At 49.2% G+C, this 111770-nt stretch overlaps 1 protein-coding gene across 2 annotated transcripts; it reads right to left on the bottom strand.

The window, feature by feature from the left end:
* Positions 1–27025: 27025 nt before the first annotated feature.
* Positions 27026–84859, bottom strand: LOC146059438 (interferon-induced GTP-binding protein Mx1-like). Of its 2 annotated transcripts, XM_083171663.1 has the most exons (13): positions 84623–84858; positions 78145–78335; positions 72902–73039; positions 71714–71868; positions 70887–71025; positions 65592–65790; positions 63884–63962; positions 52707–52829; positions 35015–35159; positions 33832–33990; positions 30243–30319; positions 28210–28455; positions 27026–27392 (listed from the first exon to the last, which is right to left on the bottom strand). In XM_083171663.1, exons 2-13 carry the CDS (start codon positions 78332–78334, stop codon positions 27162–27164), a joined length of 1881 nt encoding a protein of 626 aa, XP_083027789.1. In that variant the 5' UTR covers position 78335; positions 84623–84858; the 3' UTR covers positions 27026–27161. The 2 variants fall into 2 exon arrangements, with proteins under 2 accessions (XP_083027789.1, XP_083027791.1); XM_083171665.1 differs by lacking the exon at positions 52707–52829 and having other exon boundaries at positions 84623–84859.
* Positions 84860–111770: the final 26911 nt, after the last annotated feature.

Genomic DNA, 111770 nt, shown 5'->3' with positions numbered 1-111770 from the left:
GTGATGTGTATTATATACCCACTATAACTAGTTATAATTATTCAGCTCACAGCCTAATTAATGACAGGATATGATGTCAGCAGTAAAGAGGCAGACATATAGGTATAAATAGGAGCCTGGTCTCAGTCTTAACTCACCCCTTGATGAAGTCAGACAGGACGAAACGCGTTGGGTGTTCCTAGCCTCCAGAATCTTCTTTTTAAGATAAGCACTTAATCACTTTATTCATGTCCACATTTTAATTGTGTTTATAAGAATTTAAAAAATTTTTTTTTTTTTTTAAGGTCTTTCTATATAAATTTCTTTTTATTATTCATTATACTGTAGTGTCATAAATAAATTATTTTTATATTTATTTACCCAATCTCATTCACCGACCATTTTTTCTCCATCTGCAGATTACCTTTAAAACAATAGTCGCCGCCTCTTTATCCATTGTACACATGTCAGTGTGTATTTATTTAACTATTTTTTTTACTGTGGAACTACAAGACCCAGCGGGCCCTTTAATGCCCCGCAGGCTGGGGCTTGCAGGGGAGGCTTGCTGGGACTCATAGTTCCACAGTTTAAAACAATAGTTTATTGTTCTATTTTTTACACCAAGATCAGCCCGGTGGCCACCGCACAGGGCCACCGGGGACAGCACCAGGCTTCAGCCTGGTCAGGTAAGTCCTGGAGGGGGGGGACCCCTTTATTGGGGGGTCCCCACTCCCCCAGGGCCCCTGGCCAGGCTGACTGGTCGGTAGGGCTGACTGCTTTGGCCGGGGGGACTTGTATAAAAAGTCTCCCATCGGCTGTGGCATTACCCTGCTGGCTGGTTTCGCCTGGGGCTGGTTCTTAAAATACGGGGGACCCCTACTCATTTTGTCCCCCCGTATTTTGGGAACCAGCCCCGGACCTGGAGCCTGGGGCTGGTTGTTAAAAATCGTGGAACCCCTATTTGTCGGGTTCCCTGATTGTTAATTACCGGCCCCGGCACTTTCATCCTGGTGCTGGTTTCGGCTGTCGGGGGGACCCCACGCTGTTTTTTTTTTTAAATTTATTTAATTTTTCTATTTTTTTACACTGAAGCCTGCACGGATCTGACTGATCCGTGCAGGCTTAAAGCAAATACGACAGGGAAAGCAAGGTGAATTTTCCTGTCGTATTTGCGTGGGTGTTTTACACCAAGTAGCAGCCGTATTACCATTACGGCTGCTTAGTACATCAGGAACCACCATTCTTTTGAATGGTGATTTCTCTCGTATTCTATCGATGGTGTAGACATTCGTATTTGTAAATACAAATACGAATGTCCCATCATTAGGAATACGAATTGTTGTATTTTCGGGATTGTAAATCCCAAAAATACAAATGTGTAAAAAATAGGTGTATTTCTGCCTACAAATACACCTATTTTTTACTAATCCATTTTGGTAAATTTCCCCCTAAATGGTCAAAAGTTTGACAGGGTCAAAAGGTCGACATGACAATGGCTCACAGTCAACACTTTTTTTTATTATTTTGAACTTTTTTCAACTGATGGTGAAACATACAAAATGATACAGGAAAATTGAAAAAAGTGGTGTCGACAATTTTTTTGTGCCTTTTGACCTAGTCGACCTTTTGTACCTATCAATATTTTGACCATTCACGGCCGACCTATTAACTGTCTATCTTCTCACTGTAGATTTATTGAGCACCCATACTTCACATGGTCCATATGCAGCCACATGCATAGGTGAATCTAAGGGGTGGTCCGGGGGTACACCGGACCACCTATTAGACTGCCGGCCCTCCCGACCATTAAGCAATTAAAAGCAATGAAAGCCGGGAAGAGAGAGCTGTGCGCTGCCTGGCTGTATGCTCAAAGGGTCCTCCCCTATTTTCAACTCTCCTGCTGGACCGCAAGCCAGTAGGAGGTCGCAGTCCAGCAGCCAATCAGGATTGGTGGCTCCTGATTGGCTGCTTGACCGCAAGCTTCTGTTGGCTCCTGGTCCAGCAGGAGAGTTGAAAATAGAGGCGGACCTGCTTTGACTATGCACCACTCTGCCCATTTGTCATTGCTTTAATTTGTGTGCAGCCGATGGCTGTGGGTCTCACTACCCCTTGGTAACAGGCAAGAACCCTCTAGCAATGAGCATGTAGGTAAGTGACACTTATGTATCAAATATGTAATGGGCATCATGGTATTTTACACCAAGATCAGCTATAATGTGGGCTTTGCATCATAGTGTGTGTTATAATATGTGATGGGCATCACAGTGTGTGGGACAATGTGTAAAGGGCATCACAGTGTGTAGCACAATGTGTAACAGCCATCATGGGGTGTAGGAAAATGTGTAATGGGTATTACATTGTGTGACTTTATGTGTAATGGGCATTACAGTGTGTGGTATAATGTGTAATAACACACCCCCTATTTATGATGCCACGCTTCCTTTCCATGAGGCCACACACCCTTTTTCTTGGGTTCAGTCGGTGATGTGCTCGCAGTACACGGTGTAGAAAAGCGCTCACATTTTAGCGATGTGTCCGCAAAATTTTGCTGGCACATCTTGGGGCAGCCTTGCCCCACCCCTGCAGCCCTCTACCATGGGTTGTGTGTTGTGAGGATTTGCAAGACTACAAGCCAGTCTGAATTACGCCCTAATTCCTGAAAATTTGGCTTTACAGTAGGGTTTTTTCTCTGCACCTGCTCTGGCTCTGCAAGAAAACAAAGCTGCATTCATTTCTTTTGCATATACCTGGATTTCTCGCAGTCAACTCAATTTGGAAATACCCTGCAGAAAAATGTTACTCTCAATTGTATTTGCCCCTAGGTCCTCAATCCATGTCATCATGGTATGTTTAAACCAAGATTGTTACCGTTTTGCCTGAGGGTACATTCCAGTACATTCAAACCTGTACCATGACATACACTCAGGTACTGTATGTATACACAACCACCTAGTAAAATTTCCAAATAAATTTTAAACCCATTGATTATTACTAGAGCGGTAATTAAGATCCTGACTCTGTACTGAGGCCTTGACAAGTGACCCAGAATATTAGGCAATCTACAGATCTAATACCCCTTTTCCACTGCCGCTAATACCCAGGTTATTGCAGTGGTCAATCGTAGACCCAATTTAGGGCAACGGTGCTGTGGGGTGCGGTGCCCCTGGACTGGTTGAGCTGGGTGGCTTTAGTGCGGCACGCCCTTGTTTCCTAGCACGGCGCCCGTCGTATGCCATCACATACCAGTACTTAAGGTATGCGATGGGTTGCGATGGGACCCGATTTTATGGTTTTTAAGAGCAGACTGTACAATTTTAATATCGCGTCGCATCGCTTGCCAATGCGAAGCGACACGATCAGACCCGATTTTACATTGTACAGCCACCCTGATGGGTAATTACTATGTTAAATGCACCCCCGGACCCGATTTTTATTGTACAGCCACCCTGATGGGTGATTACCATGTTAAATGCACCGCCATTGTTAACGCCACCCCCACTATCACCGCCAACCCGAAGCGTGGCGAGCGCAGCGAGCCCACGAGGGGCTGCGGTACGCGTCCTCCGACCTTTTCATACCCCCACTATCCATGTCGGTGTGGAGTTGATTTTAGATAATGTGGCGAGCCCGAAGCGTGGCGAGCGGACACGGAATACATGTGAAGTAATCCGCTTCCCCTCGTGGGGCTCGCTGCATTCGCCACGCTTCGGGCTCGGTGGCTCGATGCGCTTGCCACACTATATAACATCATCTCCACGCCGACGTGGATAGTGGGGGTATGAAAAAGTCAGAGGACGCGTACCGCCGCTCCTCGCGAGCTCGCCATGCTTCGGGTTGGCGTTGATATTGGGGGTGGCGTTAACAATGAGGGTGCATTTAACATATTAATCACCCATCAGGGTGGCTGTACAATTAAAAATGCGATGCGATCAGATCGATACGATGGCATAAGATAAAAATTGTGGGTGCCGTGCTAGGAAACAAGTACAGCACATTTTTCTTTCACTCACTAACACTATGGGGGAAATTTACTGAGATGTGTATTCTACTTCACATGGGATGTTGCTGGGGCAACCAATCAGATTCTGTATACTATCTTCTAGAGGGAGCTAAATAAATAAGAAGTAGATTCTGATTGGTTGCCCATAGCAACATCACATGTGAAGCAGAATACACATCTTAGTAAATTTCCCCCTACCTCTCTATTTTAATTACATTTCATTTTTTATTTTTTCTCTCTCTTTATATATAGCTTCAGCTTCCTATCCCTAATACAGTGAGATACTATAGTATATCACTGGTGTGCCACTCTGGGCTTTCTAGCTTATGATAGTTTTTGGGGTGCCGCACCCTGCACCTAGATATAGCGCTAGGGACCCCTAATATACAGAGAAGCCTTGACGCGGCTTGGGGGCATATCATACACCTGCGCAGGTATATGTAACCAATATCTCTGAATTCTATTATCACGTAGTGTTCACGATTGGTTACTAACTAATACGGGGGAACCAATGTCTTGCTTTACTTAGTCAGTATTAACCCCTCCCTTGCATGCACTTGAGTGATATTACTGAACTAATTGAGCATCTACCGCTATCTGTACGTATATTGCAGTGATAACCCTGGTGGCTGTTCACTGAGAAAAAAAATAAAAATAAAGGTTTAGGGCCCAATTTTGAGCTCAAAGTAACTGAAAACGGAAAAACTGTGCAACTTTGAGCACAAAATCACCTAGTGTGTATGCACCTTTAGAAGCTGATTGGTTGGTACTTTATCTCTTTCTAATTTAACTCTCTTCATGTTTTGATACATTCTACCTTCAGCTAAAACACATATATAGATATATATCTACAGTATATTCACAAATGTACAACGTATAGCAGGGTCCGGCAACTGGCGGACCGCGGCCCATCTCCGGACCGCAGAAGCCAGAGCTCCGGACCTCACAGGTTTTCGCCAAATATGCCAGGGGAAGGAGACGTGACGTCTCCTTCCCCTGACTAGCGAGCATACTATCGCGGCGCCTCACGTGGGCGGGGGCTGAAGATGCGGCCAGCGTCATTTAGAGACGCCACGCGCGTCAAGCCCGTCCGCCCTCCCTCCCGCCCGGCGCTACCCGGCCGCCCTCCCGCCGGCAGAGTAAAGTAGCTGCCCGGCCGCCCGCCCTCCCACCGGCAGAGTGAAGTAGCTGCCCAGCCGCCCTCCCTCCCGCTGAATGAAGGAGCTGCCCGGCCGCCCTCCCTCCCCCCACGCTGAGTGAAGGAGCTGCCTGACGCCGCACCCGTATGCAGAGTTGGCATTTTTAAAAAGGTGAGCAGAAAGTGCCTTCATTGTCCCTGTATTGCCAGCATTGTCCCTGTTTTCATTACAGGGACAATGCTGGCAATACAGGGACAATGCTGGCAATACAGGGACAATGCTGGCCTGTATTGTCAGCATTGTCCCCATATTGCCAGCAGTGTCCCCGTATTGCCAGCAGTGTCCCCGTATTGCCAGCAGTGTCCCCGTATTGCCAGCAGTGTCCTCGTATTGCCAGCAGTGTCCCCGTATTGCCAGCATTGTGCCCGTATTGCCAGCGCCCGTATTGCCAGCAGTGTCCCCGCATTGCCAGCAGTGTGCCCGTATTGGCAGCAGTGTGCCCGTATTGGCAGCATTTTTTGGACCTCGACCAAAATCATTTCAAAATTCCGGACTCCATCAAAAATTACTTGCCTACCCCTGACGTATAGAGTCAAAACTAGATCATTTAGTCCTTACTGCAAAATATATATAAACTATTAATTGTGTTTACAAGCAATTTCACTTATCTATGATACTTTAATTATTATATAATGACTTGTTTTAAGATACAGTGGGCCAGATGCACTAAGCTTCAAATGTGATAAAATGGAGAGTGATACACAGCCAGCCAATCAGCTCCTACCTGCCATGTCACAGACTGTGTTTGAAAAATGTCAGGCAGGAGCTGATTGGCTGGCTATTTATCACTCTCCATTTTATCACTTTTGAAGCTTAGTGCATCTGGCCCAGTAACTGACAAATCAAATATACCCCCCCCAAAACAAAACTTTTATTCTATAGTAATAGTTTGGTATCTTAAAACCGTGATGTAATTAATGCATTACAGGGGCAAACATAGGCACTGGGTGAAATAGGATGAGGTATTCAGAAAGTGAGAGATTTGGTAAGAAATCTCTAGTTTTTTTAAAAGCTGCAATCATTTACACTGCATAATCGAACTGGTTTTGCAGTAACAGGGGCGAGATGTACTAAAGGTAAAATGCGGTAAAACCCCCGTTTTACCGCATTTTCCTATGTACTATTACCCGACCGCCACGTCACCGCAGTGTAGGGTATCGCCACCTTTGGGTGGCGATACCCTATAGAAGCCTATGGGCTTCTTTTCGCCGCCTGACGCCTCCGCCGAAAAACCCGCCGACCCCCCTCTCCCCATCCCTCTCTTACAGGAGGGGGCAGAGAGGTGACGGAGACCCCCAGCACACCACATTCCAGGTATCGCGGGGGGCCTCCGTCATTGCATTGCGATGCTAGCCGCATATGTTAGTACATATGCGGCGGCATCGCGGCGGGGGGGCCGCGAAGGGCGGCGATGTATTTTAATACATCCTGCCCTAAATAATTGCTGCTTTAACAAAACTGGAGATTTCTTACCAAATCTCTCACTTTCTGAATCTCTCCTCCTATTAAATTTCACCCTAGATCTCTAGAGGGGGGTTGCAGTCCATAATCTTCACTCTGCGGAATACTGGAGCAAGTGCAGGAGTCTGGGGGAGTGATAGGAGAACTTAATAACGACACTGACCTTTAATGTAAAAATTTGTCTCATTACACACTGAATACTGTACAGAGTACAGTATTAATAAAAAAACATTATAGATGGTCTAAAATGTAGGCTGGTTCAAACATTGAAATAATATAAATAAGTGGTCAGGAAAATGTTAAACATATCTTAATAAATCAATACACAAACAGTACTGCTCTTTCAAAGCACACATCCTCCCGCCTCATGGTAAGGCTCCTGTTTCTTTTGCTTGGCAGCTGCTCTCTGGTCCAGTGCACTGATTGAGGACCATCACCAAGGACTACTACCATGTATGCTGCATGCCAGGGGGTCATTCCCAACCTGAGTGTGCTGGAGAGGGACAGGTGATAAGGCCTATGCACAATGAGAAGGGCCCTGGATGTGTTGCTCTGGAAGTCCCAGCATGCAGTGGCAGTAAGGGCATGGTGGGACTTCTAGTTCCGATGGTTGATTAATTAATTAGAACAGTGCAGGGCAAGGGGTTGTGACACGAGCCTGCATTGAGTGCCATAGCTGCACACTATTCCTTTGGTGCCAGTATAGATATAAGATCAGGGATAAAACCTCTTCCATCTCACCTGTCAGGTGTGTAGAGTGCTCGGTATCCGGCTGTCTCAGAGGTGATGCTGCAGCGTCTCCTGTCCAGTAACAGATAGTGTTACCGCACCTGGCCTCTTATACAGATATAGATCAGAGGAATGGGGAGGAGTAGGGGGAAAGTGGATTTTTCTGTTTCGCAACAATTTAAAACCAAAAGTGAAAGTTCCCCTAATTTAGTTTTGGATTGGATTGAAGTAAAAACTGTAAGCCTGTTAACACATACACTTCTTGTACGTGACTAAGCAGGACCCAGGTAATTCCTGTCATTGCAATAGCCACCAGCAAATTAGGAGGCGCTGCCATAGAATCTACCAACTGATTGGCTTTGAGTGGCCGAGCTGTCAATCAAAGCCATCAATAGACATCAATTGTGGGAAAAATGAAGCCTTTAATGAGAACATTACGTTATGTCCTATGATATTAACCACTATTAACCTTGTGAATGTTAATTGAAGTGAACCTTTCAGTTCCCATCATAGGATACAAGGTAGCAGTTCTCACCATAAACTTTAAAGGAGAGTTCCGTGATTGAAACATTCCCATGTTTATCAAATCAGGCAAACACGGATTTCAGTAAATATACCCACAAAGCTTAGCACATATACCCATTTGTTAGGTAAGGGTTTACTATTATTTATCACTGGAACTGCTCCAAGGTAACGGAAACTCATGATCGGCTGAGTGCCAGAACCAGAAGATGCCACTGGAGTCCACAGAGATCAGTTACCGGATAACTTAGTGCTCCACGGGGACACACTGCTTTGTCAATGTTATAATCATGTTTCGTCATTTTAGCATTGTTGACAAGGTGAATGTCAACATGGTGGACATTAAGATTTTGCCAACATTATGAATGTTGCCAAAAGATACTGAATCCAGCACTCACTAATAAGATGGACATTTGAGAAGAGGACACAACCAGAGTGATAAGAGGGAGGAGACGTATATCAGGGACCCATTATTACGGATCGCATATACAATGCGATCTGGGCAGATTATTACCGCTTAGGTATGAGTCCCTGCGATGCCGGGGGGTCTGCGCATGCACAGTTAGACTGACCCACCCCCCGCCGACCCCAATGTCCTAGCGGCAGTGCGATCAGTAGCCCACAGACTACAATGGACTACCACCATTTCAGAATGGCGGTAGCCTCGGGAACTGATGCAATGCTGCCCTATATTGATGCATCGGCAGCTTCGCAACCCCTATAGAAAGTTCTGAGGGATGTGGCTGGACAGGAGGGATCGGAGATTCCTGCTGCGGTCCCTCCTGATACATTCAGGTGATACATAATATATGCGGCTAACCCCTGAACATGGGTGTATTCGGGGATTTAGCAGCAAATAGGCTGCTCAGATTCAAAGGGATCAGTTCAAAGTGATATTACAATATTTACATCAAAGCTGGAGTTACACAGGAGTTATACAGAAGGGAAACATAAGAATTACAATGGAGACTACTCTGTCAGCCGACTCTTCTGCTATGGACCGCATTCATCTAACTACTTACTCTGGATATCCCTCCGACTATATCATCCACCCACGAGTTTGGACCACCCTGCTCCCTTATTGCTACAAATATCATCTTCTGCTCCCTGAAACATTTGAAACCTAATGCCATTACTTTTATATTGAATTTACCACTGTTTTAATACTGCCCTTTATGCCTTAGTGGCGTAACTAAGTTTTGGGCGCCCCCCCGCCGTTAGCGGGGTGTGCCCCCCCCCCGCTGCCGCCCCGCCAAGCACCCCCAATCCCCTGCCGCCCATGCAAACCCCCCTCCCCCCCCCCAATCCCCTGCAGCCTTACCTATCGCGCTGGTCCCGGCGGCTCCATTCTTCTTCTGCTGAGGACCACCACAAAATGGCCGCCCCCATACAGCAGACAGTTTCAGAGAACTGTGTGCTATATGGGGGCGGCCATTTTGTGGTGGTTCTCAGCAGAAGAACGGGGCCGCCGGGACCAGCGAGATAGGATAGGTAAGTCTGCGGGGGATTGGGGGGGGGGTGTAACTATAGCACCGCAGCCCCCGGCGCCTCCACATGCACAGTGCCCCCCCCCCGCGGTGGCGGGGGCTGCGGTGCTATAGTTACGCCGCTGATGCCACTGTATTTCACCTTTTCCTCTATTTTCTTCCTGTTACCCCCACTGTATGTTATATACCTCTACTATGCACAGCCGCCACAGCCTGCCAGCAGCAACCTACACTGTGTGCCTCACTCAGGTGGCTGCATGGAGGGTTTCGCCATTGGCAGGTTGCACCAAGTATTGATGTATTCATGTGTGGCAGGCATTCCTGGCCTTGGTCCTCGGGCACACTTGTGGTATCCGAACTTTGGCATACCTCCCAACAGTCCCGATTTTATCGGGACAGTCCCGATTGTCAAGGCCTGTCCCGATGTCCCACCCGCGGGCGGCAGTGTCCCGCGGTGTGGGGGGGCTATTGGGAGTCCCCCCTGGCAGCTGCTAAGCAGCGGGGAATAAACGCTGTGCGCATGCGCACAGCGTCTATTCCCGCAGCCAGGAGGCTGGGGGCATGGCTAGAGGCTCACAGAGCCTCTGGGTCATGCCCCCATAGCGGCAAAATGGAGGCGTGGCCTCGCGGAAGAGCCGCGAGTATAGGCCACGCCCCAAATAAGGCCACGCCCCCCGAAAATTTCGCCGCGCAGGAGCATCGTCCCGACTGCAGAGCTCCAAAAGTTGGGAGGTATGCTTTGGCACAGGTAGTTAAAATAGAACAATTGAGGTACTGATTGAGTGGCCTGTCCTCAGACATGGATGTTACTGCGGCCAGGGCTGCTGGTGTGCTTTGGAGACTGAGGGGGAAATTTACTAAAGGAAATTTGTAAAAAAAAAGTAGGTGTATTTGTATCCAGAAATACACTTATTTTTGACATTTAGGGGGAAATTTACCAATATGAAAAACTTGGGGCGAAATGTAATAGGGTGCGATTTTTAGTCTAAATTAAACAAAATCGCATTTTTTCTAAAAATCGCACATGTAATAGGATGCGAGTCGCGGTAAAAATCGCATTTTTTACAGCGAAATCGCACATTTTAAAGATGCGATTTTCAGGCACACTGAAAATCGCATCCAGATGTTTTCCCATAGTAAACTATAGAACTCGCATATGTAATAGGATGCGAGTTCTAAAGTCGCATATGGGAGCTCAAACAAAATCGCAAAAAAAATAGACCAGTTTCTGACTGGCGAGTTAGGCAGAAACATGCACAGATCATTGAGATCTGTGCATGCTTCTGCTGTAAAAAAATAGTTAAAAAAGAAATTTAAATAAAAAACTGGCGTGCGGTCCCCCTCCTAAGCATTACCAGCCCCGGGCTCAAAAAGCCGGTGCTGGTATCATAAAATCAAAGGAACAATCAAGTTGGGGTTCCCTGGATTTTATAAAACCAGCACCAGGCTCAAGGTCCGGCGCTGGTTCCCAAAATACGGGGGACAAAATGACTAGGGGTCCCCCGTATTTTAAGAACCAGCACCGGACACAACCAGCCAGCAGGGTAATGCCACAGCCGGGGGAAACTTATTATATAAGCTCCCGCGGCCAAAGCATTAACCCCCTGGCTGGTCAGCATGGGCAGGGGTCCTGGGGAAGTGGGGACCCCCCCAATGAAGGGGTCCCCCCCCTCCAGGACTTACCAGCCCATGCTGATAGTCCGGGGCTGTCCTCCATGCCCCTGGGCTGTGGGCATGGAGCTGATGATTTGTGTAAAAAAAAGAATGAAAACTATTGTTTTACACTGGCGAACTATGAGTCCCAGCAAGCCTACCCCGCATGCTGGGACTTGGGGAACCACAAGTCCCAGCATGCGGGGCATTAAAGGGCCCGCTGGCACTTGTAGTTCTGCAGTGAAAAAAATAGTGCACAAAATCACACTGACACCCTGTAAAATAAAACTTTAATACACACAAAACACACACACACTGATACTTACCTACCTAGGTCGGTCCCTGGATCCTGGGTCCGGGCTCCAGGGCAGAAGAGTCCGGTTCCGGGGCCTTGGTCCTGGTTCCGGGGCTGGTCCTGGGGTTCCGGGGCTCCTGGCGTGAAGAATCCGGGGTCCGGGATCCGTGGTAGTCCCCAGGGGTACCTAAGGAGGCAAATCCTACTCACCTGCTCCCCGGCGGCGACCTCCGGTGACAGCGCTGCTCCCGACTGGTACCCGGCTTGAAGGACTTTGCCCGGCGCTGAGATGTTTCCTCTTCGCCGTCTCTGAACAGAATGATTTCTCGGCCAATCAGGAGCCGAGAAAGTCGGCTCCTGATTGGCCAGAAATCATTCTGAATACAGACGCCGACGAAGTAACATCTCAGCGCATCCTGATTGGCCGCTAGGCGGCTAGGCGGCTCCTGATTGGCCAGAATTCATTCTAAGCCCTGACGCCGAAGAGGAAGGATCTCTCCGGCTCTGAAAGCCGGGGAGCGTCGCGGGAGATGCCGGCAGCTGCTGGAAGTCCTGGATGTCGACAGATGAAGAAAGAAGACCATCCATGGAGGACCTGGGTGAGTTGGATTTCCTTCCACAGGTCCAACATGGATTATTCTCGGACAGTACGCCGACCTCGGAGCCGCCGACACGGAGCCGCCGACACCGGAGCCAGCGACCTACCAACGGGATCAAGATAGGTAAGTATCAGTATGTGTGTAATGTGTGTATTAAACTTTTATTTAAAATGGGTGTCAGTGTGTTTTATTTAACTATTTTTTTTACTGTGGCACTACAAGACCCAGCGGGCCCTTTAATGCCCAGCAGGCTGGGACTTGTGGTTCTCAGAGTCCCAGCTTGCTGGGGAGGCTTGCTTGCACTTGTAGTGCCACAGTAAAAAACAATCGTTTGTTCTATTTTTTACACCGCTATCAGCTCGATGCCCACCGCCCAGGGGCATCGAGGACAGCACCAGGCTTCAGCCTGGTCAGGTAAGTCCTGGAGGGGGGGGACCCCTTTATTGGGGGGGTCCCCACTCCCCCAGGGCCCCTGGCCAGGCTGACTGGTCGGTAGGGTTAATGCTTTGGCCGGGGGGACTTGCATAAAAAGTCTCCCCCCGGCTGTGGCATTACCCTGCTGGCTGGTTTTGCCTGGGGCTGGTTCTTAAAATACGGGGGACCCCTAGTCATTTTGTCCCCCGTATTTTGGGAACCAGCCCCAGAGCAGGAGCCTGGGGCTGGTTGTTAAAAATCAGGGAACCCCTATTTGTCGGGTTCCCTGATTTTTAATTACCGGCTCCAGGCTCTGTCAGCCTGGTGCTGGTTTCGGCTGTGGGGGGGACCCCACGCCATTTTTTTTTTTTTATTTAATTTTTTTTTTACACCTTGCAGCCTGCACGGATCTGACTGATCCGTGCAGACTGCCTACAAATAATTCGTATTAGCAGCCGTATATACGGCTGCTAATACGAATTCCAACGACATCGGAGGGTTACAAAGCAGTCGTATATGACTGCTTTGTAAATCCCCCTCCAGAACACGACTTTGTATACGACTGAAACAGTCGTATGCAGTCGTAGGGAAAATACTAATACGAAAAACTAGGTTTTTCATATTGGTAAATTTCCCCCTAAATGTCAAAAATAAGTGTATTTCTGGATACAAATATACCTATTTTTTTTACAAATTTCCATTAGTAAATTTCCCCCCTGAGTCTGGAAATGCCTGATACAGATATATATCATATTGCACAAGGGTGACATTTTTCCCATATCTCTTGGGTCCTTGTATGTCTTATCTCCCAGTGTAACCTTTGTAGTGCGCCCACCATGGCTGCCTTAGCTGGTATTATTGTAGAAGGGATGGAAATACATGGGCCTGGCTGTGTTAGGACCCTACTGTAAACTTTAGGATGCTGCAACCACCTCATTTTCTGTAATCCATTCTAGGAATGACCTATTCCACTCAGGGTAATCCTAAATAGTGCACCCAATATGGCTGCCTTACCCGGTACCTTTCATGAGTGGCATAACCTAGTCCTGCAGCCGCTCTATCTACCTACCGCTTTATTATCCTGCTCCTCCCTGTCATGCTCACTTCTTACCTTCAGGCCTCCTTGTCTGTCTCCCCTCCCTCTAGACTATAAGCTCCTTAGAGCAGGGCTCTCTTCCCTCCTGGTCTCACAGCACTCTTCTTGCATTTCAACTACAGCTCACTTACTCACCTACCATCTATACCGGCATCTCTTCTCACTTGTGTTCATTCATCTCTACCACTAACAACTTGCCCTGGTAACATGCAGACTGCTCCTCTGCTTCCCTACATTCCAGCTGTAACCACCGCCACTGGTGGCTACTATGAAGTAGGCCTCTGCGCCGGCCACTTTTTGTGTTTTGGGTCTGTATCACCAGCCGTCTTTTGGATCTGAATCTGTTCCAAAAACCACCCTTCTGTGTTTTATGTTTTGGATCTGTATTTTAAAAAAACAAAAATATAAAAATTGATAAAATTGCAGAATTTGGGTTTTTTTTTTGCTCCATTGCTATTATTAACCTCAATATCATTAATTTTCAGCCTATCCTGAACACCTCACAATATTGATTTTAGGCCAAAAGGTTGCACCAACGTAGCTTGATGACTATGCTAAGCGACACAAGTGGGCGGCACAAACATGTGGCCCATCTAGGAGTGGCACTGCAGCGGCAGACAGAATGGAAGTTTGATTTATGCAGCAGTATCACTGGACTTTAACCGCAGTACCACTAAACTGGACTTATGCAGCAATATCACTGGACTTATGCAGCAATATCACTGGACTGGACTTATGCAGCAATATCACTGGACTGGACTTATGCAGCAATATCACTGGACTGGACTTATGCAGCAACATCACTGGACTGCACTTATGCAGCAGTATCACTGGACTGGACTTATGCAGCAATATCACTGGACTGGACTTATGCAGCAATATCACTGGACTGGACTTATGCAGCAACATCACTGGACTGGACTTATGCAGCAGTATCACTGGACTGGACTTATGCAGCAATATCACTGGACTGGACTTATGCAGCAATATCACTGGACTGGACTTATGCAGCAATATCACTGGACATTATACAGCAGTATCACTGGACTGGACTTATGCAGCAATATCACTGGACTGGACTTATGCAGCAATATCACTGGACTGGACTTATGCAGCAACATCACTGGACTGGACTTATGCAGCAGTATCACTGGACTGGACTTATGCAGCAATATCACTGGACTGGACTTATGCAGCAATATCACTGGACTGGACTTATGCAGCAATATCACTGGACTGGACTTATGCAGCAATATCACTGGACTGGACTTATGCAGCAATATCACTGGACTGGACTTATGCAGCAATATCACTGGACATTATACAGCAGTATCACTGGACTGGACTTATGCAGCAATATCACTGGACATTATCAGCAGTAGAAAAGAAAAATATATTTTTTTGAGCCTTGCGGCCCCCAAAACAGAACAGGCGCCTACTTAAGTGTTGTGCCAAGCTGCTCCCACAGGGGGATGTCAACTCTCATCTAATAGGTACAAACAAATATATGAAGGTGGAGAGCTGAAAGTGTTGAGGATCAATTAGGTATTACAATAATTACATTTTATTAGTTTAAAATGTATGCATAAAACAATCAATAAAGAATAAAAAAATGTGAAATAATAAAAAATGCAAATAGCGCTGGAGGGTGAATGCAGTCCTCTCCTCACAATGTTGCTTTATTTGTAATCCACATTAGGCAGGTGGTGGTGTCCCAAAGGTGCAGGAAAATATCCGAACTACTGCCCAGGGGTGAGCACAATAGAGCTGGTTTAAATGGAGAATCCAATACAACCAGTCCAGTAGCTGCCAAAAGTTTGTTGGGTAGATCTAGTAGATATGGTACAATCGCACAAGACTGTGTATTCAGATTTTAGGCATGATCACCAATCGGCCCCCTGTTTATATTCGTTAGAACCATGTAGGTAAGTTCAATTCAGTTAATGTGAAGGAGACAGACTTTAATCAGTTCAATATTCTTTGATGCATAAATTAAAACTTTATTCTGTTCTGGATTAAGAATATGTGACACTCCAGGAACTTGGTCAATGATGTATTTAAGCAATAGTAATAAAATAGCCATATAGATTCTTACAGTTGAAGACAATACAGGACAAATACAGGATAAATGATTATAGGAACATCAGCCAATTACTGCACCACAAGTATCCAGGTGGCAGCAAACAGCGAGCTGTGGTGCAGTGAAAGACTATTGAAGTAAGAAAGGATAAGCACATGAGGTAAGAGGACCCTGCTCGTGAGAGCTTACATTCTAAAGAGGAGGGGCAGGCAGACAGGGGTGACACCGGAGGGGTAGACAGGGCGAGGAACAGAAGGTTTGGAGGGAAGCGGGAAAGGTCAGGGGAGGAAATTGATGAAGTTCAGGACAGAGCAGGATGAAGAGTTGAAATATATATAAATATTGGGGTGGGTTGAAGTGTATTGCGCTGCTGTTTTAAAGAATTAGTTGTAACACACTAATTGGCTGAGTAAAAATAAATGCTGGACACACTGGGGGACATTTACCAAAATGGATTCGTAGAAAAAAGGTGTATTCATTGGCAGAAATACACCTTTTTTTTACGAATTTGTATTTTCGGGATTTACAATCCCGAAAATACAACAATTCGTATTCCTAAAGATGGAACATTCGTATTTGTATTTACAAATACGAATGTCTACACCATCGATAGGATACGACACAAATCACCATTCAAAAGAATGGTGGTTCCTGATGTACTAAGCAGCCGTACTGATAATACGGCTGCTAAGTGGTGTAAAACACCCACGCAAATACGACAGGAAAATACACCTTGCTTTCCCTGTCGTATTTGCTTTAAGCCTGCACGGATCAGTCAGATCCGTGCAGGCTTTAGTGTAAAAAAATAGAAAAAAAAAAATATATATAAAAATAAAATCGGCGTGGGGTCCCCCCTACAGCCATAACCAGCACCAGGCTGAAGGAGCCGGAGCCGGTAATTAAAAATCAGGGAACCCAACAAATAGGGGTTCCCCGATTTTTAACAACCAGCCCCAGGCTCCAGGTCCGGGGCTGGTTCCCAAAATACGTGGGACAAAATGACTAGGGGTCCCCCGTATTTTAAGAACCAGCCCCAGGCCAAACCAGCCAGCAGGGTAATGTCACAGCCGGGGGACACTTATTATATAAGGTCCCGCGGCCAAAACATTAACCCTACCGACCAGTCAGCCTGGCCAGGGGCCCTGGGGGAGTGGGGACCCCCCCCAATGAAGGGGTCCCCCCCCTCCAGGACTTACCTGACCAGGCTGAAGCCTGGTGCTGTCCTCGATGCCCCTGCGCATCGAGCTGATAGCGGTGTAAAAAAAAGATTAAACTATTGTCTAATACTGGGGCACTATGAGTCCCAGCAAGCCTCCCCCGCAAGCTGGGACTTAGAGAACCACAAGTCCCAGCCTGCGGGGCATTAAAGGGCCCGCTGGGTCTTGTAGTGCCACAGTATTAAAAATAGTACAATAAAACACACTGACACACACTTAAAATAAAACTTTAATACATACAAAGCCCACACATACTAATACTTACCTTTCTTCTTTCCGTAGGTAGCCCTGGTCCTGTGTCGTCTTCTGGTCCTGTGTCGGCGGTCTTCTGGATCCATGTCGACGTCCTTCTTCAAGTCGACGTCGCTGTCGGCGATGGCGTCCGGATCCGACGAAATCCATGTGGAAGCTGTGGAAGGAAACCATACTCACCTGTCCCGGGGCAACGTAGTCCAGGTAAGGGTCTTGGCAAAAAAACAAACCGACACCCGAAACCAGCCGGACAGTAGGAGCCGCACAGTGTTTGTGTACATCGTGCGGCTCCGCCTCCCGAATGCCGCTATTGGCCGCCTTGCGGCCTAGCGGCCAATCAGGAGCCGCTAGGAACTTGACCCACCTGACCTAGGGGACGAAACGCGTTGACGTCATCACACACCTGAACTGGTGATCCACGTTAGCAGACCTTAACTTGTTTCTCAGGAGAAGGACACCCGCTCCACGCTGCCGGCAAATTTAGCAGCATTACGCCGACTGTGATTTCACTGTAAGTGCAGATCCATCTGCCGGCTCACCGCTGACCCCGTGTTCCAGCTTCAGCTGAAGTGCAGCATATTCCCCCCGCTGCCGGCCATCAGCTACTCCAAACAGCCGCTCTCCACGCTACAACAGGGGAGCAGTTCTCCTACACCAAACGGTGAATCTGATTCATTACCCTAATCACTCCTTTACTGCTGCGGTCAGTGCGGTGAATCCATACGTAAACCGCATGCAGGCTACACCGGCCTAGTGCCGAGAGGAGTGTTAGGTATACAAGCAAGGGAGCCACTAATCTCCTAATATCTGGACCCGATTGCTGGAAGAAATTCCCCCCTTCCTTCATTTTTTCCAACAAAATCAGCACGAAGCAAGTGCTACGAGAAAGGGTGAGCATACCATCTTTATCGGTGACTGCATCTCAATAATTTGCAAATTTACATAATTGATACATTCTATACAACAAATTATACTATCTGGATAAATTCTCTTTCTGATATCAGTGCAAATTGACTGCATCATTATATTGAAACAAGCTACTGTTTAAGGTCTGCAATTAACGGCACAAAAATTATTATTACTTTTTATTGGGATCCCAATTCATGCAACATTTTAACATTTTTGTTTTTTATATATATACTTTTTGTTTTTATTTCTATATTTATTTTTATTTCCATATTTAGGCAATAAATGTATGTATATATATTGCTAATTTTCTATTTTCCTATATAAAATTAAAAAATATAACACAGTGTGTCCAGCATTTATTTTTACTCAGCCAATTAGTGTGTTACAACTAATTCCATACCCTCCAACATTTGAAGGGGTGAATTCGGTACAACTGGAAAAAGGGGTGTGGCCATGGGAAGGGGGCGTGGTCATACCTCGTTTTCTATACTTTCAATGCTACTGGAGTGGAACATAAAATTATACTAATGCTGCTGCTGCTGCTATGGTACAGTGTCCTCGCATTGGCCCGCTCACATAAGCACACGCGGCAACCGGGGTCTGAGTCTAACACAGCGCAGCAACCACTATACCTGACAGCTGATAGAACTGACTCATCATGGGCAGCAGAGTTGGAGCAAACACAGACGGCGCTGCACACTTTCATTCACCCGGCGCCCGCCGATGCTCTCCCACCTCTCAATTTGTTGCCATGTGATTGGCTCGCGGCACGCTCCGCCTCTGTCCCTTCTCCCCCCGAGGTGGTGCACCTCGGGAGTTGTAGTCCTGTCAGCTGGCTACCCCTCACGCTACCCAATAAGCAGCCGGCGGTGTAGGAAACTACATCTCCCAGAGTCCCCTTGGCCACCTCGGGGGAGGAAGCGCAGTGCTTCTGTATTAAAAATGAAAAAAAACGGTACAATCGGTACAAGGATTTTTAGCCGGTACAGGCCGTTAAAAAACGGTACTGTACCGGCTAAAACGGTACAGTTGGAGGGTATGTAATTCTTTAAAACAGCAGCGCAATACACTTCAACCCACCCCAATTTTCTTTTGTTTGTGTGAGTCGAGGCAGACTCACAGAAGTGCATGCTGCAGCTGTATAAAATTTAAAATTATATAACAGAATTTGTCTAAATATACTTCAAAAGCACTGCTAAGTGCCAGGAAGTGTGTCTCAGGGTAATCCCATTTTTCTGGGTCACCTTGCTACACACACCCCCCCCCCCCCCCCAAATATATATAAATATATTTAAAATATATAGAGTGTAGAAATGGTATAGTATTTATATCTGGGTGATGAAGGGTCTGTGAGGTCCACTGTTTCTATCCTGCATATTTCATTACTATTGGAAGCAGGGGCGGGCTGGGCTGGGGGGCAGGGTGCCATGTGCCCCCCGGGCCGCTCTAACATGCACTGTTGTGGGCCGCGGGCTGCCTCCTATGTAAAATCCTGTAGGCAGGGTGGCTTAAGTGGACAGGTGAGAGGATGCTCTCTCGCTGCTCCTAGTTCCAGTCATCCTGTTTTCCCATACTGCGTCTGCCCACCCGCACCTAGCCACCTGTGTTTGTGGCTGAGACCTCCTGGCACACTCCAGTCATCTTAAAAGCCGGATTGAGCTGCCCGCTGCCGAGATATCTGCTCCGCCGGGATGCTGCTGCGGGGCGGGAGTCCAGCGATGGCGCCATCTTGGTGCTGTTCCTGCGCCGAGGTGACGCCGTCAATCTGAGCCCGTGGCCAGCGGCCGGCCGATTCTCCACATCCTGCTGCTCTGCACGCCCGGCCCGCTGTAGTCCCCGGCGCGGCTCAGCCGCGCATTGCAGAGGTGGGGGTCTTGAAACGTGCAGGGCCGCGCCGCCCAGCGACATTCCCTGCTCCTGACCTGCACGAGCCACCAGCGCAGAGCATCACTGCTGCGCTGTGGTGGGAGAAAGTCTGTGCCCATCCTAAAAGGTACTATCTGCACAGTCTGTCATCATACACCTCCTGTCCTGTAGTGGAGAGCCCAGGACCCAGAGACCATTCTGCCTGCCTGTGGGTGCCCCTTCAGGGAGGACACCTATACTATTAAAGGTACCTGCAGTCCCTGAGACACACAAGAGTGCTATTGTAACAAATAACACTGAACAAATAACACTGCTGAGCTGGATATTTCCATACTTTTCCTGTCAGGAACTAAGAGACTGGTGTGTTAGCACATTAATAAGCTTCTGTGAGTGGGGGTGAGGTGTGCTGGTGATCTCTCAGAGTTTTTAGCGGGGAGAGCGGGAAGCGGTCTCATTCGGGACATGCTGCCGCGTTCCGCACTGGGGGTGCCGGCGCCATCTTGCTCTACACATACTTTTGCTGGACTGTGGTGCTTGCTGTGGGCTGCTTTGACTCCTGAAGCTGTCGGCTGGTGTCAGGGTGATTTGGTGGTCCCCAAGACCCCACAGGCTGCTCCCCCTGCATAATTATACCCGGACAGTTATACAGGAGGAGCAGCCTGTGGTGTCCTGGCATAATTATACAGAGGGAGCAGCCTGTGGTGTACTGGTGTAATTATACAGGGGGATCAGCATGTTGTGTCCTGGTATAATTATGCAGAGGGAGCAGCCTGTGGTGTCCTGACATAATTATACAGAGGGAGCATCCTGTGGTGTCCTATTCTCCTAATATAGGGGGCAGCCTGTGGTGTCTGTTCATTTTTTGCAGGGGAGCAGCCTGTGGTGTCTTCTTGTTGTTATGCGGGGGGAGCACCCTGTGGTGTCTTCTTGTTGTTATGCGGGGGAGCACCCTGTGGCGTAAGGTATAACTATACAGAGGGATCAGCCTGTGGTGTCCTGGTATAATTATACAGAGGGAGCAGCCTGTGGTGTCCTATTCTGTTATTTTAATAAAAGGGGGCAGCCTGTGGTGTCCTGTTATTGTTATTATACTGAGGAGCAGCCTGCGGTGTCCTGATATTGTACAGGGGAGCAGTCTGTGGTGTCCTGTTATTATACAGGGGGAGCAGTCTGTGGTGTCCTGTTATTATACAGGGGGAGCAGCCTGTGGTCAATGTTCCCTCTAATTTTATGAAGACTGTGCAGCAAAAGATTTTAGCTGTGCAACTTTGGAAGGAAATTTTTATTTTTGTGCGTCACTTCTATATATAACTGGAAAATTACGTTCAGCATTTGTGTTAACTTTTCTTCAAAATTATATTAAACATTCAAAACACAGCACATGATGTAGTTAATGGATGAAACACAGCGCTCTGTTGTAATGTCTGTGCGCATGCTCGGCGAGTTGTGTGCACGTGCACAGCTTAGAGGTTACACTGCCTGTGGTGCCCTGTTATTATACAGGGGGAGCAGCCTGTGGTGTTGTTGTTATCTTTTTTATTAATACAATTTTTTTTACCGAAAAACCTCCATTTTAATGATGCACTGTTACTTATGGGCCAGTGCTCTGGACTTGCCCCCCCCAGGCTAAAAGTTGCCAGCCAGCCCCTGATTGGAAGGCACCACAACAGATTACAAAGTGCATAATACCTCCATCTCCACCACCTATACTTGGGCCCACCCCATCTTTGGAAACCCCCCTTCACAAATCCTGTGTTTGCCCCTGGCACATGTCTAGTGTACCAGATTGTTTTTACCACATTTACAGTATGTGTGGATCTGAGCCCTCAAACATCGCAATGGACCAGAGAGCAGCTGCCAGGAGGAAGAGACAGGAGCCTTACCATTTAGTGGGAGATTGTGAGCTTAGAAAGTGCAGTACTGGTTCTATTATGTTTGTGTATTTATTATGACACGTTTGACCTTTTCCTGACGGCTAACGGTCGTCATTAGGTTGACACCGTTGGGTCGACAGGTGGGAAGGTCGACAGGTGTCTAGGTTGACATAGGTAAAGGTCGACAGGTGTCTAGGTCGACATAGGACAAGGTCGACATGGGTTTATATCGACATAGCGTCTGGTCGACATGGGTTATGTCCACAGGTAGGAAGGTCAACATGGTGTTTTTTACTGTTTTTAGAGCCGTCATGCCCTACCATCCATTAGGGCGTGGTGGGAGAATGAAAGTGTGCTGAGCGAAGCGAGGGGCTGTGGTTGACTTCGAACTGTGTCCATGTCGACTGTGTTGACATTCAGGTAAAAAAAAACAGTAAAAAAAACATGTCGACCTTCCGACCTAACCAATGTCGACCTAACGCTATGTTGACCTAAACCCATGTCGACCTTGTCATATGTCGACCTAGACACCTGTCGACCTTCACATATGTCGACCCAACGCTGTCGACCTAAGTGTGGTCGATAAAACAATCCACACCCTTCCTGACCACTTATCTTATTTAGATATTTGAAACAGCCTATACTTATAGACCAACTGTACTATTAAATATTAATACTGTATTCCATACAGTATCCAGTGTATAACAAGACCAATTTTCTGGGATGTTACTGCTCCCCCAGACTCCCGTACTCACCCCAATGCGCTGCAGAGTGGGAGATTATGGGTTACATCTGGAAACCCCCCTCTACAAATCCTGCATTTTCCACTGCATCCAGATACCGGCCTGAGGCTTGCCTTTATTCTGTAGGTGGAGTATGGAATGTTCCCTTTGTGTCCAAATCACTTTCTTTATGAGTCACTCTTCCCACCATACTGTACACAGGCCGAGAGCTGATGGTTTCTTTGAAATCGCCAAATGTTGTTTGTATATTTTGAGCGCAGTTTCTCACACTTCTTCTTTCTCCCTACATCACTGTGTGGTATACCGCCATATAATATAGGGGATTATGTCATGCTTAATGGACAGTGGTGTAGCTAGGTGCCGCGGTGCCCGGAGCACGGGCATGTTTCGCCCCCCCCCCCTCCCCCCGATTTGTAGTAGGCGGCAAAAAGGGGGCGCGGCCTAACATTATATCACACACCGTAATGCCCACTGCACATTTTAGCGAACTTTGCAATTCCCATTACACATAAAGCCACATGCCGTTATACCAATGTCACTGTTGGGATGATGAACTAGAACTTCATGGGGCCCATAGCAAAATACTAAAAGCCCCCCCCCCCCCACATATGGAGAAAGAGAAGAGAGACCGCGACTGGGTGAGAATGTGACAGGTATGGGGAGAGAGAAGGAGGGACAGCGATGGGGGTTAGAGAGAAAGGAGGGACAGCTATGGGGAGAGAGTGTGACAGCAACTGGAAGAGAAGGTGACATTGATGGGGAGAGAGAGAGGAGGGACAGCGATGGGGAGAGAGAGGTAGGGATAGAGGCGGGGAGAGAGGAGGGACAGAGACGGGGAGAGACACAGACAGACCTAAAATACATAATTGTGCAATACTGCATAAGCTCCTATGTGCCCCTGCCTGGGCTGATACTGAAGCAATGAAAAAAAATCTTCCACAGGGATGAAAATGGCAAGGATTTGGGGATAAAATACAGTTGATAGTATACAATATCAAAGAAGCAGCATGGATGGGACTCCAGCGCTCAGCGTAAGAGGTCCCGTCCACTGACTGCATGTCCTGTGATTAGTGGACGGGTCCTCTAACGCAGAGCGCTGGAGTCCCATCCATGCTGCGCCCTGACAGGCTTCCTCCTCTCCTCCACTCACCCACCCCACTCCTCTCACCTGTCTGTGTCCTAAGAGGCTGGCTCCTCTTGGCAGCCCTGCTGCTGCTCCACTGCCGTATAATGCTTCCTGCAACCCCCTCCAGTGCACTGCTTACCATACTGCGCCGATCGTTCTCCGTGCTGCAGAAGGAGAGCGTGCTTCAAGTCTCCCGCTGGACCGTGGCGCTAACCAATAGGTGCTCGCAGTCCAGCAGCCAGGAATGCTTCTGATTGGCTGCTGGACTGCAATGGCTTATTGGCTAGCGCCGCGGTCCAGCGGGAGACTTGATTTAAAAATAGCGGCGGTGGACAGCCGCGTACAACAGGAAGTGGGGAGCGGGCGAGGCAGGGTGGGCAGGCTGGCGGTGCACAGCTCCGGCGCCCTGTGATCCCTTGGCGCCCGGAGCAAGTGCACCACCAGCCTGCCCGCCCTGCCTCGCCCGCTCCCCTCTCCCTGTTGTGCGCGGCTGTCCACCGTCGCTACTAGCCAATAAGCTCCGCCCTCGCTACACCTCTGTTAATGGAATGTCTAGGAGGCCCATTTATCAATGATCGCATTTACAATGCAATCTGGGTGGAATATTACCATCCAGGATCGCATTGTAAAATGCGATCCTAATGGTGGGAAGCCGGGGTGGCTGTGCATTCGCAGTTCTCTGAACCCCCACGACCCCGCTGACCGCACTGCCCTGCTGGTAGTGCGATCAGGTTCCCATAGGCTACATAACTGGTGTTTTCGGGGATTTAGTTGCAAATATAGCATGATAAATGGTCCTGCTTTCAGACCGCAAAATTGGCTTTGACCAGGTATTTTAAAATGTTTCTAAATACGGGTCTGCCAGCTAAAACCCCTTTCACACCGCATGTCTTTAAACGGTATTTCAGTGCAGTTTCTGTCCTTAAACAGTATTTCAATGCAGTTTTTGTTCCTACACAACACTGAACCCGTTTTAACCCATAGAAAACAGTGGATGAAAAAAAATGGGTCTGAAACGGGTAGGACCCTGCTTTATTACCATTTAGAAATACCAGTTCAATAGAACCGGTAAATTCACTCTGCACCTTTCAGACTGCCCAAATTACCGTTTGAAAACGGTAAAAAAAACGGCAAAATAATGGGAAAAAAGTGCGGTCTGAAAGGGGTATTAGTGAGAAGGAGGTAAAATGATCCTATTTCATTGTGTCAGTTCCTCCCCCCTCCTCCAGCTCAATTTCTGGGACTTACTTTTCTGTTTATAAGAAATGAAAATGCAAAACTACAAGGTTTTTAAAAAGAGAGACCGGTTTCCCAAGGTGCCTGCGGGCTAATGCAGCTGCAACCAGTGACTGGGACTTGTAGTATGACCATAGTTACTACGGTAGCTATAGAGATACAGATTGAAGCCTTGATTATAATAATTAAGAAACAGCATTTGGGGTGGGTTCAAAATATTCCCACATGAAAGAGTTGTCCTACTTTGACTTTTGCCCGACTAAGGCATGGGCATGAGGTGGTACCTCTGGTGGTGGTGGGTTCCTTACTTCATTATATTTTTCAAGTACAACACACTCCTCATCAGAACCAGCTTTATTGGCCAGGTATACTTGCGTATACTAGGAATTTGTTTCCGGTTTGCTGTGCAGCAGCCAGGTGGGTAACAGGTAAACAGCATACAGTATAAACAATAAATATAAACAGGTGGGGGGACATGTACGGTCATACAGAAAGTTATTCCGAGGGGGACGTTGTGTTAGATTATGTGCAAGGGGTTAAAGTCAGAGAGGAGATACCAGTCCCATCTGACACCCTGTGAGACCCCTGAGGGATTTTTCAGCTCCAGCACCTTCTCACCTGATATATGATCTGGTTATAGCACTGGTCAACCCACCCGGGTGGTGGTAAGATCCCCGTGAGGGGAACTAAAATATATTTCTGCTGATATAATCACACTGTCTAGCATATGCAAACCACAGCTTTTTGTGCACAGATATCTTATTTGGGAGACCACAAAAAACGAAACTTAGAACTGTGATATATAGATTATTCCTGCTGCATATTGAAAACCACTGCATAGGACTGCTATAGAATAATCGGTACTTGTTTCCTAGCACGGCCACAATCGCGGGCATCGTGTGTCATTTTTAGTGGTATACGACGCGACCGACGCGATGCCCCCGATTTTCCCATTGAAATGCATTGAAAATAGTCAAAGTCGCGTCGGTCGCGTCGTATGCGGCTAAAAAAGCCTTAAATGGTCCAGACGCGATGCCCACGATTTCCCCATAGGAAACAATGTTAAATGGCTCAATGTACCCGCGATGCCCCCGATTTCTCATAGGGAACAATGTTAAATACCTCAATTTCACCAAATCATCATAGGGAACAATGGTAAATGGGCCAGAAAGCCCCAAAAACACCCCAGAACAGTGAAATGTCCCCCCAAAAGTACTTTACGCCACCCCACGATCAACGCGAACCCGAAGCGTGGTGACGGTACGCGTCCTCCGACCTTTTCATACCCCCACTATCCACGTCGGCGTGGAGTTGAGAATAGAATAGTGTGGGGAGCGTAGCGAGCCACCGAGTCCGAAGCGTGGCGAGCGCAGCGAGCCCCGCGAGGGGACGCGGATACCTTCACAGGTAAACGCGTCCCTTCGCGGGCTTCACAGGTATCCGCGTCCCCTCGCGGGGCTCGCTGGTAGTGTAGGTAATGCAGAGGTAGACAACGCACCTGGGGGACACTGGGACTTCAATTCAAAGAAAGAACGGTCTGTTTATGGCACACTTCTAGATAATATCAAATTTTAAAATATAACTTTTAAAAGTCTTGTTTAAAAGGACAGTTTGTCACCTCAGCAAAATATATAAAAATAAAGAACGTGTATAGGAAAAGCAAAAAAATATTTAAAAAATAAAGGCTGTGTCCTTGCTGTTGCATTTGATTCTTTGGGGGAAATTTACTAACAAAAATATGCATAAAATAGGCGTATTTGTATAAAAAATACACCTATTTTAAGCGTACTCATATTTTCGGCATTAACTATGCTGAAAATGACGCAATTCGTATTCATGGCACATTCGTATTCGTATTTAGCAATACAAATCTATACGCCATCGAAAGAATATGAATAGGAATCACCATTCATAAGAATGGTGATTCCTAATTTTCTAAGCGGTCGTATATAATATGCGGCTGCTAATTGCCAGTAAAATACACTTCATTTTCCAGGCATATTTGCCAGAAGCCTGCACGGATCAGTCGGATCCGTGCAGGCTTCAGTGTAAAGAAAAAATAGAAAAATAAATAATTTTAAAAAACGCCATGGGGTCCCCCCTCCCCCCTCTCCCACGGCCGTAACTAGCCCCAGGCTCAAAGAGCCGCTCCTGGTTTTAAAAAATCAGGGAACAATTTAAATAGGGGTTCCCCATAATTTTTAAAACCAGCACCAGAACAAGGGCATCATGACATAGCGGGTGCGGCGAGGGCCCTGTCTACATATGTAATGAACAAAGAGGAAGAATGAAATAATATACTTTTTAATATTCACTTAAAACCTACAAACAAGAAGTCCAATTGGACAACACTATGACATACAGTAGTCAGGGAAGGTAACATGAAATGTACGATCTGTACGGACACGGTCTGAGGAGAATTCCTTATCCTGAGAAACAGAGCAGGCGAGTCTGGGCCTCGGACAGTCGGAGAATCCTCTGCTTGTGGAAGTTCCTGGTGCTGGTGAGATCTCGGCTCTCCATCAGAAGCTCACTGTGCGGGTCTCTCTCATGCAGCAGCTGCAGCATCTCCCTCTGCAGCTGTTTCCCGTTCTCTTGTAAGATGTAAAACTGGATGATCAGGGGGATCTGATTGGCGAGGCGGTCGGCTGCACCCTGTGACACAAGCACAAACATTAGTGACTGGTGACAGTGAGATGGAATTTGCAATGGGAAATGCAGACCCTTAACTAAGAATTATGCATAGACACTTTTTTTTTATTTACCCAGCCCCTCTGGGGTTTACCACATCGCATGCCTCGCAAATCAACCAGAATACACCCCCCCCCCCCCCCGTGTGCAAAGCTGCAATTCCATTCACTATGCAGCATAAAATAGGTTGAAATGACTACGGTCGACAGGGTTGGATGGTTGACACAAGCATTATGTCCACAATGGCAAGGTAGACAGTCAGAAGGACAACATGCTTCCCCCCCACAAATGTCGAGTCTAAATGTATTTCATCTAAACTGGACAAATTAGTCAACACAAGCAATCAAATATTTACTATTACCTATATTAGCTACTAAAGGGGGTATTTAATCAGGCGAAAATAATTGTCTCTTTTCGTAGATTTTAGGCCAAATTTACATTCTACCTATTCAAGTAAAATGATGATTTTTTTTGACTATCCAAAAATCTGTCAGGATCGAAAAAACAGGTGGATCGGCGAATTACTCACAGATCCACGTGTTTTTGTCGAAATTTGTGAGAAGTTTTGACTATGCGGGAAGTTCTGACTATATTTTAGCCGTTTTTTTGTCTTTTTTTAAAGTGAACTGCCATTGTCGGAAAATGACTAAAAACCGTCCGAAACTGGACACAACTGAAACGGAAAGTCAGCTAGCCGAAAAATCTGGACTACATATGAGAGCAGCACTTTATAAGTTAGCAATATCCACAAATTCCTTCCCAATATAATTCCAAAACTTACCTTAAAATAAGCTTCTACGTGATGGGTCATTTCTTTGACAGAGCACTGTAAAAGGTCAACAGGCTGTTTAACCGGAAATGTGTACTGCTGTGGAGGTTGGATCTGTGCTGAATTATTGAATATGGTCTGTAGATCATTCCTGTAAGATTTGTCCTGAGAGTAGACCATCTGTTCCATCAAGAACTGAGTTCTGATGAGAGTGTCCGCAGATTCTTCTTGTGTTTTACGTATATTTTCAATTTTTTTCTAGGAGCCAGAAGACAGATACAGATTGTGAAACCTTTTCTCTCTACTACATGGACAGTATACTGTACAGCCAATTATCATCTACTTGACCTAAGAGCTAGCCAAGACAGTATTTCAGATTTAGCGAGTTTATACAGCCGCGTTCATCTGTAGCGTCGGCGCGCCGAAACGACCCATTTTGGCATGCCGAGACAAGGACGCGCAAGCATCGCACACACCTGTGCGTCCATTCCTGCGAATGGGGTGCGTGAGCATCTCACACACACATGTTCGCTTAGTTAGCACTGCGGCGCGCCGAGAGGTGCTCAGATGAGGCCCAATGCAGACCTGATCGCACAGATGTGATGAACTCCTGCAACGTTTTCTGATCACTGGCCGTTAGCAAAGTGACTGACAGGAAGTCGGTGTCTGGTGGTGGAAACTTGTTAAGAAAAATGCAGGCATGGTGGAAAAAACTCTAGGCGTTCCTTGGAAACCGCTGGGAGTGTTGGGGAAAACGCAGGCGTCCCAAGCCAGCTTAGGGTGTGGTGTGTAACATCAGCTCCAGCCCGAAGGTGCCTGTTTTCAGTGCAGGAGCCATGTAAGTCTCTGGCTACGCGGCGCCTGAGATGACTGTTGCCCTATGTAAAAATCCTTCAGTGGGGTGAGGCTTGCAATGGAATTTGGACTCATTCGCACAGGTGCCAAGTCCTCCGTAGTTGTACACATCAATTCGCATTCCATGCACACGATCAGGTGTTACTCATTACTGTCAGCAGGGGGCGTGCAAGTGCTGTTTGCTGCGCTGCACATGCCCCAGACTGACACCATAGTCAATTATAAAATAGATTCTATTTAAAGGACAAGAAAGGCACCTGGTAATTACGTCCATACGAGCAGCCGCTGAGTGACTTCTGGGTCGCGCGGCGGCTTTGAGCGCGGGGCAGATGAGGAGAAATCCTTTAATGGTACGTAACCATTAAACTATACTCTGTGCAGCCGCAAGGGAACGGATGGGTACGCGTACAGATCTTTTCTCAACCCTGTACATGGGTTCACCGTGGCGGTGTTAAACTGCTTGCTGGGTTCCGAACATACGCAGCCCGGCGAGCTGGCCTGAATCGGGCCCACTGTGCCTATTAGCGATTTGTGTTTTTTAGGTTTTATTGTGTTTATTGGCAAGTAGGCTGGTACGTACGTTTTAAAGCTCATTGCAGGCTTCCTGGAGTACAGATGAGTCCTCAGACTACATCGCTGCAGTCACAGGAACACTTGTGTGCCGAGTCATGTGAGAATCGTCCAGCATATTTATTCTGAAAATGCTCCTTAGTCGCAACACTGCTGTATGTGACTTGGACGCACCAGGTGTCTTAGATAATGGGATATGTGATAGTTGTACATCTGTGTGCGACTGAGTCTCTGAGTCTGTACACAAAGTGCTACAATGTAGCAGCTGCAGCATTTTTACAATACACGTTCTGTCCTGCTCCATATACAGACTCTGTCAAGCACACAATACAAGTGTCACATATTATATTACTCAGCACAGTCTGCTTGTGCGTCGTGGCTGCATTTATTTGTGACTAAGACATATTTTCGGCAAAAATAGATGCCCGATTCTAGCAGTCACACCAGGCATCTCGTGCTGCATGGCGTACTGAGGCTGGATCTATGATGACATATCTGTAGCATTCAGAAAAAAGCTCCCACAATGCAATGTACTGGACATATTTTCAAATACATTTTAATGCATGTAAGCTATCCCTATATGATTTGGCTACAAAGCCAATAAGCCCAGCACTTCTCACCTTAGTATATCTGCAGAGATTGCCAAAGTTCTGAAAGTGTGTGTCTGCAATGTCACTGAAAGCTTTCTGTACCGTGCCTGAAACAAAGGTACATTATTAATCATTCAGATACAGTAGTTATCATTATGGTGCTCATTCTAACTTCCACGCTGCTGTCAGCGTATTTTGCGGTGGTCACAGCTGTGACTTTATAGCCCTTCCCCCGGTATGCAGATGTGTAAGGATTGACGCCCACTTTAATGCTACCATCAGCTGCACCATTGAAATCTACCCCTGTTAGGTGGACTCAGGTGCAGAGCCACATCCTGGCAGCAAGACTCAGGTGCAGACCCACATCCTGGCAGCAAGTCTCAGGTGCAGACCCACATCCTGGCAGCAAGACTCAGGTGCGGAGCCACATCCTGGCAGCAAGACTCAGGTGCGGAGCCACATCCTGGCAGCAAGACTCAGGTGCAGAGCCACATCCTGGCAGCAAGACTCAGGTGCAGAGCCACATCCTGGCAGCAAGACTCAGGTGCAGAGCCACATCCTGGCAGCAAGACTCAGGTGCGGAGCCACATCCTGGCAGCAAGACTCAGGTGCGGAGCCACATCCTGGCAGCAAGACTCAGGTGCGGAGCCACATCCTGGCAGCAAGACTCAGGTGCGGAGCCACATCCTGGCAGCAAGACTCAGGTGCAGAGCCACATCCTGGCAGCAAGACTCAGGTGCAGAGCCACATCCTGGCAGCAAGACTCAGGTGCAGAGCCACATCCTGGCAGCAAGACTCAGGTGCAGAGCCACATCCTGGCAGCAAGACTCAGGTGCAGAGCCACATCCTGGCAGCAAGACTCAGGTGCGGAGCCACATCCTGGCAGCAAGACTCAGGTGCGGAGCCACATCCTGGCAGCAAGACTCAGGTGCGGAGCCACATCCTGGCAGCAAGACTCAGGTGCAGAGCCACATCCTGGCAGCAAGACTCAGGTGCGGAGCCACATCCTGGCAGCAAGACTCAGGTGCGGAGCCACATCCTGGCAGCAAGACTCAGGTGCGGAGCCACATCCTGGCAGCAAGACTCAGGTGCGGAGCCACATCCTGGCAGCAAGACTCAGGTGCGGAGCCACATCCTGGCAGCAAGACTCAGGTGCAGAGCCACATCCTGGCAGCAAGACTCAGGTGCAGAGCCACATCCTGGCAGCAAGACTCATGTGCGGAGCCACATCCTGGCAGCAAGACTCAGGTGCAGAGCCACATCCTGACAGCAAGACTCAGGTGCAGAGCCGCATCCTGGCAGCAAGACTCAGGTGCAGAGCCGCATCCTGGCAGCAAGACTCAGGTGCGGAGCCTCATCCTGGCAGCAAGACTCAGGTGCAGAGTCACATCCTGGCAGCAAGACTCATGTGCGGAGCCACATCCTGGCAGCAAGACTCAGGTGCAGAGCCACATCCTGACAGCAAGACTCAGGTGCAGAGCCACATCCTGGCAGCAAGACTCAGGTGCAGATCCAAATCCTGGCAGCAAGACTCAGGTGCAGAGCCACATCCTGGCAGCAAGACTCAGGTGCAGAGCCACATCCTGACAGCAAGACTCAGGTGCAGAGCCACATCCTGGCAGCAAGACTCAGGTGCAGATCCAAATCCTGGCAGCAAGACTCATGTGCGGAGCCACATCCTGGCAGCAAGACTCAGGTGCAGAGCCACATCCTGACAGCAAGACTCAGGTGCAGAGCCACATCCTGGCAGCAAGACTCAGGTGCAGATCCAAATCCTGGCAGCAAGACTCAGGTGCAGAGCCACATCCTGGCAGCAAGACTCAGGTGCAGAGCCACATCCTGGCAGCAAGACTCATGTGCGGAGCCACATCCTGACAGCAAGACTCAGGTGCAGAGCCACATCCTGGCAGCAAGACTCAGGTGCAGAGCCACATCCTGGCAGCAAGACTCAGGTGCAGAGCCACATCCTGGCAGCAAGACTCAGGTGCAGAGCCACATCCTGGCAGTAAGACTCAGGTGCAGCCACATCCTTTCAGCAAGACTCAGGTGCGGAGCCACATCCTGGCAGCAAGACTCAGGTGCAGAGCCACATCCTGGCAGCAAGACTCAGGTGCAGAGCCACATCCTGGCAGCAAGACTCAGGTGCAGAGCCACATCCTGGCAGCAAGACTCAGGTGCAGAGCCACATCCTGGCAGCAAGACTCAGGTGCGGAGCCACATCCTGGCAGTAAGACTCATATGCGAAGCCACATCCTGGCAGCAAGACTCAGGTGCAGCCATATCCTTTCAGCAAGACTCAGGTGCAGAGCCACATCCTGGCAGCAAGACTCAGGTGCGGAGCCACATCCTGCCAGTAAGACTCAGGTGCGGAGCCACATCCTGGCAGTAAGACTCATATGCGAAGCCACATCCTTTCAGCAAGACTCAGGTGCAGAGCCACATCCTGGCAGCAAGACTCAGGTGCGGAGCCACATCCTGGCAGCAAGACTCAGGTGCGGAGCCACATCCTGCCAGTAAGACTCAGGTGCGGAGCCACATCCTGGCAGTAAGACTCATATGCGAAGCCACATCCTTTCAGCAAGACTCAGGTGCAGAGCCACATCCTGGCAGCAAGACTCAGGTGCGGAGCCACATCCTGGCAGCAAGACTCAGGTGCGGAGCCACATCCTGCCAGTAAGACTCAGGTGCGGAGCCACATCCTGGCAGTAAGACTCATATGCGAAGCCACATCCTTTCAGCAAGACTCAGGTGCAGAGCCACATCCTGGCAGCAAGACTCAGGTGCAAAGCCACATCCTGGCAGCAAGACTCAGGTGCGGAGCCACATCCTGGCAGCAAGACTTACTGTATGTGTAGAACCTTTACCTGGCAGACAGTAAAGGTCCCCATGCACTTGTCCTACTTGTCTTAAACCTTTGAGTGCCAACGTCTCTGTGACAGATGTGCAGAATATCCGCTAAAGATGCCGGCATCGCTCACATTTGTTATATAGATCCAAATAAAAAATGTGTAAAAAAAATAAAAAGATAATATTTCCAATATAAGGTAACATTACAGGTCATTATGATGAATAAAACTGTTTGCTTGGCAATTTTTACACCTATTTTGACAAATTTACTTGGCACTCATAGGGTTAAGGGCAAGTCGGACCTGATTTCCCTTGAGCTCCCCGACAGCTTCCGGGGAGGACGAACATCCGGTTCGGCACTTGGGGCCTTATTCGAATGATGGGGGTGGTTCCCCCTAGCCTGTGAATGGATGTTTATGTTAAACATCCATTTGCAGTCAGTGCGGGCGAACCTGCACTGCGAGGGGGGGGGAGGGGGGCAGTTCAACCAGAATAATCTCCTTAATGTGCATGCATACGCAGCCGCGCACACAGGGAAAATCCCTCACCATCTAATGATTTCCCCCTGTTTGCAAGCGATGAGTAAGTCTAGACTCAGTGCTGCTAAGGCCGCGGGGAGGAGGCTGCTGCTGACATCAGCGGGCCTCCCTCCCAACGGCCGAGGAATGCCAGCGTTTTCTGGGCGACTCCCCAAATACGCATTGGCTACCGCCCCCAAACGGCCGCAGCCAGCAAACTACTTATACAGCAGGTATGCCGGGAACATCCTCACCCATCACATCTTTCTGCACCCCTCTGGCAGGGTCTTCCATTTTTCTGATTTTATCTTTCACGATTGCTTCAAAGGTCTTATAGTTAATGAAGCCGGGGAGTTCCCTGCCGCGGTACAGCTTCTCGTATTCGCCAACTTCATCCCGAAGCGTTTTGTTAACTAAAAGAAATCATAAAGCAAAAAGGTTTAAAGAACATTATTATTGCACCCTTTTATTGTTATCCAGTGGCGGTTTTTACCTATGGGCTGCAGCCCCCCCGATAAAATTGCCAGTTGTCAATGAAACGCAATTGGAAGCACCAGAACTTTACCAAATTGGACTCTAGAGACTTAGGGCCTTATTCTGGTTCACTCCTTCTGGAAAATTCCTTCTTAGTTGGACAAAACCATGTGCACTGCAGGTGGGGCAGATGTTACTTGTGCAGAGAGAATTAGATTTGGGAGGGGTTTTACTTCCAAGTGAGATCTATATTGCAGTGTAAAAATAAAGCAGTCAGTATTTACCCTGCACAGAAACAAAATAACTCACCCAAATCTAATTCTCTCTGCACATTTTACATCTGCCCCCCTGCAGTGCACATGGTTTTGTCCATCTAAGAAGGAATTTGCCAGATGGAGTGAACCAGAATAACCCCCAACAGGAATACAGTATCCTCCAGCGGTTTTGAATCCTGCAAGGTATATGGACACCCACAAAATGGCTACTTTATTCAGCAGATCATCTTTGAGTATTCAAGCCCTCTGATCACAAAGGGGGTTAGATTTGGGTGTTTTATTGTTTCTGTGCAGGGTAAATACCTTTGTGTTTACACTGCAATATACTGTAGATATCAGTTTGAAGTACAAACCCCACCCAAATCTAACTCTCTCTGCACATGTTACATGTTGTGTTTTTTAATCAATTTTCATTCAGTTGTATGCAGTCTCTTCTGAGACAGAAATAAATATAACTTGTAATACCCAATTGATCCCTTTTTTTATTTTCATTCTATTTTATCTTATAATATACAATTGTTATAGAACAAAATGCATCCACTTATAGCGTTCCACCATTCCTTGTTTCGTTCGAATAAACTAGAATAACCCCCAGTGTGCCCAGCTTTAGTAGAGCAATATCACACTTCGCCACTAGAGGTCCCCAAGATCACACAATAAATACAAGGCGGGCATTCCCATAGCTTACACTGCACAATGGACTTGTCCAATTCTGTCTGCCAAATGTTAAAGAACGTTCGAACTTTTGCAAAAAGTTTAGGCTTTTTTATTGAAAGTAGAAATTCCTCTCCTTGTGTGACCTGGATAATCTCCTGGTTAAATTGTTGAATTTTCTGTAATGGGACATATAAAAACGTATTAGTAAATGACAAGAAGGGCTATAATGGGCTAATGAAAGCATTGTTCTATTACACTCACACACATATATAATAATGTTTACATTACAGCCGCCTTCAGAAATCCCCCCGTTTCTTTCCTCTTACACAGATGGCTCTGTAGCGACATTGCCTTCTATTTGTATTATGATTATTACTTTTAATTTACAATATTTCCCAAAGAATACAGTGGCGGACCCAGGGGAGGGAGCTGCAGCACAGTTCAAAATTCAAATAGGGGAGCCACACCCACTGTCACCAACTGTCTTTCCAAACTAACTCACTGGCAGGGGGTGTGGCTCACCTATATAAATTTTTAATCATGCCATAACCTGACTGACTAGGACTATGCCCTGCTTGGTATCTACTGATACAGGTTGAGTATCCCGTATCCGAATATCCGTTATCCAAATTATTCCGAAAACCATACTTTCCAGAAAGTGGGAAAAAAAAATTGTTTAGCTAAAAACTCACTGGGGACATATGTAACAGCACTACTGAGGACATGATATGTAACTGGCACTATATATGTACAAGAAAATGATTGCTTGGCATTCAAATTCAATATCTGAGATAGTACACAAATTTTGTTTCATGTTTTGAAACTTTGTTTTTTGAACAAATAAAATATATTCGTGTGTATTTTATGTGGTAATAAAATGTATTTGTGTTTATTTTTTGTGTTTATACAGCATAAATGCAAGATACTTCAAAATACATCATTGAAATATTAAAATATTCCAAAATACGGAATAATCCGTTATCCAAAATTCTCCTGGTCCCGAGCATTTTGGATACGGGATACTCAACCTGTAGTACTTGCAGATAATGGGCACAATTTCACTTGCACAAGTGTAAATATGGCCGCATGTAGTGATCTCTGTACAGTACTGGGCCCGCTCTTTGCCAGGGCCCAGTACTGTAATCCTGGCAGTCTCCACTTGAATGCGGCCCTGGATGATGTCAGCCACGACAGATACTGGGCTGACTATTAGGCATACTGTATCTTGGTTTCTGTAGAATCAAGCACTGATGGTCTGCACAACCTGAATTCTCACCAATAGAGAATGGGTTGGGCCCCTGAACAGTGGGACTCAGTAGAGATTTCCCCTATACCCCCTGTGGGACAACAAAAAAAGAGAAAGAAAAGAGTTTGAGCGCTGATTGACTATTCTGCACTGCAGCAGCTCCCAATGAAGGGGGATTACCAAACGCCTTTTCCAATACGTAGTGCCAAGAAGAAAGAAACAGTGGAGCTGCGCTTTGCAAAGTAGTAAACAATTTATTACAACATAAAATATATATAAAAACTTTTGTACAATTATTATTACGTGGCCACTGTGACAAACAAGACAAACACACATATAACAATGCTCTATTCCAACTAGTGTGGCCAATCCCGGGATCGGCGGGATCCCGGGATTTGGCCTAAAAAAGTCCCGGGATTGAAAAACTGCCCCGGGATTGGCATCCCTAATTCCAACGTTTGTTAGTGTGGTATTCATCTTGTTAGTCCATTAGTATACACCGGTTAGTATTACAAACTGAGGAAGCCGCTGACGTGAGTAGGCGGAGAAACGCGTAGAGGGTGACGGGGACATCTGGTGGTGACGAGACAAGCCTGAGGAGAGCACAGCACTCTGTAATGACCGCAGTGAACTGCTAACAATCTGGTCGGAGGAACTCTCAGGTACCAAGAGCCGGATCCCCACTTGTTGAATACTAAACCCTCAATGAGAGTGATTTACAATCCACTAAACATGTGCACATGAATGGGGGACATTTACTTTTAACAACTGAGGAACATTTAAAGTAATACTAACCAGTGTATGGACTAACAAGGACTAACAAGATGAATACAGATTAGTACCACACTAACAAACGTTGGAATAGAGCATTGTTATATGTGTGTTTGTCTTGTTTGTCACAGTGGCCACGTAATAATAATTGTACAAAAGTTTTTATATATATTTTATATTTTAATAAATTGTTTACTACTTTGCAAAGCGCAGCTCCACTGTTTCTTTCTTCTTGCCCCTGTGGGACAGTCTGACCCTGCCGATTTGTAATTGTGGACGAAAACCACTGAAAAACATGGGTGTGCCATGAAAGTATGGCCAGAGATACAGTACAGATCCTCTAGACCTAGGCATCCCCACGTTCACCCTACAGATCCCCACATTAGCCCTATGGATCCCTGCATTAATCTTACGGATATCTACATTAGCCCTGTGGATCCCAGCATTAACCCTATGGTTACTTGCATTAGCAGACGGCAGTAAATCCGACTTCCATGGCATCATGTAAACTCAGTCACTTTGCGTCCGCACCAGATTCAGCCACTGAATGTTCATATAGTAGAAGAAAATTTGTACGCTCTTACCTCCACCAGGAAGGCAAGTTTGGGCGCACTCACCTCCACCAGGAAGGTAAGTTTAGGCGCTCTTACCTCCACCAGGAAGGTAAGTTTAGGCACTCTTACCTCCACCAGGAAGGTAAGTTTAGGCGCTCTTACCTCCACCAGGAAGGTAAGTTTAGGCGCTCTTACCTCCACCAGGAAGGTGAGTTTGAGCGCTCTAACCTCCACCAGGAAGGTAAGTTTAGGCGCTCTTACCTCCACCAGGAAGGTAAGTTTAGGCGCTCTTACCTCCACCAGGAAGGTAAGTTTGGGCGCACTCACCTCCACCAGGAAGGCAAGTTTGGGCGCTCTTACCTCCACCAGGAAGGTAAGTTTGGGCGCTCTTACCTCCACCAGGAAGGTAAGTTTAGGCGCTCTTACCTCCACCAGGAAGGTAAGTTTGGGCGCACTCACCTCCACCAGGAAGGTAAGTTTGGGCGCTCTTACCTCCACCAGGAAGGTAAGTTTAGGCGCTCTTACCTCCACCAGGAAGGTAAGTTTGGGTGCACTTACCTCCACCAGGAAGGTAAGTTTGGGCGCACTCACCTCCACCAGGAAGGTAAGTTTAGGCGCTCTTACCTCCACCAGGAAGGTAAGTTTGTGCACTCTTACCTCCACCAGGAAGGTAAGTTTAGGTGCTCTTACCTCCACCAGGAAGGTAAGTTTGGGCGCTCTTACCTCCACCAGGAAGGTAAGTTTGGGCGCACTCACCTCCACCAGGAAGGTAAGTTTGGGCGCACTCACCTCCACCAGGAAGGTAAGTTTGGGCGCTTTTACCTCCACCAGGAAGGTAAGTTTGGGTGCAGTTACCTCCACCAGGAAGGTAAGTTTGTTTGCTCTTACCTCCACCAGGAAGGCAAGTTTGGGCGCTCTTACCTCCACCAGGAAGGCAAGTTTGGGTGCATTTACCTCCACCAGGAAGGTACGTTTGGGCGCTCTTACCTCCACCAGGAAGGTAAGTTTGGGTGCACTTACCTCCACCAGGAAGGTAAGTTTGGGCGCTCTTACCTCCACCAGGAAGGTAAGTTTGGGCGCTCTTACCTCCACCAGGAAGGTAAGTTTAGGCGCTCTTACCTCCACCAGGAAGGTAAGTTTAGGCGCTCTTACCTCCACCAGGAAGGTAAGTTTGGGCGCTCTTACCTTCACCAGGAAGGTAAGTTTGGGTGCAGTTACCTCCACCAGGAAGGTAAGTTTAATTGCTCTTACCTCCACCAGGAAGGCAAGTTTGGGCGCTCTTACCTCCACCAGGTAGGCAAGTTTGGGTGCATTTACCTCCACCAGGAAGGTACGTTTGGGCGCTCTTACCTCCACCAGGAAGGTAAGTTTGGGTGCACTTACCTCCACCAGGAAGGTAAGTTTGGGCGCTCTTACCTCCACCAGGAAGGTAAGTTTGGGCGCTCTTACCTCCACCAGGAAGGTAAGTTTGGGCGCACTCACCTCCACCAGGAAGGCAAGTTTGGGCGCTCCTACCTCCACCAGGAAGGTAAGTTTGAGCGCTCTTACCTCCACCAGGAAGGTAAGTTTAGGCGCTCTTACCTCCACCAGGAAGGTAAGTTTGGGTGCACTCACCTCCACCAGGAAGGTAAGTTTAGGCGCTCTTACCTCCACCAGGAAGGTAAGTTTAGGCGCTCTCACCTCCACCAGGAAGACAAGTTTGGGCGCTCTTACCTCCACCAGGAAGGTAAGTTTGGGCGCTCTTACCTCCACCAGGAAGGTAAGTTTAGGCGCTCTTACCTCCACCAGGAAGGTAAGTTTGGGCGCACTCACCTCCACCAGGAAGGTAAGTTTGGGCGCTCTTACCTCCACCAGGAAGGTAAGTTTAGGCGCTCTTACTGTACCTCCACCAGGAAGGTAAGTTTGGGTGCACTTACCTCCACCAGGAAGGTAAGTTTGGGTGCACTTACCTCCACCAGGAAGGTAAGTTTGGGCGCACTTACCTCCACCAGGAAGGTAAGTTTAGGCGCTCTTACCTCCACCAGGAAGGTAAGTTTGTGCACTCTTACCTCCACCAGGAAGGTAAGTTTAGGCGCTCTTACCTCCACCAGGAAGGTAAGTTTGGGCGCTCTTACCTCCACCAGGAAGGTAAGTTTGGGCGCACTCACCTCCACCAGGAAGGTAAGTTTGGGCGCACTCACCTCCACCAGGAAGGTAAGTTTGGGCGCTCTTACCTCCACCAGGAAGGTAAGTTTGGGTGCAGTTACCTCCACCAGGAAGGTAAGTTTGTTTGCTCTTACCTCCACCAGGAAGATAAGTTTGGGCGCTCTTACCTCCACCAGGAAGGCAAGTTTGGGTGCATTTACCTCCACCAGGAAGGTACGTTTGGGCGCTCTTACCTCCACCAGGAAGGTAAGTTTGGGTGCACTTACCTCCACCAGGAAGGTAAGTTTGGGCGCTCTTACCTCCACCAGGAAGGTAAGTTTGGGCGCTCTTCCCTCCACCAGGAAGGTAAGTTTGGGCGCTCTTACCTCCACCAGGAAGGTAAGTTTAGGCGCTCTTACCTCCACCAGGAAGGTAAGTTTAGGCGCTCTTACCTCCACCAGGAAGGTAAGTTTGGGCGCTCTTACCTCCACCAGGAAGGTAAGTTTGGGTGCAGTTACCTCCACCAGGAAGGTAAGTTTGTTTGCTCTTACCTCCACCAGGAAGGTAAGTTTGGGCGCTCTTACCTCCACCAGGAAGGCAAGTTTGGGTGCATTTACCTCCACCAGGAAGGTACGTTTGGGCGCTCTTACCTCCACCAGGAAGGTAAGTTTGGGTGCACTTACCTCCACCAGGAAGGTAAGTTTGGGCGCTCTTACCTCCACCAGGAAGGTAAGTTTGGGCGCTCTTACCTCCACCAGGAAGGTAAGTTTGGGCGCACTCACCTCCACCAGGAAGGCAAGTTTGGGCGCTCTTACCTCCACCAGGAAGGTAAGTTTGAGCGCTCTTACCTCCACCAGGAAGGTAAGTTTAGGCGCTCTTACCTCCACCAGGAAGGTAAGTTTGGGTGCACTCACCTCCACCAGGAAGGTCACTGGAATAGAGGTACCAAGAGCCGGATCCCCACTTGTTGAATACTAAACCCTCAATGAGAGTGATTTACAATCCACTAAACATGTGCACATGAATGGGGGACATTTACTTTTAACAACTGAGGAACATTTAAAGTAATACTAACCAGTGTATGGACTAACAAGGACTAACAAGATGAATACAGATTAGTACCACACTAACAAACGTTGGAATAGAGCATTGTTATATGTGTGTTTGTCTTGTTTGTCACAGTGGCCACGGAATAATAATTGTACAAAAGTTTTTATATATATTTTATGTTTTAATAAATTGTTTACTACTTTGCAAAGCGCAGCTCCACTGTTTCTTTCTTCTTGCCCCTGTGGGACAGTCTGACCCTGCCGATTTGTAATTGTGGAAGAAAACCACTGAAAAACATGGGTGTGCCATGAAAGTATGGTCAGAGATACAGTACAGATCCTCTAGCCCTAGGCATCCCCACGTTCACCCTACAGATCCCCACATTAGCCCTATGGATCCCTGCATTAATCTTACGGATATCTACATTAGCCCTGTGGATCCCAGCATTAACCCTATGGTTACTTGCATTAGCAGACGGCAGTAAATCCGACTTCCATGGCATCATGTAAACTCAGTCACTTTGCGTCCGCACCAGATTCAGCCACTGAATGTTCATTTAGTAGAAGAAAATTTGTACGCTCTTACCTCCACCAGGAAGGCAAGTTTGGGTGCATTTACCTCCACCAGGAAGGTACGTTTGGGCGCTCTTACCTCCACCAGGAAGGTAAGTTTGGGTGCACTTACCTCCACCAGGAAGGTAAGTTTGGGCGCTCTTACCTCCACCAGGAAGGTAAGTTTGGGCGCTCTTCCCTCCACCAGGAAGGTAAGTTTGGGCGCTCTTACCTCCACCAGGAAGGTAAGTTTAGGCGCTCTTACCTCCACCAGGAAGGTAAGTTTAGGCGCTCTTACCTCCACCAGGAAGGTAAGTTTGGGCGCTCTTACCTCCACCAGGAAGGTAAGTTTGGGTGCAGTTACCTCCACCAGGAAGGTAAGTTTGTTTGCTCTTACCTCCACCAGGAAGGTACGTTTGGGCGCTCTTACCTCCACCAGGAAGGTAAGTTTGGGTGCACTTACCTCCACCAGGAAGGTAAGTTTAGGCGCTCTTACCTCCACCAGGAAGGTAAGTTTGGGTGCACTTACCTCCACCAGGAAGGTAAGTTTGGGCGCACTCACCTCCACCAGGAAGGTAAGTTTAGGCGCTCTTACCTCCACCAGGAAGGTAAGTTTGTGCACTCTTACCTCCACCAGGAAGGTAAGTTTAGGTGCTCTTACCTCCACCAGGAAGGTAAGTTTGGGCGCTCTTACCTCCACCAGGAAGGTAAGTTTGGGCGCACTCACCTCCACCAGGAAGGTAAGTTTGGGCGCACTCACCTCCACCAGGAAGGTAAGTTTGGGCGCTTTTACCTCCACCAGGAAGGTAAGTTTGGGTGCAGTTACCTCCACCAGGAAGGTAAGTTTGTTTGCTCTTACCTCCACCAGGAAGGCAAGTTTGGGCGCTCTTACCTCCACCAGGAAGGCAAGTTTGGGTGCATTTACCTCCACCAGGAAGGTACGTTTGGGCGCTCTTACCTCCACCAGGAAGGTAAGTTTGGGTGCACTTACCTCCACCAGGAAGGTAAGTTTGGGCGCTCTTACCTCCACCAGGAAGGTAAGTTTGGGCGCTCTTACCTCCACCAGGAAGGTAAGTTTAGGCGCTCTTACCTCCACCAGGAAGGTAAGTTTAGGCGCTCTTACCTCCACCAGGAAGGTAAGTTTGGGCGCTCTTACCTTCACCAGGAAGGTAAGTTTGGGTGCAGTTACCTCCACCAGGAAGGTAAGTTTAATTGCTCTTACCTCCACCAGGAAGGCAAGTTTGGGCGCTCTTACCTCCACCAGGTAGGCAAGTTTGGGTGCATTTACCTCCACCAGGAAGGTACGTTTGGGCGCTCTTACCTCCACCAGGAAGGTAAGTTTGGGTGCACTTACCTCCACCAGGAAGGTAAGTTTGGGCGCTCTTACCTCCACCAGGAAGGTAAGTTTGGGCGCTCTTACCTCCACCAGGAAGGTAAGTTTGGGCGCACTCACCTCCACCAGGAAGGCAAGTTTGGGCGCTCCTACCTCCACCAGGAAGGTAAGTTTGAGCGCTCTTACCTCCACCAGGAAGGTAAGTTTAGGCGCTCTTACCTCCACCAGGAAGGTAAGTTTGGGTGCACTCACCTCCACCAGGAAGGTAAGTTTGGGCGCTCTTACCTCCACCAGGAAGGTAAGTTTAGGCGCTCTCACCTCCACCAGGAAGACAAGTTTGGGCGCTCTTACCTCCACCAGGAAGGTAAGTTTGGGCGCTCTTACCTCCACCAGGAAGGTAAGTTTAGGCGCTCTTACCTCCACCAGGAAGGTAAGTTTGGGCGCACTCACCTCCACCAGGAAGGTAAGTTTGGGCGCTCTTACTGTACCTCCACCAGGAAGGTAAGTTTGGGTGCACTTACCTCCACCAGGAAGGTAAGTTTGGGTGCACTTACCTCCACCAGGAAGGTAAGTTTGGGCGCACTTACCTCCACCAGGAAGGTAAGTTTAGGCGCTCTTACCTCCACCAGGAAGGTAAGTTTGTGCACTCTTACCTCCACCAGGAAGGTAAGTTTAGGCGCTCTTACCTCCACCAGGAAGGTAAGTTTGGGCGCTCTTACCTCCACCAGGAAGGTAAGTTTGGGCGCACTCACCTCCACCAGGAAGGTAAGTTTGGGCGCACTCACCTCCACCAGGAAGGTAAGTTTGGGCGCTCTTACCTCCACCAGGAAGGTAAGTTTGGGTGCAGTTACCTCCACCAGGAAGGTAAGTTTGTTTGCTCTTACCTCCACCAGGAAGACAAGTTTGGGCGCTCTTACCTCCACCAGGAAGGCAAGTTTGGGTGCATTTACCTCCACCAGGAAGGTACGTTTGGGCGCTCTTACCTCCACCAGGAAGGTAAGTTTGGGTGCACTTACCTCCACCAGGAAGGTAAGTTTGGGCGCTCTTACCTCCACCAGGAAGGTAAGTTTGGGCGCTCTTACCTCCACCAGGAAGGTAAGTTTAGGCGCTCTTACCTCCACCAGGAAGGTAAGTTTAGGCGCTCTTACCTCCACCAGGAAGGTAAGTTTGGGCGCTCTTACCTCCACCAGGAAGGTAAGTTTGGGTGCAGTTACCTCCACCAGGAAGGTAAGTTTGTTTGCTCTTACCTCCACCAGGAAGGTAAGTTTGGGCGCTCTTACCTCCACCAGGAAGGCAAGTTTGGGTGCATTTACCTCCACCAGGAAGGTACGTTTGGGCGCTCTTACCTCCACCAGGAAGGTAAGTTTGGGTGCACTTACCTCCACCAGGAAGGTAAGTTTGGGCGCTCTTACCTCCACCAGGAAGGTAAGTTTGGGCGCTCTTACCTCCACCAGGAAGGTAAGTTTGGGCGCACTCACCTCCACCAGGAAGGCAAGTTTGGGCGCTCTTACCTCCACCAGGAAGGTAAGTTTGAGCGCTCTTACCTCCACCAGGAAGGTAAGTTTAGGCGCTCTTACCTCCACCAGGAAGGTAAGTTTGGGTGCACTCACCTCCACCAGGAAGGTCACTGGAATAGAGGTACCAAGAGCCGGATCCCCACTTGTTGAATACTAAACCCTCAATGAGAGTGATTTACAATCCACTAAACATGTGCACATGAATGGGGGACATTTACTTTTAACAACTGAGGAACATTTAAAGTAATACTAACCAGTGTATGGACTAACAAGGACTAACAAGATGAATACAGATTAGTACCACACTAACAAACGTTGGAATAGAGCATTGTTATATGTGTGTTTGTCTTGTTTGTCACAGTGGCCACGGAATAATAATTGTACAAAAGTTTTTATATATATTTTATGTTTTAATAAATTGTTTACTACTTTGCAAAGCGCAGCTCCACTGTTTCTTTCTTCTTGCCCCTGTGGGACAGTCTGACCCTGCCGATTTGTAATTGTGGAAGAAAACCACTGAAAAACATGGGTGTGCCATGAAAGTATGGTCAGAGATGCAGTACAGATCCTCTAGCCCTAGGCATCCCCACGTTCACCCTACAGATCCCCACATTAGCCCTATGGATCCCTGCATTAATCTTACGGATATCTACATTAGCCCTGTGGATCCCAGCATTAACCCTATGGTTACTTGCATTAGCAGACGGCAGTAAATCCGACTTCCATGGCATCATGTAAACTCAGTCACTTTGCGTCCGCACCAGATTCAGCCACTGAATGTTCATTTAGTAGAAGAAAATTTGTACGCTCTTACCTCCACCAGGAAGGCAAGTTTGGGTGCATTTACCTCCACCAGGAAGGTACGTTTGGGCGCTCTTACCTCCACCAGGAAGGTAAGTTTGGGTGCACTTACCTCCACCAGGAAGGTAAGTTTGGGCGCTCTTACCTCCACCAGGAAGGTAAGTTTGGGCGATCTTCCCTCCACCAGGAAGGTAAGTTTGGACGCTCTTACCTCCACCAGGAAGGTAAGTTTAGGCGCTCTTACCTCCACCAGGAAGGTAAGTTTAGGCGCTCTTACCTCCACCAGGAAGGTAAGTTTGGGCGCTCTTACCTCCACCAGGAAGGTAAGTTTGGGTGCAGTTACCTCCACCAGGAAGGTAAGTTTGTTTGCTCTTACCTCCACCAGGAAGGTACGTTTGGGCGCTCTTACCTCCACCAGGAAGGTAAGTTTGGGTGCACTTACCTCCACCAGGAAGGTAAGTTTGGGCGCTCTTACCTCCACCAGGAAGGTAAGTTTGGGCGCTCTTCCCTCCACCAGGAAGGTAAGTTTGGGCGCTCTTACCTCCACCAGGAAGGTAAGTTTAGGCGCTCTTACCTCCACCAGGAAGGTAAGTTTAGGCGCTCTTACCTCCACCAGGAAGGTAAGTTTGGGCGCTCTTACCTCCACCAGGAAGGTAAGTTTGGGTGCAGTTACCTCCACCAGGAAGGTAAGTTTGGGTGCACTTACCTCCACCAGGAAGGTAAGTTTGGGCGCTCTTACCTCCACCAGGAAGGTAAGTTTGGGCGCTCTTCCCTCCACCAGGAAGGTAAGTTTGGGCGCTCTTACCTCCACCAGGAAGGTAAGTTTAGGCGCTCTTACCTCCACCAGGAAGGTAAGTTTAGGCGCTCTTACCTCCACCAGGAAGGTAAGTTTGGGCGCTCTTACCTCCACCAGGAAGGTAAGTTTGGGTGCAGTTACCTCCACCAGGAAGGTAAGTTTGTTTGCTCTTACCTCCACCAGGAAGGTAAGTTTGGGCGCTCTTACCTCCACCAGGAAGGCAAGTTTGGGTGCATTTACCTCCACCAGGAAGGTACGTTTGGGCGCTCTTACCTCCACCAGGAAGGTAAGTTTGGGTGCACTTACCTCCACCAGGAAGGTAAGTTTGGGCGCTCTTACCTCCACCAGGAAGGTAAGTTTGGGCGCTCTTACCTCCACCAGGAAGGTAAGTTTGGGCGCACTCACCTCCACCAGGAAGGCAAGTTTGGGCGCTCTTACCTCCACCAGGAAGGTAAGTTTGAGCGCTCTTACCTCCACCAGGAAGGTAAGTTTAGGCGCTCTTACCTCCACCAGGAAGGTAAGTTTGGGTGCACTCACCTCCACCAGGAAGGTCACTGGAATAGAGGTACCAAGAGCCGGATCCCCACTTGTTGAATACTAAACCCTCAATGAGAGTGATTTACAATCCACTAAACATGTGCACATGAGTGGGGGACATTTACTTTTAACAACTGAGGAACATTTAAAGTAATACTAACCAGTGTATGGACTAACAAGGACTAACAAGATGAATACAGATTAGTACCACACTAACAAACGTTGGAATAGAGCATTGTTATATGTGTGTTTGTCTTGTTTGTCACAGTGGCCACGTAATAATAATTGTACAAAAGTTTTTATATATATTTTATGTTTTAATAAATTGTTTACTACTTTGCAAAGCGCAGCTCCACTGTTTCTTTCTTCTTGCCCCTGTGGGACAGTCTGACCCTGCCGATTTGTAATTGTGGAAGAAAACCACTGAAAAACATGGGTGTGCCATGAAAGTATGGTCAGAGATACAGTACAGATCCTCTAGCCCTAGGCATCCCCACGTTCACCCTACAGATCCCCACATTAGCCCTATGGATCCCTGCATTAATCTTACGGATATCTACATTAGCCCTGTGGATCCCAGCATTAACCCTATGGTTACTTGCATTAGCAGACGGCAGTAAATCCGACTTCCATGGCATCATGTAAACTCAGTCACTTTGCGTCCGCACCAGATTCAGCCACTGAATGTTCATTTAGTAGAAGAAAATTTGTACGCTCTTACCTCCACCAGGAAGGCAAGTTTGGGTGCATTTACCTCCACCAGGAAGGTACGTTTGGGCGCTCTTACCTCCACCAGGAAGGTAAGTTTGGGTGCACTTACCTCCACCAGGAAGGTAAGTTTGGGCGCTCTTACCTCCACCAGGAAGGTAAGTTTGGGCGCTCTTCCCTCCACCAGGAAGGTAAGTTTGGGCGCTCTTACCTCCACCAGGAAGGTAAGTTTAGGCGCTCTTACCTCCACCAGGAAGGTAAGTTTAGGCGCTCTTACCTCCACCAGGAAGGTAAGTTTGGGCGCTCTTACCTCCACCAGGAAGGTAAGTTTGGGTGCAGTTACCTCCACCAGGAAGGTAAGTTTGTTTGCTCTTACCTCCACCAGGAAGGTACGTTTGGGCGCTCTTACCTCCACCAGGAAGGTAAGTTTGGGTGCACTTACCTCCACCAGGAAGGTAAGTTTGGGCGCTCTTACCTCCACCAGGAAGGTAAGTTTGGGCGCTCTTCCCTCCACCAGGAAGGTAAGTTTGGGCGCTCTTACCTCCACCAGGAAGGTAAGTTTAGGCGCTCTTACCTCCACCAGGAAGGTAAGTTTAGGCGCTCTTACCTCCACCAGGAAGGTAAGTTTGGGCGCTCTTACCTCCACCAGGAAGGTAAGTTTGGGTGCAGTTACCTCCACCAGGAAGGTAAGTTTGGGTGCACTTACCTCCACCAGGAAGGTAAGTTTGGGCGCTCTTACCTCCACCAGGAAGGTAAGTTTGGGCGCTCTTCCCTCCACCAGGAAGGTAAGTTTGGGCGCTCTTACCTCCACCAGGAAGGTAAGTTTAGGCGCTCTTACCTCCACCAGGAAGGTAAGTTTAGGCGCTCTTACCTCCACCAGGAAGGTAAGTTTGGGCGCTCTTACCTCCACCAGGAAGGTAAGTTTGGGTGCAGTTACCTCCACCAGGAAGGTAAGTTTGTTTGCTCTTACCTCCACCAGGAAGGTAAGTTTGGGCGCTCTTACCTCCACCAGGAAGGCAAGTTTGGGTGCATTTACCTCCACCAGGAAGGTACGTTTGGGCGCTCTTACCTCCACCAGGAAGGTAAGTTTGGGTGCACTTACCTCCACCAGGAAGGTAAGTTTGGGCGCTCTTACCTCCACCAGGAAGGTAAGTTTGGGCGCTCTTACCTCCACCAGGAAGGTAAGTTTGGGCGCACTCACCTCCACCAGGAAGGCAAGTTTGGGCGCTCTTACCTCCACCAGGAAGGTAAGTTTGAGCGCTCTTACCTCCACCAGGAAGGTAAGTTTAGGCGCTCTTACCTCCACCAGGAAGGTAAGTTTGGGTGCACTCACCTCCACCAGGAAGGTCACTGGAATAGAGGTACCAAGAGCCGGATCCCCACTTGTTGAATACTAAACCCTCAATGAGAGTGATTTACAATCCACTAAACATGTGCACATGAGTGGGGGACATTTACTTTTAACAACTGAGGAACATTTAAAGTAATACTAACCAGTGTATGGACTAACAAGATGAATACAGATTAGTACCACACTAACAAACGTTGGAATAGAGCATTGTTATATGTGTGTTTGTCTTGTTTGTCACAGTGGCCACGTAATAATAATTGTACAAAAGTTTTTATATATATTTTATGTTTTAATAAATTGTTTACTACTTTGCAAAGCGCAGCTCCACTGTTTCTTTCTTCTTGCCCCTGTGGGACAGTCTGACCCTGCCGATTTGTAATTGTGGAAGAAAACCACTGAAAAACATGGGTGTGCCATGAAAGTATGGTCAGAGATACAGTACAGATCCTCTAGCCCTAGGCATCCCCACGTTCACCCTACAGATCCCCACATTAGCCCTATGGATCCCTGCATTAATCTTACGGATATCTACATTAGCCCTGTGGATCCCAGCATTAACCCTATGGTTACTTGCATTAGCAGACGGCAGTAAATCCGACTTCCATGGCATCATGTAAACTCAGTCACTTTGCGTCCGCACCAGATTCAGCCACTGAATGTTCATTTAGTAGAAGAAAATTTGTACGCTCTTACCTCCACCAGGAAGGCAAGTTTGGGTGCATTTACCTCCACCAGGAAGGTACGTTTGGGCGCTCTTACCTCCACCAGGAAGGTAAGTTTGGGTGCACTTACCTCCACCAGGAAGGTAAGTTTGGGCGCTCTTACCTCCACCAGGAAGGTAAGTTTGGGCGCTCTTCCCTCCACCAGGAAGGTAAGTTTGGGCGCTCTTACCTCCACCAGGAAGGTAAGTTTAGGCGCTCTTACCTCCACCAGGAAGGTAAGTTTAGGCGCTCTTACCTCCACCAGGAAGGTAAGTTTGGGCGCTCTTACCTCCACCAGGAAGGTAAGTTTGGGTGCAGTTACCTCCACCAGGAAGGTAAGTTTGTTTGCTCTTACCTCCACCAGGAAGGTACGTTTGGGCGCTCTTACCTCCACCAGGAAGGTAAGTTTGGGTGCACTTACCTCCACCAGGAAGGTAAGTTTGGGCGCTCTTACCTCCACCAGGAAGGTAAGTTTGGGCGCTCTTCCCTCCACCAGGAAGGTAAGTTTGGGCGCTCTTACCTCCACCAGGAAGGTAAGTTTAGGCGCTCTTACCTCCACCAGGAAGGTAAGTTTAGGCGCTCTTACCTCCACCAGGAAGGTAAGTTTGGGCGCTCTTACCTCCACCAGGAAGGTAAGTTTGGGTGCAGTTACCTCCACCAGGAAGGTAAGTTTGGGTGCACTTACCTCCACCAGGAAGGTAAGTTTGGGCGCTCTTACCTCCACCAGGAAGGTAAGTTTGGGCGCTCTTCCCTCCACCAGGAAGGTAAGTTTGGGCGCTCTTACCTCCACCAGGAAGGTAAGTTTAGGCGCTCTTACCTCCACCAGGAAGGTAAGTTTAGGCGCTCTTACCTCCACCAGGAAGGTAAGTTTGGGCGCTCTTACCTCCACCAGGAAGGTAAGTTTGGGTGCAGTTACCTCCACCAGGAAGGTAAGTTTGTTTGCTCTTACCTCCACCAGGAAGGTAAGTTTGGGCGCTCTTACCTCCACCAGGAAGGCAAGTTTGGGTGCATTTACCTCCACCAGGAAGGTACGTTTGGGCGCTCTTACCTCCACCAGGAAGGTAAGTTTGGGTGCACTTACCTCCACCAGGAAGGTAAGTTTGGGCGCTCTTACCTCCACCAGGAAGGTAAGTTTGGGCGCTCTTACCTCCACCAGGAAGGTAAGTTTGGGCGCACTCACCTCCACCAGGAAGGCAAGTTTGGGCGCTCTTACCTCCACCAGGAAGGTAAGTTTGAGCGCTCTTACCTCCACCAGGAAGGTAAGTTTAGGCGCTCTTACCTCCACCAGGAAGGTAAGTTTGGGTGCACTCACCTCCACCAGGAAGGTCACTGGAATAGAGGTACCAAGAGCCGGATCCCCACTTGTTGAATACTAAACCCTCAATGAGAGTGATTTACAATCCACTAAACATGTGCACATGAGTGGGGGACATTTACTTTTAACAACTGAGGAACATTTAAAGTAATACTAACCAGTGTATGGACTAACAAGGACTAACAAGATGAATACAGATTAGTACCACACTAACAAACGTTGGAATAGAGCATTGTTATATGTGTGTTTGTCTTGTTTGTCACAGTGGCCACGTAATAATAATTGTACAAAAGTTTTTATATATATTTTATGTTTTAATAAATTGTTTACTACTTTGCAAAGCGCAGCTCCACTGTTTCTTTCTTCTTGCCCCTGTGGGACAGTCTGACCCTGCCGATTTGTAATTGTGGAAGAAAACCACTGAAAAACATGGGTGTGCCATGAAAGTATGGTCAGAGATACAGTACAGATCCTCTAGCCCTAGGCATCCCCACGTTCACCCTACAGATCCCCACATTAGCCCTATGGATCCCTGCATTAATCTTACGGATATCTACATTAGCCCTGTGGATCCCAGCATTAACCCTATGGTTACTTGCATTAGCAGACGGCAGTAAATCCGACTTCCATGGCATCATGTAAACTCAGTCACTTTGCGTCCGCACCAGATTCAGCCACTGAATGTTCATTTAGTAGAAGAAAATTTGTACGCTCTTACCTCCACCAGGAAGGCAAGTTTGGGTGCATTTACCTCCACCAGGAAGGTACGTTTGGGCGCTCTTACCTCCACCAGGAAGGTAAGTTTGGGTGCACTTACCTCCACCAGGAAGGTAAGTTTGGGCGCTCTTACCTCCACCAGGAAGGTAAGTTTGGGCGCTCTTCCCTCCACCAGGAAGGTAAGTTTGGGCGCTCTTACCTCCACCAGGAAGGTAAGTTTAGGCGCTCTTACCTCCACCAGGAAGGTAAGTTTAGGCGCTCTTACCTCCACCAGGAAGGTAAGTTTGGGCGCTCTTACCTCCACCAGGAAGGTAAGTTTGGGTGCAGTTACCTCCACCAGGAAGGTAAGTTTGTTTGCTCTTACCTCCACCAGGAAGGTACGTTTGGGCGCTCTTACCTCCACCAGGAAGGTAAGTTTGGGTGCACTTACCTCCACCAGGAAGGTAAGTTTGGGCGCTCTTACCTCCACCAGGAAGGTAAGTTTGGGCGCTCTTCCCTCCACCAGGAAGGTAAGTTTGGGCGCTCTTACCTCCACCAGGAAGGTAAGTTTAGGCGCTCTTACCTCCACCAGGAAGGTAAGTTTAGGCGCTCTTACCTCCACCAGGAAGGTAAGTTTGGGCGCTCTTACCTCCACCAGGAAGGTAAGTTTGGGTGCAGTTACCTCCACCAGGAAGGTAAGTTTGTTTGCTCTTACCTCCACCAGGAAGGTAAGTTTGGGCGCTCTTACCTCCACCAGGAAGGCAAGTTTGGGTGCATTTACCTCCACCAGGAAGGTACGTTTGGGCGCTCTTACCTCCACCAGGAAGGTAAGTTTGGGTGCACTTACCTCCACCAGGAAGGTAAGTTTAGGCGCTCTTACCTCCACCAGGAAGGTAAGTTTAGGCGCTCTTACCTCCACCAGGAAGGTAAGTTTAGGCGCTCTTACCTCCACCAGGAAGGTAAGTTTGGGTGCACTTACCTCCACCAGGAAGGTAAGTTTGGGCACTCTTACCTCCACCAGGAAGGCAAGTTTGGGTGCACTCACCTCCACCAGGAATGCAAGTTTGGGTGCACTCACCTCCACCAGGAAGGTAAGTTTGGGAGCTCTTACCTACACCAGGAAGGTAAGTTTAGGCGCTCTTACCTCCACCAGGAAGGCAAGTTTTGGCGCTCTTACCTCCACCAGGAAGGTAAGTTTGGGCGCTCTTACCTCCACCAGGAAGGTAAGTTTAGGCGCTCTTACCTCCACCAGGAAGGTAAGTTTGGGCGCACTTACCTCCACCAGGAAGGTAAGTTTGGGCGTTCTTACCTCCACCAGGAAGGTAAGTTTAGGCGCTCTTACCTCCACCAGGAAGGTAAGTTTGGGCGCTCTTACCTCCACCAGGAAGGTAAGTTTGGGTGCAGTTACCTCCACCAGGAAGGTAAGTTTGTTTGCTCTTACCTCCACCAGGAAGGCAAGTTTGGGCGCTCTTACCTCCACCAGGAAGGCAAGTTTGGGTGCATTTACCTCCACCAGGAAGGTACGTTTGGGCGCTCTTACCTCCACCAGGAAGGTAAGTTTGGGTGCACTTACCTCCACCAGGAAGGTAAGTTTGGGTGCTCTTACCTCCACCAGGAAGGTAAGTTTAGGCGCTCTTACCTCCACCAGGAAGGTAAGTTTGGGCGCTCTTACCTCCACCAGGAAGGCAAGTTTGTCAGCCTCGTTCTCAGGAACACCTTCTCCACACTTCTCCAGCTCATCCCTTGTGCTCTGAAGTTTGGCTTTTATTTGCTCCTCCAGAGTTGGAAGCGATTTCTAAGAGTGAAAGAAAATGATCTTATTTCAGTTATCATAGGGTGAGAGGCGCAGGGTCCATCCGTTAAGATACAGAAGCTTGGGATTCAGGGGATGCTCTCAGATCTGATCACGTATGGTCCTAACCTATGGGACTATGGCCGGATGCTCCGGGAGATAGCAGACCATAACTGTTACAGAAAATAATATAGGGGGCCATGTAAAAGAAAGAGCTGAGGCTTCAGAAGGTAACTAAACATCCAAGGCCTTGTATAAGCCAACACAGCGATCTGCTGGAAATCTATTCTAAACATAATTTGCTGATATTAGTATTACATTTGGGGTAATGTTTCCTTATAGGACAGTAGTCACTACCTATGTACATATATAATATAAATGGCTGTACCTCTCCCTACAGCATTAGGATGAACTTTTCACAGATGTCTACCTAGTGTGAGGATGTAACAAGACGCCGCAGCAGTAGGAATAAAAATAAATAATAATAACAACAACGACTATTACAGTAGGAAAAAACATAATAATACTTTTACTACTACTATAGGTTGAGTATCCCTTAACCAGATGTCTGTTATCCAAATTAATCCGAAAACCATTATTTCCGGAATGTACTTTTTTTGTTTGTGCTAGAAGCACTATTGGGGACATCTGTAACTGGCACTACTGGGGACATCTGTAACTGGCACTACTGGGGACATCTGTAACTGGCACTACTGGGGACATGATATGTAACTGACACTACTGGGGACATGATAAGTAACTGGCACAACTGGGGACATGATATGTAACTGGCACTACTGGGGACATGATATTAACTGGCACTACTGGGGGACATGATATATAACTGGCACTACTGGGAACATGATATGTAACTGGGACTACTGGGAACATGATATGTAACTCACTACTGGGGACATGACATTTAACTGGCACTACTGGGGACATGATATGTAACTGGCAATACTGGGGACATGATATGTAACTGGGACTACTGGGGACATGATATGTAACTGGCACTACTGGGGACATGATATGTAACTGGCACTACTGGGGACATGATATGTAACTGGCAATACTGGGGACATGATATGTAACTGGGACTACTGGGGACATGATATGTAACTGGCACTACTGGGGACATGATATGTAACTGGCACTACTGGGGACATGATATGTAATTGGCACTACTGGGGACATGATATGTAATTGGCACTACTGGGTACATCTGTAACTGGCACTAATGGGGACATGATATGTAACTGGCACTACTGGGGACATGATAAGTAACTGGCACTACTGGGGACATGATATGTAACTCACTACTGGGGACATGACATGCAACTGGCACTACTGTGGACATGATATGTAACTGGCACTACTGGATACATGATATGTAACTGGCACTACTGGGGACATGGTATGTAACTGGGACTACTGGGAACATGATATGTAACTCACTACTGGGGACATGACATCCAACTGGCACTACTGGGGACATGATATGTAACTGGCACTACTGGGCACATGATATGTAACTGGCACTACTGGGGACATAATATGTAACTGGGACTACTGGGGACATGATATGTAACTGGCACTACTGGGGACATGATATGTAACTGGCACTACTGGGGACATGGTATGTAACTGGGACTACTGGGGACATGATATGTAACTGGCACTACTGGGGACATGGTATGTAACTGGGACTACTGGGGACATGATATGTAACTGGCACTACTGGGGACATGATATGTAACTGGCACTACTGGGGACATGATATGTAAGTAGCACTACTGGGTACATCTGTAACTGGCACTACTGGGGACATGATATGTAACTGGCACTACTGGGGACATGATATGGAACTGGCACTACTGGGGACATGATAAGTAACTGGCACTACTGGGGACATGATATGGAACTGGCACTACTGGGGACATGATATATAACTGGCACTACTGGGGACATGACATGCAACTGGCACTACTGGGGACATGACGTGTATCTGACACTACTGGGGATATGATGTGTATCTGACACTACTGGGGACATGATATGTAACTGGCACTACTGGGGACATGATATGTAACTGGCACTACTGGGGACATGATATGTAACTGGCACTACTGGGGACATGATATGTAACTGGCACTACTGGGGAAATGATATGTAACTGGCACTACTGGGGACATGATATGTAACTGGCACTACTGGGGACATGATATGTAAGTGGCACTACTGGGGACATGATATGTAACTGGCACTACTGGGGACATGATATGTAAGTGGCACTACTGGGGACATGATATGTAATTGGCACAACTGGGTACATCTGTAACTGACACTACTGTGGACATGATATGTAACTGACACTACTGGGGACATAATATGTAACTGGCACTACTGGGGACATGATAAGTAACTGGCACTACTGGGGACATGATATGTAACTGGCACTACTGGGGACATGATAAGTAACTGGCACTACTGGGAACATGATATGTAACTCACTATTGGGGACATGACATGCAACTGGCACTATTGGAGACATGATATGTAACTGGCACTACTGGAGACATGATAAGTAACTGGCACTACTGGGGACATGATATGTAACTGGCACTACTGGGGACATGATATGTAACTGACACTACTGGGGACATGGTATGTAACTGGCACTACTGGGGACATGATATGTAACTGACAATACTGGGGACATGATATGTAACTCACTACTGGGGACATGACATGCAACTGGCATTACTGGGGAGATGATGTGTATCTGACACTACTGGGGACATGATATGTAACTGGCACTACTGGGGACATGAAATGTAACTGGCACTACTGGGGACATGATATGTAATTGGCACTACTGGGGACATGATATGTAAGTGGCACTACTGGGGACATGATATGTAAGTGGCACTACTGGGGACATGATATGTAATTGGCACTACTGGGTACATCTGTAACTGACACTACTGGGGACATGATATGTAACTGGCACTACTGGGGACATGATATGTAACTGGCACTACTGGGGACATGATAAGTAACTGGCACTACTGGGAACATGATATGTAACTCACTACTGGGGACATGACATGCAACTGACACTACTGGGGACATGATATGTAACTGTCACTACTGGAGACATGATAAGTAACTGGCACTACTGGGGACATGATATGTGACTGGCACTACTGGGGACATGGTATGTAACTGGGACTACTGGGGACATGATATGTAACTGGCACTACTGGGGACATGATATGCAACTGGCACTACTGGGGAGATGATGTGTATCAGACACTACTGGGGACATGATATGTAACTGTAACTTATATAGACAATATAGTCTTTAGTAAGATTCACTCTATCAGACGCGAACGACGCGATTTTTTGGCTATTTTTAGCCTTTTCCCGACAATTACAAAATCGCGTCCATCGCATGCCATTATAATGGCATGCGATGCGACCGAAGCGATTTAACATTGAATGCATTGTATTCAATGTTAAATTCCTATGTAAAATCGGGTCCATTGTATTATAATGGCATACAATGCGACCGATGCGATGGACCCAATTTTACATAGGGAACAATGTTAAATGGCCCAATGGACCCGATTTTTGATTGTATACCCACCCTGATGGGTAATTTGTATGTGAAATGCCCCCCCCCCACCCCCCCCCATTGTTAACGCCACCCCACGATGTACGTGTCCTCCGACCTTTTCATACTCCCACTATCCACGTCGGTGTGGAGTTGAAATCATATAGTGCGGCGAGCGCAGCGAGCCACCGAGCCCGAAGCGTGGTGAGCGCAGCGTGCCCCGCGAGGGGACGCGTAATACCTGTAAAGTAATGCGCGTCCCCTCGCCGGGCTTGCTGCGCTCACCACGCTTCGGGCTCGATGGCTCGCCACACTATAGAAATTCAACTCCACACCGACGTGGATAGTGGGGGTATGAAAAGGTCGCCATCAGGAATAAGGGCCTTTGTTTCATGTTTTGAAACCTTGTTTCATACACAAATAAAATCTATGAGTGTGGTGTAGTTCATGTGTCTATAGAACATGAATGCATTTTGTGTTCACACGTGGGTCCCATCCTCAATACCTCAATGACATAAAAATATCCTGAAATATGAAATAATCCGTTCTCCAAAATGATTTTAGTCCCGAGGATTTTGGTTAAGGCAGTGGTTCTCATAGTTGGTCCTCAGGACCCCACGTACTTCATGTTTTCCAGGTCACCCAACAGCTGCACTCATTACCGAGGGCCTTATTCTGGTTATTGCGGTCCGTTCCATCTTCTTTCGGAACTGACCGAACGCCACGCCGTGCGGACATTCTAAGAACACACGCCCACAGGCCGTCCGCATCCCTTAGGACGGAGTATCTAAGAAGAGGGAGTGTCTTTGGACTTCATCCAAACGTGCGTGTGCGGTGGGAACACAAACATTCTGCACGGTCTTACAGCGTCCGAACGGACGGGAAGCTGGCCATACGCACCGAGTTGGTGTGTTTCCGCAATCCTCAGTAATCTATATAACTAATAATAACAAAGTTATGTCCATTGCTTGCAGTGTAAATGTGGGATAAAGGGATTTTTGTAAGAACTTACCGTTCGAATCCCTTTCTCTGATATGGTCCTGGTGACACAGCTTCACATTGGGATGTAGGAGGGTCCGCAGGAGCCAGGCACCTATCCTAAAGCTTTTGGAGGGTAGGCTCCTCCCCTACTGCATCCCAGATTCCTCAGTTCAATCTTTCAAAGCCACTGGAATACATTAACTCAGTACAACGCCTGCACATATTATATGCACAATTTTAAATTTAACTTTTCAACCAATTATAACATGAAACATCATGAACACTGGCATACTTACTGAGCGTAAGGGAGGGATCGCTGTGTCACCAGGACCATATCAGAGAAAGGGATTCGAACGGTAAGTTCTTACAAAAATCCCTTTTTCTCTTTCAATGGTCCTGGTGACACAGCTTCACATTGGGACGTTCCAGAGCCGGTCCTTTTGGGTGGGTACGCTCAGGTCTGCAGTATTCATCACTGCTCGCCCGAATGATGCGTCCACCGACGCGAACTCATGGAACCTATCGAATTTGGCAAAATTATGAACAGATGACCAAGTGGCGGCGCTGCAAACCTGCTCAGCTGTTGCCCCATGTCGAACCGCCCAAGAGGTGGCAACCGACCTGGTGGTATGCGCATTAATCCTGGCCAGTACAGGCCTACCAACTTTAGTATATGCAAACGCAATAACAGAGCGCAACCACCTAGCAATGGTCTGCTTAGAAGCAGGCCAACTAAGTTTGTGTATGTCATACAAAACCAATAAAGTATCAGTCTTTCTGACACTCTTAAATCTGTCCACATAAACGCGCAAGACGCGCACAACATCCAAATTCCTCAATTTGTCCCTTTTCCTAACAACCCTCTGGGGGTTGAAGCACAGGCAGAACAATCTCCTGATTTAGAAGAAAAGCAGAGACTACTTTTGGTACAAATCTAGGGGTACTGTCCGAAAGGCAGCCCTATCATCATGACATATAAGGGAGGAAGATTTGTAGAACCAAGCAATCAACTCCGATATTTTTTTTTTCTCTGACGCCACCGCCAACAAAAATACCAGCTTCCCTGAAAGGAAACTAAGGTCAACCGACCTTAACGGCTCAAAATGCGCCTCTTTAAGGTACTCCAGAGCCAGAGATAATTCCCCTGGCGCTACTGGTTGGTTGTAGGGAGGTTTCAATAGATAAACCCCCTGCAGGAAGGTCTGTACTTCTGGTTCTAACGCAATCCTTCCTTGGAAAGAAAAATTGACACGGTCGAGATATGTACTCTGAATGACTGAAGGCCTAACCCAGAGGAAAGGCCCTCCTGTAAAAAACTCCAACAATTTAGCCATTTTAAATCTCGATGTGCGTGACCTCTGTCTTACACACCACCAAATATAGGTCTTCCAGGCCCCAAAATAATTTACCGAAGACACTGACTTTCTGGCTTTCCTCATTGCGTTAACCCCCGCCTCTGAGAATCCTATATTCCTCAAAATGGCGTTTTCAACAGCCAGACCGTCAAAATTAATCGAGCTGAATCCAGCTGGTTGAACGGTCCTTGTTTTAGAAGGTCTGACCTCAGAGGTAGACGCCACGAGTCCACAGAGAATCTCTGAAGCCTCGAGTACCAGGATCTCCCTGGCCAATCTGGGGCCACTAAAATTACTGGAATTGTCTGGGCCTGTATTGTTTTCAACTCTCTTGCCAGCATTGGAACTGGCGGAAAATCATAAAGAAGATTCCCCTCCCAGGGGATAGTCATGGCATCCACTGCTTCTGCCAGTGGATCCCACGTCCTGTCATACAACCTGGGTACCTGATGGATGAACCTTCAGGTCCCTATCCGGGGTTTCCCCCTTATTGTAATCTAGTGGAATACTTGTGGATTCAGCCTCCATTTTCCTTCCATCAGTTTCTCCCTGCTCAGGAAGTCGGCCTCTATATTCTCCACTCCTGGTATGAAGATTGCTGATAATGCTAGAACATTCTGTTCCGCCCACAAGAAGATTCGGGACACCTCCCATATGGCCAGATTGCTGTGTGTGCCTCCCTGGTGATTCAGATACGCCACAGCTGTGATGTTGTCGGTCTGAATGCCTAAAAGGGAGCTCTTGTAATCTTTTCTCCCGCCAGAGAAAACCTCTTCCACACAGCCCTCAGTTCCAAGATGTTGATCAGTAAGGCAGACTGTAAAGTATCAGTCCTTCTGCTCTAAAGTCCACAAGTCCTGCAGACGCAGGTCCACGACTACTGCCCCTCAGCCTCTGAGACTGGCGTCGGTAGTGACTACCAACCAGCTCCAGGACTGCAGGGACCGACTCCCCCGAAGGGAATCCACCTCCATCCACCATTTTAGGAAGGATCGAGTTTCTGAAAACAACACCATTTGTTCTGACCTCATGGTCTGAGTGTTCCCTGTCCACTGGGACACTCTAGAGTGGAACCTGGCGAACTGTAACGTCTCGAAAGACGCCATCATCTTCCCCAGCAGTTTGAGGCACCTCCATACTGCTGTGCTCTGAGACCCTAGGATCTCTTGTACCAAGGCAGCCAGATCCCTGGCCTATGCCTCTGGTAGAAACACCCAATGCAACTGGGTATCCAGACCAATCCCCAAGAATTGGATTCTCTGTGACGGCACCAACTGAGACTTTTGTAAGTTTAAAAACCAGCCGTGAGCCTGCCAAAAACCCAATGGCTTTTGCCAAGTGACTCTTCAACATGTCTGCTGACTCCGCTCTGAACAGCAGGTCGTCCAAATATGGGATCACAGTGTTTCCCCTCAGTCGAAGCACAGCCGCCATTACAGACATTATCTTGGTGAATACCCTTGGCGCTGTGGCCAGGCCGAAGTGCAACACCTGGAATTGCAAGTGCATGGTCTCCTATCTCAATAGAGCCTGATGTCCTGGGTGAACAGGAACATGAAGGTATGCGTCCTGGACATCCATGAACGCCAAAAATTCTCCCTGGTCCAGGCTTCACAGCACTGACCGTAGAGACTCCATTTTGAAATGGTCTACCCACAAATGGATAATTAACGACTTTAAATTGAGAATCGGTCTGAAAGACCCGTCTGGTTTGGACACACGACACAGAGTGGAATAAAAGCCTTTTTTCCCTTCCGCTCTGGGGACCGGGATCACCACACCCTTCTCTAAAGGAGAATGAGCCGCTCCCAAGGGAGCTGTACGGAGCCGAGCCCCTTTTGGTATTGGCGTGGGAATGAATCTTCTTGGAAGAAGACCCTTGAAGGGAATTCTGTAACCCTGGGTTATAATTTCTAACACCCAAGAATCCCGGTCTAACAATGCCCATGCGTCTTTAAACAGTGTCAGATGTCCCCCCATCTAGACCACCGCCGGGCAAAACCCTTGGCAGTCATGCAGATGGTTTGTCCTCTCCTTTGTGTTTGGTTTCTTATGAAAGGAACCAAATTTAGACTTTAGGACCTTTCCCCTGAAGGGCTGCCCTCGGAAAGACGCACCTCCTCTAAGGGAGGGCCGCAAGGCTGGCCTAAAAGCAGAAAACCTTGATGTCTGCTTGGCTGCAGGGACTGGCAGGAAAGTACTTTTGCCACCTGTGGCCTGCTTAATAATCTCTTCCAGTTCAGAAGTAAATAACAGCTTTCCTTTAGAAGCTATTGTCTCTAAGGCTTTCTTAGACACATTATCTGCCTCCCAAGCCTTAAGCCAGAGCACTCGCCTGGCATTTACAGACACTGTGGAAAATCTGGCAGCCATTTTGAGAGCTTCCTCTCAGACTCAAATACATGCTCTGCAGCCGTTTTTAAGCTTCTCTGCAAGCAATAAAACACAAGGGTCAGCGTGTAAAATAGTGCACAAATTTCTGGCCCACACGATCATGGCCTTAGAGACCCAGGCTGAAACCATCAGAGGGCGTAGGGTGTATCCCACCCCTTAAAATAATGCTTTGAGGTTACCCTCCAGCTTTTTGTCTGCGGGGTCCTTAAACGCTGCTCCCCCTTGTACTGGTAGCACAGTGGCTCCACCTGAGGTCTTGATACACGTGCCACAGAAGCATTTACCACTGGGACTTTTTTCCAGAGGTCAGCATGCGCCTCAGGCATGGGGTACAGGCTTAGAAATCTTTTAAGTATCTGAAGCCTTTTATCGGGGTTTTTCAGGCCCCTTTGCAGGGAGATATCAGATTCTTTACGCTGTCTCATAAAAAAAACAACCTTTGCAGGAGTTTATCCTTCACAGACAAATTTAATGCCTGATTAACAGCAGTAATAAAATCCTCTACCCTTGAGGCTGAGGACTCTTCAGAAATATCACCCTGGTTTGTTCTGTGTACTCTCCTACCTCATCAGCAGCTAATAATGGCCCTGAATAAGACCCTTTTTGGGGGTCCCCACAGAATAACCATAAAACTTGTGCACCAAGTAATTTAAACCTGCTGATTCCCATAGCAGTATCCTGCATGACCTGTAATCAGTCAGGATCTGTCTGGGCCGAGGCAAAGAGCTAAAAGACTGCTGAGAGAATGGCAATGGTCTAGGGAGGTTACCAGCCATCACTCTGCCTGTCCAGTAATGCACCAAAGCATTTCTTTTGACCTGCCTAGGGCTTGGCCCATGCAAGTTCCGATGTACTACCCTCTGGAGTTCACTCCCCATGGGTTTCACAGCAGCGCATATAAATACATAAGCCCCCCACAGGGACAAATCTCAGTGTACAACCACTGCAAGCGCTCAATGCATTTAAGGCTCCCTCCCCCAAGACCACAGGCTGTTGCTCAGACCTGATGTTCTCAATTAACACAGTCCCAGCATTAAATGTACAAACATTATATACAGAACCAATATACTCAGTTCACTTAGCTTTCTGTAGTCTTCAGAATGGGGAAAACGATGCCCAGGAAATCCAATCACTCTGTCAGGATCTGTAAGCCAGCTCAGCTCCGCTGCAAGCGTTCTGAATGGCGCCAAAACAGAGTGAGGGAAGGGACCAAGTCCCTGCTGCTGCGGGGTCTGTGACTTTTGGCGCCAACTACCCCCAGACAGCCGCTCCCATTGTAGGATCTCCTTGTTCCAGTATCTCCCCCTCAGCTGGGGACCACTCGGAACATGCCTGTAACAACACTGCTGTCCTCTCATATCAGGAGCTCAGTGTGTAAGCTCCGCATAAAATGGCCGCCGCCATCACGGAGTGCCTGTCCCCCATGATCCTCACCTAGCGTGAAGCCGGTTTCAGAGCGCTCCGGAGCCCAGGCAGCTTCTTAAAAGAAGCTGTAAGCGCTGCACAGGGAGGCCAGACAGCGTCTCCCTCGTGCACAGTGAGCTGACAGGACTCGCTTCTGTCAGCTCCTGCTGCGCTAGCAGTGTGAGGATTCACTATGAGAATCCTCACACTGTGCCTACCTAGCTAGTGTAAAAGTTAATAAAATAATAAAAACCCTAACTAGCTCTACTCCTTCGGCTGCTCCGGCAGCCCTTTAGAATAGCACCCACTCCAGTGGGCACCTAACACGAACTGAGGAATCTGGGATGCAGTAGGGGAGGAGCCTACCCTCCAAAAGCTTTAGGATAGGTGCCTGGCTCCTGCGGACCCTCCTACATCCCAATGTGAAGCTGTGTCACCAGGACCATTGAAAGAGAAAGCAACAATGCAGTCGTGTTTGCAGCATACTGTATATTGTAGTATTTTGTAATGGGCCATTTAGGCAGCAATTCTTCCAAATGAACCTGTGAAAATAGAGTAATTAATCACTAATGAGTAGAGGAGTGGATTGTATTGTGGTCAGCTGAGAGTGGTTTAGGTGCGGGCGTACTAATTGGGCGAACCGAATGCCTAGCGCATGAACAAGTGCTCTCCGCAAAGTGAAACTTACTTATGAAGACCGCATATTTCATGCGTGTTGGTTCGTTTGCAGTCGGTGTCCTGTCAGAATGCACGCCTACCTCAGTTCGTGCACTCCCACGTGTACGCCCAGATTTACGCCCAGTTTTACCCTCTTTGAAACCACGCCCTTGTGTACGCCCACATTACGCCCATATTCCCCGAGCCAATTCGGTGCACATTTCTGGACGGTATTGGCAAAAAACGAGTGCGGAGACACTGCATTGCACATGCGCATTGCGTTGCCTATGCATGCGCAGATGGCTAAAATGCGCCCTCCGAAAGAATTCGGAATGGACCGCACAAAGCAGAATAAGGCCCTGAGTGACACATTCTAAAAGACCCACAGGTGGAGCTAATTATTTCACTTAATTCTGTGAGGAGACCTGTAAAACATGAACTGTGTGGGTCCTGAGGACCGAATTTGAGAACCTGCGGGATAAGGGATACTCAACCTGTAGTGATAATAATAACAGTAGTAAAAACAACAATACTACTGTTACTACTATTATTACTAATAACAACAGTAGGAAAACACATTAATAATAACACAACACAGTAGGAATAAAATATAATAATGATAACACATCACAATGTGACCAGCTTACATTGATGTGCTCCACCAGTTCTGTTGTCAGGCGTTGTGCTAGGAATGGGACAGTGGCCTTCTCCTCACTCAGAAGTTCACTACAGTAATGAAATAACATAACTAAGACACCAAATACTGCTAAAACAAAGAGGTAGGTGTGTAAGACAGGCATGTCCAAACTATGGCCCTCCAGCTGTTGTGAAACTACAAGTCCCATCATGCCTTGCCACAGTTTTAGGGAATGCTAAAACTATGGCGAGGCATGCTGGGATGTGTAGTTTCACAAAAGCTGCAGGCCCACAATTTGGACATGCCTGGTGTAAGACATGAGGAGAATGTGTAATAGGATCAACAAAAATGTTAATGAATACATTTTAATCAGTTAATAAATCCCCCCGCTGTGTTCCCAGGTGTACTGTAGTCCTCCAGGGTGTTGGAGTGAAGGTACAAGTAAGGGAAGAAACTACCGTATTTGGATAGTTGTGATTTATACATATTCGGGGCAGTACGGATGGTGTAATGGTTAGCGTTACCGGCTCACAGCGCTGAGGACATGGGTTAGATTCCCACCATGGCCCTAACTGTGTGGAGTTTGCATTTTCTCCCAGTGCATGGGTGGGTTTCCTCTGGGTGCTCAAAAGATCGACAAGGGCAATAATATAAGAATTTGGGATTTAGTGTTTGTGCTTAGTCTTTAGATAGTTACTGTCCGTTTGTATGTACTGTATGGGGGAAAGGAAGTGCACATGAATATATACACAACCTGTGATAAAGAATGATCCTGTTTGGTATTTGGGTAACAAGTCAGTTAATGTATCATAATGATGGATAAACAATGGTAATGTTAATAGAGGCTTTTACTTCAACTTGTACACAAAAATTAATGTTCAGTAAAAATGCAATTAATACAACTATCATACATAATGGTCTTAGTCAGAAAGTCCCGTCTTGCTATCCTGCACACGGAGGGGCAGACTGGATGCTACATTACCACCTTCCACTTCATCACTTCACCAGACTTAATAGCTGATTGGTTGGTACTTTCAGGCAGATTTAGTAAGCCTGGTGGAATGATAAAGTGGCCGATGAAATCCACCAGCCAATCAGCTACTAAATGCCGTGGTACAGTCTGTGTTTGAAAAATGGCAGTTAGGAATGGATTGGTTGGTAGTTTATCTCCCTCTACTTTATAACTCTCTTTGGTTTATTCTACGTGGCCCTTATGCTGGTAAATAGCCCATATTCCCTGAGAGAAATGGGGGGGGGATGTTCTAACATCCGCACCCCAGCTCCGCCCCCTATCGCCGCACATCGCATTCATAATTATCGCATATGCACTAACATATGGCGTTTAGAGCTGTCCTTTGCGGTGAGAGTCAGCGGGTCCCATAGGGACCCGGCGGCTCTCCCCTCCCTCCCTTACCTGGTGCTGCTGCGCTGGGCTCTCCTCCTCTCTGCACCCGGAAGAGGATGTACAGTGCATGGAGGAGGAGGTCATAGGTGAGAGGGGGGGGGGGGGTGTCGATGCGGGGCGGCAGAGGGTTGCGTTAGAAGCCCATAGGCTTCTATGGGGCATCGCCAGATTTTTCTGGCGATGCCCCCCGCCGCGGTAACCCGGCAGGGGATGATTAGCGCATCCCAAAATGCGGTAAAAACCCCAATAACGGGGTTTTTACCGCATTTTTAGCTTAGAGAATCTCCCCCATAGACAGTTAAAATTAACTCACGAAAAATATTCATGATCTTCAAAAAACATCTTCTCCTTCTCGATGGCTTCTTTCAGCGAGAGCTTGTTCTGGATGTCCTGCTGTCCCCGGCACTTCACTATCATGTAGCCTTTCTTTAGATGGATAACGTTATTATTTATTACATTAACAATAGTCTCTTCTGTACCTTTGTCAATTAAATCAGGTTTGGTTAGAATTCCTGCAAGGAAAAAAATAAGAAATAGCTAAAGATAAAACGATCCCTATTGGGAGAACCTGCTCCAGCGTGACTAGAATATTTAATGAACTCATGTATATATATACACTAGGTGATTCATCGCACCCTACGGGCGCTCTTCACACCGTCGTAAGGGGCTGCACCCCCTTAATTTGTGAACATTTGTATATGAGAAAGATGGTTAGAATTGTATGACAGATGCCTGTATTGCAACTTGAGTTATAGGTGAAATGTGTTAAATAGAGAGCATATGATGTGGAAGGGGGGGTGTATTGTTTTGTTTAATTAAAAAGCGGTTACAGAGTAAGATGTACATTGATAGTGTGGGTGGTACAGTGACATTTGTGGGTGTGGGGGGGGGGGGGGCTGTGCGTGCATGTTGTTTAGGTGTGTGTGTGTGTGCAATAGTATAGTAGGGTGTTTTTGAGTCAGCAGCTCCCCACTGGCGGAGGTCACGACACAGGAAAACAGGAGGCTGGGTAGTGATAGGGGTGTGTGGGCATAAGGGGGACTAAAGAGGAGGGTGGGAGATACTGTGCAGCTTCTGCCAGTGGGTGAGGGTCCAGCGTGGCAGCACAGGAGTACAGGACGGTGGCCCTGAGTCAGTGTCTCCTCCTACTGGGTGCATGAGAGCAGGAGGCTGGGCTATGAGGCATGATAGGGGCATGTGAGCAAAACAGCGTCAGCGACTCCCCAGTGGTGGAAGTTACGGTTCAGGAGAGCAGGAAGCTGGGTAGTGATAGGGGTGTGTGAGTATACGGGGGACTAAAGAGGGGAGCAGGGGTGCTATGAATTGCGGGAGGGGCGCGGGGGGGGTGCCGTGAATCAAGGGAGGGAGGGGGCGCAGGTGTCCGCGAATCGCGGGAGAGGGCGGGATTCCGCAAAGCGTGGGAGGGGGCGTGAATTGCGATAGGGGGGTTGCGAATTGCGGGAGGGGGGGTGCGCGGGGGTGACGTGAATCGTGGGAGGGGGGCCTGAATTGCGGGAGGGGGGGTGCGCGGGGGGTCCGTAAATTGCGGGAGGGGGGGCACGGGGAATCACCTAGTTGGTTATATATTCTTGTAGAAGGATGGTAGGATGTTGCTGTCATTCAGAATGCATTTACATAAACAGTAATAGTAGCAGTAAAAGATCTGACTTAAAACACCTACAGTAAAACAGAACAGGTGTTATATATTATACAAAGAATTGGTTGATGATGTCTAGGTTGACTTGCACATAGTTCATAATTGTCACTGGGAAAAAATTGCTACAAGAAAAAATCAACACAGAAAGGTCAACACATGTAAATGTTGACATAAGTGTGGCACTTCATTGGTGTCCATGTCGACACATGAGAATGAATATGAAAACATTCAAAAAAAGAAAATTAAATCTTCAAAAACTCATGTCAACCTTTTTCATTGTCGACCATAGCCATGTCAGTGTTTTGCATGTGCCAATTAATCCTGGGGTTGCCGTGAATCACGCGCGGGGGGGGGGGGAGAGGAGGTGAGGGGTGTCCGTGAATCACGGGAGGAGGGGTCGTGGGTGGATGCCGTGAATTGCGGGAGGGGGGGTCGCGGGGGGTGTGGGTGCCGCGAATCGTGGGAGGGGGGGGGCGCTGCAGTGAATCGTGGGAGGGTGGGTCGCGGGTGCGGGGGGTTGCCGCAATGACAGGAGGGGGGGGTCAGGGGGGGTGGAATCGCGGTAGGGGGTACTGAGAACCGCTGGAGGGGGGGCCCGGGGGGTTGGCGTGAATCGTGGGAGGGGGGGTCGTGGGGTGCTGCGAATCGCAGGAGGGGGGGTGTCACGCGAATTGCGGGGGGGGGGTGTGATGTGAACCATGGGAGGGGGTCGCTGGGGTGCCACAAATCGCCACAAGAAAAAATCAACACAGAAAGGTCAACACATTAAATGTGACATAAGTGTGGCACTTCATTGGTGACCATGTCGACACATGAGAATGAATATGAAAACATTCAAAAAGTGAAAAATAAATCTTCAAAAACTCATGTCAACCTTTTTCATCGTCGACCATAGCTGTGTTAGTGTTTTGCATGCGCCATTTGATCCTCGGATTGCTCTGAATCGCGGCGGCTGGGGGTGGGGTGGTGGGGGGTGTCCGCAGGAGGGGGGGTGTTCCATGAATTGCGGGAGGGGGGGTTGCGGGGGTGGGTGCTGCGAGTTGCGGGAGGGGGGCGCGGGGGTTGCAGCGAATCGCGGGAGGGGGGGTCGCGGGGCTTGCCGCGAATCACGGGGGGGGGGGGGTGCCGGGAATCGCGGGAGGGTTGGTCGGGGTGCAGGGGGGATGGGCGCGGGTGGTTGCAGCGTATCACGGAAGGGGGGTATGCGGGGGCAGGCTGCTGCGAATCGCGGGAGGGTCGCGGGGGGGTGGGGTGCCCCGAATCGCCGGAGGGGGGGGGTCGTGGTGGCTGGGGTTGCCGCAAATCGTGGGGGGTAGGTTTCCCGGGGGCGGAGGAGCGCGCGAATCGTGGGAGGGGGGTCACGGGGGGGGGGGGGGGGGGTGCCGCAAATCGTGGTAGGGGGGGCGGAGGTTTTTGTCGCGAATCGCGGGAGGGGGGGTTGCGGGGGTGGGGTGCCGCAAATCGTGGGAGTCGCAGGGGGGGGGGGTGTCGCGAATCGCGCGCGGGGGGGGTGTGTGTGCCGCGAATCACAGGAGGGGGGCGGCGGGGGGCGCTCACCTGGTGTGTCTGGTGAGTAGCTGTGTCTGTGCTGGGTAACATGGGGAGGCAGAGGGTGTCTGGCACTGGGCTGGTTCTCTGTCATGTGCGTCAGTCATGTGAGTCAGAGGCTCCACCCAGCGTTAGAGAGTCAGACACACTTTGAGTGACAGATGTAGCCAAATATATAAGAGATGCATCATTAATGACATCCTGTCTCAGTGCTTTTGAACACGCTCAAGATAAAAGTCTGTCTTCCTGGACATCCACTGTATGGGCTCAACTCTCAACCCCAATTCTTCTGGTTTGAATGTCAGTTTTACAACAGACTGTGACGTGGCTATGGGCTCAACATTTGCACCCAGCAGTTTATTGTCAGATGGGAGCAAGACAATATAAGGGACTGAAACTTTGCGAAAAATATGTCCTATGGGCTATATAACTAAAGTACATTCTAATAATATGCAAATGTATGTAATTTGCTGTTTTTTTTTCAAAAGTAAGATTTTAGAAGTATCAAGCAAATCACCACTTTATTAGAATCAGTACCATTTTAGAGTCAATATAAATCAGAGTGTACCCTCCCACTGCTCATTGCAAGAACTCACATTCCCCGAAGAAGGCAGAACTAACACAGAGGAAATGTGCAGGTTTCTTATTTTCATTTGCATCACTAAGAACAATAGGTGGTCTGGGACATTTGACAGCTAGTAATGACTACAGCTGTGCACTAGCTAGGTGACCTGGGGAATGTGACAGTTAGTAATTACTACACCGGTGCACCAGCTATGTGTCCTGGGAATGTGACAGTTAGTAATGACTACACCGGTGCACCAGCTAGGTGTTCTGGGAATGTGACAGTTAGTAATGACTACAGCTGTGCATCAGCTAGGTGGTGTGGGACTTGTGACAGTTAGTAATGACTACACCTGTGCACAAGCTAGGTGATCTGGGACATTGCACAAGTGGTCTAGACCACTCACACATATGAGTGAAGAAAAGCAGGGATATGGGCGGGCAGCTGACCGCCCCACCCGCACGCACTTAACGACTGCATTTCCATATGCACACCCTGCGTTTTCATGGGAACGGCCATGAAACGCAGGGCCTGCGCATATGGTAATGACCCTGATCAGCCCGCAACGCCCCTATCCACCCCCTGTTCAGAAGGCCAGGAGCGAGCACTCGGCGACCGGACCTCTAGCCATGTTCGTACACTACCTGCATACAGACATGCGCAGAAATGGTTCTGCACATGCGTATACGCACAACATCGGTACGCTGCCCAAATTCGCGTCCGGGTGAGGCGATCTGAATAGGGGCCTATATGTAAAGATTATTCCCATGTCAAACATCTTTCTTTCTAAGGCCCAGATGTATCAAGCTTCAAAAAGTGATAAAATGGAGAGTGATACACAGCCAGCCAATCAGGCCCTACCTGCCATGTAACAGACTGTGTTTGAAAAATGTCAGACAGGAGCTGATTGGCTGGTTGTTTATCACTCTCCACTTTATCACTTTTGAAGCTTAGTACATCTGGCCCTAAGGTCCTGATTCAGCAAGGCTCACTAATGCTGCTTAGCGAGCCCTGAAATACCGACCAGCATCGGCGAGTGTGAAACTGCCGAAGTCGTTCGCTCCCTGAGGATTGCACATGCGCAAATACGCGCATACGCAACACCCCCCCACCATCGGAACGTTAAAGAATCAGGCCCTAAGTAATGCCCCTTTCAGACCGCACATATTTACCGTTTTATTGCCGTTTTTTTACCGTTTCAAAACGGTAATGTGTGCGGTCTGAAAGGTGCTGAGTGATTTTACCGTTTCCAATTCTCCTCCCCCCCCCCCCAGCGCAGGGAAGGGAATGGTCGCGGTGGGGGCAGGGGGTCCCTGCAACTCCGGGGCACTGTGTCCTGCCCTGCCCGGGGTGAAAGCGGTGGCTGCTGCACTGCGCCGAGGAGGTGAGCGGGGACGGGCGGCTCTGGCTGAGGTGCGGGCGGCTGTCTGTCCTGTCTGCCCAGTTCCGGAGCGGGGCAGCAGCGGAGTGCGGGCAGCGGGAGCACGATGTGGATGCCCCCCTGCCCGCTCTCCATCAGCTGCACCGCTGGCTGCCTGCTCTCTGTCCCTCTCATCATCAGCACACTCTGCGCTGCTGCTGCCTATGTCTCAGCGCCATCTCTCCGTGCGTACGGGGGGGGGGGCGGCTTTACCGATTTTCACTATAGCTTTCACACCGCAAACCTGCTTTAGACCAGGTATTTACATGCGGTGTGAAAGGGGTTAAACTTGTTCTGACCCGTTTCAAAAACCTTTTTAAATACCTGGTCTGTGCAGGTTTTGCGGTGTGAAAGCAGCATAAGTGGTCATCAGGATGTTTTATGCCCAAAATACTCAAGAAATGACCATTGAACTCACCCAGAGTTCTCTCCCCGTTAGGGTCCACCTCACGAGCCATGTCCAGGGCTTCAGTTGTTGCTATGTCAACAGTACATGGTACCACCACCAAGCAGATGGTTTCCTGTCTCTCAATGAACTTTCTGATGAGCCTTTTGGTCTGTAACCACAATATGTAACGTGTTAAATCCAGGCATAAGAGACAAGACATAGAGTATGGTTTACAATCCATTATTCCTATTGGTTGTATAGTCTCTTCCTCTTAGTTATTGTGTCACTGAGTCTGATGCACAGTGGGAAATGACTTTGTGTATGTACACAGGTTCCACAATGTTTTCTGGTTTGGGGATGAGGAAAAGATAGAATGACATTTTGGTGCTAATAAATTGCTCTATGTTTCCCCCTGAAGGGCAGCTAGACTGAAAAAAGATTTCTTTATATCTATCTATGGAGTGGTGGGGGGAGGATGCTGAGGAGGAAGTGGGGAGCAACATACAAAGTGGTGAGGAGGGGCCAGCCCCCAGTAAATTACCACACACTGTATTGGGTCATACTGGCTGCTGCGAGGAGAAGGGTCCTGGAGGTGGGCGTGGAAGTGCTGGGGGGGGGAGGGGGAGGAGCCAGAAAAGGAATTGTCTCCACAATATACAATTTAAGTTTTTCCTATTGGATAAATAATAATTGATTATGTGCTTTTTACTTGGTCCCCAGTATATAGGATTAACCTCTTGCCACCCTGGATTTGTTGATTTCAATCAGGTAATGAAATTGGTGTGTTGGGACATTATCTGGATGCGTAGTAAAGCATACAAGTGTTACTACAGCCACCAGAGAGTCTTGTAACTTACCTGGTCTCCGATGTCCTTTGGTTGGTCTCCAACAGGCACTCTTGCAATTCCAGGGAGATCTATGAGCGTCAGGTCAGGAACCTCTGGAGAGGTCACCTCAAGGCTAATGAGATCAGAACAGATCCCAACCCCTGGTCCAGCCATTGCATCCTGAGCTGCAAAAGAGGTATTGTAAAGCAACAATATTATGGACTATGGCACAACCAATGTACTGTAACCAATGAGAATTTGGGTTGTCCACCTCAGTCTCCCACCCCACTAGACTTACAGTCTTATTCCCACCCCACAGCACACACATATAGAAAAGTGTATTATTTATCAGGATCTAACCCCCTGGGTGGCATTATAGATGGTATAAGGAATTCTGAAGGTGCGAATCAACCAGAATAACCACCAAAGAGTGGTATCCATGCCCACACCTGTGCCCACGCTCCCCAGCTCCCAGATCTGCTAAAGTATTGGTGCCCCTGCAGGTGGACCACAGTATGGGAGACTTTCTTTCTTCCATCCAAGACAGGCTAATAAAGCAGAGAGGCATCGACTGCTCTGTCCCGGAGGCTGAGGAACACGGCCCTAATCCCTGGAGCACATATGATCCTAGTGTTCCCGCTAGGCTGTTTTAGCGGGGCGCTGCGCCCTGCCCGATTTCTAAAGGGCAAAATGCGCCCTGCCCCTCCAGCAGCGCCCCGCTAAAAGAGCCTGCTGCCTGACTAATGTTGTGCCCGGGGAAGCTCCAGGCAACGCAATCTCGGCGGCGCTAGGCTTCCCCGGCAGCTCACGGACTTCGGCGGGGCCAGACGGAGGAAGCCCGGGCACGCCCACTTTGGTGACGCGGCGGCTCGGGCACGCCTCATCTGGTGACGCGGCGGCCCGGGCACGCCTCCTCTGGTGACGCGGCGGCCCGGGCACGCCTCCTTTGGTGACGCGACGGCCTGGGACCGCCTACAACGATGAGGTCGGCGGGCACGGTCCGCCCCGATCCCGTACAGCGGCGCCCTGCCCCCAAAAATTCCTAGGGGGAACACTATGATCCCAACAGTGTTAATTACAAAATGATTAAAGGTACAATTAATGCTGATGTTTTATCTGGCTTCCCTCTGCTAGATCTGGTCCATGTTTGCAACTGCTACTGTCTGGGAGGTGCTTATGACTTACAGATAATATCCAGCAGATGCCTATATCACTCACCTTTGATGATTTCCTTCTCCACCTCCTTGGGATTTTCCAGTTCTTGGTTGATTTCCAAATAGCTAATTTTCCCCTTCCATTCCGAACCTTCTTTACCTTTGATAAGTTTTAGCTCTAGGGGACATCGGGTGACAATGCCTGTCAAACAAGAAGAGTATCTACATGATCAGATCTCAAGTTCCCTAATATGATGTCTTACATTACACTGCTAGTGACCCTCTTATGTCCCACTGATAAATTCTCTGATGCTATGAGGGACACTGGAGGGACCATCGGGTCTAGCTGGTGCTGGAGGAGTCAGGGTACTAAGAAGTTAAGGTTTGACAGCACAGGCTCCTCCTTCCATATACCCCGCCCTCCCTCTGCCCCAGGCAGCCATTTACGACTAGCCAAGCTCAGAGAAGAGGAGCAGTGGAAGACAGTGATCGCAAATACGAACTATATTGTGTATTTTACCCTATATTGCGGACGAGTGTGGTAAAACACGTCGACAGTCGGGAATCCGAAACTCATTAGCCCCACATCGGAATCCGACTGCCGGGACGAGCGCAACAAAGCCCCTTGTGGGCTCACTGCGCTCGCCACACTGCGGGCACAGTAGCTCGCTGCACTCGCCACCTATTCTATTCTCCCTTTGTGGGGGTTGTGGTATAGCCCCTGTCCAACGGGATCCCAACTGTCAGGGTTTTAACAGTCGGGATTCAGTCAGTCATCTGCCACCCATTACGGACCTAGGACTCAATTTTACAAATGAGTGTGTCCCCGTGGAAGTGTTTTGCAGCAGCCATTCCTGAGGTAGGGAGCGGTAGCTGGTGGCAGAGACAGGTGGGCAGTGGTAGCCAGGCACAGAAGAGCAGCAGTAGCCAATGATGGGGACAAAAGAGCAGTGGCAGCCGATGCTGGGGGACAGGAGATCCAGGAGATCGGGGCCGGTGAATGGAAGACCTGCCTCCTCTCCCCGCCCTCTCCTCTACACCTCACCCCCATCACAGAATGACAGGATCTTGTTGAGGGTTGGTCAGAACATCTGCATGCAGGTAAAACTAAAGAAACTATCGATTAACAGAGACGTCCATAAGGATGTTGATCCCAGAAGATCCAAACCACTACGATGTACAACAAAAGGGGTTCGGTGAGAGGAAAGAACTCCACCAGAGCCTTAAAGTCCATACACACTGGGAGATTATGACAAGCGATGACCTCTGTCATTGCTGGGGGGAAAGCTGCTCTGTACATACACACTACATACACACTTTTCCCCCTGCCCGGAGATGTCAGCGGGGGGCGGGGGGCTTCACCCTAGCGCAGCGCTATGACAAGCCATCCACAAAGCCGCTCATCTGTTGGTAATACAAGCAGATGAGCGGCTTTCCTGGCGATGATGCGGAAGCGCGCAGCAGCGCTCACCGTTCATCGTCCGGCCATACACACTGGGCACTAAGAGCTGATTGGCTGGTTGTTTATCACTCTCCATTTTATCACTTTTGAAGCTTAGAGAATCTAGCCCTGTAGCCATTCATAGCAATGGAACTTATATACTGTAGGTCGTTTATGGGGAAGGATGCCCTACATCTAAACACCTTGAGTCAAGTTGAGGTCCATGGGCCAGCCATAGATGCTCAATAAAACCAAAACTGATGTCAAGACTTATGGAAGGTAAACTGGAAACATAGAATTTGACAGCATATAAGAAACACTGTGGAGGCCCTGCTAGCAGTATATAGCGCTGGAAATCTGGTGAGCTTCGATCAGAGATGTGCGGTCAGGGGAGGCAGGGGAGGCACTGCCTCACATCAAATCACTGACTTACAGTACACTGTTGTGTTCATTTTAGAAGGAGCCTGGTGCACAACTACATATATACATTGCGGCAGAGCATGGATGCAGCCAGTTCTCTGCCCACAGGGCATATGCACTTTTGCGCCACCCTAGTTACGTCCCTGACAAACACCAAACATCTACCGAACTTATGTGCATTATTAAACATTTTCACCATGTGCATATCTAGTTCGGAGTTTACATTCTACCCACAAAAATATCATTTTAAATGTACTGCTTAGGGAAGCCAATCCCGGGGCATTTTTTCAATCCCGGAATTCGGGATTGAAAAATGCCCAATCCCGGGATTCCCGGGATTGGCTTCCCTAATATAAAAAACAAGCCTCGGCCGCCCCGCATATGTACTTACTGCATGGTGCGGCCGGGAGCCGGGTGGGTGGGCGAGCAGAGGAGATGGAGCCGGGTGGGAGGACAAGCTGTGTTGATGATGGGGAGCGGGCTGGTCTGCTGCTGGGCGGGTGGGCGCCGGCGGTCTGGTCTGTGGCTGGGCGGGTGTTCGTGCCCGGGGTCAGTCACAGCTCACAGACAACATGGAGAAATCCTATGCGGCCTGCGCAGCGTGACCTCTGACGTCGGCACGCTGCGCAGAGCCGCGCTGCACGGGACGGGAGAAGCCGGGCAGCTGCTGAGCACCCGCTCAGACGCTGCCCAGCATTAGACTGCGCATGCGCAATCTAATCCCAAAATCCCGGGATTGGAAACTCCAATCCCGGGATTGGAAACTCCAATCCCGGGATTGAAATCCCGGCGTTTTGGGGGCCAAATCCCGGGATCCCGCCGATCCCGATCCCGGGATTGGCCACCCTAGTACTGCTATATTTCTATGACTTGTGGTGCGGTTTAACCAGCACTTTGAGGGTTCATGACTATATGTAAAGGTGGGGAGATTAGGGGGTGCTTACCACAAATGTATGGCAGAAAGACGGAAATTGGACCCATTATATAGTCTAGGTCAGGCATGTCCAAAGTCTGGCCCGGGGGCCAATTGCGGCCCGTGATGTCACTTCAAGCGTCCCGCAGCCTCCAGCCAGAAGCGGGCAGCTGGAGGCTGACTTGGGACGCACAGCACAGGACTCTAGAGGTGGGACCCCGGCAAGCGCGCCTTTACCTTGCTGGCTTGCTGTCTGCATTGGTGAGGAGGTGTCGGCTGCCACTGTGAGACGTGTTTGCTATCTTTCAGATGAGTATGTGTCCAACTCCTGCTGCTGCAATTATATATAACCCTCCACCGCGATCACAGTGACAGCAGTGTGCAGGGGGGGGGGGGGGGCAGCAAAGGGGAAGCTTGCTCCTGTAATATGTGGAGCGGAGGAGGGCGGGAGCCCAAGCATCTGTCTCCTGCCGGGGAAAATATAGTGAAGGGAGGCAGTATGTGGTACATTCAGAGAAGGGAGGCAGGCTGGGGGACATACAGTGAAGGAGGGGCAGGCTGGGGGACATAAAGTGAATGGGGTACATACAGCAAAGGAGGGGCAGAGTGGGGGGCATACATTGAATGGGGTACATACAGCGAAGGAGGGGCGGATTATGGGAATACACAGTGAAAGGGGCAGAGTGGGGGACATACAGTTAATGGGGGCAGGCTGGGGGACATACAGTGAAGCAGGGGCATGCTGGGGGACATACAGTGAATGGTGGCAGGCTGGGGGACATACAGTGAAGGAGGGGCACGCTGGGGGACATACAGTGAATGGGGCAGAGTGAATGGGGGCAGGCTGGGGGACATACAATGAAGGAGGGGCACGCTGGGGGACATACAGTGAATGGGGGCAGAGTGGGGGATATACAGTGAATGGTGCAGAGTGGGGGACAAAGTGAATGGGGGCAGGCTGGGGGACAAAGTGAATGGGGGCAGGCTGGGGGAAATACAGAGAAGGGGGCTCAGGTGGGAAATATACAGTGAAGGGGCACGCTGGGGGACATACAGTGAGTGGGGGCATGCTGGGGGACATACAGTGAATAGGGCAGAGTGAATGGGGCAGGCTGGTGGACATACAATGAAGGAGGGGCACGGTGGGGGACATACAGTGAATGGGGGCAGAGTGGGGAGGTATACAGTGAATGGTGCAGAGTGGGGGATATACAGTGAATGGTGCAGAGTGGGGGACAAAGGGACATACAGTGAATGGGGGCAGGCTGGGGGAAATACAGAGAAGGGGGCTCAGGTGGGGAATATACAGTGAAGCTTGCTCCTGTAATATGTGGAGTGGAGGAGTGAGGGACCCCAAGCATCTGTCTCCTGCCGGGGAAAATATAGTGAAGGGAGGCAGTATGTGGTACATTCAGAGAAGGGGGGGCAGGCTGGGGGACATACAGTGAAGGAGGGGCAGGCTGGGGGCAGTGTTCCCTCTAAGCGGTGCGCGCGCACACAACTCGACGAGCGTGCGCACAGACATTACAACAGAGCGCACAAAGCAGCAGTTGTCCCCTTTTTGCAGTTGTGGACTCAATTATTGTGTGTTTCACCCATTAACTACATTGTGTGCTGTGTTTTGAATGTTAAATATCATTTCGAAATAAAGTTAACACAAATACTGAACGTCATTTTCCAGTTATATATATGTGACGCACAAAAATTTAAATTTCCTTACAAAGTTGCACAGCCAAAATCTTTTGCCGCACACAGCCTTTGTAAAATTAGAGGGAACATTGGCTGGGGGACATACAGTGAATGGAGGCACGCTGGGGGACATACAGTGAAGGAGGGGCATGCTGGGGGACATACAGTGAATGGGGGCAGAGTGGGGGGCATACAGTGAATGGTGCAGAGTGGGGGACATACAGTGAATGGGGAAGTGAAGGACATACAGTGAATGGGGCAGAGTGGGGGGACATACAGTGAATGGGGCAGAGTGGGGGCATACAGTAAATGGGGCAGAGGGGGGCATACAGTGAATGGGGGCACACTGGGGGACATACAGTGAATGGGGGCAGAGTGGGGGACCATTCTGATGTGATTAATGGTTCAAAGAATGTCAGGCTGAATGGTCGGCCCCCCACACATTTTCACATCACCATATCTGGCCCTCTTTGCAAAAAGTTTGGACACCCCTGCTTTAATACAACATGAGGACTGCAGTAACTGCAGGCATACATTTAGCTGCTGCAATACAACTTGTGGCCAGCAGGTGGTAATGCAGCACCCAACCCCGCAAAGGAGAAATGTGAATAATTTGGTGTTAGAGATACTTGTGCATTATATGTATGGATGAGTTTTTAGAATCCTTCTATGTGACATATGTTTACTACTATGTGAGTTCTACTGAAAATGGGCTGTTGTCCATAGCAACCAATCAAGATGCTATCTATTGTCTACTAGAAGTTGTCATCTGATTGGTTGTAGGGAACTCCCATCTTAGTAAATGTATCCCTCGCTGCTGTAAATGATGTGGATATAACCTCACCGCTGCCTCGGGGGAGGGTGACTCCCGACAGAGCCTCCAGAACAGAACTTTTTCCCGAACTCTGGTCACCGATGACCGCGATGGACGGTAGCGCCAGGTCCTTCTCCACGCCTAGCTTCCTCAGCGAGTCAATGAGATCAATACATGGTCGGATCTTCTCCTCGTAGGTTTCGTACAAGTAGTTCGGCATCCTGTAGGAAGAAGAGCAGAAACCGTTACATCCTATATCTCGTCATCCTGTATGGAATACCGGGATACGGTTGGTTGCTCGACAGTCATTAGGTCAACACCACTAGGTCAACATACTGGAAGGTCGAGGGGTCTAGGTCAACATGGCACAAGTGAGACAGGTCGACGCAAGCATTAGGTCGACATGGTGTAGGTCGACAGTCAAAAGGTCGACATGGGTTTTTTTCACTGTTTTTTGAGCCGACATGTGCCGACAGGCGGTATTTCATTCCCGACCATCCACTAGGGCATAGCGGGAGAATGCAATTGTGTGCCGAGCGCAGCGAGCCATGAGAGGGGAGGAAGCAGTGCACTTATAACTGTGTCCATGTTGACTGTGTCAACATTCAGGTCAAAAACAGTGAAAAATCCAATGTCGACCTTTTGACTGTCGACCTAGATCATGTCGACCTAATACTTGTGTTGACCTAATGACACGTCGAACTAGACCCCTGTCGACCTTCCAGTATGTCGACCTAGTGGTGTCGACCTAATACTGTCGATCATCTTTAGGTCGACCATACAATCCATACCCGACGTACCTGACTTCCACCATTTCTCATCAGAGAGGAACTTGGCCAGAAGTGCTACATTACACCACACAAATGCCCTGTTCCCCCTTTGGGGTAGGGATAGACATCGATTAATCAATATCAATTATTTTGTCCAGCAGTGATAGGGCGTTGTACTGCATGAATCGATTTTGCCGCAATGATTTATTTCCCAGCCCATAAACTATATGCACAGAACCACAATGTGAATATTAACCTGCGCACAGCGTCTATTCGCGGGTGAAAATGGAGGCGCGGCCTAATTTGCATAAGCTGCGCCCTCATTTATACACGCAACGCCCCCTTTTCGCCGCGCAGGTGTCCCAATTCTGATATTGATAAAGTTGGGAGGTATGCATCTCTCCACTGTCGCTCAAGTCCCGAAAAGCAGGACAGTGGCTACGCATGCATTAGGATATCCTACTGGGTACTCCCGCTGGTAGAAATATCTCCTGTGGCTCATTTCCTCCTTATACCCCTTTCACACTGCAGCTCTAAAACGGTATATTGGTGTTTTCTTAGCCTTTTTAAACGGTTATAGCTGCAGTGTGAAAGCACCAGTTTTAAATTACCGGTTCAAGAAAACCGGTAATTCAAAATGGGTAAAAAGAAGGATCCTACACGGTCCAGACCCGTTATTTGTGCAGTGTCTGAACGGGTCTGAACCGTTATATTGGATCCTACACAGTCCCCCCCCCCCCCGGTACTTGTATGCTTGTATGCCCTCTCCTCTCCCCCTCCCCTGGTACTTGTTAGCTGTATGCAAGCTCCCCTCCACTGGTACTTGTAAGCTTGTATCCTCGACCCCCCCCCCCCCCCCCCCACTCCACTGGTACTTGTAAGCTTGTATCCTCGACCCCCCCCCCCCCCCCCACTCCGCTGGTAGTTGTAAGCTTGTATGCCTGCTCCCCACCCTCCCCTGGTACTTGTAAGCTTGTATCCTCGACCCCCCCCCCCCTGTATTTGTAAGCTTGTATGCCTGCCCCCGCCCCCCCCTGGTACTTGTCAGCTCACAGAGGTCCGGGCAGCAGGGATCGTTCGGCGAATGGGAAATAGTAGCGCTACTACATCTCGTTATCTCTCTCACATTATCTACCTTACTAGCTTTCGAAGCATTTGCTTCAAACGCACTTACTAGTTTTGGATATAACCACTAGTTTAGATGCCTTTTAAGTTCCCAATCTGTTTTAAAGCTTCAAATTAACTAAACATATAATCTACAATGGCTAAGGTGATGGAGCAGTCAGAAGTTGTTCAATAATGGAAAATACATTAGAATTAACTTTTTCAATTGAGCTTTTTTGGCTCTTTTTGGCTGGTCATCATTCTCTCTGCTGGATGGAGGAAGAGTCACTCCATTACTTCATCATGCTGCTCCTACTATGCTCTGCTCCTCTTCCTCCATCCTGCTTCCTCTCCCTTACTTCTCTCTGCTCCTCCCACCATGCTCTGCTCCTCTTCCTCCATCCTGGTCCCTCTCCCTTACTTCATCATGCTTCGCCCACCATGCTCTGCTAATCTTCCTCCATCCTGCTTCCTCTTCCTTACTTCTCCATGCTTCTTCTTTTCATCCTTATTCCTGTTTTGGCCTTCCTGGCTTCCTCTCTTCTGCTGCTTCTTGCCTTTTGTGTGTTGGGCTCTTCCTTGCTTCCTCATACTGACAACATCTGCTCCTCTTCCTCTCCCTTACTTCTCCATGCTGCTTCCACCATGCACTGCTCCTCTTTCTCCACCATGCTCCCACTCCCTTCCTACTGTTCGCTGCTCCCACAAGGTACTGCTCCTCTTCCTCCATCCTGCTTCCTCTCCCTTACTTCTCCATGCTGCTCCCACCATGTACTGCTCCTCTTCCTCCACCCTGCTCCCACTCCATTACTGCTCTCTGCTGCTCCCACCATGCTCTGCTCCATTCTGCTTCCTCTCCCTTACTTCTCTCTGCTCCTCCCACCATGCTCTGCTCCTCTTCCTCCATCCTGCTTCCTCTCCCTTACTTCTCCATGCTGCTCCCACCATGCTCTGCTCCTCTTCCTCCATCCTGCTTCCTCTCCCTTACTTCTCTCTGCTCCTCCCACCATGCTCTGCTCCTCTTCCTCCATCCTGCTTCCTCTCCCTTACTTCTCTCTGCTCCTCCCACCATGCTCTGCTCCTCTTCCTCCATCCTGCTTCCTCTCCCTTACTTCTCCATGCTGCTCCCACCATGCTCGGCTCCTCTTCCTCCATTCTGCTTCCTCTCCCTTCTCTCTGCTCCTCCCACCATGCACTGCTCCTCTTCCTCCATCCTGCTTCCTCTCCCTTACTTCTCCATGCTGCTCCCACCATGCTCTGCTCCTCTTCCTCCATCCTGCTTCCTCTCCCTTACTTCTATTTGCTCCTCCCACCATGCACTGCTCCTCTTCCTCCATCCTGCTTATTCTCCCTTACTTCTCCATGCTGCTCCCACCATGCTCTGCTCCTCTTCCTCCATCCTGCTTCCTCTCCCTTACTTCTCCATGCTGCTCCCACCATGCTCTGCTCCTCTTCCTCCATCCTGCTTCCTCTCCCTTACTTCTCCATGCTGCTCCCACCATGCTCTGCTTCCTCTCCCTTACTTCTCCATGCTTCTTCTGTTCATCCTTATTCCTGTTTTGGCCTTCCTGGCTTCCTCTCTTCTGCTGCTTCTTGCCTTTTGTGTGTTGGGCTCTTCCTTGCTTCCTCATACTGACAACATATGCAGGCAAGCAGTAATAAGTAAATATTTCAGATATACTATTGTTCCTATGTGAATACCGGCTATATGTAACAATATGAAAATCATCACTACCTGTAGCTATATAGGTGCAATTACGTATTGTTTGCTCCAGAGGGACTGGTGATCACAAATTTCACAAGATGGTTGGGAGGCATCGGAATGCTACCAGCCAGTAACCTACATTGCAGGCTTGTTCCTGTCCACTTAGGTAATGGGGTAGAGCCTCCAGGCCTAAGTGTCCATTGAGGAACAGCCCAGGCCCCTGTGCAGCCAGTGTAACAGCACTAGCACACTCACTTCACCAGGAGTATTGGGATATAGTTCAGTGCCCCTTACTGACTGGTTAGCAGAACTAGCCAGGAGGCTATCAGGATAGAAGAACGCAGGTTTTGCAGGTGGGGCGGATGTAACATGTGCAGAGAGTTAGATTTAGGTGGGGTTTGTACTTCAAATTGATATCTATATTGCAGTGTAAAAATACTTCATTGTGCCACACGTGTCCCCTCCTCACTTCATTGTGCCCCACGTGCCTCCTCCTCACTTCATTGTGCCCCACGTGCCTCCTCCTCACTTCATTGTGGCCCACACATGTCCCCTTCTCACTTCATTGTGCCACACATGTCCCCCTCACTTCATTGTGCCACACGTGTCCCCTCCTCACTTCATTGTGCCCCACATACCCCCTCCTCACTTCATTGTGCCACGTGTCCCCTCCTCACTTCATTGTGCCACACGTGTCCCCTCCTCACTTCATTGTGCCCCACATGCCTCCTCCTCACTTCATTGTGGCCCACATATCCCACATGCCCCCTCCTCACTTCATTGTACCCCACACATGTCCCTTCCTCACTTCATTGTGCCCCACGTGCCTCCTCCTCACTTCATTGTGGCCCACATATGCCCCCTCCTCACTTCATTGTGCCCCACGTGCCTCCTCCTCACTTCATTGTGGCCCACACATGCCCCCTCCTCACTTCATTGTACCCCACACGTGTCCCCTCCTCACTTCATTTTACCACACTTGCCCCCTCCTCACTTCATTGTGGCCCACGTGCCCCCTCCTCACTTCATTGTGCCCCACACATGCCCCCTCCTCACTTCATTGTGCCCCTCACATGTCCCCTCCTCACTTCATTGTGCCCCACATGCCCCCTCCTCACTTCATTGTGCCCCACGTGCCTCCTCCTCACTTCATTGTGGCCCACACATGCCCCCTCCTCACTTCATTGTGGCCCACACATGCCCCCTCCTCACTTCATTGTACCCCACACATGTCCCCTCCTCACTTCATTGTACCCCACACATGTCCCCTCCTCACTTCATTGTACCCCACACATGTCCCCTCCTCACTTCATTGTACCCCACACATGTCCCCTCCTCACTTCATTTTACCACACTTGCCCCCTCCTCACTTCATTGTGGCCCACGTGCCCCCTCCTCACTTCATTGTGCCCCATGTGTCCCCTCCTCACTTCATTGTGCCCCACGTGCCTCCTCCTCACTTCATTGTGGCCCACACATGTCCCCTCCTCACTTCATTGTGCCACGTGTCCCCTCCGCACTTCATTGTGCCACACGTGTCCCCCTCACTTTATTGTGCCACACGTGTCCCCTCCTCACTTCATTGTGCCCCACATGTCCCCTCCTCGCTTCATTGTGCCACACGTGTCCCCTCCTCACTTCATTGTGCCCCACATGTCCCCTCCTCGCTTCATTGTGCCCCACATGTCCCCTCCTCACTTCATTGTGCCCCACATGTCCCCTCCTCGCTTCATTGTGCCACACGTGTCCCCTCCTCACTTCATTGTGCCCCACGTGCCCCCTCCTCACTTCATTGTGCCCCACGTGCCTCCTCCTCACTTCATTGTGGCCCACACATGCCCCCTCCTCACTTCATTGTACCCCACACATGCCCCCTCCTCACTTCATTGTACCCCACACATGTCCCCTCCTCACTTCATTGTACCCCACACATGTCCCCTCCTCACTTCATTTTACCCCACACATGTCCCCTCCTCACTTCATTGTGGCCCACGTGCCCCCTCTTCACTTCATTGTGCCCCACACATGCCCCCTCTCCACTTCATTGTACCACATGTGACCCCTCCTCACTTCATTGTGCCCCACATGACCCCTCCTCACTTCATTATGCCCCACACATGCCCCCTCCTCACTTCATTGTGCCCCACGTGTCCTCTCCTCACCTTATTGTACCACACGTGGCCCCTCCTCAGTTCATTGTGCCACATGTATCCCTTCCTCCCTTCATTGTGCCCCACATGCCCTTTTCTAGCATCACTTTGCCCCCTACAGGCCCATTTTTTACTTCCTTGTGCCCCGCTTCAATTTTCCATGCAGGTTAATTCACCCTTTGTACTTTTAAACCACACGCTTCACTTTCCGTACAATCCTGTACCCTATTATATGCCACCACCTGGTTTTGTGCCACGTGGACCACTCCTCCCCTGCCCATACATTCCTCATCACTACCTATAGTATTTGTGCCTAGCCCCCTCCCCCCTCATCACCAAGTGTCTGCCCAGCATGCCCCCTTCTCGCTATACTGCCCCACATGATCGGTGCCCACTTGTGTTTGCCTTAGCCCTTTTCTACTCCTTAAGCTTACAGTACAATACACAGCGCGCGACAAAGTGGTGAGAGGTAAAAGGGATCTATTTACTAAGCCCTGGAGAGAGATAAAGTGGAGACAGGTAAAGTACCAACCATTCAGCTCCTAACTGCTGTTACAGGCTGTGTTTAAAAAATGTCAGGAGCTGACTGGTTAGTACTGTATCACTTTATCTCTCTCTGAAGTTTAATAGATAAAGTTGCACAGGGTGCAGCAAATCTGAGCCAGTCTAGCTGTGATTTCTGGGTTCTCACACATAAATAAGCCTCACAGATAAACCCTGGCTCATTGGGTTCTTCGGTGCTATAACAGGTATAAGGGACAAAGCCTCTCCCATCTCACCTGTCTGTCAGGTCTCAGAGGTGATGCTGCAATGTCACAGTCCGTCCGGCAGTAACAGCTAGAGATACCGCCCCCAGCCTCTTATACTGATGCACAGAGCCTGGGAACACGAGGGGAGGAGGGGGATTCAGGAATCGAAACTGAAACTACTGCACCAGGACCCAAGAGAACAGACAGAAACCAGTTTCCCCGGGTCTATGAGATCATCTCAGACTCAGGGGCAGGGGGCCAGGCTACCAGGACATCCGGGGACTTGTAGTAGGGATGGGACATCGGAAGAAAACATCGGTCAAATGATGTTTTTCAACATTGGTTGCAAAACATCATTTAGACCTAAACATTGGTACTGTGAACCCGATGTTAACCGATGTTTTGATGTTTTTTTAAATATCTGCAGTATCTGCAGCCGCTGTTACTAATAAATCACTGCACAGAAATAAACTGTGCACATGTCTGCATCCACAACTGAATCAGGCCCTTTGTAAGGTGCTGTGATATGCTTGCTGCATAATAATAAATCAATTGATAGATTGTAAGCTTGCGAGCAGGGCCCTCATACCTTTGACTGACTGTATATACCCAGTTTGTTGTATCACTGTCTCCTATTGTAAAGCGCAAGTGAATATGCTGCGCTATATAAGAAACTATTAATAAATAAAATAAATATGAAGGGAGTTCACCACTATGTCACTACTAGTGACTATCGTATTATACTGTTCATTCTAGCACCCGCTATCTCTGAAAACCCATGCAGTTCCTCTTCCCTGCCTGGAGTGTCACTGTCTGCTGTAGTGCTTCTAGCACAGTGTGGTCTGTATATCAGCACTGATATGCAAACCAGACCTGTGCGACAGTGACTCACTAACAGCACCAGTTGCAGTGAGGCAGGGGTGGGGCTGTCCTGTGTGCTGCTGCTGAATGGCTGGCCAGACTGTCTTTCACTGTCAGCTACCACCCACAGCAGCTGCACACAGCCACACACACATATGAAAGCCCAGCCAGCAGTGATACTGTCATGTTTGTTAATGGTTTTTTTTTATCAGTCTCTTAAGTTTTTAATGAATATAAATCAAGGAGAGAGTGAGCTGGCTGCAAAGCATTGAAAGCAGCACACATTGACACACAAAAGAAAAAACAAAGATTGAGAAAAACATCGGGGGAGAAATCTAGCGATGTAGATGAAACATTGGATCCTCAACATTACAGGGTTAAACATCGAACATTGGAACCATAAATCCGATGTTAACGATGAAACATCATATGATTACCCATCCCTAACTTGTAGTTCCACAACTGTTAGCTACAGATTAGCCTGTATTCTGATAGCTGCAAAATAGCAATGTGCCTTTCTGCCGGGTGTGGGTCATAGGGTTGTCGGCATTAAGGCCGACATGCATTAGGTCGACAGGGCTTTGGTCGACATCTGAAATACTGTAGGTTGACATGGCTAAGGTCGACAGGGTTGGAAGGTCGACACCAGCGTTAGGTCCACAATGGGAAGGTTGACAGCCAAAAGGTCGACATGCGTTTTTCACAGGTTTTCAGCCTGAATGTCAGCATAGTCGACATGGACACCGTGTCCCCTGGCATGGCTCGCTGCTCTTGGCACATGACGGCTCAAAAAATTTAAAATTTAAAAACTCATGTAGACCGACAGCATACCCTCCAACTGTACCGAATTTGCCGGTACAGTACCGTTTTTTAACAGTCTGTACCGGCAAATTATGATTGTACCGAATGTACCGATTTCTTTATTTTTCTTATTTCAGCTGGCATCAGCCTCACTCTTATGTGCGCCGCCGCCGCATCCTCCTCCTGGCTCCCGGGCCCCTGTGCTGCGCCGCCGGCTTCCCTCCGCCCCTCCCCCCGGCGTTCCCAAGAGTACTTTGCAGTTTGCACTGCTGCGGCCGGTGCCGTGCGTCATTACGTCACGCGCCGGCACCGAGCACTAATCATGGGAGGAGTAGGACTCGTCCTATTCAGTCTCCCTCATAGCGCCAATTATCGCCCAGTGTTCAGCCAGGACTTGGAGCCCCGGCGCGTGTGACACTGACTGGGCTGGGATAGCACATCGGAGGAGCCTGCCACAGCACACTGTAAGTGCACGGCAACAACTCAGGACTGGCTGTACTAGGACTTTAAATATTACATCTTCACACTTCTCTTGACTCTTATCCATCGTGACGCACCGGCTGCAGCTCATGTCACAGCTGCAGCTCATGTCACTTGGTGGCTGCTGGTATGTTAAATAAGTATATTTAATATACTTATTTATTAAATAAGTATATTAAATATAATTATTTTAATATGCCAGCAGCCACCAAGTGACATGAGCTGCAGCCGGTGCGTCACGATGGATAAGAGTCAAGAGAAGTGTGGAGATGTAATATTTAAATATTTATATTATAAGCGCTTACTTTTAATTTGAAATGTCCAGAAAGTGGGTGACCACGCCCCCTTTACGTATGGCCACAACCCCTTTACGTATGGCCACGCCCCCTTTCTCAGTGTGTACCGATTTTGGTCCTCCAGATGTTGAAGGGTATGCGACAGCCATGTTGACTTATATCAGGTGTCGAACTAAACCCGGTCAGCATTCAGTGGTCAATCTAATGCATTTCGACCTTAATAGGATCGACCTAATGACTGTATGCCTCTGTCCCTGTCTGATGTGATTGACATAAATCTGTATTAGGACCTATACACACAGGCATTACAGGATGCTGGCGTTACAGCAGACAATACAGCCCCAGACACGTTACATTATATACTGCGAGGACAGCCATTTCATGCCCCTTTCCCACTGCAGCCTTAAAACCGTATATTGCCGATTTTTGAGGGCAAAATACCTTTTAAGGCTGCAGTGGAAAAGCGCCAGAGTTGAAATACCGTTTAATGTTAAACGGTATTTCAACCCGTTTTCAAAGCAGTGTTTTAAACGGTAATCTACTGTTTAAGAGGCAATGGGAATGTAGGAGCCGGACTGGAGGCAAAGCCTGGGGGTAGGCTCCCCTGACAGGGTTTGTAGGGAGCTGACTAGCAGTTAGTCATAGGAGGAGTGCTTAAGGATAGGGTCATAGGGGGAGGGGCTTAACGGGGTGTTGGAGGGGTTTATAAGCAGGGTTCAGGCAGGAAATAGGGGTCACTGGGAGATTTTCTCAACAGCTAAGCAGCGTGACATCTCCCATGGCTTCCCCAGGCAACGCTGATGCAGAGGTATCCGCTGCGCTTGCTGCCCTCAGGGAGGCAGCTGGCACCAGAGGGACTGAGTGGCTGCAGCAGCAGATGTCAGGTCTGCTGGGGGGACTGGGAGCAGCAACGCAAGAGGCTGCTCCAGCGGGTGCACGGCCTCGGAGGTCCAGGCCTCCGGAGCGCTTTAGCCCATCTGTGTCCCCCAGGGTTCAGCGCCGTTCACGGAGCCCCGTTAGGGACCCTCCAGGCCAGGCTGTGGGCCCGGCACCTTCCGCCCGCAGGACCAGGTCTGGGAGGAATCCAACCAGCAGGCGGAACCCTCCGCGCGGGGGGGATCCCCCCCACGTGCAAGAAGATCCGGCGTTGCGTGGTACTGGACCTGGTGCGGTGGGGCATGCGGGGCATGCTGCTGCCCAGCGCGGGGTGAGTCGTGCCAGGGGGGCAGAAGTACAGGCTGAGGACCGCAGGCCTGGTACACGGAGCGAGAGGCGCACAGCTGGCTCCGCCTCCAACGAGGTCACGCCGGCTGGTGCTGTACCTGAGGGTCGGGATGTAAGGAGAAGAGTGATGGCAGCGTCAGCAGATGATGGAGAAATACCTGGTCCTTCCTCATTGGCTGGAGTTCGTCAGGACACTGGACCTGCGGCTGCTGGGTTCACAGCCCCCAGGCAGCCTGGTGAGTCTGTCTCTATGTCTGTTAATGCTTTAGCGCAGAGTCAGGGGGGGGAGGGTTAGCCCTCCAAGGGGAAATGAGTAGAGGTTTTACTGAATTATTGAGTGGTTTTGCAGATTGGTTGGTGGGTTTGCGGCAGGGGGCGGGGCCGTCCCCGGCGGCAGCATGGGTGCCGCAGAATGCGGGCACACCAGCTAGCATTAGTGTGCCAGTCAGTAATAGTGTGCCGGTTAGCAGTGGGGTGCCGGTTAGCAGTGGGGTGCCGGTGAGCAGCGGGGTGCCGGTATCCGGCGGTGAGCAAAATAGCAGTAGTGCAGGGGCAGAAGGGGGCAGTGTCGGGACGCAGGAGGAGAGTGGAAGGCTCAGTGACACTGCAAAAGGGGAGGTGTATGTATGCTTTGAGGGGCCATTGGGGGCCCACCTGAAGCAGGAGGTGAGGGAGAAGATTTGGAAAGGGGAATACGTTGATATATTTTCATTGCTCCCTTTAGAGCGTTTTAATCTGGATAGGCCCCGTAAGGAGGAGAAGAAGGAGGAGGAGGAACGGCGGCGGTACCGGCTGATACCGCGGTCATTCACGAACTGGCTCCAAGCATTTGCTATTTTAGCTAGTGTGATTGGGGAGAAGGCGCCTGACAATTGTTCAGGCTTGTTTTGTTACATGGATGCGATAGGAGAGGCATACCGTGTGTATGGGGGCTTGGCTTGGCTCAGGTACGATGAGCAGTTTAGGCAGAGGAAGGCTGTTCGCCCTAACATACGTTGGGACCATAAGGATATTGCTTTATGGTTAAAGGTGACGGCTCCCACAAAAAGTGGGCAGCCCTTTCGTGGGGACGGGGGGGGGCCGAGGGAGGCCACAAATGGGACGGCCATGCAGAAGGGACTCTGCTTTGCCTTTAATGACGGGTCATGTCGTTTTGGGGCAAAATGCAAATTTAAACATGAATGTTCCTCGTGTGGAGGGACCCATGGTGCAAATAAATGCTTCAGAGGGAAGTCACGGGACGGTAATTCAAAAGGGGGAGACACCGGTTCGGCTGGAAAGGATGCTGGGGTATCTGCGTAGGTATCCTGACCAGCAGACAGCCGTGTTGTTGGAGGAGGGGTTTAGGGAAGGTTTTAAGATACCTTCCGACGTGCAGGTTTCAGGGGGCTTGAGGAGGAATTTGAAGTCTGCAAGGGAGCATCCAGAGGTGGTGCAGGATAAACTGCGTAAGGAGGTGCAGCTGGGTCGTATGGCTGGACCTTTTGGGTCGGCACCATGGCCAGATTTGATAGTCTCTCCATTGGGGGTGGTGCCAAAAAAGGAGGCGAACAAGTTTCGTCTTATACACCATTTATCTTTTCCAAAAGGGGCGTCGGTCAATGATGGCATTGACCCTGACATCTGCTCGGTGGTTTATACATCGTTTGACGCGGCTGTTCAGTGGGTGAAGCGGTTTGGGAAAGGGGCCAGATTGGCAAAGACTGATATTGAATCGGCATTCCGTTTGCTGCCGGTTCACCCAACCAGTTTGCGTTTGTTGGGTTGTTGTTGGGACGGGGAATTTTTTGTTGATCGTTGTTTACCGATGGGTTGTTCTTTGTCATGTGCTTATTTTGAGGCCTTTAGTTCTTTTTTGGAGTGGGTGGTTAAGGATGTCTCTGGGTGTAGTTTAGTTATTCATTACCTAGATGACTTCTTATGTATTGGTCCTGGGGGGACCGGAGTATGTGACTTATTGTTGAGGACTGTTGAAAGGGTGTCGGCAGACTTTGGGGTCCCGCTTGCTCCAGGTAAGACGGAGGGCCCTGCGACTGTGATCAGTTTTTTGGGTATTGTCATTGATACCGAGAATATGGAGTGCCGCTTGCCCGAGGAGAAATTGCTGGGTTTGAAGGCCGAGGTAGGGAGGGCATTGCTGTTGAAGAAGATTAGATTGCGGGAATTGCAATCCTTGCTGGGCAAATTGAATTTTGCGTGTCGCATTATGCCTATGGGCCGCATTTTCAGCAGGAGGCTGGCAGCAGCGACAGCAGGGGTGGTTCTTCCTCATCATTTTGTCAGATTAGGTAGCGAGTTGAAAGGGGACTTGCGGGTGTGGGCAACTTTTTTGGAAGTTTTTAACGGCAGAGCTTTGTGGATGTCAGACACATGCGTCGCTACTGAGCTAGACCTTTTCACAGACGCGGCCGGGAGTGGTGGGTTCGGGGCATATTGCCAGGGACATTGGTGTGTAGGCCGGTGGCCGGAGTCTTGGGTGCAGAGAGGCATGGTTAAAAACTTGGCATTGTTGGAGTTGTTTTCTATCTTGGTAGCAGTAGTTGTTTGGGGGGAGCTATTCCGCAATAGGAAGATTTGTTTTCACTGCGATAATTTGGGGGTTGTCATGGCTATTAACCAATTGTCGGCATCTTCACCGTCAGTGGTCACTGTTTTGCAGCAGTTAGTATTGGAATGTCTGGCTTTGAATTTGTGGGTTGTGGCTAGGCACGTTCCTGGTGTCTCTAACGGCATTGCGGATGCTTTATCTTGTTCACAGTGGGAGCGTTTTCGGGAGTTGGCACCAGAGGCGGACAGGGAGGGGACCGGGTTCCCGAGTCGGCTCTGGGCTCTGCTGGACGGGTAGTCGATCAGCTCATCAGGGAATCCTTGGCCCCGAATACATGGTCGGCATACAATCAGGAATGGCGGAGCTGGTTAGAATGGCGTGAGGTAGTAGGTCTGAAGGAGGATGATGACGAGTTGGCTGTCTTGATATATATAGGCCATTGTAAGGAGATTGGTTGGTCAGTGGCAAAAATCACGCGCTGCATGGCGGGCTTGGCTTTTGGGTTTCGTGCAGGCGGCAGGCCTGACGTCACTAAGAATTTCCTGATTGCGCAGGCTTTGAAAGGTTGGAGGAGAGGTCATGTCGTACAGGATCAGAGAAGGCCGGTGTCTTTCCAGTTGTTACAGAATATGGGCATGAAGTTAGGGGAGGTCTGTAGTTCCAATTTCGAGGAAAGGTTGTTTGGGGTAGCTTTTTCGCTTGCCTTCTTCGGGGCACTGCGGATTGGGGAGCTCGTGAGTCCAAGCGTGTCCAGGCCGGGAGGTTTGTTAGGAGAGGATGTGGATTTATACTCGGATAGGGTGGAGCTAGTGGTGAGGAGGTCTAAGACGGATCAGTTAGGGAGGGGGAAGAAGGTAGTTCTCTTCTCTGTACCAGGGTCGGATATGTGCCCGGTGGCACGGCTGAGGATATTTAAGGAGGTCAGAGTGGGCAGGGAAAGGGATCCTTTGCTGATGCATGCGAATGGATCCTTTTTATCACGGTTTCAGTTCACAAGTGTGTTTAGAGCAGTCCTGCGGACGTTGGGCCTCAAGGGGGAGGAATACGCGGGTCACTCTTTCCGCATTGGGGCCGCAACTGAGGCTGCTAGAATGGGATTTGGGGATGAGTTGATTAAGCGTATTGGGCGGTGGGAATCGTCTCGCTTTCGGTCTTATGTTCGTTTAGGGGATTGTTGAGGTTGACCGTGTTTTTTCTGTTTTAGGGCAGCCTCCGTGCCTGATTTGGATTTTAGGACATTCATATGTCTTTTGGGGAGCTTTACGGGCGGATGTCAGACCGAACGGCCGCCAGCTGGGTTTGGATAGAGAGGAGGCAGTGGTTCGCTGGCTGGGAAAACGCGGTATGGTATGGAGTGGAGTGCTGCAGGAATTTCACCGTTTTGTTCGGCTCGATAGGGTTCCCGACATATTAGTTCTGCATGTAGGCGGGAATGACCTTGGGAGCAGACCATTTAGGGAGTTGATACGGGATATCAAGTTTGATCTCCTACGGTTATGGGCAATGTTTCCGGAATTAATCACGGTTTGGTCAGACATCGTGCCACGCCATTATTGGAGGGATGCGAGGTCGGCTGACAAGCTCAATAAGGCACGGATTAAAGTTAACAGGGCGATTGGGCGTTTTATGGCCAGGAACGGGGCTGTTGTGGTGAGGCACAGGGAACTTGAGTCTGGTGCCGGGGCATTTTGGAGAGGTGATGGTGTGCACCTGAATGCTGTGGGGATAGATGTTTGGTCTTTGGGACTACAAGAGGGAATAGAAACAGCGTTCCGGATGTGGGGGGGGCGCACGGGGTTAAGGGTTTGTGGCGGAGGGGGGTCCTCGAGGTTGGTGGCATTGAGGCTTAATTATGCGGCGGGGAGGGCCCCATGAGGGGGCTGGACTCCCCTGGGTGAGGTTAATTAATGAGCACTGGGTGTGTACAATTGGTGCCCTCGAGCCAATCGCTATCGGCTGGGGGTAAGAGCTCCTGGAAGTGCTTAGAGGTGTGGATATATATTTATTGAGGGCCTCGGGGACCACCTTCCGTGGGAATGTTTTTGGATTATTGTTTAAAATTGTATTGTTCAATAAAGATGGCTGCTGTGGCCAATTTTATCCAACAAGAGAGTTATGTCATTTGTGGGGGGATAGTTGGGCACAGCGATTAGACAATACCCTGTCATGTAGGAGCCGGACTGGAGGCAAAGCCTGGGGGTAGGCTCCCCTGACAGGGTTTGTAGGGAGCTGACTAGCTGGACAGTCATAGAAGGGGTGCTTAAGGATAGGGTCATAGGGGGAGGGGCTTAACGGGGTGTTGGAGGGGTTTATAAGCAGGGTTCAGGCAGGAAATAGGGGTCACTGGGAGATTTTCTCAACAGCTCCCACCCACCCTTCCCTATTTTTTTATAGTTTAGGTAGAATATTTGCTAGGATGTCTTTTTGTCACAGTGGCCTGTGCGGAGGGGGGTCCTCGAGGTTGGTGGCATTGAGGCTTAATTATGCGGCGGGGAGGGCCCCATGAGGGGGCTGGACTCCCCTGGGTGAGGTTAATTAATGAGCACTGGGTGTGTACAATTGGTGCCCTCGAGCCAATCGCTATCGGCTGGGGGTAAGAGCTCCTGGAAGTGCTTAGAGGTGTGGATATATATTTATTGAGGGCCTCGGGGACCACCTTCCGTGGGAATGTTTTTGGATTATTGTTTAAAATTGTATTGTTCAATAAAGATGGCTGCTGTGGCCAATTTTATCCAACAAGAGAGTTATGTCATTTGTGGGGGGATAGTTGGGCACAGCGATTAGACAATACCCTGTCATGCATCTTAAACGGTATTCTTAATGTAATCAGGCTACAATTCAAGCGATTGGTTGTTGCCTGTGTTGTGACACTTACCACAACCAGGAAGTGTGTCAGTGAGGAGATTTGAGCTACAGGGGACACGTTTTTAGAGCTGTGCTGTTTTTTAAACCAGGAAGGCATTATTCCTACATTGAAAATGTCCTCAATGTGGAGTGATGAAGAGGTCAGGGAGCTGCTGCGCATTAGAGGGGATGAGGAGATAATGTGGTGCCCTGACAGCTCCTAAAAGACTTTCCCCCAATAGTATAGCAGGCTGGGACATGCGGGGTTAATGGACTGCTGCCGCAGCAGCAATCCTGAGTGACAGCCTGAGGAGGGTGCGGATTGGCTGAGAGAGAGAGGAAGGAAGTGCGGGGCACGAGGAGGTTCAGGACGGAGGAAGAGTCCAGCGCGTGGGCTAGGAAGGAGAAGAGGCAGCATGGAAGCAGAGGACGGCGTGGGTGTTGTCCGGAGGAAGATCCGGGCGGCAGTGAGCAGGAGAGCAGGAGCCGCGTGACAGACGGCCGTCCTATACGCGACAGCAGCCGAGTGGAGGGACGCCGAGTGACGCGTCATCCAGATCCGCCGGGGAGACGGGGAGAGGATGCGGCGGTGACCAGAGAAGCCGGAGAGCGCCCAGCTTACCCCAGGCCCGGGATCGGGAAGGCACTGAGTGTGGCAACGCTGCGGCTGCAGCGCCCACACTAGTGCATCCCGGTCTGAAGAGGAGAGTCGGCAGGGGCACTCCAGTCGAGGACCGGACTGCAGGAGCGGCGATTCGTGACGGGCAGGAGCCTGCAACTGTGACTAAGTAACGCAGGTACTGTTCCCCCAGCCGGCAACCTACATACTGCCCCCTGCCCACCTGTACCCACGCAGTGGCCCCACTAAATCTGGAGCACCCATTTCCTGGGCCCTATTCCCAGCCACGTTACCCATCCCAGGAGGAGTGAGGCAATACTGCCCAAGCTGGGGCTTGTAGAGTGTCGGGACCCCATCTAGGATTGCTGCCCTGAATATACAGCCATGCTGCACTGCCTCCATTCCCAGTTATACCCTGCTACCTTTAGTCGACAGGACCCACTAACTGCCAGGTATCCACGCTAACAGGGACTTCCAGTGTACAAGGGAACAGCGCCATCTTGTGGTCTGCTAGGAGGGACTGAAACCGCATCAGGGTCATTAATCTCTCGGAGCCCTACCGTCTAGTGAAATCCTGTATACAGGTTGTCCGAGGCTAAGTGACTATTAAGGTGACGTCACCTCAGGTTAAGTGTCAGCAGGCTATACTGGTGCACCAGTTGCTCATGGTTGTTTACTGTCTTGACTATGTAAGAGTGATATGTTTTATGTAAGGTTTGATTCGTGAAGATTTAGGAAATATATTTCAGTGTTAAAGGTACCGGGGTTGCTTCAGTTGAATCTAGTAGTAAGATAAAAGCGGGGGTGTTTGACCCGGAATGCCGCGACGGTACCTTGAACACGCGAATCTCCCAAGCCCTAGTGGGCTCGTTTGTAAGTGCGGAGGTTATCTGTGTTCGATGTTACTGGGTATGATCGATAATTGTATACCTTAGTAGAGTGTTATTTGCTCTTATTGTTGTACGTGATAATTACTAGTCCTCAGGACAACTGTTTGCGATTGTGTTGCTTAACAAAGTGTTTTCACCCTTATCCACTGCTCGGTCAGGGGGGTCAGTGGGCACGGGTTGCACCCAACTTTCAATAAACCTGAGTTGTACCGCAGACCGTTGTTCCCTTCATTGAAGTGTTCATCTCCTGCCCACCGGATAGTAGAGAAGTCGACGAACCTGATCCACACCAGAAGCAGCAAGGTAAGGGGAACTCGTTCCCTTCGTGCACCGGCCACCACATCTCGCGGCAAATGACAGGCACTGTGAAGGACACTGTCATGTATAAAAACATAGCACAAATGCATACCCTCCAACATTTTTAGGGCAGAAATCGGTACACCTACTGAAAGGGGGCGTGGTCACGCCCCCTTTCGAATGTATACTTTTTTCAAAAGTATGTATTTAAAAAAATGCAGGAGAGGTGGGGGAGTCTAGCCATGATGGAGGGTATGCTAAAATACACTACACGCTGCCTGCATCACACTACAATACACTACACGCTGCCTGCATCACACTACAATACACTACACGCTGCCTGCATCACACTACAATACACTACACGCTGCCTGCATCACACTACACTACAGTACACATTGCGTAGAGATGGCACACACACACACACACCCCGGCCACGCTCACTCGTCATCACGCATGATGCCCTCCTCGGTGATCGGCAGGACGGGGCGATGTGGTGGGTGTCAGCTCCAAGGAGAATCCGTTGTCCAGCTCGGCCAGGTCCTTGAGAGCGCCCAGGCCCCCGGGGAAGGGATCTGCTGCTGCTGAGGGGGAACCTTGTCCAGGCAGCTGCTGCTGCCGGGGGAAGAGGACGGAGGACGGAACTTGTAAAAGTCCTGCCAGTCCTCGTCAAACTGGGCGAGTGGTGTCGCCACCTCCATGCCGGGGTCCACGGGGAGCGGGGTACTTAGAATGGGGCGCTACGACAGCTGGTCTGTTGCCCCAGGACGCGCGCTCCCAACACAGTCCTGTGTTGCAGAAAACCGGTACATTCGGTACAAACTGATTTTGCCGGTACAGACTGTTAAAAAACGGTACTGTACCGGCAAAATCGGTACAGTTGGAGGGTATGCAAATGTTGACGGCTGCAGGATTTGTACGCACCACTGGCCCCTCCCCCTCCTTTTATTATGAGAAAACAACTGTGGGTGTGCACCTTTTTAACCCTGAAAAGCCCATTAAAGTCACAGGCACTCATTTGTGCTGTAAAAACGTTTTGAAGAGCTAAAACGTTTTACCTGCAATGGGAATGGTACTTAAATGGCATTTAAAACTGTAATCTGCTGCAGTGGGAATGCTAAATACCGTTTAAGATTACCTGTAACTTAAAACGGGTCTGCAGTGGGAAAGCAGCATTAGGGGCAGGGCCACTGTCAGGGTGGGGGAGGCGGCGGATGCTGAGTATGGGGACATGGCAAACGTGATTGCGTCCTCATGGCCACGCCCTCCGCTGTGTAATGCTGGTATTTCAGGCATTGCACAGCTCCCACGGATCCCCTGCTGCGGGGATGTGTGTGTGTTCCCATTTGTGGAGGCCGCAGGCTGTGCGATAATCAGTAGACTGTGCATGCGTATGGCTCGTCCTGCTTTAAAATCCTTTTTTCGTTCACTGTTCGTAAGTTTATTGACAGCAAGTCAGCGTTTGTGGGTGGTAACCGGCCATTTTATGCAAGTTTTAGGGAAAATTTAGCCGTGGCCAGGTGTGTGAGGGGAAGTCATGTGATGTCAGCTCCGCCCCTGATCAGCCTGATTCTATCACAGCCGCTGAGTAAGTCCTGGGCTACGCACAGACTGCACACACTGGGGAATCATTACATGGTGAGTGGCTGTTATCTGGGAGTGTCAGGGAATACGCAGGCGTGGCCAGGTGTGTGAGAGGAAGTCATGTGACATCAGCTCCGCCCCCGATCAGCCTGATACTATCACAGCCGCTGAGTAAGTCCTGGGCTACGCACAGACTGCACACACTGGGGAATCATTACATGGTGAGTGGCTGTTATCTGGGAGTGTCAGGGAATACGCAGGCGTGGCCAGGTGTGTGAGGGGAAGTCATGTGATGTAAGCTCCGCCCCCGATCAGCCTGATTCTAGCACAGCCGCTCAGTAAGTCCTGGGCTACGCACAGACTGCACACACTGGGGAATCATTACATGGTGAGTGGCTGTTATCTGGGAGTGTCAGGGAATACGCAGGCGTGGCCAGGTGTGTGAGGGGAAGTCATGTGATGTAAGCTCCGCCCCCGATCAGCCTGATTCTAGCACAGCCGCTCAGTAAGTCCTGGGCTACGCACAGACTGCACACACTGGGGAATCATTACATGGTGAGTGGCTGTTATCTGGGAGTGTCAGGGAATACGCAGGCGTGGCCAGGTGTGTGAGGGGAAGTCATGTGATGTAAGCTCCGCCCCCGATCAGCCTGATTCTAGCACAGCCGCTCAGTAAGTCCTGGGCTACGCACAGACTGCACACACTGGGGAATCATTACATGGTGAGCGGCTGTTATCTGGGAGTGTCAGGGAATACGCAGGCGTGGCCAGGTGTGTGAGGGGAAGTCATGTGATGTAAGCTCCGCCCCCGATCAGCCTGATTCTAGCACAGCCGCTCAGTAAGTCCTGGGCTACGCACAGACTGCACACACTGGGGAATCATTACATGGTGAGCGGCTGTTATCTGGGAGTGTCAGGGAATACGCAGGTGTGGCCAGGTGTGTGAGAGGAAGTCATGTGACATCAGCTCCGCCCCCGATCAGCCTGATACTATCACAGCCGCTGAGTAAGTCCTGGGCTACGCACAGACTGCACACACTGGGGAATCATTACATGGTGAGTGGCTGTTATCTGGGAGTGTCAGGTAATACACAGGTGTGGCCAGGTGTGTGAGGGGAAGTCATGTGATGTCAGCTCAGAGGCGGGCTGGGGGGCAGGGTGCCATGTGTCCAACGGGCCACTCTTCAAGTACTGCTATGGGCCGCCTCCTTGTTTTCCTCCTCCTGTAGCCGCGGCTTTTAGAACATGGTCGCAGCTACAGTAACATGGCTGCCGGCCTCCTGTCTGAGGACAGACCAGGATAAATAGGGGAGGGCCGTGTGTGTTAAATGAATTCCTCCTGGCAGTGACTTCAGAGCGCAGGTGACATCATGACGCCGACGCCACCCACCCCTGCATGTGCTGTGGACTCGCCGCTGAGGAAGTGCAGGTGGGCGGACCATGGAGGTTGAGCCAGGCTGTGGCAGCCGGGAGCCGCAGCAGTGGCATCGCAGCACACAAGGACCTGAATTCGGAGGCCGCGAAAGTTCAAAGGCATGTGTTAATATTACACAGTGGGAGCAGGCCTGTGGTGTGCTGGTATTCTTATAATGTAGGGGGAGTAGCCTGTGCGTGGTGTCCTGGTATTATTATTTTACAGGGGGAGCAGCCTGTGGTGTCCTCCTGCAGGGGAAGCAGGCCTTTGGTGTCCTGGTATTACTTTTATTACTATTATACAGGGGGAGCAGCCTTTGGTGTCCTTATTATTATGCAGGGGAAGCAGGACTGTGGTGTCCTGGTATTACTATTATTATACAGGGGGAGCAGCCTGTGGTGTCCTCTTATTATTATGCAGGGGAAGGACTGTGGTGTCCTGGTATTATTATGTAGGAGGAGCAGCCTGCTGTGGTGTCCTCCTGTTATCATGCCGGGGGAGAAGGCCTTTGGTGTCCTGGTATTATTATTATACAGGGGAGCATCTTGTGGTTTCCTGTTATTATACAGGGGGAGCAGCCTGTGGGGTTCTGTTATTATACAGGAGTCGGAGCCTGTGATGTCTTGTTGCTGTTATTATAATACAAGTGGAGCAGCCTGTGGTGGTGTTATACAGGGTGAGCAGCCTGCAGTGGCCTGTTCTTTTTATTAAACAGGGGGAGCAGCCTCTGAATATATATATGCACTGTGTGTGTTGTTGATGGGCTACTATCCTGATGACGGGGAGGATTACCCTGAGAACTCTCGATATTTAAGCTATCTGAGCTATGCCCAATACAATTCATCGTTAAAACTACTTTGCTCATCAGTGTGCCTTCTTCATTGGACATATATATATATATATATATATATATATATATATATATATATAGAATTTGTAGATCCTGGCACTCCACGATACAGGGAGAACAGCTGCCTGGGTGCTGCACACGGAAAGGATAATAGACTGTAGATAGTGTGGCACTCCACTGGACTTGAAATAAAGACAATAAGCGTGGTCTACAACCAGTGGAGTGCCACACTATCTACAGTCTATATGTATATACCGGTATATATATATATATATATATATATATATATATATATATATATATATATATATATATATATATATATATATATATATATAGGTATAGACGGAAGATGCGGCACACCATTCACTTAAACAGGAACTAGTTTTTATTGCATGAAAGCAACGTTTCAATGCCTAACATGGCATTTTCATCAGGCTTTAGGACAAACATACACAAAGATCTTACCTAAATAGAGGATAGCTATCCTCTATTTAGGTAAGATCTTTGTGTATGTTTGTCCTAAAGCCTGATGAAAATGCCATGTTAGGCATTGAAACGTTGCTTTCATGCAATAAAAACTAGTTCCTGTTTAAGTGAATGGTGTGCCGCATCTTCCGTCTATACCTACCTATTTCTACTTGCGGGCACCCATGCAGCAACTAACCTAGGAGGCTGTGCCGGACACCCAGGATCGTTATATATATATATATATATATATATATATATTCATATTCCAGCTGGTGTAATCAACTCCAGTCCTATTCTTTTTTTATTAATACGAAAAACCTCCATTTAACGCCGTTACTTATGGGCCAGTGCGCTGGACTTGCCCCCCAGGCTAAAAGTTGCCAGCCAGCCCCTGCGTCAGCTCGGAAGCGGTCATCTATTAGAATGAACTTAGGTCTACAGTCATTAGGTCGACCCCACTAGGTCGACTGGCAGGAAGGTTGACCTGACTTAAGGTCGACATGGGCCACGGTCGACATGACTTAAGGTCGAATTTGCATAAAGGTCGACATGAGGAAGTTCGACTGGTCATAAGGTCGACATGGGGTTTTTCACTGTTTTTTGAGCCGACATGTGTCGACAGGTGGTAATTCATGCCCTACCATCCACTAGGGCGTGGAGGAGGTTATTAAAGCCCGAAGCATTGCGAGCGAAGCGAGCGATGCGAGGGTCCGATTCTCATTGCCAACTGTGTCCATGTCAACTGTGTCGACATTCGGATCAAAAAACAGTGAAAAACCCATGTTGACCTTATGACCAGTCGACTTTTCTCATGTCGACCTTTATGCAAATTCGACCTTAAGTCATGTCGACCTTGGCCCATGTCGACCTTAAATCAGGTCGACCTTCCTGCCAGTCGACCTAATGGGGTCGACCTAATGACTGTAGACCTAAGTTCATTCTGACAGATGTACCGATTCCATCAGCTCCACCCCCGATCAGCCTGATTCTATCACAGCCGCTGAGTAAGTCCTGGGCTATGCACACACTGCACACACTGAGGAATCATTACATGGTGAGCGGCTGTTATCTGGGAGTGTCAGGGAATACGCAGGCGTGGCCAGGTGTGTGAGGGGAAGTCATGTGATGTCAGCTCCGCCCCCGATCAGCCTGATTCTATCACAGCTGCTGAGTAAGTCCTGGGCTACACACAGACTGCACACACTGGGGAATCATTACATGGGCCCTTATTCTGATCGGTGCGGCCCGATCAGAATATGCGGCCGCAACCGTGCAGGCGAATCCCCGCCTTCCATACGGATCGCCACCTGCCGTCCGTACGCGGATATGTGGCGATCCGCATGAAATTGGACGGGGATACGCCTCCTCCGTCTTGGGAGCTGCCCCTGCATTCGATGGTCGTCGAACATCGAATGCAGGGCCGCACGCTCCACCAGGTCCCGCAACACAAGACCACACGGACACTTGTCCGTGTGAAATCATGTATGGGGGCGGGCAGCTGACATCCGGCGATGTCAGATGCCCGCCCCGTACCCACGCGTCACGGCCTCATTACCATGCATACGCCCCGCGTTTGCATGGGAACGCCCATGAAACGGGGGGCGTATGCATAGGGTAATGAGGCTAAGTAGCCCCTCACGCCCCTCTACGCCCCCTGTGCGGCGTATAAAGAATCCATGCGGCGAAATCGCCTGCACATGCGCAGAGTGACCTCTGCACATGCGCAGACGATAAACATCGGCGGGCCGTACGCAAGCGGGAATATCCGCACCGATCAGAATAAGGGCCATGGTGAGCGGCTGTTATCTGGGAGTGTCAGGGAATACGCAGGCGTGGCCAGGTGTGTGAGGGGAAGTCATGTGACATCAGCTCCGCCCCCGATCAGCCTGATTCTATCGCAGCTGCTGAGTAAGTCCTGGGCTACGCACACACTGCACATACTGGGGAATCATTAGATAGGGAGCCGTTTGCCAATGGATTTGCAGCTAATCACCTCTCCAGCTAATTTTTGCAAACCCTGCTAAGCAATTTGCTGGTTTGCACATGGTGGGATTTCACTCTGTCTAGGTGGCAGATCCCTGATCACAGGGTTCTGCTATGTAGCAGCGTAGCGATCAGGTCTGAATAACCCCTAAGTCCCTTCTCTGCTAAGCTTTAGTAGAGCCGCTATGTGTAACCATGATTTGCTGCTAAGTAGACCTGATTGCTAGGCCGCAAACTCCCATCAATGGGATCCTGCTGACAGGAAGCTGGCACCGGGGGAGGGTGTGATGTCATCACCAGGCCGCAATATGTATTATTCCCGCCCCCTCGAGTAAGTCTTGGGCTACAATGAGCCTGCGATGACTGGTGCCCAGTGTAAACATCATTAGACGGTGAGCCTGTTACCACGGGTTTTGAATATATTCACACAAATACAGATTTGCAGCCATGTGCACAGCGAGCACGGCAGGATTTCACTGTAGCGATTTCACTTCAGCTTAACTGAACCTTGCCCGTGCAAATTCGCGGTCATATTATCAGGTCTGAATAACCTCCAATATTTGCATTCTGGACTGTGCTGCAACCACACCCCTGAAACCGTCAATGTTTCAGCAAAAAAAATAATTATATATTTCTTTGACATGGCGCCTGACTAAAGGTTCCAAAGTTTGCAGATGGCGTCACATTTATTTCCATAAAGGGTTTGGCTGCAGTCAACCATGAAGACGGCAGGGTCCAGCTGGTTTCTGCCTCCTCAGGAAGACGGCAGGGTCCAGCTGGTTTCTGCCTCCTCAGATTCAACAAAAACTGTAAAAAGTAAAAGGTTAATTCAGTCATGCGGAACTTTATCAAAATAATTTACTAGACAAACTGAGCAGGTATTTCCTCAGTTGGAATCGGTACATCTGTCAGAATGAACTTAGGTCTACAGTCATTAGGTCGACCCCACTAGATCGACTGGCAGGAAGGTCGACCTGATTTAAGGTCGACATGGGCCAAGGTCGACATGACTTAAGGTCAAATTTGCATAAAGGTCGACATGAAGAAGGTCGACTGGTCATAATGTTGACATGGGTTTTTCACTGTTTTTTTATCCGAATGTCGACACAGTCGACATGGACACAGTTGGCAATGAGAATCGGACCCTCGCATCGCGAGCTTCGCTCGCGATGCTTCGGGCACGGTGGCTCACTTCGCTCGCCACAGCTTTAATAACCTCCTCCACGCCCTAGTGGATGGTAGGGCATGAAATACCGCCTGTCAGCACATGTCGGCTCCAAAAACAGTGGAAAACCCCATGTCGACCTTATGACCAGTCGGCCTTCCTCATGTCGACCTTTATGCAAATTCGACCTTAAGTCATGTCGACCTTGTTCCATGTCGACCTTATGTCATGTCGACCTTCCTGCCAGTCGACCTAGTGGGGTTGACCTAATGACTGTAGACCTAAATTCATTCTAATAGATGACCGCTTCCCGTGTACATGTGTAACACCGAGGACCAGATATTACGCAGCTGAGAATTAATTTCCTCAGTTTAAGTAGATTACAAATCATCCCTGATCGATTCGTTAACCTTTTAAGAGCCATTTCTCTTTCTGCGGTATCACTGACCACCTTAAGAGCGTTCACATGGCTAAGGCGCCTATTGAATTATGTTGTTGTTAACTCATACCATTACTTAACTCTTATGCCTAGAAATAAATGACACAAACACCTTATCTAAAAATAACGACACGGACACCAACTGCGTAACTTTAAAAAGGTCATAATTGTTTATTTAAGTGGTATGACCCCTATTTGTATAAGGGATGGCAAAGAAAGCGCTTGAGACCAGCACCAGTCCCGGGTGTTGCCATGGCAGCGACCGGAGCGCCCCAATCTGACAACACCCCTTCTTGTGGGTACAGCCCGCGCTGTGACGGACATACCGCCCCCTTCTATTGCATGACGTGGACCTTCCATGAAGGGTCCAACGCCCCCAGCCGGAGCATGGGGACTCACCCGCCTTCTTGGCAAAGGGGGGGCAATACCGCACAGAGACCACCTGACACCCCACCTGACTGCTGGTCGAGAGCGCCTTCTCGCCGATTGTTAACTAAAGCTATGGAAATAGAAAAAACCAAATTTGGTGAGATGGCATCAGGCCAGGTAGCACAGAGAGAAGGGTAGGGAGGGTGGGGATCCAGACTCAAAGAGGCTCACTTCCTGTCCCTGATCACTGATATAACCCTCTCTGGCTGACGCCCCCCTGCTACCTGATTGGCAGAACTAACTGCCACTCAACTACTATTTCCATAGGGCTTTACACAGAGGCTTCTGCTAGATTTGCTTGTGGACAACAAATTCACAGGCTCTTATATTCCCTCCAGTCTATGCGGCCCTCGCTCTGTCTAAGGCGCCTAATGAATTATGTTGTTGTTAACTCATACCATTACTTAACACTTATGCCTAGAAATAAATGACACAAACACCTTATCTAAAAATAACGACACTGACACCAACTGCGTAAGGTTAAAAAGGTCATAATTGTTTATTTAAGTGGTATGACCCCTTCTCGCCACAGCCTGTGTTACAAAGACCCTGCAGGGTCACCACGCGTAACCAGGCCCCGCCATCCTAAACAAATAACAACATATGCTAAACTAACCAAAACTAGAGAAAATGTCCTCCAAAAACACTGCCATGCCTGAGTCAGAAAGATGGACACCGTCCGGCCTATACATTTCCATGGAACCTTTTATGATAGTAGGATGTCTAACCGCCGTGCCGCCCCGAGCCACAACATGCCTAGACACCGCATGGTTCAACTTCCTCCTGGCCCTTTCAATTGCTATCACGTTCCGACAATCCCGCCAGTTAATGCGGGGGACTATGTCGGACCACACAATCCTCACCCCGGGCCAGAGGTCCGCCAGACGCACCAAGTCTGTCTTAATCTGGATAGTAAGCTCAATGCCCGTCCTCTTGACCAGGTCATTGCCGCCTAAGTGAATAACTATAACGTCGGGGTGGCCCCACTTACGGGCTTTGGCAGACAACAGCTCCCATAAACTATCCCAGTGGAGGCCCCTGACTCCGAACCACTGAACAGTACCCTCTCCAGAACAGAAGCCCTGGAGGCTAGTGGGTGCCTAGCAGCCCAAAAAATAAAATGAATGAACCAAACCCTACCCAGAGTCAAATCGGAAGGGGGAGGGGCTGAAAAAAGAAAAAACCTAGTGGTTAACATGATGATAAACTTTAAACACAATGAAAACACATAACTACGGCCCAAGTGAAGGTGAAAAACTTAAAAAACCTCCTGTGAACTGATAACGTAGGGTCATTTTAACCCTTGGAATAACACTGAAATGAATTCACTCAACACCAAAGTATAGAGAAATGCTTTACTTGAAGAATAATAAAAGATAATAAAAGAATAACTTGATTACACATATTGCAAAGGCCAAAGCAAACTTAACACTCTAAAGATATAAAGGGACAGAATCAGCCAGTACCTCAGGGATAATTACCTGCACCTCCAGCTCCAATCACGCGGCCCCTGAACTGCTTCCTCAATTGCTTAACCACTCCCTCTTTATGCCCAATATTTATACTTTATTCAGCTCAGTTACTTCATTATTCATATGGCCTAAAATGTGATTGGAGCAGTCAGTATTGAATTAAAGATATTATAATCAGTCACGTCATTTCAGACTGGAAACTAGGAAGAGAAATTTCGAGGTCTCGTTGACCTGGAGTTCTCATTACTATAGACAAAACTGTGCAGACTGGCTGTCTGCCCTTGTCCTCTGTTACATCAATAAGGCATTCTTAGACCCAGAAAACCAAAACAATAATTCATAAGAAATTACTTATTTCAGCAGTATTCTGACTCCACACGCCATCTTGTAACGAGATATGCAAGTCATGCCTAACAAAATGGCCGCCGTTTCTGACATATTATAACTGTTTAGCGCAAAGGGAAGGCCTCATACGCAGTGAATAGTACATTGTGCAACAAGCTAAAGTCATCTGCAGCGATAATAGCAGCAGTCAGGAAAACAGAATATAATAAAAGCATAGATTTATTGATTCGTTGATTTTCTGTATTAACAGAACTTTAGGGGACAGCCAATTGAATTAGTCCACAATAGAAGGAAAAGGTAAATTATTCCCTTCACACCGTCGATTCCGGAACGCTAACCGTTCCGGAACCGATTGTAAACAATAGTTTTTGGGCCGGAGCAACAGGCGCTTAGGCTTAAACTTATGTTACGTATCTAATCTTACATAACTCTTATAAGCGGAGGAACAAATGGCTGCGGCTGCGTGTAAGGGTGTGCATAAGGACCCCCTGCATGGGCCTGCTGTTGGCCGGACGGCCAGTACTGTGCAGGGTGTGGGGGGTGACCGTAGCCATGGGGACTATAGGATCCCCCAGCCGGCCCGCTGGCACCGGAGAAATAGGGAAAACCAGGTGACTGGTTCCAGGAGGGCTGGGGTGCGAAATGCGGCTGACTGTGTGGGTAGGCCGGCTGTGCGCGCCCCGGAGGCATAGGGAAAGCCCTATGCTGTTGAGCTTGTGACGGGGCAGTGGCTTGGGGAAAAGAGGGATAACCTGCCTGCATGCTGGGGGCCCCAAAGAACTGGGCCCCTTGCTGTGGGTGACCGGCCCCCTGAAACCCATAGTTTTGGCCCATTCCCCCCCCCCCATGCCCGGGAACCAGGGCTGCTGCTGGGGGAAAATGGGGGCCAGCGTGGGTGAGGGCACTAGAACATGTCCATGCCCAGCCGGGTCATGGCTGACCTGTAGAACCAGGGCGGAGGCGGGAAACCGGCCGGCTACCATGTCCCCCCTGGATGGCGGTGGCACCCCCCGACACCGTGTATCGTAAGTACTGGCCCCTGCATAAGTGGGATAGCTCCCCTGGTGGGGCCCCCAGTGATACGCTGAATGGGGCTACCCGCCGGGGTGGACGTGTGTGGGGACCCTGGTCTGCCCCCTAGAGGTGGGGCTGCTGCTGGGGAACCTGGCACCTTGAGGGGGCGATCCTGGCCTGCCGGACCTGAAACTTGCAGGCTGGGGTCCTGTAGGCACGGCCCAGCCTGCGCCGCGCCCATGCTGTGTGGCGCAATGGCGGCGGGAGCCATTCCGGCCGTCGCTGAGGTGGTGAGCATCCCCCCTTGTTAGCGGCGCCTCTGACTCCCTCAGCCGCGTGACTCGCGGCCGGGAGCAGGACAGAGGTGCCGGCTGTGGAAGGGCCCTGCGCCGGGCAAGCGGGATATGCCTGCCCCCGGCAACGAGGTGAAGGAGCGGGACGGGGACCCAGGAGAGGTGTGGACCGCAGTGTAGCTGTGACTGCCTTGTGTACGCCCGCCGCGTGAGGCCGCAGCGGTGAGCGGGCGGGCAGCATCAGCCAACCAGCGGGGGGGGGGGGGGGGAGCTGAGCGCTTAGGATGCCCGGACATTATAGAGCAGGGAAAGATAGTAAGAGGCAGAGAATAACTTTTGTGAAAAGCACACTTAGCTCCGTGTCCCTGCGACTGTCCTAGTTCAGATCCAGACTCAAAGAGGCTCACTTCCTGTCCCTGATCACTTATATAACCCTCTCTGGCTGACGCCCCCCTGATACCTGATTGGCAGAACTAACTGCCACTCAACTACTATTTCCATAGGGCTTTACACAGAGGCTTCTGCTAGATTTGCTTGTGGACAACAAATTCACTGGCTCTTAAATTCCCTCCAGCCTATGCGGCCCTCGCTCTGTCTTCTGGGGCAGTGGCAGTATGCAAGCATAATTGTTTGGGTTCCACGACATGACAGAATACTGCAGTGATGCTGTCATATAGGAGAATCAGCTGTCATGTAGGAGAATCCTATGCTGAGTAACACTGCCACCTGCTGTCATATAATAGAATCACATGCGGAGTAACACTGCCACCTGCAGTCATATAGGAAAATACCATGCTGAGTAACACTACCACCTGCTGTCATATAGGAGAATCCCATGCTGAGTAACACTACCACCTACTGTCATATAGGAGAATCCCATGCTGAGTAACACTACCACCTACTGTCATATAGGAGAATCCCATGCTGAGTAACACTACCACCTACTGTCATATAGGAGAATCCCATGCTGAGTAACACTACCACCTACTGTCATATAGGAGAATCCCATGCTGAGTAACACTACCACCTACTGTCATATAGGAGAATCCCATGCTGAGTAACACTACCACCTACTGTCATATAGGAGAATCCCATGCTGAGTAACACTACCACCTACTGTCATATAGGAGAATCAGCTGTCATGTAGGAGAATCCCATGCGGAGTAACACTGCCACCTGCTGTCATATAGGAGAATCCCATGCGGAGTAACACTGCCACCTGCAGTCATGTAGGAGAATCACTGCCATATGCTGTCATATAGGAGAATCCCATGCTGAGTAACACTGCCACCTGCTGTCCTATAGGAGAATCCCATGCTGAGTAACACTACCACCTACTGTCATATAGGAGAATCCCATGCTGAGTAACACTACCACCTACTGTCATATAGGAGAATCCCATGCTGAGTAACACTACCACCTACTGTCATATAGGAGAATCCCATGCTGAGTAACACTACCACCTACTGTCATATAGGAGAATCAGCTGTCATGTAGGAGAATCCCATGCGGAGTAACACTGCCACCTGCTGTCATGTAATAGAATCACATGCGGAGTAACACTGCCACCTGCAGTCATGTAGGAGAATCACTGCCATATGCTGTCATATAGGAGAATCCCATGCTGAGTAACACTGCCACCTGCTGTCCTATAGGAGAATCCCATGCTGAGTAACACTACCACCTACTGTCATATAGGAGAATCCCATGCTGAGTAACACTACCACCTACTGTCATATAGGAGAATCCCATGCTGAGTAACACTACCACCTACTGTCATATAGGAGAATCCCATGCTGAGTAACACTACCACCTACTGTCATATAGGAGAATCCCATGCTGAGTAACACTACCACCTACTGTCATATAGGAGAATCAGCTGTCATGTAGGAGAATCCCATGCGGAGTAACACTGCCACCTGCTGTCATATAGGAGAATCCCATGCGGAGTAACACTGCCACCTGCAGTCATGTAGGAGAATCACTGCCATATGCTGTCATATAGGAGAATCCCATGCTGAGTAACACTGCCACCTGCTGTCCTATAGGAGAATCCCATGCTGAGTAACACTACCACCTACTGTCATATAGGAGAATCCCATGCTGAGTAACACTACCACCTACTGTCATATAGGAGAATCCCATGCTGAGTAACACTACCACCTACTGTCATATAGGAGAATCCCATGCTGAGTAACACTACCACCTACTGTCATATAGGAGAATCAGCTGTCATGTAGGAGAATCCCATGCGGAGTAACACTGCCACCTGCTGTCATGTAATAGAATCACATGCGGAGTAACACTGCCACCTGCAGTCATGTAGGAGAATCACTGCCATATGCTGTCATATAGGAGAATCCCATGCTGAGTAACACTGCCACCTGCTGTCCTATAGGAGAATCCCATGCTGAGTAACACTACCACCTACTGTCATATAGGAGAATCCCATGCTGAGTAACACTACCACCTACTGTCATATAGGAGAATCCCATGCTGAGTAACACTACCACCTACTGTCATATAGGAGAATCCCATGCTGAGTAACACTACCACCTACTGTCATATAGGAGAATCAGCTGTCATGTAGGAGAATCCCATGCGGAGTAACACTGCCACCTGCTGTCATGTAATAGAATCACATGCGGAGTAACACTGCCACCTGCAGTCATGTAGGAGAATCACTGCCATATGCTGTCATATAGGAGAATCCCATGCTGAGTAACACTGCCACCTGCTGTCCTATAGGAGAATCCCATGCTGAGTAACACTACCACCTACTGTCATATAGGAGAATCCCATGCTGAGTAACACTACCACCTACTGTCATATAGGAGAATCCCATGCTGAGTAACACTACCACCTACTGTCATATAGGAGAATCAGCTGTCATGTAGGAGAATCCCATGCGGAGTAACACTGCCACCTGCTGTCATGTAATAGAATCACATGCGGAGTAACACTGCCACCTGCAGTCATGTAGGAGAATCACTGCCATATGCTATCATATAGGAGAATCCCATGCTGAGTAACACTGCCACCTGCAGTCATGTAGGAGAATCACTGCCATATAGGAGAATCCCATGCTGAGTGACACTACCACCTACTGTCCTTTAGGAGAATCACACGCTGAGTAATACTGCCACCTACTGTCATATAGGAGAATCCCATGCTGAGTAACACTACCACCTACTGTCATATAGGAGAATCACACGCTGAGTAACACTGCCACCTGCTGTCCTATAGGAGAATCACACGCTGAGTAATACTGCCACCTACTGTCATATAGGATAATCACACGCTGAGTAACACTACCACCTACTGTCATATAGGAGAATCCCATGCTGAGTAACACTACCACCTACTGTCATATAGGAGAATCACACGCTGAGTAACACTACCACCTACTGTCATATAGGAGAATCACACGCTGAGTAATACTGCCACCTACTGTCATACAGGATAATCACATTTTGGGACATAGGTCAACATTTTCATCGTACACAGATTTGGAACTTCTGTAGAACTTCCATCATGTCCTGCTACACTTTTGCTATTACAGCTGCTTTAACTGTTCCAGTGCATGCTGGGATGTGTAGATGCACAGCGTCTACAGCACTGGACGTTTCCTAGCCCTGATCTAGAGAGAATGTTACTTTTGGAGTTTCTTGTTTCTCTTTATGAAAGATGGAATTCAAAGCGCTGTTTCCTCTTTTCTCTGGATAACCAGTGGGAGTAGAGACCCCCAGGGGCAGAGTCCATTGAGGGCGCAGTTCTGCTGGAACCTCGTGTGATGCGCAGTTGGACAAATCATGGTTACTTACCAGGGGGAAAACCTTGCTACGTTGTTTCTCTCTGTCACGACCACCATGGCTGCCACCCTGTCTCCTTCTGCTGAGCCTAGCCCTGGGCCCTGCAGCAGCGTGTCTCCTACCCTAGCGCTCACCTCCGCTCCTGGTCCTTGTGCTGGAGGGGTGCAGATGTCAGCATTGTCACTGCGTGGTGACAGTGGTACGCTGTGCTCCGGTGCCACGCAGGACATGGGTGGCGTGAGATGTGAGGCGCCATGTGTTCCTGGATAGGCCCCTGGCTGGAAACGCCGGCAGACTGCACAGCTGCGCACACTCAACGCCGGCTGGGTTCTGTCGCCTCCGCTGGCGGCCGCCATCTTTTTGGTTTCTGCAACCTGTACTGTGCGGCTCCACCCCCGCCTGTCAAGTGGCTGTCCAATAGCCGCACAGCTCACCCCTTAAGTACTGACTGGCCGGACAGACCGGCAGTCAGTACAATGATGTCCATGCCTTAACATCATTGCCCACTCCTGGCTGTCTGTGGTGAATACTACAGTTCTTGTGCCTCCGGTGAAAGTCTTCTCTTCTCCTGCTGATTGTCGACTGCTATACCTGTATACCAAGGAACCTTCTGCTGCCAATACGGACTGGACAAGGTTAGCCCCCCACAGGGGTATTATCTTCATCCTTATTCCTGACGGTTAATCTCCACGGTTACTTCTGGTTCAGCAGCCACGATCATACTCAGCAAGGACTCTCAGACTTCATCATCCAATCCTCATCCAACCTTCCAATTGTTCTTCCAATCCTTCACCCAATCATCCAATCCTCATCCAATCATTCAATTGCTCATCCAATTCTTCATTCAATCATCCAGTCCTCATTCAATCATTCAACCTATTATTCAATCATCCAATTCTTCATCCAATCATCCAACCTTGAAACCAATCATCCAATTCTTCAACCAATCCTCCAATACTTCTTTCAATTATCAAGCATCTTGATCTTCTTCAATAGAGAATTGTATTATTGACTTATCATTTCACAAACTTTCAGTATATTATCGTG

The sequence above is a fragment of the Crinia signifera genome, chromosome 2 (genome assembly GCF_055691185.1).
Source record: "Crinia signifera chromosome 2, ASM5569118v1, whole genome shotgun sequence".
NCBI lineage: Eukaryota > Metazoa > Chordata > Amphibia > Anura > Myobatrachidae > Crinia > Crinia signifera.
Note: the sequence above shows the minus strand (reverse complement) of the source record. Positions and strands in the feature narration are given on the sequence as shown.

Bases quoted from the DNA above. Each gene is read 5' to 3' on its own strand.
- LOC146059438 (XM_083171663.1), bottom strand. From the start codon at position 78,334: ATGCCGAACTACTTGTACGAAACCTACGAGGAGAAGATCCGACCATGT. The intron at 65,791-70,886 runs GTGAGTTCAATG...TTTTCCTTGCAG, and splicing joins TAACGGGGAGAGAACTCTGG to GAATTCTAACCAAACCTGAT. The intron at 52,830-63,883 runs GTAAGCTGGTCA...TTTCACTCTTAG, and splicing joins AACTGGTGGAGCACATCAAT to AAATCGCTTCCAACTCTGGA.